A 144,179-nucleotide genomic window follows, 5' to 3' on the forward strand; every position below is an offset into this window, starting at 1 on the left:
TTGTGGCTGGGTCCGGAACGTAACCCCCGCAATGGAGGGGGGTTTACTGTACTCCTTTAGGTGTACTTACTAATAGTTCAGCAATTGCGTAGACTAAAGAGGTCCACATCAGGTGCCCATTGTTGCAGATTAACCCCAAAGGAAAAAACTGTTGGAGAGAATTGCTCACTTAATCTTTGTGGAAATTTTGTCTTTTCGTCGAGGTTACAGCAAGCAACCCATCACCTAACTGTGATGGATGATGAGGAAAGCATGATGTGATATAATACAGCTATTTTTGCATGAGAATACTATATGTACTTGTAGCATCCTCTAGTGTGCTACTAGTGTTAGTGTAGGGAAATTTATATCCTGACTCTTGCTCAAACCTTTGAGTCCTTAATTGGGTCAGGGTTTATTAGAGTTCAGGATAGTATGACTCAAGCAGATAGCATTCTGTTGCTTGGTTCTGGAAAGTTGGAGATTATTCTGGAAACTAATGGAAGGAGGCTTGAAGGGTTGTTCTGTATATTTAGGGGCACCTAGGCAATCCCCAGGAGGTGGGCCTGGCAGGGGACTAAGGACTAAGTGAGCCCTTAAATAGGAATGAGTCATGCTGGGAAGAGAGTTGAGTGGAAGATGGAGATGAAGTGCTGAGGAGGCTGTCAGTGGCCCTTGAGGCTAACACCCTAGTCTTGGGGGGGTGCTCTGCCTCGGGCCAGGACTCGGTTGCTGGCCTGGGAGAATCCTGACAACCGGAGAAGCTTGGAGGGAGTCTTCCCTGCGAAGAAACCGTAGCAAGGACGACAGTGTGAGTACTACAGCATGGTACAGGAACTTATAGGGGGAGAGACTGCTACATGTAGCGGGTCTCTCTTGAAGACAGCGGTGTGCTTAAGTCTTTAACCTTGCCCTGTGAGAATCTCCAGAGAGTCACTTGGGTAGACTGGTGAATAAGCAGTTAGGTGGGCTGGTGAAGAGGCATCCGGTGGGCTAGCATTTTCCTGCACTTGTTGAGCTGGGACCCGTGTCTACACGGGAGTTGGAGGTACTCCGGGATGCAGTTCACAACACTTGTGCCACTTTCCAAAGGGACTGATAGTTCCTAGCCTGTAAGAAGCTGTTGCTATTCTAACAGAGACTGTAAGCTACTGAGAGAGAGAATCAATTGGAGCTGTGCAGAGGATCAATTGGAGCTGTGCAGAGGATCAATTGGAGCTGTGCAGAGGATCAATTGGAGCTCTATATAGGGAGGAAGTTGTACCTGGTTTTGTTACTGTCAAGTTGGGCATCCCATAATTCCTATCCCCATCCAAGTTATTTCCTCCTAATAACACAAAAACAAAGCTCAAGCACTGTTCACTGTGTCTGGATGAAAGTTGAAGATGTTATGTGCCTGGCTATGCAGCATTGGGGAACCCTATCCTTTGCAACTCCTACGGGGGTAGTGCTACATACTATTCAAGATTTTTAACATCAAAATACAGTTTTAACACTTTTCTACAAATAAAATTTTGATATTTTATTTTACTTGTTGTGGTACTGATTAGTCATGATTTTTCTGGATTGATTTTTTTCTTGTGCAGTACATATACATATGTGTGCATATATAAATACACACATATCCACATACATGTTCATCTACATAAAGAGGATAAAGAAATATCAGATTGTAAATGAACATGTGTAATACACGTGTCAAACCACAGGCCGAATTCGGCTCTCCAGGCCATTTCATGTGGCCCTTGCATGTCTCCTGCATCTGCTGCACCTCCCTTATCTCTGCCCCAGCTTGTCTCAGCAGACGGCAGCAAAGAGGAGGATGTAACTCCTCTGCCAGATCCTGTGCTTCTCTGTGCAGCCACAGAGAAGCTAGTTTCTGCCCCCCATCTCTGCCAGTTGGCAGCAGAGAGAACAGAATTCCTCCTTTTTAGATCCTGCATCTCTGTACAGCTGCAGCACCCTTTTATCTCCTCCTCCACTGGTTTTGGCATTCAGTAGACACCGGCAGCTGACTCCAGCCCTCCTCCAGACCCCACAGTTTCTGCTTCCCAGCTCAGAACCCAGCAGCCAATGGTAAGGGAGGGTGGGGACTCTTGACTTCTGATGGTGGGGGGCTACAGATAGAACCAGCCCTCTGGGGGTGATTATAATGTTGATGAGGCCCGCAATTAAATGGAGTTGGACACCCCTGGTGTAATTTTGGGATTATTGTCAGATGCTACATGGCTAGTGCATGCCATTATACCATTATACGTATAACTGAAATAATACACATGGGATAACACAAATATAAGATGAAATTCATCATGAATGCACAGATGTCTAAAAAACAAAAGTCACAGGTTTAAAGAATTAATAAAAACAACTGGTCATAATTGGTACAACTGGTGCTGTGGTATAAATTGTACCATTTATGACATAGTTGTTTTTTAATAGTTTTTTAACCTGCAAGTCCTATTTTTTTATTTTTAGACATCTGTGCATTCATAATGAATTTAATTGTATGTTTGTGCTATCTTATGTGATATTATTTCAGTTGTTTATACAATGATATAAAAGTATTTAGTAACAATGTAGCATCTGATTGCAAAAATGAACCGATTACACATAATCACTTATCATGTGATGTTTCTTTATTTTCAATAATATGTATGTGTATGTATGTGTATTTATGAATGCATGTGGAACAGGCCATTGTAAGTCTTCAAAAATGAAACCAATCGATCAGAGAGATCGCAGCAACACTAGGAGTGGTCAAATCAACCATTTGGTAGGGTACATTCTGAGGAAAGAAGAACACACTGGTGAGCTCAGCAACATAAAAAGTTCTGGACGTTCTAGACGTCCATAAAAGACAAATACAGAAGGTTCACCGCAAGGTACAAACCATTCATAAGCCTGAAGAATAGAAAAGCAAGATTAGACTTTGCCAAAAAAAACATCTAAAAAAGCCAGACCAGTTCTGGAAAAGTATTCTTTGGATGGATGAAACTAAGATTAATCTGTACCAGAATGATGGGAAGACAAGTGTGGAGACGGCTTGGAACAGCTCATGATCCAAAGCACACAATATCCTCTGTAAAACATGGTGGAGGCAGTGTGATGGCATGGGCATGCATGGCTTCCAGTGGCACTGGGTCATTGGTGTTTATTGTTGATGTGACAGAAGAAGCAGCCGGATTAATTCTGCAGTGTTTAGAGATAGTATACTGCCAGCCCAGATTCAGCCAAATGCAGCAAAGTTCATTGGATGGTGCTTCCCTGTACAGATGGACAATTACCCAAAACACACTGCAAAAGCAACCCAGGAGCTTTTGAAGGAAAAGAAGTGGAAAATTCTGCAATGGCCGAGTCAATCCCCTGATCTCAACCCGACTAAGCATGCATTTCACTTGCTGAAGGCAAAAATGAAGGCAGAAAGTCCCACAAGCAATGGAACAACGGATGACCGCTGCAGTTAGAGCCTGGCAAAGTATCAGAAAGGAGGAAACCCAGTCCTTGGTAATGTCCATGGGTTCCAGACTTCATGTAGTCATTGCCAGTAAAGGATTCTCAACAAAATTTTTAAAACTGAAAATTTGAATTATGATTGGATTCATTTGTCCAATTTACATTTGAGCCCCTAAAAATGGGGGGGGGGGGGGGAGGGAACTGTATAAAAAAATAGCTGCAGTTCCTAAAATTTGCACTTAATATTTTATGTTCAACCCCTTGAATTAAAGCTGAAAGTATGGACTTCAAATTCATTTGGATTGTTTTGTTTTAATCTTATTCTGGTGGCACACAGAGCACATATATATATATATATATATATATATATATATATATATATATATATATATATATATATATATAATATAATCTGTATTTATATGCAACTTATCCATAATGCTCTATGATTGGTAGACTTATGATAATATCAGTCACATTTACATTATATCGTGGTTTGTTGAAGCCCTTATGAAGGGGAGTTTCTTTGATTCCTAAAACACATGGATTTTTTTTTTTTTTTTTAGTACAAACCAATTCTTTAATTTGGATTCCTTTATCCTTTGCTCTGGTTTTCCTTTCTTAGTAACCTGCTAAAGTACCCACTGGAGTGCAGCTTGTCAGTTGTGACCAGCCTAACCTGAGCTATTGAGATCTCCAAATGTTTCTTCCCTCTCACTACTTTGTATGAACTCACCTCAATGTCCCAGCTCCTCTTGGATGCTTTTTTCTTCATTGGATTCTGTGTCCTGTTTGGGAGATTAGCCTCTCTTCCTGTCCCATAGCAAAAACAGGAAGTGAGAGGAAATCTCTCTAAAGTGAGGAAACCTCTGCTTGTCCCTACAGTCACCAAAATCTAGTGTCCTCATTGTATAGCTTTCCACGCCATTACTTTTCTGGGGACAACCCAAAATTTGGGAATTTTTCTTTTGCCTTCACTTTTGATGATAACTGTTAACAGGACAGATCGTGTAAATCTCCTGGGGGGGGGGGGGCACACAGACAGCAATAACCGCCAATAAACATCACTCCAACCAAAAGTAAAAAATCAAGCTAGCTTTAGATACTTTTTATTATCCCTGCTAAACACGCTTAAATCAGCCCACTACTGTTGTCAGAAAGACACAGTTAGTGTCATTAGTCCCTAATTATGTACAGCGACGTGAATCAGAATCTCTTCTATAGGGACAAATGTAACTTGAGCTGCCTTGAGAAATGTAAACCGGTTGTTTGGTTCCTGAATAAAATTTTCATTCTCTATTTAGTGTTCATTATGTAAGACCTTGCAGGGATTCCCAAAAGGCTTTTGTGATTGTCTCGTTTGTGTAAGGGTGGTCATACATGTAAATGGCCAGCTGCTATATTTTGGCACATCTTGTCCCAACCAGTATTTAAGGGATAAGTTCACGTTTAAAAAAAGCAATGTTTTGTTTAAAAAAAAAAAAAAAGTGCATTTAATATATATATATATATATATATATATATATATATATATATATATATATATATATATATATATATATATATATATTTTTTTTTTACAATAGAGGCTGCAGAGCATTGCGCCTGCCCATGTCTAGTGGATCATAAGTGCAATGTCAGGCTCCTGCAAATATTGCTGACAGCTCACTGCCCCTATCTCAGTATGGGCAGACAGTTATTCAGGTACAGGAACTGTCACTGAACCGGGAGGGGGGTTAATGAGTGGTTTTATAGTTCACTGAGAACTACAATTTGTCTGCTGCAGCAGCTAAAAGGGCTTGTAGCTCATTTATTCAGATTCCTGCTGTTGTGATAGCGGGTGCAGGGAGAGGAACCCCCGCCCACTGTCATGGACGGGGATCATATGTTACAGCATAACTATTGGTGTAACATGTTACAAAAGGTGAACTTCGCCTTTTACCAGATTTGACCATGAACATATGACAAATCTTGATGACCTAATTGAGCCCTGGTTCACACACTGAATGCAGCTTTGAAAAAAGTACGACTTAACTTGAAATCGCACAATTTCAAAGCCGCATGCCAGTGTGACTTCAGGTGTGACTTGGCTGTCCTCTGTGCGACTTCAGACGTCTATGCAAGTTGTACCTGAAATTGCCAAGAGTAGTTCAGAAGCTACTTTTTTAGTTCGGTGCGGTACCGCAAAGTCAGCATTGCACACGGTTTTGAACAGTTCCATTGCTGACAATAGGGTGCGACTTGTCATGCGATTTGACCTGTCAAATCACATGACAAATTTCACCAGTGTGAATGGGGGCTAAATTTGAAAGTCTAGTGCGGCTTATATACACACTGAATTTCATCAAACTCTCTTTCTTGACACGTAACTTGCACATGTATTTACACCCATTTAGGTCATTGTTTTATATCTTAACCTTTGAACAGAACCTCCCCTTTATTGTTGCACCCACATTGTGGTCAGGGGGTCTTGTGTTTCCTGAACTAGACAAATCACAAGTACTGTGTACATTTTGAACATATAGACTAGATTGTCAAAAGTATTGGGACACCTGCCTTTACACATGCACATGAACATTAATGGCATCGCAGTTTTAGTCCATAGGGTTCAATATTGAGTTGGCACCCCCTATAACAGCTTCAACTCTTCTGGGAAGTCTGTCCACAAGGTTTAGGAGTGTGTCTATGGGAATGTTTGACCATTCTTCCAGAAGTGCATTTGTGAGGTCAGGCACTGATGTTGGACAAGAAGGCCTGGCTCACAGTCTCTGCTCTAGTTCATCCCAAAGGTGTTCTATTGGGTTGAGGTCAGGGCTCTGTGCAGGCCAGTTCACACATATGCGTTGCAGGAACCCTGCAAATCCACTGCGGGTTCCTGCATCGCACTCAACTCGCAGGCAGTTCACACTGCCATATGCGAATCTCTGGGGGTGTCAATACAAAGTTAACAACACCCCCAGATCAGTTTGCATATTGCAGTGCGAACTGTCAATTCGGACATGAATTGGATCGCATAGGTGTGAACACCCATGCGATCCGATTCTGGGGCATACCAAAAAAAAGGTCCATTGCGACTTTGGGTCTGAATGCAATGCAAATTCATCCATACAATCTGTATGGCTGAATTTGCAATACAGACATTGCATTTGATTTGCAGCACAATGTCTGACATTGCATATGTGTGAATCGGCACTAAAGGCTAATTTTGGCATAGATTCTACTACTCGGTCATCCTATTGAAATCTACAGGAATATATAATATATATATATTTATATCATTTTTTTTTTTTGCTTATCTAATTGTAAATAGAAAAGCCTTTTTCTCTAGCGCTCATCGACAGACGTAGTCCTCGGTGATACACCACCTTCGGGTTATGTTACCTCCGCAGGAGCAGGACTAGACAGGAAATTAAAAAGCTCTGGCCACACCCTAGGGGCAGTCCCAGAGGGTATATCCTCTCTCTCTCTGCCTCAGCAAATCAGTTATTTTCTGTCTAGTGAGGAGTAAGGACCTAGATACCTTGCTGGGATCTTAGGTCCTGGCAAGAAATTTTTTTCTAAAAGGATTTTTGGACAGCTTTTTTTCTCCAGTGTTCCTGTGAGATCTTCAAGCAAGAAAGCTGAACTGGGCGACGGGCTGGATGTTGAGATCCGGTGGTCACCCCAGTTCAGCCTACGAGCGCGTGCAGGCCATAGCTCCACGCTGAGTCGGCCGCGACAAAGTCCCATTAAAGGACTGAACCCGCGAGTTAAACGTCTCGCTGAAACGCCAAAGACCATGAGTCACGGCGTCTGTATCGGTCGACAGCCCTCCCGCCCCGGTGGAGAGGGGTACTGTCAGGAGTTGGTGCCCGCCTGGTTCCGGTATGGTGAGTAGTATGTTCCCCCTTTCCCCCTGACGGGTTCTGTGGTGAACGCGGGCCCCTCTCTGTATGGTAAGAAAGAGTTTCTTTCTATCCTATAACATGTCACAAATCCTCCTACTTTGAGTGTGATTTTATGTGTGCAAAAGCCAGGAGGCTTGGTTTGGGAGCTAACAATCTATTGTATACATGTTTTAAAGATGTAATCTGTGGCATTCTGGGAATCTTATGGGTTAAGTATAAGCTACCTACCAGTCAGAAGCCATGGACATGTAGACTGCCTTCCAAGTCAGATCTCCAGCAATAGCAGGCCTCCCGAACGGCCATGCGGTCCGCCAGGGCCGGTACCGCCAAACACGCCATATCCCCATGCAGAGAGAGTGTTGTGTGCCTGCAGCACACCGCTAGTCAGCACAGGCCGCCGCCATTTTTTTTGCTGGATCGCACGAGCCGCCATTTTGGCGTAGCCTCGTGTCTCCAGCATGGGGGCGGCCATGTTTTAGGTGATTCTACACCTCGTGGAGCTTGGGGGAGGCGCCGGAAGGCGTACAGAGGGGCGGAGCCGCCTCCTTTCTTCCTGGGCAGCCAGCCAAAAGACTTCCTGTTTGTCTAAGACAGCGCTGTAAGCTGTTGCAGTTCAACTCTGAACATCAAGTGGTGAGCCTGGGGGTCTATCTCTCTCTCTCTCGATCGATAGGGATCCCTAGCAGGTAACACTAAGGGGTTTTTGTGGCGCTGAGGGTCAAAAAAAAAAAAAAAAAAAAAGAGAAAAAGTTTTTTTCTTTACTTTGAATTATATCATCCAGGAAGTAACTGGAGTTATTATGGACCCTGCCACACAGATTCCCCCACCTGTTTCCCTCGAGGGGGCCTCGGGACCCGCCGGTGTACAGAGTATAGAGTCATTTACAGCAATTTTGGAGTCTATGGTGGCTCGGGTGGAGGCGGCCTGTCAGGGACGGGGGTCAAGGAAGCGACCCCCGCCTACCCCTATACTATCTGACACCTCTGACTCTGATTCAGAGATGGTCACTGCAGTTGCAGGTTCCTCTGCAAGGGCTGCTATCCCAGGTAAAGCCCCCTCAGACAGTGAGGAGGACGCTTCTTCTCCTGCTATAATTCAGGAAGAAGCATTGGTGGACGCACTAGTTGTGGCAGTGCAAGAAACCTTAAAACTTGAGGCTTTACCGGCAGAGGCAACTGAAACAGAGAGGCCTTTTGGGACTAATAAGCCCATCAAGACGGCGAAGGCTTTTCCTGTACCTAAATGTTTTGGAAATCAGATTAAAGGAGAATGGGAACATTCTAAACGTACCTTTACTATTTCCAAGCGTATTGCTAGACGCTATCCGTTTGAGGAATCCATCATTAAGAAATGGACGGTACCACCAGTCGTGGATCCGCCTATTTCCAGGCTGAATAAAGCCACGGTTATTCCAGTGGAGGACACTTCGTCCTTTAAGGATCCGGTGGATCGAAAGATAGAAGCGGAGTCCCGCACTATCTTTTCTCTGATAGGGTCAGCATTTAGACCAGTAATTGTTATTGGTCTAGTTTCCCAGACACTTACGGAATGGGCGAAGATGGTACGCCAAGATCTTAGGGGAAAAGATATTCCCCAGGAGACATCTGATTTGATAGAACAGATCATACAAGGGCTACGGTTTATCTGTGACGCAGCCTTGGACACTACTCCCTTGTTAGGGCATGCATCTAAGTTAGCAGTGATCCTCAGACGTGTGCTGTGGTTAAAATGCTGGTCAGCTGACCTAGGTTCCAAAAAGACTTTGACCAATCTCCCTTTCCAGGGGAATCGTCTATTTGGAGCCAACCTAGATGAAATCATTAAGGATGCCACCGGGGGCAAGAGTACTTTTTTGCCACAGGCTGCAAAAGCTAAGGAACCTCGCAACAAGCGAGGACCTTTCTTTACCGCCCATAAAGGACGCCCGGCTGGTACTTCCGGGAAAGGCAAGACTCCTCCAGGAGGGTTCAAGAAGGGCTGGTCGGACAAGCAGAGGACCAACCCAGCCAAACCCGAAGTAAAGGAGTACACAGCCTGAAGGTGCGCCCCCACCCAATTTCAGGGTGGGGGGACGTTTTCACCGGTATTCAGGACATTAGATCGAGCATCAACCACTACTACCGGTGCGATTCTTCCCTTCCAACATTTAAGTACAGGAAGCGGTAGTTACCGTTCCCTGTATAGATCTTTTCCTTTACCTTTTCCCAAGATTAGTCCCGATACCTTACAGGAATCGGATCTGATTGACCAGATAGGCCAAGTAGCCTCTAGTCGGGTGACTTCGGTCCCTGAGGTTCAACCAGAAAAGATCACCTTGCCTGATAACTATCAGGTATCTGATAAATGTGTGGGAACAGAAAACGACCAGACTTTCTCGGATGGTCGGGGCCAGATACCTCTAGGGACGCCTGGTTCAGATCCAATCAGCGCCAGTGGTCCTAGAAATTCTAGGCTGGCCTCTTCAAGCCGGCCTGGCCGACTTGGACAGGTTAGTCGCAGACGTTCCGTGGGAACTTCGTCTCAGGGAGTGTCTGTAGTCTCAAGGACCTATTTACCATCGTGCTTTACAGTCGCTGGGTTTAATGGCCTGGCCATTGAGACCCAAGTACTGAAGGACAGAGGTTTGTCTACTTCTGTCATTCCTACCCTTATTAAAGCAAGGAAAGCGACTTCCAGCAAAGTCTATTATCACACATGGAAGACTTATATTGCGTGGTGCGAATCTTTAGGATTTCCTCCACGTACCTATTCGGTGTCTCGAATATTGGCCTTTTTGCAACAAGGGGTTGAGCAGAAGCTAGCCTTGAGCACCATCAAGGGTCAAGTTTCAGCATTAGCAATCTTCTTTCAGAAACCTTTAGCTACCAAATCCTTGGTGCGGAATTTCATCCAGGGGGTGCGGCACCTGGCTCCTCCAGTCCGCGCGCCCTTACCGCCCTGGGATCTTAATTTGGTTTTGTCGGTTCTACAGAAACCTCCCTTTGAAAACATCAGGGAGATTCCCTTGCTTACTTTATCCCAGAAGGTGGTCTTCTTGGTGGCTATTACTTCTGCTCGCAGGGTGTCAGAACTGGCTGCATTATCATGCCAGTCCCCATACCTAGTGATTCATAGGGATAAGGTAGTACTTCATCCTAAGCCATCTTTTCTTCCTAAGGTGGTTTCAGATTTTCATCTGAATGAAGATATTGTACTACCTTCCTTGTGTCCTCAGCCCAAGCATCATCGGGAACATGCGTTGCATTCCTTGGATGTGGTTCGGGCAATCAGGGTATACCTGAAAGCTACGGAATCATTCCGTAAGACGGATTCACTTTTTGTGATCACGGATGGCCCCAGAAAGGGTTTGCCTGCATCTGCCGCGACCATTGCCAAATGGATTAGACAAACGGTGGTACAGGCTTATTCTATTAAGGGTCAGAGTCCTCCGTTCCCTGTTAGGGCGCACTCCACTCGAGCGCTCAGTACTTCCTGGGCCTTTCGCCATCAGGCGTCAGTGGTCCAGGTATGTAAGGCGGCCACTTGGTCGTCGGTACATACCTTTACTAAATTCTATAAAATTGATGTGACGGCATCGGCGGATGCCTCATTTGGCCGCAAGGTTTTGCAGGCCGCAATTTGAGGAGACCGGTGGTCTACCTCGAGGGTTTTTTTCTGTTTGAAAAATTTTTTTTTGTTGAGTCTCATCATTAAGGATGAGCATTGTAAACTTCTAGTTGGCACCGGTTGGGCCTTCTAGATTGGGATTTGATTTCCATTTTCCCACCCCTCAGTCGGGATACTGCTCTGGGACGTCCCGAAGGTGGTGTATCACCGAGGACTACGTCTGTCGATGAGCGCTAGAGAAAAATGGATTTTTGTAAAATCTTACCGTAAAATCCTTTTCTCTTAGCTCATCGACAGACGTAGTCCCCGCCCCTCTGTTTTGGAGTTGGGTTGGGTTAAATTCTCTAAGCACTGCTTTTTCACATAACTGATTTGCTGAGGCAGAGAGAGAGAGGATATACCCTCTGGGACTGCCCCTAGGGTGTGGCCAGAGCTTTTTAATTTCCTGTCTAGTCCTGCTCCTGCGGAGGTAACATAACCCGAAGGTGGTGTATCACCGAGGACTACGTCTGTCGATGAGCTAAGAGAAAAGGATTTTACGGTAAGATTTTACAAAAATCCATTTTTTTGATTTTTTGATTAGAGGAAATAAAATCCTGTGTATGGTACTTTTTTTATGCAGCTCTGCACAACCACTGCATCATAAGCTGCATGATGTATTGTACAGTGCCTGTCAAAATTGTGTTTCTGCGGCATCCTTTTTAGCTATTACCTGTGTCGGGAGGTGGCTGCATGAACAGATGTCCTGCTCCCGGTCTGAGGTGGGAGCCATTCCTTTTGCAGATGTTGATGAATTTAGTCTGCCTTGGGGAATATTGTGTCTGCAATGATAGATCTATTGGTTGCAGTACAGCAACTGAGCAAAGCCTTCCTCTGTTGCGACGGACAGCAAATAAACATATTGTAGACCCTGACTGGTACCTTTTTTTTTTTTTTTTTTTTTTTTTTTTTCTTTTTTAAAGGAAAAGCTGATATTTCTTCCTTGTGTGTATGCAATGCTGAGATGCGCTTGTTTTATATAAACTGCATTGACATGTAGCGCAGAGCCTTCGGGGGGAAAACCTTGTTAAAATTATGCATTGAATATACTGTAGTTCTGCATGAATAAGGATGTAAAAAAATGGAGGTGCTAACATGTAGGTGATGTGTTCTAAATAAATCTTTTGCGATGTATTTCATAATAGAATTTCAAAGGATCACTTGGTTAAAAAAAGCAAAAGTTAGGTTTCATTGTTAGCCACGAATAACATTTCCGAACCTGTGGTTAGGTCTTTGGCGTTCAATGTTTTTAAAGCTGGAGTGCAGGATAAGCAAGTATTGTCTGGTAGGCTATACAGTATGCAGTTTCCTTTCCCTCCACCATGCGTGAAAGAAAAAGAAAATCACTCGATTCCCTCATCAACACTGACTGTTTGGGGGAAGTCGTGATTTTCTTTCCATCCCTCATTGTGTTCAGCCGGCAGGGAGACCAATGCACTTATTGAAAAATTGAAACCTGCGCCTTTATAGCAGCGAACTCTGAACACCTGGAATGCTGGAACAAATAATATAAAACAAGAGTCGCGCTAAATGTGCAGAACTGTGAACTCATATAGAGAACTAAAGTCCATAAACCATGCGTAACACCAAAGGCTAAGACAGAGGGATAAGACCATCAATACAGTTCTAAAGAGATAACAAGTAGATGAAATGAAGTTCATATGGTCGTCCACCCAGGTGTATGTATATAAACACAGACAATCAGTGAAACCTCCACCACATGAAGCCTCTTACCAGAGGAAGGAAGGGTTAAAGCAGTAAGTAGTTATGGGACTACTACCACCCATATCCTGCAAGGCAGCTCCTAGAAAGTCCACCCGAACTTGTTCAAAAGAAGCGAACCATCTGGGATGAATTCCAAATCCACTGGAATGGGCTGGATCCACTTTTAGCAAAGTATGCATATAATACAAAACGGAAACAAGCCCATAGCGTGATAACGTTTAAAACATTTAATGAAGGATAAAAGACATGCACTCACCCTGAGGTGAACGTAATACAGCAAAAGTGTAAATAGATGACACCAAGGCACAGGGCGGGCAACTCCAGTATTCGGGCATGATAAGGAGTGTAGACTCAGCACCTCCCGAAGCTTTTCGTCCACCGACGTTGTCAAGGGGGTATGGAAAACACTCATCACGCCAATCAATATAAAGTAAATCTAGGAGGAAATGATATGGAACAGCTGGTACTTCCTGTCGTGACCACTCGACAGGAAGTGATGTCAGCGTCACATGCCCAGGATTCGGCCAATGCAAAAGGCCAAGGAGCTGGGTCAATTCCTGTCGTGACCACTCGGCAGGAAGTGATGTCAGCGTCACATGCCCAGGATTCGGCCAATGCAAAAGGCCAAGGAGCTGGGTCACTTCCTGTCGTGACCACTCGGCAGGAAGTGATGTCAGCGTCGCATGCCCAGGCTTCACATGCCCTGAATAACTTAGAGACCAAACGGCCTAATTCAGCAAATATAAAACAAAGATTAATAATAACACACCCGATAAACAGAATTGCCGCTGTGATTTGGTGTCCTCTGCACAATAATAAAAGAAATAAAATGTACAGGATCACATAAAACTTATATAAAACATTCACAATGACACAGTAATATAAAATTAAAAAATATGTAACCCCAACAGGGTCACTCCTAAAAGGAAAAGGGAGAAACTAGCACAGGCAAGTCAGCAGAAAGAAATGAATTTTTAAATATAAACTTTGAATTGAAGGGCTCATGGGACCGAGAATATAGTAAACAAATAGGGGACAATATGAACATTGACCCAATCAGCTATTGTTGATAAAGGCGTTCACGTCCCACTCTATATTGAGACCAAAGGGCCGATAGGCCTTAAGTAAATATATCCACTTGGTCTCAAGTCTCGAGACCTCTCTTCTAACGTGGCAGCCTCTCCAGTGGGGTTGTAACACATCTATGACCATAAATGAGGTTCCTCCAGGGTCCCTGGCATGTTTATGGTCAAAATGCTTGGACAAAGAATGTTTAGGAAACCCTCTTCTAATGTTCCCTACGTGTTCATTCATGCGCACCTGAAAAGGGCGAATAGTGCGGCCCACATAATGGAAACCACAAGAACATGTGATAAGGTACACCACGTTTTTTGTGCTACAAGTGGCAAAATGTTCGATGTCATAAGATTTGCCCGTAACATTTGAAGAAAAGCTGGTATATTTTCTACCCTTTAGGCTATTCAGTTTACAGACTGCACAGCGTCTGCAAGGGTAGTATCCCTTCATTTGAAAAAAGGGGATAGGTTTACGGGGAGGGTCCACAATATTAGGAGCAATAGAAAGCCTCAATGGGGGCAAGCCCTTGTATGTGATGGCAGGGATTTCAGGCAAATGCGGACCCAAAACCCTATCACTCCTAAGGACATCCCAATGTTTTCTCAGGAGTTTCTTCACCAAAAAATGCTGAGACGAAAAGTTGGTGAAAAAGGTAAACTTAGGAGGAGCCCTAGGCTTTCTAGAGGGGTCTTCAGGGATCACAGGTTTGGAGGAAGGATTCAAAATATGTTCACGATCCAAAGAACCTACTTCAGCGGCAATGGTATCCAATTCCTCCAAACTGTAACCTCTAGAAGAAAATCGTGATTTCAATAATTCCACCTCACTCCAGTAATCATCCAATTTGGTACAATTTCTCCTGATGCGCCTAAATTGGCTCTTAGGCACCCCCTTGAGCCAAGGGCGATGATGACAGCTGTCCAAATCAATATAGCCGTTACGATCGGTCTCCTTGAAGTGGGTGGAAGTGATCAGATTACTTCCCTCCACTCTAATGCGTAAGTCCAAAAAACTGATCTCCATCTCGCTGGACTCATATTTTAGTTCTATACCCTTATTGTTGGAATTAAGGGTACACATGAAGGAATCCAAAGAGGAAAGGTCACCCTTCCATAGGAGGATGACGTCGTCTATATAACGCCTCCATAGGAGGAGCTCGGGAAAACTTCCCGAATAGACAACGTCATCCTCCCATTTGGCCATGAAAAGGTTGGCCATGGAGGGCGCAAATTTGGCCCCCATGGCCACACCCCTCTGTTGGAGGTAATACTGGCCCCCATACCAGCAATAATTGTGTTTCATGGCAAAATTTAACAAACATAAAATGAAATCCTGCTGTATGCCTGGTAAAAAAGAATCCCTAGATAAATAGTGGCTAACGGCTTCCATACCGTCCGAGTGGGAAATGATAGTATACAGGGATGTCACATCGGCAGTGACCAAAAGACATCCCTGTTCCCATACCACCTCCTTCAGAATGTTAATTACTTGTGTTGTGTCCTTCAGATATGAGGGCATATTGGACACAAGTGGTTGAAGGAAAAAATCCACATATTTCCCCACACGGGAAGTCACCGAGTCCAGGCCACTGATTATAGGCCTACCAGGAGGCTGGACTGGATTCTTATGAATCTCGGGTAAAATGTACATGATTGGTACCCTGGGAGCCACAGGGACCAAAAATGCCTTCTCCTTTTTATTTAAAATACCCCTCTTAAAGCCGTCCTCCACCAATGTTACCAAGGTGGATTTAAACTTCCGTGTGGGATTTCCTCGTAAGGGAGTGTAGGTGGCGGTATCAGAGAGGATGTTCACCATTTCACTGTGGTAAGCATCCTTACCCATAACCACTATCCCACCTCCCTTATCGGCGGGACGTACAACTATATCACGTCTGTTTTTCAGAGAATCAAGACCTGTATTGAAATCCTTATCCAACTGGGGTCTGGGAATAAGCATCCGGTCTAAATCGGCACTTACTACCTCTTTAAACACTCCCAAAGAAGGGGCGAGAGCCCCAGGGGGGTTAAAGAGAGAGGCGTTCCTAAGTGATGTATGCTGGTAATCACTAGAACTAGAGGCTCCTGATTGCATAGGATTGGAAATGAGATGACGCTGGACATTCAGCTTACGGACAAATTTCTGCACATCAACAAATAAATCAAACTTGTTGAGAGAGCGAAGAGGGACGAACTTGAGTCCCTTACTAAGTACCAGCTTCTCTTCACTAGAAAGAGGAGCCCCACTCAAGTTGAAAATTCCAGCGTCATCTACACTTTTCGCCTTTTTGGGTCGAAATTTCCTCCCCCCTCTGCACCCTCGTTTGGCTCTATGGCCCTTTTTGGTCTGGGCTGGTCCCTGGGAAAAAAATTTCGATTCTCGCTACTGTACCCACTAGTGGAGGGACCTTCAAAGGTATCAGGACCCCTATCCCTCCAATTGGGTGAGTCACTGTATTCAGAACCCCTCCCCCCTCGGGGATAGTTGTTATAGCCCCTTTGAGAAGGTTCATTCGGATAGTGGGTAATATATCTATTATCCACCTGGTCCTCATAACCATACAAAGGTTCAAATTGGTTATGATTGTAAGTTTGAGAGTCATACGGAGGACGGCCACCACCACGTCTACCACGGCCCGATTTTCCACGGCCAGGTTTCCCCTTTCCCCGAGGTCTACTTCCCTCAAAGGCCCCTCCACGAGCCACGGAGTCATAGGGTCTCGGGGTATTGGATGCAGTGGCCGGAGTCTGACTCAAAAGGGGCAGAAGCTCAACTCTGTTAGACTCTAATCTGGACTGCCACTTAAAAACTTTTTTGGTTTTATAGTCCTCCAGATCTCTCAAATACTTTTTACGCTTTTTGTTTCTTTGGTCAGACTCCTCCTTTTCCAAATATTTCTTTAAATCTTCAGATTTCAATCTGTAGTTTTCTTGTTTACTAAAAGGGTCTAGTTTTGTTTTGAGAGTAGTGACCTCCGCATCTATACCCTCTAGTTTCTTTTTCTTTCTGGCCAAAAGAAATCTCAAAAGGGAAACACCAGCTTCATTGAAAAAAGTGTACCAGTCATCCGTTTCGGAATCCTCATAATAAGGGGCCAATTCCCAACGGAGACTTCTAGGTACCATTTGTTCAGATATATATTTTTCCAATAAAATGATATCCCATTTGGCATGCATTTCAGTGGTCAATATGTTTTTCAGTCTTAGGAAGATGCCATCCATATCGTTACGGGGTTCCCCTATAGAGGTAAAGATATCATCTACTAAGATACTATGGGAGGATCTATACACAAAGATATCCATTTCTAGTCAAAGCGCTGGTCTTAAAGGTGAAAGAAAAAAGAAAAACAAAAGATGGTATAGCAACAGTAAAAACCTATCAATGAGCTTTTTGACAAATGATGATAAAGGCAGCAATGTAACCCAGAAAGCAGATGAATATATTGAAAAATTGAAACCTGCGCCTTTATAGCAGCGAACTCTGAACACCTGGAATGCTGGAACAAATCCTCTTTGGATTCCTTCATGTGTACCCTTAATTCCAACAATAAGGGTATAGAACTAAAATATGAGTCCAGCGAGATGGAGATCAGTTTTTTGGACTTACGCATTAGAGTGGAGGGAAGTAATCTGATCACTTCCACCCACTTCAAGGAGACCGATCATAACGGCTATATTGATTTGGACAGCTGTCATCATCGCCCTTGGCTCAAGGGGGTGCCTAAGAGCCAATTTAGGCGCATCAGGAGAAATTGTACCAAATTGGATGATTACTGGAGTGAGGTGGAATTATTGAAATCATGATTTTCTTCTAGAGGTTACAGTTTGGAGGAATTGGATACCATTGCCACTGAAGTAGGTTCTTTGGATCGTGAACATATTTTGAATCCTTCCTCCAAACCCTCTGATCCCTGAAGACCCCTCTAGAAAGCCTAGGGCTCCTCCTAAGTTTACCTTTTTCACCAACTTTTCGTCTCAGCATTTTTTGGTGAAGAAACTCATGAGAAAACATTGGGATGTCCTTAGGAGTGATAGGGTTTTGGGTCCGCATTTGCCTGAAATCCCTGCCATCACATACAAGGGCTTGCCCCCATTGAGGCTTTCTATTGCTCCTAATATTGTGGACCCTCCCCGTAAACCTATCCCCTTTTTTCAAATGAAGGGATACTACCCTTGCAGACGCTGTGCAGTCTGTAAACTGAATAGCCTAAAGGGTAGAAAATATACCAGCTTTTCTTCAAATGTTACGGGCAAATCTTATGACATCGAACATTTTGCCACTTGTAGCACAAAAAACGTGGTGTACCTTATCACATGTTCTTGTGGTTTCCATTATGTGGGCCGCACTATTCGCCCTTTTCAGGTGCGCATGAATGAACACGTAGGGAACATTAGAAGAGGGTTTCCTAAACATTCTTTGTCCAAGCATTTTGACCATAAACATGCCAGGGACCCTGGAGGAACCTCATTTATGGTCATAGATGTGTTACAACCCCACTGGAGAGGCTGCCACGTTAGAAGAGAGGTCTCAAGACTTGAGACCAAGTGGATATATTTACTTAAGGCCTATCGGCCCTTTGGTCTCAATATAGAGTGGGACGTGAACGCCTTTATCAACAATAGCTGATTGGGTCAATGTTCATATTGTCCCCTATTTGTTTACTATATTCTCGGTCTCATGAGCCCTTCAATTCAAAGTTTATATTTAAAAATTCATTTCTTTCTGCTGACTTGCCTGTGCTAGTTTCTCCCTTTTCCTTTTTCCTTTTAGGAGTGACCCTGTTGGGGTTACATATTTTTTAATTTTATATTACTGTGTCATTGTGAATGTTTTATATAAGTTTTATGTGATCCTGTACATTTTATTTCTTTTATTATTGTGCAGAGGACACCAAATCACAGCGGCAATTCTGTTTATCGGGTGTGTTATTATTAATCTTTGTTTTATATTTGCTGAATTAGGCCGTTTGGTCTCTTTTAGTTATTCAGGGCATGTGAAGCCTGGGCATGTGACGCTGACATCACTTCCTGCCGAGTGGTCACAACAGGAAGTGACCCAGCTCCTTGGCCTTTTGCATTGGCCGAATCCTGGGCATGTGACGCTGACATCACTTCCTGCCGAGTGGTCACGACAGGAATTGACCCAGCTCCTTGGCCTTTTGCATTGGCCGAATCCTGGGCATGTGACGCTGACATCACTTCCTGTCGAGTGGTCACGACAGGAAGTACCAGCTGTTCCATATCATTTCCTCCTAGATTTACTTTATATTGATTGGCGTGATGAGTGTTTTCCATACCCCCTTGACAACGTCGGTGGACGAAAAGCTTCGGGAGGTGCTGAGTCTACACTCCTTATCACGCCCGAATACTGGAGTTGCCCGCCCTGTGCCTTGGTGTCATCTATTTACACTTTTGCTGTATTACGTTCACCTCAGGGTGAGTGCATGTCTTTTATCTTTCATTAAATGTTAAACGTTATCACGCTATGGGCTTGTTTCCGTTTTGTATTATATGCATACTTTGCTAAAAGTGGATCCAGCCCATTCCAGTGGATTTGGAATTCATCCCAGATGGTTCGCTTCTTTTGAACAAGTTCGGGTGGACTTTCTAGGAGCTGCCTTGCAGGATATGGGTGGTGGTAGTCCCATAACTACTTACTGCTTTAACCCTTCCTTCCTCTGGTAAGAGGCTTCATGTGGTGGAGGTTTCACTGATTGTCTGTGTTTATATACATACACCTGGGTGGACGACCATATGAACTTCATTTCATCTACTTGTTATCTCTTTGGAACTGTATTGATGGTCTTATCCCTCTGTCTTAGACCAATGCACTTATCTGGCGGCAGCTTCTTGTTCAGTCCCAGCAGCGGCGGCGGCTTTTCCTCACTCTGTCCCCCCCGACGCGTCTCCACGAGTACTTCCGGTCCTGCCTCCTCGGCCAATGGCAAGGGGTTTGCCTTGCGGCCAATCAGGAAGTGCGTATCGGACGCGCTTCCTGATTGGCCAGGAGGAGGATCGGTGTGGCAATAGCGAATTTTTTTTTTTTTTTTAATTCTTTTTATTTCAATATGTGCATAAAAACGAACATTCCAAATGTCCTTTCAACAAAGGGACAAAACAATATAAAATAAAAAAATTATACAATATCCAAATAATTATCTGTTTACTTAGTATTCATAATCTCTTTATGCCAAGGTATATCCATTTAGCTTAATTGATCGCCATTGTCCCGGTGTGCCCCAACCCCTTGCTCCATTGCATTCATAGATTTATTTCCTCCTCATACTATGTGCATCCCTCTATATCCTCTTAGTTATCTCCTTATATTCAACCATTGGTTAATGTTGATTGACTCCAATTATCCCAAATTTTATTATATTTAGTTGAGCATCCTCTATGCATATACAATACTTTTTCAAATGGTAAAATCTGATTTACCGCTCTTATCCAGTTCTTAACAGGGGGCTTAACTTGAATCCACTTAACTGTGATTGTTTTCCTTGCCATAAACAGCGTTTCTCTAAGCATTATCTTGTGATATCTAGACCATGTTATTTCATCTAATATACCCACCAAACAGGTTTCTGGGGTCAAAGGTACAGCCATATTCAGGACAGAGGATAATATTTGAATTATTTCCTGCCAGAATCTTGATATCACTGGACAAAACCACATAATATGTATAAAGTCTGCCCACTTAGCACTGCATCTCAAACATTTAGGAGATGCAATCCCTCATTGCAGGCCTCGACAAAACCCGGGCGCCAGGTCGCATTTGCGACTAGAATTAGCGACCTGGCGCCTGCGGTGCCCTGCAGACGGTGTTCTGTCATTTTTGCACGGAGTGCACGGAGTTCCGGGCCGTCCGAAAATTGAGGCCCCGGCTTTTCGGCCTACTTGAGATGAGAGGCTTCCAATGGGGAACTGGCGCCCTCTTGTGGTGGCCGGGAGTAATGACTGTTGTAATTTTGTTTGTTCACAATGCATTACCATCTCCCTGTCCAGTTAGTTACCTTTGACAGGGAGTGTGGTTATTTATTATTAATTCATTTTTTAAATGTAAAAACTAAATAATATTTTTTCTTTTTTTTTTTAATTATTAAAAAAAAAATATATATATTTTTTTCCAATTATTATTATTATTAAAAAAAAATATATATATAAATATATATATCTTTTTTTTTTTTCCTCATCGCCATGCCACAGCCGAAGGCCCCTTTCACACGGGCTGTCTGATCAGGTCCGCCTGTCAGTTTTTCAGGCAGACCTGATCGGACCCTTCATTCTCCTCTATGGAGCAGTAATCTGCCGCCATCTGATCCTGTCCGCCAAAAGCAGACGGATGGTGGTTCTATTTTCTATCCATCCCGTGGATCGGATCAGATGGCATCGGATGGAAAGAGACAGACAGTCTGTTTTCATCCAATTGCGCTAGAGGAGAGTGGGGTTCTAGTCGTATTTATGTGTAAATTTAGTATCTGTTTTATTAAATAAAGCTTGGTTGTTAGTTTAAAAAAAAAAAAAAAACTGGCTCCTAACTTTTTTAGCTGGCTCCTAGATTTCAGGAAAATTTGTCAAGCCCTGCCTCATTGTGTTCAGCCGGCAGGGAGACCAATGCACTTACCTGGCGGCGGCTTCTTGTTCAGTCGCGGCGGCGGCTTTTCCTCACTCTGTCCCCCCGACGCTTCTCCACGAGTACTTCCGGTCCTGCCTCCTCCTCGGCCAATGGCAAGGGGTTTGCCTTGCGGCCGATCAGGAAGCGCGTATCGGACGTGCTTCCTGATTGGCCAGGAGGAGGATCGGTGTGGCAAGGGCGAATTTTCATTCACTATTGTCACACAATGGGTGGGGTCGGGACGCACTGCTCTGCGCCCCGGCTCCACCCTTTGCATCGCCCTATTAGAGCCTCTGGATCTAATCAGGTGATGTTAAAAAAAAATCCCCATTAAGCCCCATGTTGTCCGGCGCCCTGCATGCAGATTAGGGGGCCGGACGCATGGATGGGGGGACGGCGCCCCTGCGCCCCATATACACCGGCCGCCACAGCAAAGGAATGAACTTTGGTCTGTAAATAAAGGCAGTTTAACCACTTAAAGACTAAGCCTTTTTCTGACACTTGTTGCTTACAAGATAAAATCTTTATTTTTTTTGGTAGAAAAATACTTGGAACCCCCATTTATTATATATATTTTTTTTTAGCAGAGACCCTAGAGAATAAAATGGCGGTCATTGCAATATTTTATGTTATGCTTTATTTGCACAGCGGCCTTTCAAACGCGATTTTTGTAACAAAAAAAAAATAAAAAAATTACACTTTAATTTAAAAAAAAAAAAACGATAAAGTTAGCCCAATTTTTTGTATAATGTAAAAGATGAGGTTACGCTGAGAATCCTGATCTTTATTCTAAGCAAAATAATTGTGATTCTCATTTTATCCAGAATCATGCAGCTCGAATATATAGCTGATTTAGGAGTCGGGTGTATTCTTCCTTGAGTCTTGGTGTGCTTTCTGTAAATCTTACAGATCTGTGCAGTAACTTTGACTTTCCCATAATAAAGACCAATCCCTGCTGCTCTTTTTTCTTGTGCAGGGTGACTGATCTTGTATCCGCCCCTTTATGTCGTTTTCAGTAGGCAGCTTATAGTGGGTGGGACCACTGCTGTCACTACTATTATTTTTACAGAGTAGTAACTGGATTTGTAAAGGTATTTGGTGCACACAAAGTAAACTATATAATATGAGATTTTAAATGTATTAAAATAAATTGTTTGTGCCTGGAGTTCAGCTTTAACAGATTAGGTCATATGCACATATGGCTGGATCTGCACAATTCACCCTTGACAAGCTCTCAGCTGTTTCATTGACCAAAGAAAAATCACAATACTGTATACGCCATATTAATGGATCAAGGGCAGTAATCAAACCATTGATTTTCCATCCTACCTAAAAGAATATCTGTGCAGATATCTTAAAGTTATATTCCTTTTTAAACTTAACACATTGAACACATTAAAATTGACAGTCCCCAGTAAACCATTGCATTTCTTACTCCAGCAGTTTACAATTTTAACTGCTGATGGCTCCTGCTCTATAAGTGCTACTTCCCTAAACCTCTGGACTTCATAGGAAAGAGGGCACAGTGCAATCTCTAGTCAGTTGGTTAGCTTGGAGGAGCAGGGGAGTTCCTTGCCAGCCTAGCCTATGAGGGGGTGTGTGTGTGTTTTCTATTGATGCATTACATACAGTGTAGGGAGACCCAACTTGAGTCCTGCTTGCAAGGGTAGCTCTGAAGCATGGGTGTCCAACCTTTTGACTTCTCTGGGCCACATTGAGTGTAGAGAAATTTTCTCGGGCCGCATATAAAATATATACTATAGTTAAGGTATATAAGTAAAAAAACGCTGTTGAGCCCTGCCCGCACTGCCGCGCCCCCCAGCACTAATTTAACACGACTAGTGGATGATCCCCCTCCGAGGCAACCTCGGCCTACAGTTAGTTGGAAGCCTCTGTGGCCGTGCCCCGACTCAACTTCCTTCTTCCCCAGCAAAAAAAAATAAATTGTTAGGGGGCAGTGGGCCGCATTGCCTGCGGTTCCGGGCCGCAGGTTGGACATGCCTGCTCTAAAGTATGCTGCAAGAGCAGAGAGCAACCCTGAAACAGGAGCAGTCATGGCACCAACGTAAAGGGTGACTTAAAGTTTATAAAAAAGCACACTATGCTGTCCCATATGGTGAGCCACAGGAAGTCACAGCCAGGTTCCCACAACCAAGATGGTAGTGAGAGGGACCCAAAGTTTTGTGAAGAACTGGCCCTGGTGAGGACAGCACTGGATCCCTGGACTGGTATGTGCATGTTTATGAAAAGTCAGCAGCTACAGTATTTGTAGCTGCTGACTTTTAATTTTTTCTAGACCGAAGATCCACTTTGTCACTGTAGGAGCGGAGCAGCCATTGGGACCAGCACCCCCTAGTGCCACAGGAGGGAGCACAGTACTTCTTATGTCTGTGAATCTTTTGGTAACTTAAATTGACTGTTCGCTTAGTTTGTTAGATGGCACATACATTTTGGCACTTTAAAGAGGAACTTCATTCCTATCCTAATAACTACAACAAAGGCACCCTTATAAGGGCTTGTTCACACCAGGTACGGTGCTGGAACGTGTGCAAAATTGCATGTTTTTCCCACACCGCATGGAAATGCACTGCCTTCAGCAGATGCACATGGGTGCCATTAATTCCTGTGTGGTAACATGGGAAAAAAAGCGCATGCTCAGACACATTTATGGTGGGAAGGAGCCCCCAATGTTATGGCAATTCACAAACAGACACTTTAGATGATTGCAGGCTTTTTATGCTTTGCATGCCTTCATTATTCATCAGGAAGGTTCTTCGGGCTGTCATCCCACCCCAGTAGGCATTTTCTCACTTGTCCTCTCCTCCTATGCTGTCCTGGAAGATGACTTGGAGAAATATAGTTAAGCTGGGTATACACGCAGAGCTGGTTAAACGGAAAAATGCAGATCAGAGCTGCAGTCATTGATTTCAGGGGCTGATGGAATGCTGGTTTTCCTGCAGGACGGTTCGATAGAAGCTCGTTGTTAGACTAGCTTCTGTTGAACAGAGAAGGAAACGAACACATTGAAATGTGTCTGGTTGCTGCAGAATTGGCTGAATTTTGATATGCGTCTACCCTGCTTTAGTCACCTGGTAACTCAATTTCCAGGAATTTTCCACGATAGCAGGAACTTCCTTCCCTTGACTTTTGTGTATTTAGTGTTGAGGGGAATTTCATTCTTATGTTCCAAGTAGCCATCGCTTCTTGGTAAATACCAGGGTGACTGATCTGATCTTGTATAACGTCATGTGGACAATGCGTTTCTTTTTTGAGGTGGGCAGAGCTGCTCACCTATGCTGTCCTGGAAATTGAGTTACCGGTTTAGTAACCCCACAGTTCAGATTGCCCTCCCTTCCTGTTCCAGTGAGTGGTCTCCAGATCAGAAAGTAAGTGGGAAGCTTCCCAGCAGGAATCCAGGAAGCAGTTTTTACCTTACCACACTGTATCCAAAAGTAAAATAAAACATTTGGCTGGTGCTACACTTTTTAGTCAGTGAATGTGAACATGGTAAAGGATAGGTCATGGACACATACACTGGTGAGTGTCCTGGTGGTGTCTTTTAAGAACCTTCCGATGCTGCTTGTCTGGGATCCCTCCTCGGTGGGTCTTGCTGTGGATTTGCGCTCATTGTTTTCTATTGACAATGTATGGGCAGCCATTTTCTCATGGGAATGCATGGGGTGGCCATTTTCTTATGGTCCAGTTTGCTGGACAGGCAACAGGCATAGCACAGTTTTAATCTAGCATTCTTCTGTTTCTATTTCCTTTGTCAGAACGTTTTTACTTTGTTTCACAGAACGTCTCCAGCAAGCCTCCTGAGCGGTTTGGTAATGTTTTTGGGGTCCCCTGTAGGTTTTCCTGACTCACTCTATCAGATTGTACTGGATTGGGATTTGTGATACCGCTAGTGCGGCGCTGGGATCACGATTTGCGATCTTTTTACGGTAACACTGCATTATTTTTAATCAGTGAAATATAGAGTCCCAGGACAATGTTTCACCTGCAGACCCCCTCAGTGTGGCTGCGGGCCCCTCTGGGTCGCAGTCTCTGTCTGCTTTTACAGCAGTTCTGGAAAGCCTGTTGTCAAAGGTAGATTTTGTGTTCAAACGTATTGATAGCCACAAACGTCTACTGCCTTCACCCCCATCGGTGGTATCCTCCGATTCTGAGGCAGATATGGCCGCCACGGACGCCCCCCAATGCTGATGGATCATGTCCTCGCATTATGATTGCTGAGAGGACCTGTCTTCTTCAGCCTCCACGCGGGAACGTGCATTGGTGGAAGCACTCATAGTTTCCATTAGGGAATCTTTAAAAAGGCAGACAAATCTACAGCGTTGGGTACGCAGGTGTCTTTTGGGTCCCGCAAAGCCCAGAAGTCAGGCAAGGCGTTTCCTTGTCCGGAGCCTTTTAATGATATTGTAAATGAACAAAGGCAGGGCATCAAATCAAGCACATGTTAGTGGTGCCCAAGCGCTTTAAACGCAGTTAACCCTTTGCGGAGGCGGTTTCCACTCGATGGACCGTGCCATCGAATGTGGATCACCTGGTTTCCAGATTTAATAAATTAGTCTACTGTGGTTCCGGGGGAGGTGTCCCTGGCTTTTACAGTGGATAGACAGGTGGAGCCTCTGTCTCGCCATCTACACGCGTTGGCGGGTTCCATACTTGAACCAATTTTTGTGAACGTTCTGATGTCTCAGATGGTCACTGAATAGATAAAGTTACTTAAGGGGAACTTGGAATCTGAACAAATTCCTCTGGCACTGATTGAGCTCCTGGACCAGATGGCTCAAACCCTTGTGTTCATGTGTTATGCGTCCTTGAACGCGGCCCCCCTAGTGGCCAGTGTGTCTGCAGTGGGGATTGCCATTAGACACATGGTGTGGTTAAAAAGTTGGTCGGCAGACCAGGCTTCAAAGAAGGCTTTGACGGACCTTCCCTTTATGGGAGAGAGGTTGTTTGGATCTTCTCTGGATGTACTGATCAACGGGCTTACGGGTGGGAAGAGTACTCTTCTCCCTCAATCCTCTAAGGGCAAGGCGCCATGTTCCTAAGTGGGGGGCCTTCCTTCACTGCTCATAGGCGGCTTTTGTACCTCCGGGTCGCAAGAAAAAGGAAAGCTGTTCAGGTCTTCTGGGGGTTCTAAGGAGCCATGGTCAGGTGAATCCAAAACCGGCCAGTCCGGTTCTGCAGACGAATCCTCGTCTACATGAAGGAGCGCCGTCACCTGTTTCTGGGGTGTGGGGATGTCTTCCCTTCTTTCCTTCTTTCCGGAACCATGGACTTCCCTGATTCAGGACAAATGGGTTCATGAACTGATCCAATCAGGGTACAAGATTGAATTCCGGTCTCGAATTTAGGACTGTTTCTTCCCGTCCAATTTACATCTACTTTAATCATCGGGGGCACCAAGAGCGTCTTGGTGGCCAGGGAGGTGGCCGAGATTCTGCTTGGGCGGAAGAGTTTGTTCCGGCCCTCTCTGCTGTGCACATCTTAGGTGTGGAGAACTGGCAAGCGGATTACTTGAGTCATCATCTGTTGGATCAAGGGGAATGGTCCCTACCACTTGGAGGTGTTTCATCTCCTGTGTGTCCGGTGGGGGACCCCCGAGATCGATCTGTTTTGGTTCTTGTCTCAACAGGAAGGTTCAGAGGTTCATAGTCCGGTCTCTGGATCCTTTGGCCAGCGCCACAGACGCAATGGTGGCTCCTTGGGGTCGGCATCGGCTGATTTATGCCTTTCCTCCGCTAAAACTCCTGCCAAGGTTTCTCCGCAGGATATAGATGGAAGGGATTCTGGTCGTTCTGGTGGCCCCAGACTGACCTCGCCGGTCTTGGTACGCAGACCTGGTAAGGTTGGTTGCCAATGCTCCTTGGAGTCTTCCTCTCAGGGAGGATCTGCTGTCTCAAGGGCTGCTCTTCCATCCTGCTTTACAGTCGCTGGCTTTGACGGCATGGCTGTTGCAAGCCAGGTGTTGAGAGAGAGAGAGGTCTTTCTGACTCCCAGACTCATCTGACCTTGCCCCAACAATCAGCACCATAGGATCTTCTAAGCAGTTGTCTAGAAAACTAAACTGAAAATAGTTGCCGCTCACAAAGCTGGAGAAGGCTATAAGAAGATAGCAAAGCGTTTTTCAGATGTCAATATCCTCTGTTCGGAATGTAATTAAGAAATGGCAGTCATCAGGAACAGTGGAAGTTAAAGCAAGATCTGGAAGGCTAAGAAAAATATCAGACAGAACAGCTCGCAGGATTGTGAGAAAAACAGTTCAAAACCCACGTTTGACTGCACGATCCCTCCAGAAAGATCTGGCAGACACGAGTTGTGGTACACTATTCCACTATAAAGAGATACTTGTACAAATATGGTCTTCATGGAAGAGTCCTCAGAAGAAAACCTCTTCTACGTCCTCACCAAAAAAATCAGCGTTTGAACTTTGCAAATTAACATATAGACAAGCCTGATGCATTTTGGAAACAAGTTCTGTGGACCGATGAGGTTAAAATTTAACTTTTTGGCCGGAATGAGCAAAGGTACGTTTGGAGAAGAAGGGGCCCAGAATTTAATTAAAAGAACCTCTGTCCAACTGTTAAGCATGGGGGTGGATCAATCATGCTTTGGGGTTGTATTGCAGCCAGTGGCACAGGGGAACATCTCACGAGCAGAAGGAAAAATGAAAATAATTCAATATAATTTCAGCAAATTTTGGATGGTAACTTGATGCCATCTGTGAAAAAGCTGAAGTTAAAGAGAGGATGGCTTCTACAAATGGATAATGATCCTAAACACACCTCGAAATCCACGGGGGATTAAATCAAGAGGCATAAACTGAAGGTTTTGCCATAGCCTTCACAATCTCCTGACCTCAACATAATTGAAAATCTATGGATAGACCTTAAAAAGAGCAGTGTGCGTGACAGACAGCCCAGAAATCTCAAAGAACTGGAAGATTTTTGTAAGGAAGAATGGGCAAAGATAACTCAAACAAGAATTGAAAGACTCTTGGCTGGCTACAAAAAGCGTTTACAAGCTGTGATACTTGCCAAAGGGGGCAGTACAAGATATTAACTCTAAACTTTTGTAAATGCCTTTTTTTGTTTTCTGTTATTTTGAAAGTGTAAATGATGGAAATAAAATCTAACTTTTGTTGACATATTATATTATAAGAATGTCTAATCTGTAATATGATGCATTTTGGAGATTTTTCCATCTTTCCTTGGCTTCTTTATGCACATTAATACAAATTTTTACCTGGGGTGCCCAAACTTTCGATCCCCACTGTATTTATTGAAGGATCAGGTTCCTCCTTTCCCTGTGAAAGCGCATTCTACTAGGGCACTGAGTGCGTCTTGGGCTTTTCCTCATCAGGCGTCAGTCAGCAAGGCGGCAACTTGGTTGTCTGTGCATACGTTTACAAAAATTCTACAAAGTAGATGTGTTGGCATCCTCGGGTGCCTTGTTTGGCCGCAAGGTTTTGCAGGCTGCTGTTTTTAAAGGAGAACTTTTTTTGTTTGTTCTCTTTGAGGGTGTATGTTTTTTTCTAGGTGAACTCCAGTTGTTCCTGGTTGGGCTCCGTGTTACCTGGTTGGCTGATTTTAGCCTTTGGGGAATTGCGTTCTTCCTTGCGTTGTGTTTCCCACCCCTCATGCATATACTGCTTTGGGACATCCCATTGGTCTAAGAAGATATGGAGCTGAGTCTGTCAATGGACGATAGAGAGAACTGGATTTTTGTACTTACTGTAAAATCCTTTTCTCTGAAGTCCATTGACAGACACAGCACCACCCTTCTACTTTTGAGTGAAGTGGGGTTTTTGTCTTCTAAACACTGCTTGCAGCGAAACTGGAAGCTGTAGCAGAGTGTGTGGGGATATGCATGCATGGTGAGCCCCCATAGGCGTGGCAAAGCTTTTTCCTGCCTAGTGTCCTATTCCTGATGGGAGGAGCATAACCTATTGGTCTAAGATGATATATAGCTGCGTCTGTCAATGGACTTCAGAGAAAAGAATTTTACAGGAAGTACAAAAATCCAGTTTGTTTTTTTTTTTTGGTTGATATTTTGTCTCTATCATCTAAAATACACCTATGATAAAAAATGATAGACCCTTCATTTCTTTGTAAGTTGGCAAACTTGCAAAATCTGCAGGGGATCAAAAAATTATTTTCCCCACTGCATGTGTGTATGTAAAGCACTGCGTAAATTGACAGTGCTAAATAAGTACCTGTAATAAATAAACATATATCATGTCTTGAAATGCTGATGTATGTGAGCTTTGACCTCTGTCCTGGAGGTTTACTATCTTAATGGAGATTACTTTGAAGATAAGTAACATATGGACAGCAGCTAACATGATACATGTTAAATGTTTGCCTATGAAGAACACAAGATATAGAGCTTCCCAGAAGAAGATAATTGTAATAACGTCACAGCCACCCATGCGGGAGTAGCAGTTAGACTGCTGTCTGCAGCTTCATTAACCATGGTTAAATAGATGATATGGAAGAGGGTTACAGTGCAGGTGGAGGTTGCAAACTGATTTGTTATTGAGGAAATATATATATATATAATAGTAGGCTAGTCCATTTTGCTGTAATTTCTTTGCAGCAACTCAAAATGGGGTACTCGGTAGTTGCATGAGCCACATGTGCTTGTATGCATGCCTGACAATGTCGGGGCATGCTCCTAATGAGACAACAAATGGTGTGCTGGGGTATTTCCTCCCAGATCTGGACTAGGGCATCACTGAGCTCCTGAGCAGACTGAGGTGCAACCTAGCGGCGAGAGATGGACCGAAACAGAATGTACTAGAGGTGTGCTATTAGATTTAGGTCAGGCGAGCAGGACCACTGCACCAGCGCAGGGTCTGACAATGGGCCCAAGGATTTCATTCCAATACCTAATAGCAGTCAGGGTGCCATTGCCTAGTCTGTAGAGGTCTGTGGGTCCCTCCATGGATATGCCTCCCTGGACCAACACTGACCTGTCACCAAGGTGGTCAAGCTGAAATGTTACAGGCAGCATAACATTCTCCATGGCCTCTCCAGACCCTTTCACATCTGTCACATGCGCTTAGGGTGAATCTGCTCTCATCTGTGAAAGCACAGGGCGCCAGTGGTGGACCTGCCAATTCTGGTGTTCAATGGCAAATGCCAATCACACTCCATGGTTCGGGCAGTGAGCACAAGGCCAACTAGAGGACGTCGGGCCCTCAGGCCACCCTCATGAAGTCTGTTTCTGATTGTTTGGTAAGAGACATTCCCACCAGTGGCCTGCTGGAGTTCATTTTTTAGGGCTCTGGCATTACTCATCCTGTTCCTCCTTGCACAAAGGAGCAGACACTGGTCCTGCTTATGGCTTAAGGACCTTCTACAGCCCTGTCCAGCTCTCCTAGAGTAACTGTCTGTCTTCTGGAATCTCCTCCATGCTCTTGAAACTTCTGGGAGACACAGCAAACCTTCTGGCAATGGCACATATTGATGTGCCACCCTGGAAGAGTAGGACTGCCTGTGCAACCTCTATAGCATTGGTCCTCAACTCCGGTCCTCAGGGCCCACTAACAGGCCAGATTTTAAGTATTACCTTGGGGAGATGCAGACTAGAGTACTGCAATCACTGAGCAGCAAATGATATCACCTGGGATGTATTTCAGTTATCTTGCAAACCTGGCCTGTTAGTGGGCCCTGAGGACCAGGGTTGAGGACCACTGCTCTATAGGGTCAAGGTAACGCCTCATGCCACTAGTCATGACACTGACCCTAGCCAAATGCAAAACTGGTGAAAAAGTGACGAGTAGGGGAAAAATACCTGTAAAACCATTCCTGTTTTGGAGGTTGTCTGTTGCCCATCTAGTGCAACTGTTAATTAAATTTAACACCAAAGCAGTGGAAACTAACAACCCCTCTGCTACCTAACAGACCAGATTAATATCCCAAGAATTTAATTAACTTGATGCTATACTCTGATTAAAAAGTGTTCCTTTAATTTTTTTGAGCAGTGTATGTATAATGTCTAGGTGGAGGAGTAGAGAGTTTGTTATTATAACTGCATTTAATTTTAATTACTTTTTTTATTATTTAATATCTCTTATATGCGCTTTTGTTAAAGTACAATGAAATTAAAGCTGAAGTTTCAGTATAGCAATTTTTACTTTAGTTACATTTGTCAATCTTGGACCATGGTAAGTTTGTATCCCCTTGGAAGCTGCTAATCACTGTAGTAGACACCACTTTCTCAATGATTTCCACTGGGTTCCGAGTTCTGTGCTGAGTAGCTGCCCTGCTGCATTCTGAACACAGGAGATCGCTCACTTGGCACATGGATTATTCAGGGAACTTGCATTTTCTCAAAGAATGCAACATGTTCTCTGATTGGAGAAGGTGAAGGGGCAGGGTAGTGGTGTCACATTTTTCACCTCGTCCAATCTGATAGCACACTGCATTCAGTGAGAATGCAACATGTTTTCTCAATAGCATCTGTGCCAAAATAGTGACTTCCAACAGGGCAGCCACTTGACACAGGGCCCTAAAGCTAGCAGCATCAGTAAAACACATGCATACAATGGTCCAGGCTTCACCAATGTAACTATGTAAAAAATTGCCATACCTAAATTTTAGCTTTCATATTCGACTATGGGGAGAACTGAAATGGTATTTTTAAAACATAGATGACTGCTTTTGATACTTTCCAGCCATCAAAATACTTTGATAGTTTGTAGTGTGATGAATAGATAGTTTGTAGTATGCAGATAGTAAAATAACTAAAGAACAGTAGAATTCCAGCTCCAAAAAATAAGTAAATTAAAAGATACAATTACAAAACTACTTTTGCTGCAGTGTCCGTTTTCAATCAAGAACCGGGATGTCCTTCGATTTTGCTATGAAATGATAGCCAGCACCCATTTAACCCACTTCTGCTGAGTGAAAACAGTCATGTACCCGCCCCCAGCCTGTGACTGGACAGCAGGGATGAGCCCATCAATTTAGAAAGACATACTCAAAGAGCCACTGGAAACTTCTAGACCTGCATGTGTAGTCCGATAAAGGAAAACGTCAAACACGCTCAATAGCTCTGGTGAGGTGGCTTCCACACAACAAGGCTTCCCTTGATGGGTACCCAACAGTAGCACAAACCATAGAAATAAATAAATAAAAGGAGCTTCAGACTAAAACTCGATGAAGTCCAAGATCATTTTAATTGTTGGTTAAAAAAAAAAAAAGTCCTATAAAAACAGCCAAAGCGTTTCAGGGCAGCACCACTCTCCCTTCTTCAAGGCTCAACTGAATAAAACGTGGGTGGACTCAAAGAAAACCGTGACTTCATAGATCTATATGAGAACCAATATCCACCTCTCCACATGGAGTAACGACTTGACTACAGTTGCTGTGCAGCAATAGAGGGTGGTTTTGCTGCTCATTAGTGTTTAAACAGAAAAAAAAAGGGGGTATTTTTTCCCCCCTTTAAACACTACTAAGCAGCACTACCATATTGGTTCCTGCCAAATAGGAACCAAATAAGTACACTTTGCATATGGAAAGGTTGCTTCTTGAGGTTCAGTGCATAAGACTTGCATTGATATCAATGGCTTAATACATAGCGTACAGTGAGGTGACATTTCATTCAGTTTGGTGGTAGCAAATACCTTCATACCATTAATAATGGCGCTTTTCCACTGCATGGAACCGAACGGTTCGGCTCGCTTTTGTGCTTTTCCACTGCTGGTACCGCATGGTATAGTGTAGGAACGGTTCGGTACGGTACGGTACGGCGGTGCTTTTCCACTGCATGGAACCGAACGGTACGGCTCTCAAAAACAGTACCTACTCGATTGTGGTTCCAACAGGTACCATACCCGGTACCATATCCCACAATCCTTTGCATGCATGCAGTCACTACTAGCCACTGATTGGTCAGAGAATCCCACCCACCCCGTTATTATCCCACCCACTTAACTTTACTACTACTTTAGTGGAAAAGCAAACCATACCGTACCGTACCGAACCATTCCAACACCGTACCATGCGGTACCAGCAGTGGAAAAGCAAACCGGGCCAAGCAGGGCCGAGTAGAGCCGAGCCGGTACTTGCAGTGGAAAAGTGCCATAAGTGTATAGTAGATAGAAAACAGAAGAACACCGTGCTAAAATGGATAGAGAGAAGCAGCTAGCACTACAGAGGACAACTTGTTTAAAATAACAAAGTGCAGCGCTAAAAATAAGTAAAAAGTAAAGTGCATATATGGTGCAAAACAATTGACTGTGTAACATTTGATACTAAACATGCATATGATGTAGCCAAATAAAACCATAATAATAATGGCTAAACATTGCACATAATGGAAGAAAATTCCAAAGTGAGTCCAAAGTGTAACGTGAAAAGCAGGAATCTTCAAGCGTTATTCCATGTGAATATTCAACCTTGTGCATAAAAACCACCACCAACATCAGAGGGGGGGGGGCTTACCAAATGGAGTGACCTTACATAGGCTTACGCCTAGTGGGTCAAAACCAGCATGGACAAGGATAAGAAGTCAGCGGACATCCGGATGGGCTTCAACCATAACGACAGTCTGAACTGATTTGATCTTTCAGATACAGATAGTTTCCACAGTAGAAAATCCAGATAGTGAAGGAGCCACAGTTTCTTCTCCACATAGTGTAAAACTACAGAAATGATAATTTGTTAAAACCCAGAACACTTACAGTATTGATGAATAAAAAGGGCTTGTAGTTAAAAAAAAACATCCTAGGATCAAATAGGATGCAGTGGTAACATGGCAGCAGACCAATGAGTGTATAGGGTTTGTATTTGTAAGTGGTTGGGTTGTCAGGGTGGATAAAAATTTATTTAAAGAAAAAAAATCTGATTTTTTTTTTTTTTTTTTATTAATCAAATTTAGTTTAATAGAATGCTTTTGGAGGAGTAAAAATCTATCTAAAGATAGTTTTCTATTTAAGATGCAGTAATACTTTAGTTTATTCAACATGAAATGGAGCTTAGTTATATTGCATGAGGCTGTATATTCTGCAATAAGCAAAACAAAGAGGGTTTGGGACTTTGTATGAGGCAACACATAGACATGTGCCTCCATCCCTATTATTCAAAGACATAATAATCATAGTTTGGGACTTTGTATGAGATGTGTGACCCTATGTGACTAATAATTGTGCAACCATCAAATAACAAAACAAGTATGATAAGTCATGTTTTTATTCTACTCAAAGATGAGGTAAAAAATATTGGATGATAATGATGTACATGAAGAACAACATAAGGAGCATGGATCATACATGAATATGATAGTATAGATGACTACAATAACATATGAATAAAATAGTACCATGAGTACATGCATGCTGTATGGCAACATGAATGTCACCCATATGTACAGGTAGTATACCAATAACTTGAAATACATAATAATGCAAATATTGACATTGGATTTCTTTCATGGAAAGCTCGACGCGTTTCATGTAAAAAACACTCATCAGGAGCGGGTAAAATCCAAGTATCTGGGAAAATTAAAACATATATATAGCAAAATAGTCATGTATGTGGCTGTATGACAGCCTATTATCCCTAGCCCTTGTAAATTTGGAACTCACAAATATGTTCCAGGATGGGTTGCAGGATGTGTAGAAATGCGCCATTGGAGGGTACGTCTGACCCGGGAGCTGAGGGAGCAACGCCTGCGCACATGAGTAGATGTGATGATAGATCTATGGATGCTGTGGATCCACGGGTGAGGGCCACCAAAAACTCCAACAGTTGACCACAATGGGTTTCTAAGGAAATAATATCATGATAGGGTTTTGAAAGCTGAATGAAGCTAATAACTCGTATACAAGTAAGGAGATAGGTGGAATGTCCATACCCGAGAACCAAGCCGCCAAGGCAATATACCATGGTGAATACAGGTGGCAGAGTGTTGGAAAGTGTAAAAGGTAGAAAAGTCAAGAAGGAAGGTGAGAAAGTGCGAGGATAAATAATTAGCCGAAATAGATGGTGATAAGCCCGTGAGATTATGTCCTATAGAAAAGATATGGCTGGTATGCAATACCAGTGACTCCCTTATCGGATGATGGCTGACGTGTCTCGAGGCTTTGCCTCTTCCTCAGAGCCACTATTGGGACTGTCGGTGAGTCAACAGCGGGTCAGAGGAGGAGCATCTGCGGGAAAGAGATGACAGCTGCTCTTTAAAAATTATGATTTAAATCAAGCATTTTTACTAGTGATTTCAATTATGTTTCCCCTTGTGGGTGGGTGGTTCATAGATAGATATATTTGTAGTTGTTTTATTTTTGTTTAAAATTTTGAATAGGGGGTGACTCCCAACTTTCCATATTCTGTTCCTGTAGGTGAAATTCCCACAAAATCTGGACAATGTCTGCTAAAGCTACAATCAGCAAGGAAGTCTTCTCTCCCCAGGATGAGCGGATGCTGGGGGCTGTATTGGTCAAACGGAGGACCAAGAAAAAAATCCCATTTCTAGCAACTGGAGGGCAAGGGGAATATCGGACCTACATCTGCATATCAGGTACAATTTCTTCAAAGATGTCCGTATCTTCCAATGACTGTCACAGAAATGTGCAAAATTACTACAAAAATAATCAGTGGTGCGGATACAGTATATAAAGACATTAAGGTTTCAAAGTTACGTTCTGTGGCTTACATTTTAGTCAAAATTAAAAATTCAGCTTTTGATTGCCTACCTGCTGATTAGTTCAGTTTTCTAATCTAGACATGCATTGGTCTATTCCAATTCTTCTTGTGATCCTGGAATACCTTTTTTTCCTCTTCCCACACTCTATAAAGAAAAGATTTGTCTTTAAATATGCTTTAAAGTAAACTTGTCATATCCATTAGGGGTTCCAGCAAAAGATAAATCGGGTATTGCACTTGCCCAATTAGGGTTTTTTTTTTTTATTATATCTAAAAGCACAAAGGATCACTTAGAATACCAAAGAAAGAGATCTGATAAGGGGCCTGTTTCAAAATAACAATAAAAATGATTGCACTAATGTCACAAGAGTATAAGATACTCTTATTATACTCTTATGATCATTGGCTCCATCTAGTGGCTATAATGGGGCATTTCTCTTACGTCCTCTGACAGTCGCTGCCCACTCATACAGTCTTCACCAATGGGTATTGACCTCTTATCCACAGGGGCAAGCTAGGCATAAGACTTGTTAAAAACAAAGTAATTTACATAGACACACCTGTAGGGGGCTGTTCCACTGGTCCAATACCCCCCTGCTATCAGCATCACCAACTCTGTTGTTTCCCCCTTGTTTATTTGCTTCCCTGGGTTGTTTGCTCCAGTTGAGCTTTTCTGTTACCCAGAGGGTTTACCTTTCTGTTTAGATAAGGTTCCTTTCTCTGACCTGGGTGCTGCGTTGCCTTTGTGACGGTTTCCGCTTCCCACCCCTCATGTCTACACTGCTTTGGGACATCCCATTGGTGAAGACTGTATGAGTGGGTGGCGACTGTCAGAGGACGTAAGAGAAAACTGAATTTTTGTAAAATCTTACCGTAAAATTCCTTTAATGAGTCCTCTGACAGTCGCCGCCCCCGCCCCTCTTGGGGTTTTTTGGACTTTAACTGCTTGCTACCAAACTGAGTTGGAGATGCTGATAGCAGGGGGGTATTGGAGCAGTGGGACAGCCCCTACAGCTGTGTCTATGTAAATTACTTTGTTTTTAACCACTTAAGCCCCAGCCCTATTTCGGACACTTTTTGTTTACAAGTTAAAATCAGTATTTTTTCCTAGAAAACTACTTAGACCCTCCAAACATTATATATATTTTTTTAGCAAAGACTCTGGAGAATAAAATGTCGGTCATTGCAATATTTTTTGTAACGCGGTATTTGCGCAGTGGTCTTTAAAGTGCCATTTTTTTGGAAAATTTTTGAAAAATCACATTTCACTGCATTTAAAAAATACTAAACAGTAAAGTTAGCCCACTTTTTTGTATATTGTGAAAGATGTCACGCCGAGTAAATAGATACCCAACATGTTACGGTTTAAAATTGCGCACACCCGTGGGATGGCGACAAACTACTGTCAATAGAGATCTCAATAGGCGACGCTTTAAATTTTTTTAACGGTTACCAGTTTAGAGTTAGAGTGTAGCTCTTTTTTTTTTAATTATTGCTCACACTCTGGCAATCGTGGCGATACCTCACATGTGTGGTTTGAACAGCGATTTCATTCGCGGCTCGACTTCCGTATACGTTTTTTTTTTTTTTGTGCGCGAGCTAACGGGGGCGGCTAAAAAAAATTTTTTTCCTATTTATTTTTTTTATTAAACTTTTATTACAGGTTTTTAAAAAAAAAAAAAATCTGATCACTTTTATTGCTGTCACAAGCAATGTAAACATCCCTTGTGACACCAATATATAGTGACAGGTACTCTTTATGGAGGGATCGTGGGTCTAAAAGACCCCAGACCCCTCCAATACGCTTCCATGTATGCAAAATGCCAAAAACTGCGTTTTTGCATACAGCCGTTTTTTAAATTTGCCGCCTTTTGCAGCAGAGTAACCCGGAAGTGACGTCATGGATGCCGCCTCCAGGCTACGTCATCGGAGACCCGATCAAAGCCGTTTCTGGCTTTGATCGGGACTCCATCCAGCCGGCGGATGCCCCGAGCAAAGTCGCGGGAGGGGGGGGCGTCCCCTCCCGCTCACCCGGCTAACGATCGAGCGGCTCCCTAGCCGCATCGGTCGTTACCGACGGAAAGCCGACTGCCGGCTGTTAACCACGGTACCGGGATGGTGCCTCTAGCTAGAGGCATCATCCCGGTATACCCCCGCAAAGTCTGCCGACGTAGATCTACGTCAGTTTGCGGTAAGTGGTTAACAAGTCTTATGCCTAGCTTGCTCCTGTGGATAAGAGGTCAATACCCATTGGTGAAGACTGTATGAGTGGGCAGCGACTGTCAGAGGACTCAGAGAAAGGAATTTTACGGTAAGATTTTACAAAAATTAAATTTTTTCCTGAATTACCTTGATCAGGAAAAATACTACCTTATGGCCACGAGCTACTGGTCATCAACACACTAAGCCAAATACAGTGAGAATTCACGAGTGCTGGATGAATGCTTGTAACATTCCTTCAACAAATTTAAAAACAAAAAAAAAGACAAAAGACCTCCTATGTGTCCGCACTGTGAAGGTATTTAAATAAATAGATCTTAGTCTTTTGTGAAAAAAAGACCTCTAACTGTTTATAAAGGGCACATCTTTCATTAAGTAAAAGTGGTTGCAAAGGCAGAAGGTTTTCATGCATTAAGATAAAAAGCCTTCTATGTGCAGCAGCCTCCCTAATACTTACCTGAGCCCCCTCTTGATCCAGCGATGTCCACAAATACCTTAGTCATCCAGGACTCTCCCTCCTGATTGGCTGAGACACAGCAGTGGCTCCATTGGCTCCTGCTTCCGTCAATTTCAGCAGATGAGGAGAGAGAGGGGGGGTCGGGCCAAATCGCAGCTCTGTGTCTGAATGGATACACGGAGCTGCGGCTCGGCTGGGGTGTCCCCATAGCAAGCTGCTTGCTGTGGGGGCACTTAACAGGAGGGAAGGGCCAGGAGAGCCAGCCAGGGACCCGAGAAGAGGATCTGGGCTGCTGTGTGCAAAACCAACTGCACAGAATCTGTAAGTATAACATGTTTGGTTTAATAGAAAAAAAAAGAGACTTTACAATTACTTTTTAAAAAAACGGTCTATTTTTTGTTGGGGATGTCATAAAACATACAGGTTATTCGTTTTTTCTAGTTCCTACTTGCCTAATGTGTTAACACTGGACACTGCTGTGGTTGATTTGGGCACAACCACACTACAGTATGAAAGATTTATCCCTGATAATTCGTTTTTGGAGGGTTTTTTTTTTTCTCCATTCCTATACCTGTAAACAATAAAACTCACTTTGCTAACTTGTAGTATTGGTTCATCTGGATAATTTTTTTATATTCTTATTGTGAGTATGACAGGTCTTTAAGGCAATTTTGTCCTTTGTCATCACTTACTGACATTGCTGCTGAATATCAATCTTTCAGCTTACAAATAACAGTGCATAAGCAGAGAAAAAACAAACATGCCAACATCTTAAGTCAAAGAAGAGATAAGACCAAGCTTTTAATTGTGGCCCACACATTGGACACCTCCGGAACTAAATTACCCCTTTATTCACTCTAATACTAAACCTTACACGCATTGAATTTGCTCCGTGGGTGGCCCTGTTGGCAACACCCAGGATGATGGAGGTTGACGTATTTAATCAACTTTTGTTTAAGGAGTCGGGTGAACAATTGTCCACTGAACAACGGAACTGTTTGGGTTTTCTGACAGCCCGGCATTAGTAAATACACAACAACATACTACAGAGTGCCTTCAGTCAGCCCACGGGAAGACAGGTCATTTTTGCTAATAACACATTGCCTCTTGCATTTCCATTGAGTAGCAAGCAACGTTTACAGGCTACTAATTAAAATATCAAGTAGGAGATTCCTTGCTCATGCAGTGTCTGTAAAATAAAACCGTTCCTTTCTGCATGTTCACGGACTCTGAGCACTACATTGTAAAGCATGTCGTTTTCTTGACATGAAGTCAATGCCGAGGCTTCATTTTCTACGCCCCCTTATTCAGCTCCTAAATTATGTGTCTGCTAATAAGATTCTATTTTCATCTCCACCAAAATTTTCTGGTTAAGTGAATGAATGTCTTTTTAAGGGATGCTATCTTTAACCGCTTCAGCTTTCGTACCTTTATACTCCATATGAACCAAAGCAATTTCCATTAGAAGTCTGTTTGGTAATGCATTTAGTCATTACTTATAGTAGTTCTAGGAACTTAAGGTTTTTTTACTTAACTAATTCTTAAAGCGGTAGTATAGTCATTTTGTTGACATTTACCTACAGGTAAGCCTATAATAAGCTTTAAGGTAGAAAACCTTCCACCAGGATCCCCACCCCTCCCTTATAGTTACCTGAGCGCAATCTCAATACAGCACTGTGCACAAGAGCAGCAGCTCTCTCCCTCCTCATAGGGCAAATTGTTAGCAGGGGAGCCATTGGCTCCTGCTGCTGTCAATCAAATCCTATGATGGAGCGGGGGTCAGGAGCGAGCCCACACGAGTACCCCCCACCAGCAGGCAGCTTGCTGGGAGAGGGGGGGGGGGGGGTTGCTCAGAAGGCAGGAGGAGCCAGGGGGGACCCCAGAAGAGGAAGATCAATGATGCTCTGTGCAAAACCATTGCCCAAAGTAGGGAATTAGAACATGTTTGGTATTAAAAAATAAATAAAAGTTTAGGTTTTTGTAAGAAAAATAAAGTAATTCTTACATTTTAATTTCTTTTCTATAGAAAAAAAATAAGTTTTCTTTTCTGTTTTGACCTATGTTTAAGAAGTAGTTGTTCTGTAAATATTGTCCTTTTTTTTTATTTATTTTAAAACTTTGCTAAAATTATGTTTCTGGCAGTTATTTGTAGATGAAAAGCCATTTTTCTTTTCTTTTTTTTTTTTTGTACATTTCCTTGTTTGATGCTGAACAGTAACAAACAAACAAAAAAGGAAGCATTTAAACATTTATACATTTTATTAATTATAGTAAAAGGGAAAAAAAAAATATGAAAAAAAAAACAGAAGAATAATGGGTATAGGGAGAAGGGTAAGATGTAGTTAACTAGCGCAGACTAGGGGCTAAAGAGGAACTGCAGTCTGCTCACATAGTTTGTAATAAAAACATCTTTGCCATTCTGAAGCTTCCCTCCAACCACCTTGCATAGTATTTAATACTAGACATTAAGCCCGTTAAATTAAGGGGCGCTAGAACATATGGCAGACTGAGCGGCTCTCGCTTATCTTTTTTTTTTTTTTTTTTTTCTAACAACGCGAGAGCCGAATGACATTGCCAGCTCTGCACATAGCGTCCCTGTTGCCCTAGCAACAGACACGCGCAGAGCTGACCGAGCGACTCTTGCGTGCGAGCGCGTACCCGCCACGTGCCCGCGCACACCCGCCGCTTCAAAAGTTTTGGCCGGCCGCTTGACTGGGGTGTATGTAGGATATCTATTCTATATTAATAATATGCAAGTAACTCTGCGTCCGTCCCTGTGTCTGTGGGATTGTGCTACTGCGCATGTGCCCCACGGACAGCCGTTGGGACTGGGGGCGGGCACCATGTCAGGGGCCCCAGAAGTAAGTCACACTGACCTGTGTAGGATGGGTACAGGAGAATGCGGGGCTGCGGACATGGTAAAGGTGAATGCGGGGCTGCGGACATGGTACAGGGGAATGCGGGGCTGCGGACATGGTACAGGGGAATGCGGGGCTGCGGACATGGTACAGGGGAATGCGGGGCTGCGGACATGGTACAGGGGAATGCGGGGCTGCGGGCATGGTACAGGAGTACCATGCCTGCAGCACTTCATCTCTTGTAGTATGCCTGCAGCCCCGCATAATGGCAGGCAGTGCGGCAGTGGAGGAGTCGCACTTACCTGTTCCTGATATGTGCTGGTGGAGGATGGGGGAGCTCCTCGGTGTCGGAGGCCGGGTCCGGGGTGTTGGGGGTCACCCCCGATAATGGTGCAGTGTGAGGGCCGTTCTGAATTCGTAAGTGCTGGGGAGGCGGGAGGCGGAGTTCCGATCAGTTGCCTTAGATTTAAAAATGGCGCCACCCGGCGCCAACACGTCATTGCGCATTCGCCGCCGCTCGGGAAAGCATGAATTGCCGGGAATAGCCGAACATGTACGTCTTTTACCGAGCAGCGGCGCATGCGCAGTGACATGTTGGCGCCGGGTGGCGCCATTTTTTAAATCGAAGGCAACTGATCGGAACTCCGCTCCCGCCTCCCCAGCGCTTACGAATTCAGAAGGGCATTATCAGACAGAAGCCGCTGTGTTCTCCATACCGAAGCCGCGGTCTTCACCACAGGTACGTTTCTTTCCACATCTGAAGGGAATGTTAAAAGGTGGGCGGGGATCCGCTCATATACACGCCCACCCAGCACCAGGCTCTGCGTCCCATTGGCTGTCCGTGCGGCACATGCGCAGTAGCGCATTTCCACGGACACAGGGACGCTGTGGAATGGACGCAGAGACACTTGTCTTTTTTTAATATATACTGTGATTTCTGTACTTGTCAAATGTGCTGCTGAAATCTCCCTCAACTAAGTCTTGACTGCAGCCATTTCAACTGTGTGCAGCTGACACTGCTGCCTGTTCACTTCCTAGATTCACACACACACACACACACACACACACACACATATATATATATATATAGAAACACGCATGCATATATATACTGTGTGTGTATGTGTGTGTATATATATATAATATAGTAGAGCTGCACGATTAATCGTATGAAAATCGCAATCTCGATTCACCCCCCAACCTGACATATGCTCGATTCTTTGCATAGCTGTGAGGAAGCAGAGAGAACAGCTGTGCAAAAAAAAAAAAAGCCTCCCGCAAACGCCTATCAGCATTAAGTCTCCCAGTAACTATAAACAAAATGATTACATTGCATCTTTTCCTTCCCTCTGCCAGGGAGAAAGGAAGTTTAACCTCTTAAAGACTAGACCTTTTTCTGACACTTGTTGCTTGCAAGTTAAAATCAGTTTTTTTTTGCTGGAAAAGTACTTGGAACCCCCAAACATCTTATATATTTTTTTAGCAGAGACCCTACAGAATAAAATGGCGATTGTTGTAATATTTTATGTCACACTGTATTTGCGCAGCAGTCTTTCAAACGCAATTAATAGACTTTAATGAATAAAAAAAAAAAACGTAACAGTAAAGTTATCCCAATTTTTTTTTGTTACACAGAAAATCGTGAGAGAATCGTGATCTTTATTCCAAGCTAAAAAATAGTGATTCTCATTTTGGCCAGAATCGTGCAGCTCTAATATACAGTGGAACCTTGGTTTACGAGTACCTTTGTTTACGAGCATTTTTAAAGACGAGCAACATTTTAAAAAAAAACTGTCTTGATATACGAGCACTGTCTTGATATACGAGCAGTTTTATACACTAAAAGCATGCCATCCCCTCTGTTAATGCACTCTGTCACATACCATTATGTGTCCCAGTGCTTGTACTGTGTATAAACATGCCGATTTATATTGTTTCAGAGTGTCCCTGCACTTACTGTAGTATATGTCTTCTCGTTTCTCTGTCACCTCGTCTCTCTGCTCTACCCAGCGGGAGGGGCCGATCACTCCTTCTGACGTCATCTGAGGAGGAGGGGAGGAGGAAGCAGAGGGCTGCAGTGAACAGCCAGACAAGCACTAATACAGTATAATCGGTGTCCGTTATGTACAGCACGGACACAGGGACACATAATGTTTAACAGAGGAGATGGCATACTTATACTGTACAGTAGTGTACTACTTTATATATAATAACAGCATATCTTTATATTACTATAAATGCTTGTGGAACGAATCATCTGAGTTTCAATGCTTTCCTATGGGAAAACTTGCTTTGATATACGAGTGTTTTGGATTACAAGCAAGCTGCTGGAACGAATTATACTCGCAAACCAAGGTTTCACTGTATGTATGTATGTGTATATGTATGTGTGTGTGTGTGTATATATATATATATATATATACACACACACACACACACACACACTCACACTACTGCTAGCCTGCACATCTCTCCTCTCTTGAATACCCATGGATCTCTGCAGTCTCCTGTTATCTCCGCCATCATCCAGCCCCCTCCAGCTCTGCAGCTCTCATTGGCTCTCCTAGGACTCACCCCTCCTCCCTTGCTGGCAAACTCTCACAAAGGTTAGAGAGAGAGCTGTTTACGATGTCATTCGCATAGGCTTTTTACCAGACAAGAAAGAGGAAGTGGGCTGTATAAGGTATTTTACTGGCGGAGAAAAAGCTTTACTGTCCAAAGGTAAAACCACAAGTGCAGAAGATTTAATAGATAGAAAGTTGAAAAAATGACTGAAGAGCCACTATAAAGAGGGGTTTCAGTTGGAATTATTTTATTTAAATTAAAACAAAAAATTAATAATGCGAGGACACACCTTGGATCTACATATGATTGAAGTTATTATAATATATTTAAATTTAAATATATATGTTCGCTTCTTGTAATTCACACACGGACACTCGCAGGCTATCTGCGCAAGCAACTTTACACAGGAGCAGCTGCATTTTGACAGCCATTTCTACTGTATAATGTAAAGAATGAACAGCTGTCATTTTGAGTCTGAGTTCCTATAAAGTATTTTTTCTGTCAAAAATGATGTCTCCTTACAATGTTCTCATACTGTATTTGCATTGACCTACCCCTCCTTTTAATAGCCTCAGTTATTTAAGGAAAATAACGGATTGATCCTGCCGTTCCCCAGAACATTACTGTTTTTTTCTATCTGGGCTACAAACAATATTCAGTCTCCTTTCAAATGGCTGTGATGCTCCCACCATTGCCAATACCTGGAAGAAGAGTGCCTCATGTACTGTATTGATACAGCGTTGGTAACATTGGGCATTTCATCACCATGCATGTTCTGCCACTTATAGCACCTCCCTCCTTCATTGGCTTTCAGGAGCAGTTCCTCTCGTGATGTCTCTTCGCAGGGAAAAGTGGCACCTGCCACTATCCAGTAAAAGGGCATACCAAGGCTTTGTGGTCACGTGAACAAACCTAAGCATTTAAGAAAAAAAAGGCAGTGGCAATTATAAATAACACTTTGATGTTTATTTATAATTGCCACTGACTTTTTTTTTTTTTAACGGTTAGGTTTGATCACGTGACCACAAAGCTTTGGTATGTGCCTTTTTACTGCTACTGAAAGCCGTAAAAAACGCGGTAAAATCGCGTGACTTTTAGGTTGCACAAGTGCGATTTTACCGCGTTTTTTTTTTTTTGTTTTTTGCCGCAATTTTTACTGGACTTGAAGCAATGCCTATGTCTATGGACCTCCAAAACGCATCAAAGTCGCACCAAAGTAGTACAGGGACTACTTTGAAGTCGTTGCAACCTAAAGTCGCCCATATATGAACAGTACTCATTGGAAATCATGGAGTACGACTTGTCATGCGCATGCGACTTTGCAGTCTCAAATCGCAGGACAAGTCACACAAGTGTGAAAGGGGCCTAAAATATAATGGAGGTTACAGTGGGGCTGTTGGTAATATGATTTTCCAACTACTTTTAATGCAGACATAGTGCTTTGCATTGTATAAGCTGTATTGGTATTTAGTATGTAGTTTTTGGGTGAGCACGAACGCATTGGGGTTGATTTACTAAAACTGGAGAGTGAAAAATCTGGTGCAGCTGTGCTTTATAGCTAATCAGCATCTAACTTCAACCTGTTCAATTAGGCCCCTTTCGCACAAGCGGACCGTTCAGATCCGCCTGTCTGTTTTTTTGGCGGATCTGAAGGGTCCCCCCATGCATCTCTATGGGGGATCGGATGTCAGCGGAGACATGTCCGCTGACATCCGATCCGTCAAATCTGGACGGATGGAAACCCTATTTTCCATCCGTCCAGCAGATCGGATGAGAACGGACCGACGGTCCGTTCCCATCCGATTTCCCCCATAGAGATGCATGGGGAACTGACAACTGTGTCTCCGCACAAAGCGCGGAGACACAGCTGTCATCCTTCTGCTCAGCGGGGGATCGGCGGCTCGATCACCCGCTGAGAAAAGCGGAGTCCGGTCCGATGGACAAGATGTGCTTAAGTCCGATGGACAAGAGCCCTTAAGCTTTGACAAAAAGAAAAGGAAGCTGATTGGTTTCTATGAAGAGCTGCACCAGATTTTGCACTTCAGTTTTAGTAAATCAACCAAACTGTGTGAATTAGGCACTAAACTACAACTTCAATGTTTGTGCAAAGGAATAGAAATGTGTTACATTTTGGCCCTGTTCACACCTGAGTGTTTTTCAGCTCATAAAGCGCTCATCTTTGAAGTCTCAAAACGCCCAACAAGCAAAATCCCATTCATTTCAGTGGCCCCTGTTCACATATGAGGGTTTTGTCGCCTGCAGCAAAACGTCTGAAGCTCAAAAAAGTACATGAGCTTCTTTTTTGGCAGATTAAAAGTGTTTTTTGTTAGATGTCAATGCCTTCCTCCTAACACCTGCAAAAAACGCCTGAAAAACGCCCAAAAAAATGCCTGACAACAATACGCTCAGGTGCGAATGGAGCCTTAGTAATTTGGACAACTCCTTGTTTTAAAAACGATGTCCTGATTTTTGCTTAGATCACAGTTTTGAAAGTGCAAAACTTAGTATTGCTTAAAGTGAATTCCACCTTTATCTTTGAACTTTACACCGTCAGTTAGATGAAAACATCCTGAAAAAGAATTGGATAATTTATTAATTTTTTTTGTTTCACTTACCTTATTTTTAATGAAAATGACTTTACCTTCCTTCCACTTCCTCCTTATGCGGCCGCAGCCCCAGACAGCACTTCCTCCTTATGCGGCCGCGGCCCCCGACGGCACTTCCTCCTTTGCATTGACTCCTGGGAGATGAGCGTCATCAATCCCAGGAGTCAATGCGCCTGCACCGGTGTCCCTCGTCACTTCCGGTGCAGGCACGTCATTCCCTGCTGGATGAATTAGAACAGCTTTTGGGCATGCGCAGAACCAGCTGTGGAATGACGCGCCTGCACCGGAAGTGACCAGCATTGCATTCTGGGACTTCGACATCCTGGATAAGGGGCGCTACGGCTTCAGCTGCCCACACCGCAGGTGGCAGCGCTGGACAAGAAATTTTCGAGGTAAGTTTTTCTTCTTACAGGTACACTAAGCAGGGGACAGTTCAGAGGCTATCGTTGCTTACATGCACGAGCCCTGACTGTCCTAGGGGTATTTTTATCAAAAAAAATAAATAAATTTGGGCCGGAACTCCGCTTTAAAAAAGGTAAAAAAAAATGCTATCTTACATTTATTTATACACTTAAAGTGACTTTCTCCATGGGAAAAAAATAAAATAAACCATACTTCTCAAGTAAAATATGTTTTATACTTTTTAGTGGGTCTCTGAGAGCTGTAGGTGCCTCTACTGTCCGAGATTTCGGTGTCCTGTAGTGACTTAGGGGGTTTGCAGGAGGAACCACAGGTCCCAGTGTAGGACCCATTATCCAAAATGTTGGATAGCCATAGTGCACAGAGCTCTACAAGTGAACAAAGTTAAGCTGGGCATTCACTGCTGAACCAGAATTTCAATCAGTGGATGGCTGTCCCTGCTCAACCAAAGTCAGACGCTTGATCAACTTCTGTGAAAGGGACATGTTGGAAATGGTTTATTGATCATTGGCAGCAGCCACTGATCAATGTATTCCGTGAATGGCGGATCCTGCTGTCATAATACAATGTCCCTGGCGGTGGTGATTCTTCCACCTACCTCATTTTTTATGGACTGAGGTATCTGTTTTTTATAAAAAAGGAAAAAAGGTAACCATCTATGACCAGCTTTTTTACCCACTGCTTCCCAGAAAAAAAAATGGTATTTACCTGATGGATATGATTTTTTTTTTTTTCTGTGCGGGCAAAATTGCATTTTCTGTTGGAAAATTTATTACAAGTTATATTTACATCTACATGGGTTTTGTTCAGTTTTGGTCACCTCTGAGGACTATCCTATAAACATATAGGCTAAATAGTATTCTGCTGAAGTACATTTTAAAAAATTGCACGCAATAAAAACCTGCCCTTTTGCAAAAATTAAACAGTACTTAAATGTGTTCATCTGGAAAAACCACACAATATTGTGTTTCTAGCTCCCTAGGAGCTTGCTACTATTTTTGAACTGCAGCTATTGATTTTTTTTCCCTCTTTCCTTTTAATGGTGTTTGTGCATCTATACTAACCACAGAGTTATCCACAAAACTTCTACGTGAGCTTAATCCTGACAACTGGAGCCGGATGTTAAAATGGGTGTAACCTGCAAAGATTGTATCACAGATTATACAAGCAGATCCTTTGTATTACTGTATGCTGGCGGACTACATAAGAACCCTACTGTCTTACAGTTTGGATTTCTTCCCATTTATTGTACTCTTGGAATGGGAGAAGTACTATCTGTGTGTGTAAAGGAGTGTTGGCACACTACATTTATGCCTGAGCTTTGCTGTTGTCTTTATGTCACGCAGAGCGTCAAATTTTAGCACTACAGGAATGCTATTTTAGAAGGGAAAGTAGCTGCAGTCAGTTACCTAAGCTCTATGCAGTTTTCAGATGAACAATTTAAATGATCAAAGTCTATAATTTTCAGTGTAGTTGCTTTCTTTTTAATACAATATAAAGCAGTACTGACAAATTTAAATCCCAAGAATCACAGTTGACACAGTTGAGAATCACAGAGCTTGGCTCTATGGCCCCTTATTTTAGCTGGGTTCTGTTTGAGTGTTTTTTGGTAAGCTTAATAATAATTCTGATATTTGTGTTATATACACTCGGACCTTAGGGAAGTAAAACCTATTCTCCTTGGAATTGTCTGCTAGCAGGGATAACGGACGGTATAATCAATTTCAATAAGCTGTTTTGGTTTTGAGGCTCCAAAGCACCTCTAGACCATAACACGACTGCAATGTTTGACTGGTATCATATTTGCAATGGTAAAAGGAGTGTTAGGCAGTCCGTAGATGAGTTAGTTATATTTTGTTCAACCCAAGTGTTAAAGAAAAGAAATTGACTTCATTCCCCCTTTCCCCCTCTACACACAAGGTCACTGATCAGCATTGCAGGCTATAGTCTGCAACGCTGATTGAACGAGGAGAAACAAACAGGGTGGTTGGGCACTGAGAATGTAATGACCGATCCTCTGCATACTCCCCACACTCTGTACACACTGCCCCTGTCCTACTGTACACACTGCCGCCTTCTACTGTTCATATTCTGCTTTCTGCTGTCAGCGGGGAATTCCCCGATGACAGTAGAGATGAGTCACTGGTTGTTAGAATGCAAGCGGGTAATGGCTCTGAACAACCAATGCAAAAACGGACCGTTTGTCCGTTGACATCTGTTTAGGTCCACCTCAGTTTTTTTTAACTGAAGAAAAATTAGGGCTTTCTTCAGTTTTTCAAAAAATGCATGTGACCGAAGACGGATGTCAAAGGATGATCATTAAAGCGGAGTTTCCCCCCTGACATGCCACATTTGCCATGTCATTTTTTTGGGGGGGGGGGGGGAGCGGGTACCTAGTCTTGTCAGGTACCCGCTCCCACTTCCGCTCGGAGCGCTGCGGCGCCCTGAACGGAAGTTCTCCTCTCCCCCTCCCTCCCTGCAATCTTCTGGGACATGTCCGAGGTACCAGAAGATTGCCGGCCAATCAAGACACGCAGCGCGTACCCGGCTGTGAAGTTGCAAACTGTCACAGCCGGGTGCCCACAGCAGTGATGCCGGCGCCGAGGGAGAGGATCGAGGCTTCGGGCGGCCGCATCGCTGGACCGTTGGACAGGTGAGTGAAATGCCTGGAACTCCGCTTTAACTAACATTCGCTTGCCCATGAAATTACAATGGTGTCTGTTTTTCATTCATCAACAGACCAAGGAAAAATGGACATACAGAACACCCATGTGAAAGGGTCTTTAGTTTTTGATATGTGCTTATTTAATATGTGTGATGTATATTTAACTGTTTGTAGGTGAAGACTGAGCAGGGCTGATTGTCTTCAAGCCTAGCTGTGTTTGAGCAGTAAACTCAACTTTAATTCCTTTAAATGCCCTATGGGGCTCTTTTTTTGTTGTCATCTAGTGTGGGAAAATGTTTTGTTTAAAAAATTACATTAAAGGAAAAAATAAATGTATTTGGTAATTCAAGTATCTTATTGGAGCTTGGAAAACACGTTGGAAATAATTTAGTGCCAAAAATGAAGGCAAGTAAAGATAGGAGCAAATGCTTTGGTTGTGTGTTTTGTGTGATAACGGTGCACAGATTAAACTTCACGTTCTTTTATTTCTTTAGACCGAGAATATTTTTCACAAGTCTTTCATACAGGCATTGGAGAAAGCACCTCTAAACCTGTAAATCCATAATTTAGTATAAACCTAGTAAGCACACCCTAGTTTTCCTTTAGCTTAACATACATACCTTTTTTAAATAGGTCTAGTTGTCTCTAAATGGGAATTTGACTTGGGTGTGCCTTTCACAGTGGTACAAAGGGAGAAAATTCTACATTTGGCTCAAAAATCCTCTATAGCCACCACGATTCAAGAGACCATCTATAAACTCCTCACCTGATGGTATCAGGTTCCTACCAAGCTTAAACCCATCTTGCCTCTAATGCCTAGTGTTTGCTGGCACTGCAGCACCTTCCTTTACATTTTCTGGCAATGCCCAAATCGCCAGCCGTTCTGGTGAGAAACAACTGGTATTCAATAACTCACTTTGTGTATCTGCATGATGACCCTGCCGCTTGCCTACCGATCCTCTCATAAAGACCTATCAAGAAATAGAGTAATATTAGTTGCCAGCATCCCTTGGTTATACATTGAATGGAAAGCGAACCCTCATATGTGGGACTTTAAATAGCAATGACTTCTATAGTTCATTTTATCTTGAAAAAATGTGTAAAAAATATATGAAAGAGGTCTTTATTCATATCACAAAACATAAAAACATGTTGTACAAAAGAGGAGTATTCTAAGATACAGTGCGATACTATGGATAGTAGAGTTCCTACTTGGATACAACTTACAGAATCCTGTAGTGAACACCCAACTCGTTCCGAAATTGCTTTCATAATCTCCTTCAGGGATGTATCCACTGTAGAGACACTGAGCTACACTCTAAAATGAGAACCCAGCATTAACAATCTTGTTACAAACCATGATATACAAAATAAATTTTTACAACATTATTTATCTGTATAACAACAGTACCTGTTTGGAAATAGTTTAGGGCTGGGTTCACACCTCTGTGTGGGGCGGCACACAGCAGGGGTCCGGTGCGTCCCTGTTTACTGATTAAGGTCTGATTTCTGTCTGAATTTTTGGCTGTATTCGGACCTGAAGCGGACCAGAAGATGCACAGGACTCCTGTGCAATTCACTCCACAGCCGTCCCGGAGCTGCGTAAACTGGCTTCATTGAGAGCCGGTCCCAGGCTCCTGACATGCGATTTGGATGTGGGGAAACCTGCATCCAATTCGTAATAGTGTGAACCCAGTCTAGGGATTGAAGGAATAGCCAGGAATAAAAGCATGAACAATCAACATTGTACTCTAGTCTCCACCAGTGGGTAGTGCGACAAGTGGAGACTCTGTCACGGTGAAAGTGGTAATTTAAAGGACAAAGAGTATGCACATTGGCCCTGTGCAGGACTGCAGAGTGTAGATGTGCAGTGGAGAAAACTGCTTTTGCAGCTTTCTCCAGGTTTTGGTATACCTGGATGGGGCTCTGTAGTTTGTAGATTTCATAGTGTCTTGGGAGGGACAGAATCTCCAACTCTGTGTTCGTGTTTTGTGGATGACCAGCAGGGTGTGTGCTCAGGTGCACCCAGTTGGAGACTGTTTCATCCAACAGACAGGAGGTCTGTTCATGGGGAGTCAGGAGGACTCCAATAATCTCTAGGAGTCAGGGGCTGCAGGTGTCAGCCAGTGCACGTGTCTGCAAGAGACAGGTGACAGCCTAAGGACTAAGGCCAGACTGAAGCTGCCAGCTTCGTGGAGTTCATGGACTGGGAACCAGCGAAAAGAGCAGAGGTACTGCTATTGAAAAACTGAGTAAAAGTGAGAGCCAGGTGGGTTAGCATTTTCAGTTTGTGATATATTGACTGGAGAAGAACCCCTGCGTGGGAAACCTATGGTATGGACTTTACATATGCCGTTTTAAAAATAATGGGCTGCCATGCCCTTCAACCACAGTCCTGACTACAGTGAATCACTGAAAAAACACACGTGCCACTGAGCTAATGGCCCCCCCATGTTACAGTAGCCAGGGCGGCCGACCCGTGAGTCACTGGGGTCCGTCAAACCCAGAGCAGAAATATGGTCTTAAAGCCCTATTCAAAAAGAGCGAAACCACTAATGACCCCATGTGGCTGCACGTTTGGATTTGCCTTAACAAGAAAATGTATGACCAAGAAGTGGGAACTCGATAATGTTACACTACAAAAGTCCAAATATAATTATACATATATGTACCTGCTCTGTGTTGCAAGTGATGTTATTGGGGATGGTCCACAGGTGTGACAAAAAGGGTGGGGAAAATCCACAGATAGATGGATGTTTAAACCAATGACATCAACCAACCTGCAGACAGATAAAAATCCTCTAGGATATATAGTACAGGCTATCTGGCTATTTTGCATAGTGATTATATATTTGAACAAGGTATCAAAGAAAGAATGCTTACCAAATCTGCATGGAACACTGGCGAAGGGTGATTAAAGACAAATTGACAGACCATGCAGGCTGTCTATATAAAGCCCCAGTCAAAAAATACAAGGTATCCCTCACTATTCAGCTGTTAAATACGGCAAAGCTCTGCATTCCACTTTGCTGGAAGGAAGTTAATCCTCCTACTCTCTCCCTTTTGGTTCTCCAAGGTGAACAAACTTAGGGACATGGAGGTCCTCACAGGCTCTCTGCGTAACACGGAAGAGACCTTCTGAGACACCTAGAGACCGTGGCAATATTTTGTTTTCATGGTCACTTACATAAATTAACTCTCTCCCCCTCAGTAACTCGCTTCTGGGCCTTCTCACTCACCAAGAGAGGGAGTGCACCACACTTTTCTGCACCTCTTATTTCTTCCTTCTTCACTTTACCATATCTTTTCTCTCTTTTTTTCCTCCTTTCCCACCCCACCCTCCTTCACCCCTTATCTACTAGCAGCATCCCGTTTTTCGTATTTCAGCCCATGGTGTCTCGGAAAGTCGGTCTTCTTTAGCGTCTGCTTCAATCCACCCTCTCTTACCTCTGGGATACTTCCCGTAGAGATTTCACATAATTCTGTCCATAATGTTCTTAATGTACAAATGTTTTTGACGATCTCTTGCTTTTGTTTTCGACTCCAGAACATATGACTGGCTATTTTATGTTGATTTTTCATATGTTGTTTTTATGACATTGCATTCTCTTCTACCAATATCCAGTGTTCTGTATTTACTGGTAACGTGTCTGTCAATTGTATGCATTATAAATGCTTGCATAAATAAAGGAATTACAAAAAAGTCTAGTTGTAGAAGCTTGTCATATACTGTATGTCTTTCCTAGGCTGTTGGTCTCTCTGGATTGCTTACAGTTTATCTCTCTGTTGGCAGCCGTGTCTGTCACTGGCTGGTAGACTGGTATTTGGCAGCACAGTAGTGTTTGTGTTTTATGCAGTGGGAGAAAGCCAGGACTTGACCCAGAAGAAATTTAATTTGAAAAGAACAGAAAATAGCTACATTAAAGTCCTGTCCTTGGCAATCATTTTGAAATGAAAGCACTACCCTTCCTAAATGGAGATAGAGAAGCCAATTTGAATCTCGTTTCCAAACTGCATAAGCATGGTAATTACTCTGCTGATATTCCAATGAGCAGGACTCTTTAGCTTTTGTTGTAAAGGACACATTTTGTCAGGTAAAATTCACTAGTAATATTTTTATATTATACAATCCCAATTCAAAAAAAAGTTGGGCGCTGTAAAAAATCTACCTAAAAACTGAATGCACTGATTTGCAAATCTCATAAACCCATATTTTATTCACAATAGAAAACTCATTAAATGTTTAAGCTGAGAAAAATGGACCATTTTAAGAAAAAAAGGTAATTTTGAAATTGATGGCAGCAAACCACGGTGTAGCATTCCCTTGAGTTTTGGGAGAGGAATGTTGTCCCTTTCTTGCCTGATATGATTCTAACTGCTCAAGAGTCCTGGTTGTCTTTGTATTTTTCATTTCAAGATGCGCCAAATGCTTTCAGTTGGTGAAAGGTCTGGACTGCAGGCAGGCTAGTTAAGCACCGAAACTCTTATTACAAAGCCATGCTGTTAAGAATGCAGTGTGTGGTTTAGTGGTTTTGTCCTGCTAAAATATGTAAGGCTTTCCCTGGCAAAGATGTCATTTGGATGGGAGCATATACTGCTCTAAAACCTGGATATATATCTTTCACCACTGATGGTGCTTTTCTATTTAAACTGATGCAAGCTGTCCATTCCATAAGCACTTTATTACCGCTATACCATCAGAGATGTAGGTTTTTAAACTGAGCATTGATAACAAGCTGGAAGGTCCCTCTCCTCTTTAAGTCCAGAGGATGCCAGTACCCATTGTTGCCAAAAGAAAGTCAAATTTCGATTCGTCTGACCTTGCCTTGTCCCTTGCACAAAGAGATTTTTCCAGGTTCTCTGAATCTTTTGATGATATGTACTGTAGATGATGATATATTTAAAGTCTTTGCAATTTTAGGATGAAGAACATTTATTCCTAAATTGTTCTACAATTTTTAAACCGCTTTTAATGGGTTGGTGAGCCTCTGTTGATCTTTAATTCAGAGACGCTCTGACTCTCTAAGATGTCTTTTTCATTCTCAATTGTATTACTAATCTGTTGCCAATTCTCCTAATTAATTGCACTTATTTTGCCAGCTTTTTGTTGCCCTGTTCCAACTTTTTTGAGGGGCGTTGCTGCCATCAATTTCAAAATGACCTTATTTTCAAAAATGGTACCTTTTCTCAGTTTTAGCATTCAACATGTTTTCTATTTTCTATTGTGAATAAAATATGAATTTATATAATTGTCAAATTATTGCATTCTGTTTTCATGTAGATTTTACACATCTCAAATTTTTTGGAATTCTGGCTGTATTATCTTGATCATACATTATAGGACAGAGTCTAGGGTATTCATAGACCCTGGGTTATAGGATGGTAGCTGGGTGATTAGACACTGGCTAACTTTTTAAGAATGTCCCTATAACCCTAATACAACAATAACATCGAATACAAAATAGAAGCAGTGCATCCTGATCGGTGCAACCTTGGCAAAGCCTTCAGAACCATACCCTGACCCCACGCCGTGGAGACAGTCTGTAATGTTGCTTTGGGCGCTGGATCCTTCATGGACACTTACCTTGGCGCTTTGTGCAATGTGTGTAGTTAGCCAAAGGGGGCTGTGCAAGTCCAGGGCTGTGGTCAATTTCTATAGAATCCAGATCCTGAATACTTCTCTGGTGGTATGCCCATCTTGAGAGGCAAAGCTTAGACCCTATATCGGGACCAGTGTTGTGGACAGGTATGACCAGGGTCACCCTTTACAACCGCTAAAAATCCTGGCTATGTTTGGAATGTATTTTCTTTACAGTGTAAACATTTCAAACTTGGCACTAAAATGCAACCACTCAGAGCTTAGTCTCCTGTGAATGACCAGGTTACATTACACCATAGGTGAGATACTTTAACAACACTTCCTTTAGAGCTCTGATAAAGTGCTCGGGTGCCTCCCACTGTCCTTTTGCCATGAAGGCTTTGCTACAGGATAGTCTGTACCCAGATTGCCGCGTATTCCTTCTTCGACACCCCTCCCCTATTCTGCATTGTTTTCGGTAAGTAACCCACTGGGTAAAATCCTCACCCGTAGCCATGGCAGAAACCAGGCAAAATGGCACTACAGCTAAAATTCAGGTCAGCTTTTTTAGTCATAATGTCCTAGTATGCACTGCATACTAGCACAATATAACAGATTTACTTAAAAACAATGCCCTCCAGTAGCATGTTGTCACGGGTCACAGCGCTTCCATCTTCACCTGGTCTTCCTTGCGGGTTTGGCTGTATGAATGGCTGTGCGGCAGTGATGTCATTCCCGTGGCACAGGGCTCTGAAGGAACGGGACAGGTATATCATTCCTTCAGAGTACATGTGCTAGTGACACCACCGGCTACAGCTAAAGTAAATATCTTCTAAACGGTGCATATTTAGGAGATATTTACTGTACCTATAGGTAAGCCTTATTATAGGCTTACACCTATAAGTAAAATTGGACATAGTGACTTTACTGCCCCTGTAAACAACTCACTGTACCATTTGTTCCTTTATTCAGAGATTCTGCAGATAGGGAGTTTGAGATGCTGTTAAAGACTGTATATACACTTGCAGGCCCAACTCTTCAACCAGCGATTTCTGTCTGTCAAACCGCAACTAACTGGACTAGGACAATGAACACCCAACATGATCCTCTATTCCAGGACTGTGCCCTAACATAAATTATCTCTCCTGCTCTATTTTTTGTGTGGTTGCCCTAAAACAAGTAGTGACACAAATTTCCAGATTCTCTCATCTGTATTGACCATAACAGAACCCTGTTGCTCAAAGTTGGTCAGCTTAAAGTGATTGCAAACATTCGTGTGTTTTTTTTTTTTTTTCAGAGATCCCATTCAGAAATTGAGACAAAAGAGATCTCTCTGGATGAGATTCTCCAGGCTTCATGGTAGCCTCTTTAGAGACTTTGTTCATTCTAGACCACTCCAACACAACATCTTGCTGACCTGGAACAAGCACGCTCCTCCTCAACCTACCTATACTCCCATCCAGCCAAGCATAAAATTCTTTCATTCTTTATCGCTGGAAAGTCTTTCAGGCTGGGGAGAAGTGTTCCAGTCCTTCATGGTTCGGGGGAACATGGCCATTGGTTGAAGCCAGGCTCCCTATCCACAACTTGGAGTTTAGAGCAATAAGCATGATTCTACAGTTCACCTCACCAAACCAATTCAGGTCAAAGTAGAAATGAAAGACAAAATGTTTGTGTATACATATAAAAAAAAATTATAAATACCCATTTTCCTTTTTTAGAAGTGATCTGTTTTCAGTTGCATAAGGAGCTCAGAGAGTTGGGGTAGGAAAACTGCAGCACACGGGTCTTCATAGTTTTTAGTAGGAAAAAAGAGGGACTGGCAGAAACACCAGGTATTTCACACAAAGGAAGCAATGCAGATAGAACAGGATACATTTTCATACAAGTACATGATGCAGCAGGCACACATCATGAATATGAAATATTGGGTCAACATATTCTTTAAGATAAAAGAAATTTTGACTTGCCTGTAAATTCCATACCTTGGAGTACATTACAGGACACAGACCACCCTCTAGTCCTGCATTGCTTGCTAAAAAAAACTAAGTGGGGTAGGGCTGTAGGGTGCACACCCAGGGATCTTGTTTTTAAAAGCTTGCCCAGGGTCTATGAATACTCATGCTGTGTCCTTCAATATATGAAAGTTTTTTTCTTTTTTTTTTTTTTTTTAATACAAAAAAACTACAAGACCCAAAGTCATTAGAAACCTCAAAGTGGGTAAAAAATTGCAAGATTAAAAAGTTAAAACATTTTTGGGTCATTTATCTGGCAAAGGCACATAGCAAGTGGAACTCATCTCCACAGCAAAACCCCAGTAGCAGGAGCAGCTGCTTTTACCCAGGTTTCATGGAACTCTAGGATTCATTTAAAGATTGCTAAGGTTCCTTGAGCTGTCCCAAATTATCTCCTGCATGACAGCACCTGCAGTTCCCACACAAAGATCACTTGACAGATTTAATGGTGTCAGTGCGGTAATCAGCTGTGTGAGGGGACTGTACACTGACCACCAATGGAAGGTGTATTCTTCTCTCTGACCACAAGTGTCATAGGACATTCTCTATGGACCTCCAGTGTAAGAAGGTCCTTCTCCCACAGACCCCCAATGTAAGAGGACTCTTCTGCTACTAAATACCAATGTAGGAGATCCTCCTCCCACTGACCACTAATATAAGAGGGTCCTTCCAACTATATACATAGTGTAGCTCAACCTTCAATAAGATATTAGAAAATCATAAAATAAAGTCCACATATAAACAGTGCTACCAATCGCCACTGTGACAAGCGTGGAAAATATCTTCCAGATCTTTAAACAAATGTGCCATGCGTGCATCCACCTTATGTAATAATGCAATACTCTCCTCCAGCTTTGATCTCGCAAGAAATAATGAGGTCAAACAACACTTTATATCACCCGCTAGCTTGTTGCCGGAATCAAATTAAGGAATCCAATGTCTTTTAACACCACCCTCTGGATATGTGCAGGCATCAGATAATCACAGCTCTCCCTGTCTCCAAATGCATCCCTCATATAAGTATTAGGCATATGTACTCTCTGTATAACCTTTAAAAGCAAACAAAATAAATGCACATAATGTGCTGACAATGACAATCAAAACAATGAGTAATGGCTCTGTTTTGATCTCCCCACACCGTATTTTACATTCAGTATGGTCATGGGATGACCTCACTGGTGTGGTTCCACCCCCCCCCATACATGTTATGCCCGTAGATTGGACTTCCTCAGCCTCTTCAGTGGTCAAAGTGGAGCTCTGTAGGACACTAAATAAGCGGCCGGATCCTGGACCCGTCCCTGCTGGAGAGAGGGCATACTTAGAGGTAGGTGTTCCATAACGTGCAGGTATGCACAGTATAAGTGCAAATTATGGCTGGGGTCCACAAACCCTATGCTGAGTTTAACCACCCTTTAAGTTTAATTTAAGATGTGCTTGGACACTCTCCCATGAATTAACTATGCACATCTTTTTAGATATTATCTGGGTGAGTGTTATCAAAGTAGGGAAACCCCAACATTATTTCTTAAAGAGGTTGTAAACCCATACAAACTTTTTTTTTTTCGACCTGAAAGAGAAACGCATAATGAGCTAGTATGCATTGCATACTAGCTCATTATGAAATACTTACCTTAGAACGAGCCCCCGCCGTGCCGTCCGCTTACCTGTATGATGGGCGACATGTCCAGTCGCCCATCTTCCGGGATCGCAGCATCTCTGATTGGCCGGAGCCGCGGTGACGTCACTCCCGCGCACGGGGCTCTGAAGGAATGGCACCAGCGGCCGTTCCTTCAGAGCGCATGCGCCAGTGACGTCACTGGCTGCATGTAAGGTAAATATCTCCTAAACGGTACAAGTTTAGGAGATATTTACAGTACCTATCATAGGCTTACCTATAGGTAAAAGTTGCAGAGGAGGGTTTACTTCCACTATAAATGTGGCAGCACAACACATTGGCCAACAGAGTCACCTCTCAAGGTGATGTTATTCGGATATCAGTAGGTGTTTCAAAGTGGTGAAAATTGTCCAGCAGGATATGGGCCTAAATACTGGATACAAATCCCACTGGAATAGCAGCACAGGACAATATTTAGGTTGATTGAATGCTGTTACTACAGCAAATGACAACTATTGCAAGTGCAAGGTTCCCTTTTATTTCTCCTTGTAACCATTTATGTATTTAAGGTGACTAAGCCGTTTTTTATATTTATATATATATATATATATAAACCTTAGATATTAAGGGATTCTAGAAAAGCAATTATGGAGGGAAGCTACTCAGTAAAGGCTGTTGCAGAGCTCCGTAATAATATTTTAAGCCTATTTGTGAAGCAATAGTTTGTTTAAATGTGCTTATTTACTTCTCTCTCCTCTTCCTGCCACCTCTCTGCATACCTGACATAAGCACTCTGGCAGTGGTACAGCTTTTTCTACGGAGCCACCAGTTCATTTATCATTCTGTCTGTGCTCCCCAGGTGCCCCTGAACCAGGATTAAGTACTAATTTATGTGTCCCAGATCAATGCTTTGAATGCTCCTAATTACCATTACGAGATCCAGTAGGTCAGACAACATTGTTCTGTTATTGCTCATCTTAACCCTGGCCAGTGCCCAGCATTGCCTGCGTGACAGTGCTTTTGTTTTATCTATTTGTTTACAGACCTTTTAAAGAGTTAGTCCATCCAAATCCAGGGCTTGACAAACCCCAGGCACCAGGTCGCAATGGCGACAAGAAATTTCGTCCTGGCACCTGGGCTGTCGCCGAATGCTGCATTCGCCCCGCACCCCCCTCTTTTATGTATCCTGGGGCTGGCATAGTTTTTGCCCCCGGGTAGAAGGGAGGGAGGAGATCGGACACACATCCACTCTCTTCCCCTTCTTGTTGACCCGGGTCCCTGTTGACAGTTTCCCCTGGCCATCAAGGCCGGGAAACAATGTAATGCAGTGCAATGTGCATTGCATTACATTCAGTGGAGCGCATAGGATACTTGCAGGGTCTTTTAGACCCTGGATGTCTCATTTATAAAGAACCTGTCACCAAACAGTCACATAAGGGACTTTTTGTCCCCTGTGTGATGGGGAAATTTTTTTTTATTTTTTTTTTTATTGTAAAACAATTAGTTACACCAGACAATAAAATTCCCCTCCTCCAAAAAATTTAGGCCGCCCCACCCCCACATATATACATCTGCAACGTAAACCCATGCAGCGGGGCGCCTACGCTTTAAAACTTAGATTGTAATACACATGTTGCATATCGCCGTGCAGGCTGGAATGGGAGCAATAATTCTAGCACCAGATCTGATCTCCTTTGTAACGCTAAACTGATGATAGGGGGATTTTAATGTGACGCCTATGGAAAATATAAAGTACTGAAGTTTGTCGCCATTTCACGGCACACACAAATTTATTTTTTGACATATTGGGTATCTATTTACTCGGTGCAACCTCGGCTTTTATATTTTACCATAAAAAATGGGTGTTTTATTGCATTTTGGTGCCCCCTAAAAATAACTTTCCTTAATGTGTTTTTTACTGAAATTTAGACCTTTGCGGTAATATTGCATGGCATTAAAAAATTGTAGATTATAGATTGTGAAGGCGCCTGGTTTTAATGTTTTGGCCCTTGATCTAATGCAAAAACCTGCTGCCCTTTTTTATTTTAACGGTGGCGTGCCAAAAAAATACAAGTAGTAGATAAGTGAAAAAGTAGGCGCTGGTAATCAGTGTGTGTTCCAGGTGTGTTAAGGGGTATTAGATTGTCTACACCAATCAATTATGTCCATAAAGATAAACCTCGTTTACCAATAAATAAATAAATATTATAATCTAATATAAATCTATAATACCATAATGTGAACCATTTGTAATAACAACCTAGTAAAAAGGTGACACATATATCTCTGTGTCTATATAAAATTGGTGACTTTTAGTGATAATAAAATTGCAATTAGTGACACTTGTGTTTGTAAAACCTTATGTGACATAAAAACGCATGTAATTAGCAATAAAATCTGTTCATTTGTATTTTTGTGCAATAGGTGGAAGAAAGTCCGTGGTAAATTGCAATTAGTGACACTTGTGTTGTAAAACCTTGTGTGACATAAAAACGCATGTAATTAGCAATAAAATCTATAAAATCTGTAATTCATTTTATATTTTTGTGCAATATGTGAAAGAAAGTCCGTGGTGATTAAATAAAATCTTCAAAGTGCTTTTGTGCTCTTCATAAAATTCAGCAATATTTGCTTCTTACCAGATGGCTTTAGGCCACAAGGACCTAGATCGCTTTTGATCCCTTTTAAGGATAGATCAATCCTCCACCGAGTTCATCCAATCCAGGGATAGGTGGTAAATGTTCCAATCTGGATCTGGACCGCAGGATAGGGTCTCAAGCAGATGGCTTAGGGTCTCAAGCCGCCTAGGAAGGAAACTGCATCCTATTACAGAGCACCAGAGTGGTCACTTCCATATACCCTAAACATATTGCAGCACTTCCACCTAGTGCCAGGAGAAGGCGCTACACACTGAAAGCAGCCAATTTTATCTTTTATTTTGTCACTATAATAAAAACGGATTCGCACTATATTTTGGCTTCCCTATCATATTTTCCCATATACATCTGCTTGAGACCCTATCCTGCGGTCCAGATCCAGATTGGAACATTTACCACCTATCCCTGGATTGGATGAACTCGGTGGAGGATTGATCTATCCTTAAAGGGTTCAAAAGCGATCTAGGTCCTTGTGGCCTAAAGCCATCTGGTAAGAAGCAAATATTGCTGAATTTTATCAAGAGCACAAATTGGAGCACAAAAGCACTTTGAAGATTTTATTTAATCACCACGGACTTTCTTTCACATATTGCACAAAAATATAAAATGAATTACAGATTTTATAGATTTCATTGCTAATTACATGCGTTTTTATGTCACACAAGGTTTTATAACACAAGTGTCACTAATTGCAATTTACCACGGACTTTCTTCCACCTATTGCACAAAAATACAAATGAATTACAGATTTTATTGCCAATTACATGCGTTTTTATGTCACATAAGGTTTTACAATACAAGTGTCACTAATTGCAATTTTATTATCACTAAAAGTCACCAATTTTATATAGAAGCAGAGATATATATTATATATGTCACCTTTTTACTAGGTTGTTATTACAAATGGTTCACATTATGGTATTATAGATGATTTTAAAGCCCACCATTTATTTATTTATTGGTAAACGAGGTTTATCTTTATGGACATAATTGATTGGTGTAGACAATCTAATACCCCCTAACACACCCGGAACACACACTGATTACCAGCGCCTACTTTTTCACTTATCTATTAAAAAATTGTAACTACCACTATTTTATTCTCTAGGGCAGTGATGATGAACCTTGGCACCCCAGATGTTTTGGAACTACATTTCCCATTATGTCCATGCATTGTAGTTGAGCATCATGGGAAATGTAGTTCCAAAACATCTGGGGTGCCAAGGTTCACCATCACTGCTCTAAAGTATCTGGCTTTACGGGGCTTTTAGGGGTTTTATGTAATCTTCAGCCTCTGGCTGTAAAAGGGTGTGAAGTGGATTGTGGAATATTGCAGATGGCACAGAGGAGTAAGGTAAGTATTTCACCTTATTCTTTATCCCCTAGAGCTAGCAGGCATTTAAAGAGGAGCTCAAGACTCCTTTAGAAAAAAATTAAAGTGTTACTAAACCCACAACAGTAAAATCAGTCTGTATACAGTAAAGCATGCTTGTTATACTCACAGTGGAACCTAAGGGGTTAATCCTCTGCATTGTGTAAAAAGGCTGTTTGATCCTGTATGCACAGATCCTCCTCTTCTTCCACTGACTCTAAAACATGTCCGGATAAGACCGAGCCTTTGGAGTCGGGCTGCACATGCTCAGTTTGGTGTGTATTACTACAGAGTGTCTGGACCAATTGGCACTGTCCAGACAGTATGAGAATCTTCGTATAGTATATCGCTTCTGTAATAAAAAGAAAGAAGCAAGCACCCATGTCCCGGAGTTGCATCATTCCCCACCAGCCAGTCAAAGACAGCTGGAGGCCCCAGACCTGGAAGAACCCAAGGAATACATATTGGTTCTGGTGAAGGGGGGAGGGGGGTAGTGATTATTGCAAACTTTAGTTACACTTTAAATTGATGGGTTTAGTTCTGCTTTAACAAAGATAAAGGGAAGAACAATATGGCTACACGAGAGTGACAGAGCTGTGCAGTAGAAAGCCAAATTAGCTTTAACATGGAATATGCTTGCTCCTGCACAGTGATAGTGTAATATAGTTATATACAGTGGGTACGGAAAGTATTCAGACCCCCTTAAATTTTTCACTCTGTTATATTGCAGCCATTTGCTAAAATCATTTAAGTTCATTCTTCTTCCTCATGAATGTACACATAGCACCCCATACTGACAGAAAAACACAGAATTGTTGACATTGTTGCAGATTTATTAAAAAAGAAAAACTGAAATATCACATGGTCCTAAGTATTCAGACCCTTTGCTGTGACACTGATATATTTAACTCCGGTGCTTTCCATTTCTTCTGATCATCCTTGAGATGGTTCTACACCTTCATTTGAGTCCAGCTGTGTTTGATTATACTGATTGGACTTGATTAGGAAAGCCACACACCTGTCTATATAAGACCTTCCAGATCACAATGCATGTCAGAGCAAATGAGAATCATGAGGTCAAAGGAACTGCCTGAAGAGCTCAGAGACAGAATTGTGGCAAGGCACAGATCTGGCCAAGGTTACAAAAAGATTTCTGCTGCACTTAAGGTTCCTAAGAGAACAGTGGCCTCCATAATCCTCAAATGGAAGATGTTTGGGACGACCAGAACCCTTCCTAGAGCTGGCCGTCCGGCCAAACTGAGCTATTGGGGAGAAGAGCCTTGGTGAGAGAGGTAAAGAAGAACCCAAAGATCACTGTGGCTGAGCTCCAGAGATGCAGTCAGGAGATGGGAGAAAGTTGTAGAAAGTCAACCATCACTGCAGCCCTCCACCAGTCGGGGCTTTATGGCAGAGTGGCCCGACGGAAGCCTCTCCGCAGTGTAAGACACATGAAAGCCCGCATGGAGTTTGCTAAAAAACACCTGAAGGACTCCAAGATGGTGAGAAATAAGATTCTCTGGTCTGATGAGACCAAAATAGAACTTTTTGGCCTTAATTCTAAGCGGTATGTGTGGAGAAAACCAGGCACTGCTCATCACCTGTCTAATACAGTCCCAACAGTGAAGCATGATGGTGGCAGCATCATGCTGTGGGGGTGTTTTTCAGCTGCAGGGACAGGACGACTGGTTGCAATCGAGGGAAAGATGAATGCGGCCAAGTACAGGGATATCCTGGACAAAAACCTTCTCCAGAGTGCTCTGGACCTCAGACTGGGCCGAAGGTTTACCTTCCAACAAGACAATGACCCTAAGCACACAGCTAAAATAACGAAGGAGTGGCTTCACAACAACTCCGTGACTGTTCTTGAATGGCCCAGCCAGAGCCCTGACTTAAACCCAATTGAGCATCTCTGGAGAGACCTAAAAATGGCTGTCCACCAACGTTTACCATCCAACCTGACAGAACTGGAGAGGATCTGCAAGGAGGAATGGCAGAGGATCCCCAAATCCAGGTGTGAAAGACTTGTTGCATCTTTCCCCAAAAGACTCCTGGCTGTATGAGATCAAAAGGGGGCTTCTACTAAATACTGAGTAAAGGGTCTGAATACTTAGGACCATGTGATATTTCAGTTTTTCTTTTTTTAATAAATCTGCAACAATGTCAACAATTCTGTGTTTTTCTGTCAGTATGGGGTGCTATGTGTACATTCATGAGGAAGAAGAATGAACCTAAATGATTTTAGCAAATGGCTGCAATATAACAGAGTGAAAAATTTAAGGGGGTCTGAATACTTTCTGTACCCACTGTATACTGAAACAGGAGTGTTCCAGTAATATGGAAATGTTTGCACACCAAAGGGGCCTTTATGTACAGAATCCACAGTGGTCCATTGTCACTCCCCATATTTCTAAATCTTCACATCCTCAATTTTACTGTTACTTGCCTGCATAGGTGATTTTCTGGAAAAGGTGAACTTAGCCTTTAAGGTTCCCACCTTCCTCAGGGTCCAGAAAAGTGAGACCGGAGCTCAGCAGCTGTGTCTTGGCAACAAACCAGTCCTCGGCCCTCACACAGCTGTGTCCTGCTCCACTCAACATCTCAGGAACCTGTTGACTGTTTCCTGGCATTTTCAGCCCTCTCTTGCAGGCAGGTTAACCCGAAGTACCCATGATCAGGGTTGTAGGCTCTTTCTCAGCCAAAATCTCTCCAAGCCTCCAAATTCCTGGTCCTAGTAATCCTGGGAAAACTGCAAGTCAGCTGTCCCTCGCTATTAAATCACTCTGGAACTCCTCACCCCACATGGGTGAGAGTACCTGAGTACTCCAAGTGAGCTTCTTTTTGTCCCCCTTTAAAGGACCACAGCTTAAATAATGGGAACATCCCAGGCATCCTGTACAACCCCTAAGATACATACAGCAGTAAATGACCATTCGTAAGGAAATCTGGATTCTGGAGTATGCTGCCAAACGGCTGTGTAAAGGAGGCCTTAAAGTGAAACTTCACTCTCTGAATCTGTGGGTAGGGGACTTATCAGAATCTGGAAGCTGGAGATCCCGTCCATGAAGAAGGCTTACCGCCATCTGCCTGCTCCGGTCTATGACCGGTCTTAAATAGGTAAGGGGCGGAGCCACCTGGCGGCACCCCCCATGTGAAGTCACCGGTCGTTAACGTCACATGGGGGTGGTGTCACCAGGTGGCTCCGCCCCTTAGCTATTTAAGAACAAGCAGATGGTGGTTAGCCTTAGTCGCAGGCAGAGCTTTTCTTTTTTTTAATGATTTTCTTTTTTTTTTTTTTTTTGTCGTGATTGATGATGGATCTACACCAGGGAACTCTGTCAATGAGTACCAGGAAATTACATACACGTCATGTGTGTCCGCTCTCCTCTACCCTGCGGTGCCCACTATGCCAGTCCCAGGCACGCAGATGGGCAAGTGGAGCCTAGGGTACATAGCTGGGGAATGCGCACCATGTGTGAAAGCATTTCTTGTCACCATGGTGACCTGGCACCTGGGATTTTTCGAGCCCTGATTTACTTGTTTTAAAGGAGAAGTACAGCCAAAGCTTGTTTATTTGGCTGTACTTCTGTGGTTAACAGGAGTGTAGTTGGAACAAACTTCACTCCTGTGAACTGTTTTCAGCAGACTGCGGACTGGAGCCTGCTGTCGGCTGACATCAGAGTCGGTCCAGGCTCATGAAGGATCGTGACCAAATGATCGGGATCTGCCCACGTGCCTGGACCGCCACCCGTCTCAGCCTATCAACGAACTGCTGAGAGGCTGAGTCGTCCGCTCCTGCCCCTTCCGCAGTCCAGCGCTCCAGTGAGCAGGTGGGGCAAAACAGAGAGAGGCTGACTGACCACCACCAGCGCTCTGCTCAGGTAGCTCTGAGAACCAAGTAATTGGCAGTGTTAGATAGCTTGGCTCTCAGTGTTAGAGGCGGGGGGGGGGGAGGGACAGATCGGACCGATGCGGCATCCACCTAGGTAAGTATGATTTTTTTTTTTTTTTTTTTATTCTTCAGTTACATCCTGGTTTCCAGGCCTAGGCAAATGATGTCTTATATCCCAGGAGTCTTCGGGGGAGGAGGTACTTTCTCGGCTAAGCACATCCTCCAGCTGTCATGCCTAAGCTAAGGGCAGCTAGATTCCAGGAAATGCTACATTAATCGTCTGCCCTTACTCAAGATGGCTGCCACCAGATAGGCTAGGGGTGTGTTTTTGAAAGGCATTTCTCCACAAAATAAAGCGTGGTGGATGGGGGACCTGCGCTTGAATATTAAAAATGAATTAAATTTGCTTTGTGATGCGAAGTTGCAGTGTAGTTTTTCAAAGAATTTGTCACAAGCTTTAAAAATGTTGGGCTGTCCTTTTTGTTTTTTGAGGGGAGGGGGGTTTGCATGTTCCTGACAGGATCATTGAGTTCCCATAATCAGTAGTATTTTTCTTTTTTGCAGACTTTGGATATGCTATGTAGAAAGTATAGTAGCAATTAATCCTTGGCAACAGTCTTTAGTAAGCAACATTTAAATCGCTGAAGTAACTTTTTTACAAGTGAAAAAGCAAAAATGCTAGAACAGAATTAGTGGTCTTCTGAGGCAGCATTGTGGTAAAATAAAACCAACTAAGAATCCTGTCCCTGGAAATTTGAAAAGTCAGCAGGTAGGTCCTTAGCATTTTCCTGTATTAGATCACCTGCTCATACAAACATACAAGTGTCATAGCCACGTCTTCTGTACAGTATCGGCTTTCCCAGATGTCCTCAAGTACAGTAAACAGATGTGTGTTTCTGTTTACTTGTGCCTGTGCTCGCCCAGTAATTGTTTGACTTGCCTAAGGACAAGGAAATCCGTGTAGTCCTTGTGTGATGAGGGAATAAAGCCAATTCAGGAAATGTCATAGTTCCTGTTGTGAAGTGGCTTTTTCTCCCTTGGTGATAACTTTTACCTAATTTCCCCAGAGTGCTCCAATATGTGCAGAATTTGCAGGGCAGATATGCTGAGCTGATGTGTTGAAATGCTTACAAATCTGGCACTCGCTATCATACATTTACACTGTACATGATTCATCTTTGGGCAGTGTCAGATTAGATTAGATCAAACTGGACCAGTAGTCTAAACTGTATGAAGGAAATCTTCTTGCATCGCAGTTCATATACACTATATTGTCAAAAGTTTTGGGACACCTACCTTTACACGCACATGAACTTTAATGGTATCCCAGTCTTAGTCCGTAGGGTTCAATATTGGGTTGGCCCACTCTTTGCAGCTTTTACAGCTTCAAATCTTCTGGGAAGGCTGTCCACAAGGTTTAAGAGTGTCTATGGGAATGTTTGACCATTCTTCCATAAGTGCATTTGTGGGGTTAGGCGCTGATGTTGGGACGAGAATGCCTGGCTCGCAGTCTGCGCTCTAATTCATTCCAAAGGTATTCTACCGGGTTGAGGTCTGGACTCTGACCAGTTATGTTCCTCCACCCCAAACTCACTTATTCATGTCTTTCTGGACCTTGCTTTTTGCACTGGTGCACAGTTATGTTGGAACAGGGAGGGGCAACCCCAACTGTTCCTACAAAGTTGGGAGCATCAAATTGTCCAAAATGTCTTGGTATGCTGGCGCCTTAAGAGTTCCCTTCCCTTGAATTAAAGAGCCAAGTCCAACACCTGAAAAACAACCCCACACCATAATCCCCCTTCCATCAAATGATTTGGATTGGTGCACAAAAAAAGGTCCATAAAGACATAGATGAGGCAGCTTGGGGTGGAGTAACTTGACAGGCCTGACCTCAACTTCTCGTCCAAAATCAGTGCCTGACCTCACAAATGCACTTCTGCAAGAATGGTCAAACATTCCCATAATAAAACACAAAAAAATCCTGCGCTAATAGTGAATAAAACAAGTGAGTAAAAATGAATAAATATGAAAGCAGCTGAAAACACTTGACCAATAGTAAGATCAACAATATAAAACAAAAAATAGTGCAGCGTTATCTGATATGGTGTAACCCATAAATCAAAGTGAAACATTAAATGACATAAATAACACAGTGAACAAAAAAGTCCATGAAGTGTGTTCCAACAATTAATAGTGAATAGTGGTAAAAAGTCCCAGAGAGGTAATGATAGACCTGAAGACTTGGAATCCAAAGGTAAAGGCAGGGGTACACCCGTGAGATGTAAGTAGCAAAATGGCAGCTTACCAGAAACTCAGGCCTCCAACTTAATGGAATGGCCACATGCGCTAAAGCAATGATTCCAAATGCATCACCTCCTCCAGAGACCAGGTATCCAGGTAAATTCCTCTATATCACATAAGAACTCCACACATGGTATCATAAAATATGGAAGGAAATAAGCAGCACATAGTGTAAACATTCCCATAGACACACTCCTAAACCTTGTCGACAGCCTTCCCAGAAGAGTTGAAGCTGTTATAGCTGCAAAGGGTGGGCCAACTCAATACTGAACCCTACGGACTAAGATTAGGATGCCATTAAAGTTCATGTGCTTGTAAAGACAGGTGTCCCAATACTTTTGACCATATAGTGTGTGTGTGTGTGTGTGTATGTATATATATATATATATGTGTGTGTGTGTGTGTATATAATATATATATATATAAACAACTTGATACACATGGAGGTTTGTTTACTTAAAGCGGAGTTCCACCCAAAAGTGGAACTTCCGCTTTAGGGAGTCCTGACCCCCCGACATGCCACATTTGGCATGTCATTTTTTGGGGGGGGGAGCGGGTACCTAGTTTTGACAGGTACCCGCTCCCACTTCCGCTCGGAGCGCCGCGGCGCCCTGAGCGGAAGTTCTCCTCTCCCCCTCCCTCCCTGCAATCTTCTGGGATACGTCAGAGGTCCCAGAAGATTGCCGGCCAATCACGGCGCGCAGCGCGACTCGCGCATGCGCAGTGGGTGCCCGGCTGTGAAGCCGCAAACTGTAACAGCCGGGTGCCCACAGCAGTGATGCCGGCGCCGAGGGAGAGGATCGAGGCTTCCGGCGGCCGCATCGCTGGACCGTTGGACAGGTGAGTAAATGGCTGGAACTCCGCTTTAAGCTGGAGAGTGCAAAATCAGGCTCACTTCTGCATAGAAACCAATCGGCTTCCAGGTTTTATTGCAAAGGCATAATTGAACAAGCTGAGGTTAGAAGCTGATTGGTTACCATGCACGGCTGCTCCAGATTCTGAGTGTACCAGCTGTAGTATATCTATCCAACGGTTAACAACTTAACATTTACACGTTGATTAAACAGATAAACATTTCAAGGGTTTTTTGAGTGGTAGATATTTATAAATGAGTTTAATATAATCTGTCATCCCAACTGTAGGTATAGTTTATATAGTAGTTATTCAATCTAAAAGGTTAGCTGACCCACAGTGAATATATTGGTTTTGCAAACTCCTCTAATATTTGACTTCTGCCCCTCAATGCTTCCAATAGGGTTGTTCCTCCGCTTTAGGCTGAGTACTGTGATTACGTTATTGCAGCTGAAGTATCCATAGGAATAAAGAAGCCAGAAGATAGAGACATTAGTAGTACACCTATCATGAGAGCAAAGTATGGAGTCTCCCATTGCTCACTTCCTTCTGGATGTATTTAGCTGCCTGGCTTGGATACGTTGGACCATCATAGAACAGAATTGCAGATGTATGAAATTAAAGTCAGGCTCAGGTCAGAATTCCTTCTCTCCGTGACCATTTTTGGTTTGTGAATGAGCGGTCATCATTTTTAAATGGATAAGTCGTTGATGTTGGCTTCCACTTTTCTCTCATGAGGTAAGATCGGAGTTGAAGTTTGAAAAGGTTTATAAATTTATTTTACTTTTTACAATAATGCAGCTGATGGCCTAGTAAGAAACAGGGAAATATGAAACGCTCAAGCATTTTTTTTTACGTAAATGTTAGACTAAGCTGCATCAATGACCTCCATCTGGACACTTCTAGAAGCATGGCTGCGCCTATAGGAAATATAAAATTATCAACCCTTCTATAATTGAAGAAATGTTATATTGGCCACTGCAATCCTTTCTCAGCTTAATTGTAGCCCTTTGATTATCATAATTATGCTCATTCCGTGTCATATAGCCACACATGTATCTTGTCCTTTAGTTGTGTTTTTTTTTTTTTTTTATGTGGTTTCACAACATGTAGTGGCCAAAATAAAAGCAATATACCATTCACAATTGCTTTAATATTATTTAAAACATTACAATTACACATGGAAGATATACAGACTCAACTTTTCAATGAGATGCAAATGAGAACTTTTCCATCATAATCCATCAGTGCAGTTTGATTGGATTTGAAATTCTGTATCTAAAGACCCCAGTATAGTTTAAAATCTTTGGCTGTCAGCTAAAATATCACTTTTTGGTACTCTTCTTGGGGCATGCCCCAGTTTTGTTTTTTTCTCATACACTTGCTGTTTCTTCTTTTTTTTTTTTTTTTTTTCTTTTAGTCCAGTGATCCCCGATAACCTGTACGCTTGTTCATTATTTTTGATATTGGTTTTGTGTAACCACTGTTTACAAATGAAAGCCTTTTTATGGTTTATACAGGGTTGCAATTGCAACCGGGCGCCATGCTCCAGGGGGCCTATGTAGCTCCCCTGTACACCTGGATAGGAGGGGCGGCGGGGGAAGCATGTAGAGAAATCACTGTCCTCCTTTTTCCTCCTCTAGCTGCAGGAGGAAAATGGAGGAGATTGGTTCCTCTGTAGGCTGCCCCCCACCACTCCTCCTATCCAGTTCACTTGTGTTCTGCTGTCTCTGGGCCCCTGTGTGCTAGTCCCCTGGTCCCCCCCCCCCCACTGTGCTGCCCCCTCCCCCCCTGCTCCCTTCCCTCTCCTGCCGGCTGCTGCAGGGGATGTGTCACAATAGAGAATCAGGAAGGGGTTAGTAAATATGTAATTTACCAGCTTCTTCCTTTTCTGAATGGACAGAGTCCTAGTCAGTGGCATTGTAAAAAAATAAAATAAAATGTTAAATAATACAATTAAAATACCACAAAATAAAAACTACTAACACCATTGGGTGAACTTTCAGGATCGCAAAAGTCACACTTGCGACCTGGCCCTGGCATTCCACCACCGTGGGGAGGCCCCAAGATGGCAGGAAGGGGGCCCACTGCAGAACTTGTGAAAGGGTCCCGCTGCAGGACTGTAACAAAGGGCCCCACAACGAGAGTAAAGGGCCCCAGGATCAATGGGAAGAGCCCCAGGCTTGAAGTGAAGGGCCCCGGCCAGGGGGCCCTTCATGGTTTCTTGCACCGGGCCCTAAAGGTTCTAATTATGCCTCTGGGTTTATATTCTGTTCTCTATGGCTTGTGGCCAATTACGAGTTGGATGTACCATTCTGGATACATTTGTTCAGATACAACTTTGTTTGTATTGGAAACCTGTATGTCTGCAAATACCTAATAAAAGAGATTAAACATAAAATCTTTGGCTGATCAGATTACACTTCAGAGCCAGTATGGATACTCTTACATTTACAATAGAAAAATAATTACAGCATATAAATGTATTTAATATAAAATCCTGTATTTTGCCCTCTTCATAAGATGTCTTTATGAACATTTTGCCTTTTTGTTGCGATTTTCAATAGTGATATAAAAACAAGTGGATGAATTAATACAACCGTAATGTGTAATGAAGGTGTCATTTAAGTTTGGCTAGTCTCCCCATTTGTTTGGTTTTACAACGTTCTAGAGACTCCATTCTAAGGCTCGATTCACACTAGCGCGACTTGTCAGCCTGACAAGTCGCGCTCCCTCGCGGTCCATTGACTGCTACAGGACCCGTTCTAATAGGAGCGACACAAGTCGCTCCGACTTAGAAAAAGGGTCCTGTACTATTTCAGGGCAACCTCGGAGCGACTTGCATAGACTTCCATTATGTGAAGTCCATGCAAGTCGCTCCGAAGTCGTGGTGCATGGGAATGCACAAGTCGCCTCCAAAGTAGTAAGGAGTCATGCCGCCCCAGTGTGAACCGAGCGTAAAGCCTCGAACACACAATGAAAATATCAGACGATTGGTCGCCTGTGTGTTTTTTATTTTGCATGTCTCTTACGACAGAATAGAACTTCTGAAGTGATATATATTGCATTGTATGTTTAAAGAAGTTGTAAAGTCAGGAAGGTTTTTTTTTTATCTGAATGCATTCAGATAAAAATCCTTGTGTGCAGCAGCCTCCCCAGCACCCTAATACTTACCTGTGCCTCCTCTCTGTCCAGCGATGTCCACGAGTCCCTTGGCTGTCCTGGGACGCTCCCTCCTGATTGGCTCAAATCAAAGTCAGTGAGCCAATCAGGAGAGCTGCAGCTTGGCTCGAGTGCCCCCAAAGCAAGCTGCGGAGACTTGGTGTGGTTGCCTGTACTATGATCATTGTAGACTGTGAGCTGAGACCCCAGAGCACTTCCAGCTACACTGAGAGTCTCCCCCCCCCCCCCCGTCCCGCTTCCTTCTCCTATGGTAGTCTTCATTCAAAGCCTGTATATGTGCACCCCGCCCCCAGGTCCTGTATCATGTGTAAATTATTTCTTCATTTTCTCATGATTTAGGATGTACAATGCATCCTTACTGATGAGAGAACACTGGGCGGGGAACCTATGATCAGCTCCTCCCATCCTGTTTACACCCACTGGCTACACAGAAACAGGGCCCCTTCCCTGGAAGTGATGTCACTAGCTTTCAGTAACCACACCCATTTGCTGCTCTTGGATTCAGCAGGAAAAGAAATTGAAGTCATGTGACAGCACTTAAAACTGCAAAATAAAGGTAGAAAAACTGGAATTTTTTTATTTTGACACATAAGGCTGAACTCCGCTCACATTGGTTGCAGGGGAGAATTTAAGGTATTAGGCTATACTTCCATTTTAAGGATTGGTAAGCTGGGCACACAACTAGATTGCCCAAACTTTATGAAACGCTGCTTTTGCATCCCTCTTCCTTTTATGTTGCCTTATAAAGAGGCAGTGCATCATCGATTAGTGATTTACAAAAAGACAGTGTGGTTTATTTGCTAAAGCTGGAAAGATCAGACTCCCTTCTGCATAGAAACCAATCGGCTTCCATGTTTTATTTGCCAAAGCCTAATTGAACAAGCTGAGGTTAGAAGCTGATGCAGAAGTGAGCCTTATTTTGCACTTTCAAGCCTTGGTAAAAAAGCTGTGTTGGCGGCTCCTTTTTCCGTTGAAGAACGATGGCTTAGTGAGCGTACTAGAGTGGTAATGCTAGCAAAGCTTGGCTCACCCTGGTAGAAGCCAAAGGCTCAACTAATCATGTCTTGAAAAACCTTTTTCAACCAGGGTGCCTTGATGTGTCTTCAGGGGTGCCTTGGCAAAATGCCTAAAAATTGCCCCAAAATTGTATACAAGCCACAGGTTTTAATTGTACATCATCACAACCTTCTAGCTGCCAACCTCCTAACGACCAATGACATCAGTTGATGAGGAGGATTTCAGTTGCCTGCATATCATCCTTGTTTGACCCTCCCTTGCCTCTCCGTGAGATTTGGGGTCTCCTTAAATTTTTTTTTGGGGTCTGAAAACTGAGGGAGAAGAGAAACATTGGATTACTAGTCAGTACCAGTTTGAAAAAGTGTATTTGCTTGGAAGAATAAATTACCTCCAACGTTGGGTATCCTACGTGTATTGATGTTGCTGCATTACATTTTAGAATGAGATGCCTCAAGACTGTCTATAATTTTGGAGGGTGCCTCGAGATTGGCCAAAACTTTAAAAGTTTTAAAAGGTGCCTTAACTGAAAAAAGGTTGAGAAACGGTGTTCTAAAAGTGCAGGAAAGGAGGTCAAAGAGAAAGCAAAATCCACCACTTCTCCCCAGAAATGTATTTTGTGGAAAAGCTAAAAGATCATTTCTGAATTTCTTTAACTTGTTCATAAACATTATAGTGGTTTTACTTTTCAAACCAGGTATGCATTTCAAAAAAGTTTTTGATTTCCAATTTAAAGTGAATTTTTTTGACTTAATTCCAATTTAAAATTAAGTTTTATTTGCAGATATTGCAATGTGATTGTGTAAATTCCTATTAAATCTGTAAAATACAACCCGCAAGGTTTTGTTTTCCTAGTCTGCCCTAAAAAGATGGCAGTTTGAATCAGATTAGCTTAGTGGGCAATAGTACAACTTTTCTTTGCTTTGGTTTTTAGGCAACACACTTTTAACAGGGGCAATAAACTTGGTTATAGGCAGGTTTTTATAAATAATGAACATCAGTTTATTGAGGTATATCTACTATATAATATTTGCTAGTAGGCATTGACAGTCTACTCCATTTGTGTTTTTGTTTATAGTGACAAACAAGAGGCCATCACAAGTCTACATCACCAAGGTTAAACAGTTTGAAGGCTCATCCTGCTTTGTGAGAAGATCTCAATGGACTCTAGACCAGCTTAGACAAGTAAATGGTATAGACCCTAATCGAGTAAGTAACGGGGGGAAAAAATCTTTATTTGACTCAAAGATTTTTTGTTTAATATAGGGAACAATAATCAATAGCTAGTCTTTTCTGTATTTGCTGGGGTAGATTTGCTAAAAGAGTGGAGCGTGTTGACTTTGCAAAATTAATTTTCACGTAGTTTGGTGAATGAGATGAAGTTGTGCTGACTTCCGTCATCCAATCATGTGCGAGCAACAGTCCTGTTTTTTTTTTTTTTTAAGTGGAGTTCCACCCATTTTCGTAACTTTAGATCTATGTAATCCCCTTTAAAACGACTTTTACCAATGGAAACTTTTTTTTTGCTAGTAAATACCTTAATTTCTGCTTTATTCCTCCTCTCCTCACTTCCGGGTCCGATCGGCGATTCGCAGTGTGTGCTGGGATGTATTCCATTCCAGAAATCTCGCAGTATTACCAAGGAGCTGAGCTGTACTGTGTGTATTCAGGCCGTGACCTGCCCCGCCTCCGCCCCGCCTCGCCTCTTCTCAGTGAGTTGTACTGTATGCATTGTATTCAGGACGTGCTCTGCCCCGCCTTCGCCCTGCCTCCTCTCGGTGAGCTCAGTGAGGATATAATGCTTTCAGTCCTCGCTCACTGAGAGGAGGCGGGGCGGAGGCGGGGCAGAGAACGGCCTGAATACAATGCATACAGTACAACTCACTGAGAGGAGGCGGGGCAGAGAACGGCCTGAATACAATGCATACAGTACAACTCACTGAGAGGAGGCGGGGCAGAGAACGGCTCAGTACAGCTCAGCTCCTGGCTAATACTGCGAGATTTCTGGAATGGAATACATCCCAGCACACACTGCGAATCGCCGAATGACGTCATCGCCGATCGGACCCAGAAGTGAGGAGAGGAGGAATAAAGCAGAAATTAAGGTATTTACTAGCAAAAAAAAAAGTTTCCATTGGTAAAAGTCGTTTTAAAGGGGATTACATACATCTATGTAATCCAACCTATTAAAAATGGGTGGAACTCCGCTTTAAGTTTCCTCAAAAAAATCATTGTATATTTTTTGCAAAGCATCACTTTGCTTCAACTCATTCACATAAAGAGTGAAAGTTTGCTTTGCATAATGAACATTCTCCACACTTTTAATAAATGAACCCCGCTATGATTTATCCAATAGTGCTGATGAGTAGCAAAGGAATGAGGTGGCAACTAGAACTTCTCTGGCTTTGCCTGTATGAACGGGAAAGCGCAGATTCCAGTACGTCAGACATCTATTCTGAATTCTAAAAAGCCAGCCATCACCTTAGCAAATATCCCATGATCATCTATCAATATGGTGATTCCTTCCAGAGGTGAGACGTTTGAATGAATGGAACATACAAACTTCACTCTACTTTCTTTTTAAAAGTAATGAGAACACATGGTTTGCAGAATGGGCCCAGTTCACCTCTTCTATCTCATATGCTGGTGTATTTTTTATTGGATTCCACAAATGTATGCAAAGGTTTCTCCGGCAATAAAAAAAAATGAGTACAGGTTCTACATGAGAAAGGGTTGAGAGGAAATATGGAGTTCAATTTATATAGCATTGCTGTTAAGTAAGAAGTTTATAAATGTACAAAGGAAAAAATAAAGAAAAACATTTTTGGCAAGTTTAAGTATCATAATCCACAGTGTCTGTTCTTGATAGAGGTTAGTTTGATGGACCCTGGAGGTGCCTTAGGGGTTTGCTGTTGCTCAGGGCATGACTTTAAAGGAAGTGGCGTCATCAAGATGAGCATGTACATAAATGTTTTTTTTTTTTTTTTTTTTTAAAAAGAAACTTTATATAAACATAGTAAAAATAGTCTGCAAAGAGACATAAAAACATATGCAGCTAGAAGGCAGCACAGCTCAAACTGTAGTACATTGACAGTGAGATCCGTAGGTACAGAAAGGTCCAACACATTTCGCAGAACACTCTCTCTGCTTCTTCAGAGAACTTGGTTATGGATCAACATTATTTTAAAGTTCAAAAATAGAAAGCAACATATTCTACATCATAAGGGTCCTTTCACACGGGCGTTCCTTATGTCCGTTTTTCATCCATCCGTTTGCGGATGAAAAACGGACATAATGAATATCTATGGGCTAGCGGACGTTAGCGGATGACCATCTGCTGACATCCACTAACCCATAGACATACATTATGTCCATTTTTTATCCGCAAACGGATGGATGAAAAATGGACTTACGGAACGTTTACCCTTTTTGTTAGATATTTATGGCAAGTGCAAATATTAGGGTCCTTTCACACGGTCAGCTCCGTTTTTTTTTTTTTTTTTTTTTTCCGTTCAGTCACTTTTTTCCGCAAACGGATGGATGAAAAACGGACATACGGAACGGACCCTACAAAAGTGACATCCCTGTCCATTTAAAAAAAAAAAGTGACTGAACGGAAAAAAAAAACGGAGCTGACCCTAATATTTGCACTTCCCATAAATATCTAACAAAAAGGGTAAACCCGTGCTCATCAAAACTTTGCACAAATTGTTGTATTGTTTATGTCTCCAGACGTAACCCTGGCCATATGACGACCAACTGACACCTGGTAGTATACCAGGATCGGGTCTGAAAGACACCGCACCATATCTAGCAGGTTCAAATAGGCCAAAATTATATCCGGGCAACTGAAATAAAAATGAATTAAAAAACTCAGGGTGGAGCCATACCTGAAGACCGTGCTTATCATAGCATAGTTACTGAATCATTTATCATGCCTAGATAGGCCCCCACACATCCCATAACCAAACGCGCATCAACTAGACCTACACTGATGCAGACAACCCACCCAAACATGTCTCATCAGAAACACTAATAGCCACCACATGTTCAAACACATATCCCATCATCAAACAAACCCACCACACCATCCATTCAGAGCACCTGAACCACACCTAAAATCCCAAACCCCCCACACACACATTACGCACATCAACCATACCAACAGGTACCACATTCACCCCAACCAAAGCTAATTACCGAATAACCTCAGTCTGTCTTCATGTGTTCTTTGCTTATACCTGCTTGAATATCAGACACTGTTGTGGGTAAACTTTAGTGTACTCATCTATACTCCTGTCCTGTTCTTTGAGCAATTCTTTTCTGCTCTATTACTGTCTTTTAAGTGCCTGTTGAGCCAAATGTCCACATGTCAGTTACCAAATCTGATAAAGATTCAGCCACCTGATGGTCTGGTTATGCTCTGGTTCCTTACGAAAAAGATTTGTGTATCATTTTGACAGCTTGTTCATGGTTTGCTTCTTATTATGGTGCTTGCTTAAGAAAAAACAGCTGATTAGCACTGCCACAGGCTTTCCTAGTGCGCTAATTCCATTTCTCTATAGAGTTGGCAGATAACGTAAACGCCTCATTTGACTTGTATAAACTAATGTTTAGCAGCTTCAGCTGCTGTGCTGAGATGTGATTAGTGCTTCTCAACATTGTTGTTAAATTGTTTCAAATCTGTTTCCTGTTCAGTTGTTTCAAACAAGTGACAGTGTGGTGTGTAATATTACAATACAGATCTCCCAGCTCTGGGATTAGGAGTTGTAGGAACCACGGGGATCTCAACTGCAATGTTTTCCATTTTGAATGGACTTTTCCTCTTTTCATTCTGTGTTTGGCAGGCCTCTAAGTTTATTGTGTATTATTCAACAACATTAAAAAACCATCAGATAGTTGTATAGTGATCATTGTTTTTTTCATTTAGTGCCTTGTTGAAATAATCTGCATGAACACTCCTTTTTAGGACTTGGTTTAGCATTTGAGCAGTCCTGGTTTATCATTAGGGCTGAGAACGCCATATTAGCCAAAAGTAGCTCATCCTTTCGATCTAAGGTAAACTCAAGATTAAAGACCAATAGTGGGTGGCATCCTATCCCAAAACTTGAGAAAAGTTGACATTCTGTTTAATAGATTCGACTGGAGAGAGTTTCTGATGTAGGGAACAGGGTTTGAAAGAGGCCTTTGACTCTTCTTTCCTGCTTGCTTCAGTGAGAGGAGAATTATTTTATTAATAACTACCTTTTCTATTTTTGTGATCTGTATATGCTAAGAGCATTAAGGGTTTCAAGACTTGGATAATAAGTGGTTTCATAGTTTACTATATCGCTCTTTTCTCCACATTCCAGTTTCAAACCAGTCCTACAAATTCCTTCAAAATAAATTAGAATGACATTCCGCTACAGTGATTTTTAAGATGGTATGCTTCCATGGGTGCCCACACATTTGTTCTTTTAATCTGAAATGGTTTCACTTGCAATATAAATAAACACATTTAGTGCTGGAGAGCAAACGTTCTGTAAAGGCATGTGTTAGGAAGACTTTATTTAGAGACAAGACCTCTGGCAGTCCTTTTCAGTTTGGCAAGTACATGATCATGTCATTATTAAGCTGGGCTTCCTGCACGTTTCTTTTGGATGTAAGCACCATGCAAAAGCCTAAAGAAAAGCATTGGCACAGGAGAAATGTCTGCTATTCTCCATTTGCAGTGCCAGAGTATAGGGAAAACGGCAGAGTTGTAGAGTAGAAAGGGAAGAAAAGACAAATAAGTCACTAAATATGCAAGAGTTTAGCATTTGACAAAATAATTACATCACATTTATTGAGTAACTGCAATGTGTGTTTTATCATACGTTACATCCATTGGGTGTGATAAGTCAACTAATAATGTAAACCGGTCATGTATCTTGATATTCAGGAACTGCTGTGCCTGGTCTCTGATAGTGTATGACCACCTTTTATACTGGTGAATGGGCTAAACCTCTACTCAGAGATTTATATGTGCAGTGATAAAGCAGATGCATGCAGTCTGCACAGATGTGTTTTACTACTTTACCTTCAATCCATATAAGCCCTCATGCACATTGATGTTTGCATACATAAAGTATGCCTGGCATGAAAAACACAGTGTCTTCCTGTGCCCAGGGATTCACAGGTGTGGCATACAGCAGTCTAGAAGTAAGTGACTGTATACCCCTGTACTTGTGTAAATACTGATGCTTCTGTGCAATGTCGTTTGCATGGGTATAGGGATGTACAGACATTCACTTCTGTGGCTATCTGTACACCTCACCTTTGGCTCTTAGGGTATGGAAATACATAGTTTTTTTAAAACTAGGCATATTTTATATCTGTACATGTAGCTTAATATGGGGATGCATACACCCGGCTAGAAGAACTGTTAAAGAAGACCTACTGCTAGTTATGTTTCAATGTTAATTACATACATGCTAAGATTGCTGTATTCCACCCTTTGAATGCCATCTTGTTCTCAGGGGTGTAGGCAGTATTAATTCAGCCTGTGCTTCGAATGATTGGCGCGTTCGGGCAGTCATCACATCTGCCAGACCCACTGATTGGCTCCCGCTGTGTCCAATCACTGCCGGAGCAGGTCGCTGACGGCGCACGTGCGCACGCCCTAGACCCATAAGTGCAAAATCACGTACCTGTATGTGATTCTGCGGTGAGGAGCCGCCACCCTACAGTAAATATATGTGGGGTGGTCGGCAAGAGGTTAAAATTGTGTGCCTCCATGAAATGGCAACAAACTTCAGTACCCTATATTTTCCATAGGCAACACTTCGTTAACATCTCCTGAAAAAGTTTTGTTAAATGAGTGAACTATTTGAAAAACAAGAATTTGTGTTGATTTTTTTCACTTGCTGAGTTTAAAGCAGGGTTCGATAAATTTGCTTTATATCTAGGAGCCAGCTAAAAAAAAGTTAGGAGTCCAGTTTTTTTTACTAACAAATCTTACGATTGGAACATATAACTCGTTCCCGAAGGTGAACTTCTCCTTTAAACCTTTCACCCCCCAGAGCTGCTTTTGCGTTTTTTGCACACGTTTTAAAAAATAATAATTTTAGGCCTGACGATTGCATAAAACCCCCAAACATCACATAATTTCTGAAAGCAGACACCCTAGCGAACAAAATAGTGGTAGTTGAAATTTTTTATGTCACACGATATTACTGCAAAAGAAAACAAAAAAATTTTAGTAAAAAAAAACACATTAAAAGTACATTTTAGGGGGCACAAAAGCATAATAAATTACCCAATTTTTTGGTAAACTATAAAAGGCAAGGTTGCACCGAGGAAATGGATACCCAACATGTCAAACCTTAAACATCTCTGTACCCTATATTTTCCATAGGCGATGCTTTAAAAACTCCCTATAGGTCATCAATTTAGCGTTCCCAAGGAGGTCTGGTGCTAGAATTATCGCTGCGCATGCCAGAATGACAGCATTATGTAACATGTATCACAATTAATGTTTTCAGGCCTAGGTGCTCCACCGTGTGCGTTTTCGTTTGTACGTGCATATGTGGGGGTGGGCCTCAATTTTTAAGAGGGGGGATTTTATGTGCTTGGGTGTATCTTTAATCATACCCTATGTGATGATTTTTTTGTTGGTGACAGGTTCTCTTTAATGAGGCATCCAGACCTTATACATCTCCCTTGTGCTCCACTGAATGTAATGTAATACAATGCACATCACACTGCAGTACATACTTTCCCGGCCTTGATGGCAAGAGAAATTGTCAACGGGGACCAAGAACAGACATACCCATCCGTTCTGGGTCAACAACTAGAAGGGGAGAAGAGCAGACATAGGTCTGCTCTCCTCCTACCCCTCTACTCGGTGGCACCCGCTTTGCTGGTCCCAGGCCCACAGATGGGCAAGCAGAGCCTGGAATACATAGTGGGGGGGGGGGGGGGGGTTTGCACACAGGGTGTGGGGTGCATTCGGGCGATAGCTGAGGTGCCAGGGTGAAATTTCTTGTCGCCATTGCGACCTGGTGCCTGGGGTTTGTTGAACCCTGGTTTAAAGAATAGGTTCACTTTACCAGCATGTTACATGTTACACCCGTATTTAGGGTGTAATGTGGAACATGTTGCTAATCACCAGTTCCCTCATCCCCTGAGCCCCACATGTGACAGCAGGTGGGAGTTTTTCTCCCTACAGCTGCTGTCACTTTTAAAATCAGAGCGATCTGTGAATAAATAAACTACAAGTCCTCTGTACCACTGCAGCAGACACACTTGTAGTTCTCAATGGACTACGAAGCACGCTGATCAGTGCCCTCATAGTTTGACACTTCTTGGACAACAAATAGTCCTAATTCAGCCATCACTTTCCACAGCCCAAAAGCCCCAGGCTTTTTTGTACCTTCTCCAGTTGAAAGTGGAACTACCTCCCTTAGAACAGGTAGGTATGAAAATTTTAAAGAAGCCCCAGGGGCGGTGTTGGCAAAGGCTGTGGAAGATTTCTTACCCCCAGCCTCTTAAACGCCTGATGCTTTGGCTTCACACAACATGCCTACCGTTGCAGATATACTAATTTCTACTGTGTGCAAAAGCCTCAGTATAGTCGCACGTGATGCTGCTAATGCTGGGTACACACAAATTTAAATTCTCCTGAACTGGACGAACTCTGATCTGTGTGAAGCCCTCTGTGTTCAAATGAATTCAGTTGTTAGACTAATTTCCAGTAAACAGCGCTGGTTTTCCAGCAGGATTGATCAGTGTATTTTGATGGGGTACGGAGGGGGTGGGGAAGTATCTGCTGTTTAAAATACAATGGCGCAGCAGGGGATATCCCTGCATCCATGTTGCTTGTGTGGAAGTTGGAATCTGTGAGGTTTTTTTTTTTTTTTTTTTTTAATTCTTCACTCCGCCGGTTGAACGAACAAAAACTCAGTAAGTACCCTGCTTTAAGTTGCGCCTGGACCTTATGGGTACTGGGGGACCTGCAAAGTCTAAAAATACATTTCCTGTTCATGAACCAATAGAATGGGTAATTTATGGCAATTTGGTTTTTACCCCTCCCAAGAATCATTGCTGAGCTACAGAATATCCAATAGACAAAAGTAAACTCTTCCAGTAGTGCTCCCTGCTGTCTCAGTCCTAAACAAACCTCTTACTGAAACTAGAGAAAAGCTTCCATCATTCAAGGATTCTTCAGACTGGAATTTTTAGATGATTTTTAAGGCTGTCTTTACCCTTGCAGGTTTGTTAAACCACAGCTAATTGGTCTAGGGCAACGAATCCTCACCAGGGTCCTGTCTTTCTGGTTCTATAATAAATTGAAACAAGTCTATATTACTCCCATTGGATCCTCTTCGGGAGTCACTCCCTCCTGCAGTGTCACAACTTAGGGTCTATGTAAGTATTAAATCTTTAGGGGTAACTATTTCTAGCCATTTTAAAGCGGAGTTCCGGGCAGAGAAACGTTTTTTTGTTGAACATACCCCCGGGACAGTCAGGGCTAACACATTCCACAATGGCTAGCCTCTGATCTGTCCCGGTTCGCACTTACCTTTTAGAAGAAATACTTACTTAGAAATTTTCTTCCACAGCGTTTCCATCTCGGTTGTGGGCAGCTGAAGCCGGCGCGGTCCTCTTCTCTGTCTTCTTCCGCGTCTTCGTGTCCCAGAATGCACTGCACCGGCCCCTCTCGTCACTTCCGGCGCGGCGCCGCATTCCTAAACAGCTTCTGGGCATGCCCAGAAGCTGTTTAGCAGGGGAATGCGGCGTCGCCCGGAAATGACGAGTGGGGCCGGTGCGGCGCATTGATTCCTGGGAGCTATAACGTTTAGCTCCCAGGAATCATCGCGAGGCAGGAAGTGACGGGGTGAGCCGCGGCGCTGGAGGAGGAAGCTGTCATAGGTGAGTATTTACGATCGTCAATAAAAAGGTGAGTAAACAAAAAAAAAAAAAATAACTATCCAATTCCTTTTCAGGTGCGGCATACCTAGCGGAGGGGCACAAAAAAAAAAATCTTTTTTGTGCCCGGAACTCCGCTTTAAGGAATTTATTTCCCTTAATCTGCTACCAATATTTCAGAAATGTAGATCTCAAAGTAAAGTTTGGCCTGAGCTACCAATCTCTGGCTCCGTGCTAATCTCTTGAAAATGATATGGACGCAACAATGAATGTTTTATTTACACAACTCTCCTTGCTGTATTCTGCAGAAATATCCTGGGAAATTTGGTACAATCTTCCGTGATTTGATATGGCTTAATAGGCCCACTAGAATTAAATAAGAATACTTACAACATCCAGTCAATCGGGGGGGGGGGGGGGCTTGGTTTATCCGTAACAAATCCCTGGTTATACGTTCTTGCGGTCCGACTTCAACATCTTGCAGGCTGGGAAATGGTGGCCTGCATATATCTTCTTATAATATTCTCAGTTCCTAATTTCACAATGGTAGCCCTTATTTGCACTGGGCTCTTCTATTCCACCTTTTAATCAATATACCTATCCTACAGGTTTTTTGATTTACGAGGTTTGGCACTCCAATAACAAATATTGGCTATCACAGGATTTACATTGTTATGGTCAAATAGAGCGATTTTTAAAATTTCCTGGCTGGAAGGTTTTTCCAGGTGGGAAGATGCTGGGATCACTACTCTGATCAGCTGTACTCTGAAGGAGTGCTGAAAAAAAAAAAAAAAAGAACCATTCGGGGCCAGATCGTAGGTCTTCAAAGCTTGTCTTAGTTGTAAATACAAAACAACATCTCTGATTGAGACTTCAGTCCGCACAATGCCATAGCACAATGGCTTTTTGTGGACTAAAGTCTGGATCAGAGAATTTTTTTTTTTTTTTTTTTTAGTATTTACAACTAAAACATGCTTTGAAGACCCGTGGTCTGGCCCCTAATGCTTTTTTTTTTTTTTTTTTTTTTTTTTTTTTTTTTAGTTCCCATTTTTGGTAGTGTAATCCATGCCAGTACCACAAAGGGACTCGTGTCTAAAGTCTACATGTGATTGCTATCGGATTTCCCTTCTTAAATGATCTATCCCATGCAGGGAGAAATGGGAGATTGATATTGATGTAGCTTAAGGGGATATATAGGATCAAATAATGAAGAATGTTCAGCTTGTTTTGTTATCTCCATCTCTTAGTTTCTCAACTTTTTATCCTGTATAGGTCTTACCAGACCCCAGAACTGTTGCATTGGATGGGTAGGAAGCAAAACTCTCAGTGTGCAAGATGTGCTCAATCTCCTGGTTCCTTTTATCCACCTGTTTTTGGAGATGTCAAAAACGACCCGGTATTGGCAGAATGTCATAGATGTGATCAATTCTGTATATAATACTGTGCGGTTTCCAGATCCCGTTCTATGTCTCCTTTGGTATATAAACCCCAACGACCTGAAACACGATCAGGCAGTGGCCATTGTAAGATCACTTGTTATGGCTCATAAATGACTAGCCAAACCCTCCTACCCTTGGGGATTGGATGCAGAAAATTAATAAACATGTATTGTTTGAGAAGTATACTTATGCTCAGTAAAAAGCTTCTTGAAAGTTTCAAAAAATTATGGAAAAAATTGATAGATGCTTAATGCTCTAGTTTAAGTTCGTAATAAAAAATGGGAGAATCAGCTGCTCTGGAATATTCTTGCTATTTTTGGAATCCTGGATAATAACAAACCAAATGTATTGTTGATGCTAGGGTTTTATTAGCTAAACTGATTTAGATTAAAAAACTTTTTTTCTTTTTTTTTATTCCGTTTGTTTTTTTCCTCTTTTAAATGTAAAGTAAAAATGTAAAAATCCAATTTAAAAAAACAGGATCCTGTCTTTCAGGACTAAACTCAGGCAGAACACTTACAAACACTGCCTTGTGCCTTGCCTTTCTGGGTAATGCCCTAGAATATGTAATAGCACAAATTTCCAGAATGGTTCTCATTTTGAAGCTGCCTGTAAAAGACACCTCACTCCTATGCCCTTTGAAGGAGGACATCTCTTTGGTAAGGCACCAGACAAATTCATAAACGATGTCGCAGGAGGAAAGGTTCTTTTCCCATCAGTAGATATTCAAGATACCTCCCTCCGTATTCCTATTTCCTCATCTCATCAGCACTTTCTGCACTTCCTAGTAGGAAACAAACCTTTCCAATTTGTTTCAGTGCCATTTGGCCTATTCTCTGGTTACTGGGTACCTAAACAACCTTCTTTTGAAGGATTTTTCATAATTGTCCGCACATGTCCACAGTACTATCCAGATTCTTGAGACTTTGGGTTGGGTAACTACCCTGCGTGTGAAATATCTAGGCCTTATCCTAGATTCCTGACCCAGGCAAAGATTTTTATTCTGCCTACCAAGCTTCTTGTCTCATGCTCAGACCTTAAGATCAAAAAGGCATCCCTCTGTTAGGTACTCTGAGAGTCCTAGGTCTCATGGTTGCCTTATTCAAAGCGGTTTGCTTCACTCAGTTCTACTCAAGGCCCTTCCAACACAATATTCTGTTGTAACAGAAAAGGTCATCTCTCTGCACTCATGAGATCAGACACATCAGAAATTGTTTCTTATAGATTTTAATGATGATGATAAGAAAATGGTGGTATGTGTGCAGAGTGATAAAATATCTGAAAAGTACTTGGTTGCGGTGGGGTAAGAGACTACAGGACTGATGGGGCTGAAGAGTCAGGTGCTGCTGAAGAAACCGAACTTCAGCCGGATGGAACAGGCTTGGTAAATATAGCCAGCAGCCTTGTCAACCAGGAGAGCGGGAGAGCAGAAAATCCTGCAAGGATGGATGAGTGTAGGGATGGGCAGACAGAAGAGTCAGTGCTTCAATCACAGTGCAGCAGTGTTCACTAAATCCGGGAAGATCCTCGTGAGCATGCAAACATGAAAATGGCCATAACGCACATGTTAATAAAAGCATGTATCCGTTTACTTGAATGTAAGTTTTTACATATGCTGTGCAGTAAACAAATTTCTGATTGAAACATAGAACAAAAGAGAGCTGAGTGCAGTACAGCCAGTGAACCATCAAGTGGCTGACATGCACAAGATGCTGGTCCCGCCAAAAAGATGTGAAAACAGCGGCGTCTACAGGCTCCAAGGACCAAGACAGCAGGCATGGGGGAAAAAAGAAGGGTGTATAACACATTTCAGAGGCCCCGCAGACGCGGGTCTCCCTGCCGGGTCTACTACCTCGCACTCTGTCTCCTCTGATAGTAAGGATGACATCTCTGCCTCTGCCACTGCGCAAGAAAATGCGCTGGTGGATGCACTGGTCGTATCTGTGTGTGTGAGAGCCTAAATATGGAGGACGCGACTGCGAATGAGGCGCAGGTTACGTTTGGCACTCACAAGCCAAACAGAGCAGCAAAGGTTTTTCCCTTTCCCGCATATTTTGACAACATGCTCAAAAAAGAATGGGACCACCCAAAGCGTTCCCCTGGGGTGCCTAAGCGGATTGCTAGACGCTACCCGTTTGAGGAGTCCCCTATAAAGAAGTAGACTGTGCCACCTACGGTGGCCCATTCGGTCTCAAAACTGAATAAAGCTACCCTGATCGCAGTGGAGGATTCCCTGTCCTTTAAGGATCCGGTGGAAAGAAAGACAAGAGTCTGTGGCCCGCAGTATGTACTCCCTGGCGGGGTCTGCACTCAGACCAGTGTTTATGGTTGCCCTTGTCTCGCAAACCTTGACTGAATGGGCTAAGTTGCTGCGCAGTGACCTGGAGGGGAAACAACTTCCCCCTGCCTTTGCGGAGCTGTTGGACCAGTTGGTGCAGGGGTTGCAATTTGTTTGCATTGCCGCACTGAATGCTGCTCCAATTTTGGGCTGACTGTTTCGGCAGTGATACTTTGGCTAAAATGCTGGTGTGCGGATCAGACCTCAAAGAAGGCCTTGACTGATCTGCCTTTTCAAGGAGATCGCCTGTTTGGGGCTACCCTGGATGACATTCTCAAAGGTCTCACAGGGGGTAAGAGTACCTTTCTCCCACAGGCTAACAAAGGTAGGGACCCGCGTTGCAGACGGGGACCCTCCTTTTCAGCACATACGTTTTTCGTCTCTCAGGGTCAGTCAATATGGCAAAGTCCTTCAAGGCCTTCTCGGGTGTTTCCAAGCTACCCTGGTCTGGCAAACAAAAATCGAGTTTCTCCAGACCTTAGGACAAGGCCCCTTCGGCCTAAAGGTGCACCCTCACTCGTATCTGGGGGTGGGGGGACATCTTTGCCAGTTCCTGGACCTGTGGCTATCCCGGATACAAGACAAGTGGGTTCACAAGGTCATACTGTCCGGGTACAAGATAGTTTCGATCCATCCCACCGATCAGGTTCTTCCCTTCCAATGTGAGACTGTCCCCGAATCGTTTACAGGCTCTCTTTGGGGCGGTACAGGACCTGGCACAACAGGGAGCAATGGTCCGGTTCCGTGTGCGGAACGTTTTCATGGCTTTTATTCAAACCTGTTTACGGTCCCACAGGACCCTTTGGTCTTGCCTCTGCTCCTCGGGTCTTCACAAAGGTGTTGACTCTAGTCCTGGCGCTGTTACGACAGTGGGGGATATCGGTCCTGGGTTACCTGGACGATCTGCTTCTCCGTGCGGAGTCTCCCACAGTGCTGGTAAAATTTAGAGATCACTATGAGAACTCTGGAGGAGTTCGGGTGAATTTTGAACCTTCAGAAGTTGTCCCTGGTCCCTTCTATGAGACTGAACTATCTGGGCCTGACTTTGGACTCGTCTGAAGCGAGGGTGTTTCTTCCTCCGGAAAAACTCTGAAAACTGCAGAATGGGATTCAGCTGTTGCTGTCCAGCAAATGGTCATCCCTTCGGACCTGTATGAGAGTTCTGGGACTGATGGTGTCGTCCTTCAAGGTGGCCCCTTCGCTCAATTCCACACAAGAATCCTCCAGAAGAAAATCCTTCTCAAATGGAACAAAAATCTGAATTCCCTGGACAATCGGATCCAGCTGAGCCAGGTGTCCAGCGAGTCCCTGATCTGGTGGCTTCGGTCCCCCATGCTCAAACAAGGAAAATCCTTCTTTCCTATATATTGGACAATTGTCACCACAGATGCAAGTCTGTCCGGGTGGGGAGGGGTTCTCGGCAGGTTTTCTGCTCAAGGAGTCTGGTCCCTGGAAGAATCCAGGTTACTGATAAATGTAGTCTACTGGACCGAGTACATTTGGGGTGGTCCACTGCATATTCAGTCGGACAGTCCCACGGCCGTGGCTTATGTCAAGCACCAAGGGGGCACCAAAAGTGTCCTTGCGGCCTTGAAAGTGGCTGGCATCCTCTGATGGGCGGAATGCTTTAGTCCAGCTCCCTCCGCTGTTCACATTCCAGGAGTGGAAAATTGGCAGACCTTGAATCAAGGGTAATGGTCTCTCCATTCGGAGGTGTTCCAGCCGTTGTGCGTAGATCTGTTGGCATCTCAGATCAACAGAAAGGTGCAAAGGTTTGTGGCCCGCTTCCGGGACCCTCTGGCAGATTCCATGGACACTCTGGTGGCCGTGGGGTCAGTATTAGCTGATGTATGTCTTTCCTCCTCTTAAGTTGCTGCCAAGACTTCTTCGCAGGATCAAGGTTTACGGGTTTACAGTCATTCTTGTGGCCCCAGACTGGCCTCGCTGTGCTTGGTATGCCGACCTGGTCAGGCTAGTCGCAGACGTTCCTTGGAGACTTCCTCTCAGTGAGGATCTACTGTCTCAAGGGCCAATCTTCCATCCTGCTTTACAATCGCTGGCTTTAATGGCTTGGCTGTTGAAAGCCAGGTGCTGAAGGACATCTAGGAAGATCTATCATCGTACATGGAAGTCATATCTTGCGTGGTGTGAGTATCTTGGGGTTCCCCCTTGCTCTTACTCGGTGGCTCGAATCTTGGCTTTTCTTCAACGGTGAGTTGATCAAAAGTTAGCCTTGAGTACTATCACGGGTCAGGCAATTTTTCTTCCAAAGGCCACTAGCCGCCATTCCCTGGTGTGTAGCTTTATCCAGGGGGTGCAACACTTGGCACCTCCAGTGCGACCTCCGTTGCCACCTTGGGACCTTAATGTGGTGCTGTCGCTTTTCCAGAAACCTCCTTTTGAAAGTATTCCGGAGATTCCTCTGCTTACCTTATCCCAGAAGGTGGCCTTCTTGGTGGCTATTACTTCTGCGCGCAGGGTGTCGGAACTGCTGGCATTGTCCTGTCGTTCTCCCTATCTGGTGGTTCACAGGGGTAAAGTGGTGCTTTGTCCGGATCCATCCTTCCTTCTGAAGGTGGTTTCCAGTTTTCCTTTAAATGAGGACATTGTTTTACCCTCTGTCCTAAGCATCCTAAGGAAATTGCACTACATACTATGGATGTGGTTCGGGCACTCAGGGTGTACTTGGCGACGACTGAGTCTTTTCGAAAGTCAGATTCGCTCTTTGTACTCCCGGATGGCCCAAGCAAAGGGCTGCCTGCATCTGCTGGGACTATTTCCAGATGGATCAGACAGACAGATGTGTAGGCTTATTCAATTAAGGGTCAGGTTCCACCTTTCCCTGTTAAGGTGCTTCTACTCGGGTGCTTAGTGCTTCCTGGGCTTTTCGCCATCAGGCATCTGTGCTTCAGGTTTGCAAGGCAGGTACCTGGTTGTCTGTTCACACTTTCACAAGGTTTTACAATGTGGATGTGATGGCATCTGCAGATTCCTCTTTTGTCCACAATGTTTTGCAGGCTTCTGTTTAAGGGAGGTATAAAATACACCTAAAGTGTACAAAGCTGCGCTCCCCTAAAGTGCACCAAGTGATTAATAAATATATTGGAATTTATAAATTCTTAAATATAAAGTGCAAAATCAAATATAAAGTGCATCAACAAATAAATGAGGGAATCATAAATAATAATCCCATACAAAGTGCATTAACAATAGATAAATGAGTGAATCATAGGTAAAGTCCCATACACCAACAGAAATTGAATGGTGCAGTCTCCAAAGGATGATTCTTCCTCATGAAAACAAATCTTCACTCCCTTCACCACATGGGACACCCAGTCTGTGGGAATGCTTACCAGAGAGCACCGACCCCTTGATTATAGGGGATCAATGCAAGCTGGGTTGTGACACAATAGTCAGAATCCAGAGTGAATCTGAGCCCTCCTGAAGGATCCACCTTACAATCGCCAGTATATCAGAAATTACTTCAAAGAAGTTCAAAGAAGCCACTTTGAGAACATTTTACTATTGTACCTGGAGATACCTTTTCACCTGGAGTGAACCCGGGCATTTCCACCCCAGAGACTAGTCAGTACCTCCTATTCTGGCTTTTCTGCAGTCAGGACTTGGTATCAGTCTTCCACCTCAAAGTGGATCTTCCCTGAATTAAAGTGCTACTAAACCCACAACAGTAAAATTAGTGCGTGTATGCAGAATAGCATGCTTGTTATACTCACTGTGGAAACTAAGGGATGAATTCTCTGCACTGTGTAAAAAAGATGTTTGATCCTGTATGCACAGATCCTCCCCTTCCTGCATTGCCCCCTGACAGATAAGACACTGTGTGTGGAGTCAGGTTGCACATGTTCAGTTTGGTCTATATTTCTGGAGAGAACATTTCCTGTTTTTTTTTTTTTTTTTTTTGGGGGGGGGGGAGAGAACTGTACAATCAGTGCTGGCTGGAAAGAGGTTCGGGGGTCAGTCAGAATCACAGTCCAGGTCAGAGCAGAGGGAATTCACCTTCTACAAGAACTTTAGAACTTTCAGCACTCGGCTGGACAATGCTGGTAGTCATGTGACCCTTGTATACCGCTCGTCTAAAAAAGGTATATAGCAGTTTAATAACCGCTTCAATACAGGGCACTTTCACCCCCTTCCTGCCCAGGCCAATTTTGGCTTTTAGCGCTGTTGCATTTTGAATGACAATTGCGCGGTCATGCAACGCTGTACCTAAACCAAATTTATGTAATTTTTTTCCCCACAAATAGAGCTTTCTTTTGGTGGTATTTGATCACCGCAAGGTTTTTTCTTTTTTGCTAAACAAATAAAAAAAGACCGAAAAGATTGAAGAAAATTTGTTAATTTTAGTTATACAATTTTGTATATAGATACGTTTTTTCCTGCACTGATGAGGTCACACTGACAGGCACTGATGAGGAGGCACTGATGGGGTGGCATGAATATGTGGCACTGATAGGTAGCACTGATATGCAGCATTGGTGGGTATTGCTGGGCACTGATGGGCGGCACTGGTGGGCACTGATAGGCGGCACTGGTGGGCAATAATGGACATTGGTGGGGCGCACTGATAGATGGCAATGATGGGCACTGGTGGGCAGCACTGATGGGGAGGGCACTGGCGGGCAGCACTGATGGGAAGGGCACTGGTGGGCTCCCTGAGCCTTGATTGCCATCCCGGGTGGCCATGGTGGGCATCCCTGGGGTCATGGGGGGGCATCCCTGGGGTCATGGGTGGGCATCCCTGGTGGTTTTAGTGGCACCCCCCCCTAATGATCTGCACTGGTAAAAAATGCTCTGATTACCAGTGCAGACCCCCCTGTCCCCTGTCAGCAGAGCCGCCGATCGGCTTTCCTATACTCGTGCCTGTCAGGCACGAAGTAAGGAAAGCCGATCAACGGCACTTGCTATTTACTATGTGACCAGCTGTGATTGGACACAGCTGGTCACATGGTAAAGAGCCGAGATCGGAGATGCGGTGTTAGCCGCCGTCATATGACGTCCAGTCAGGATAATGCAACCACATTCCCGCCGTCAATCGCCTATAGGGCGGGCGGGAAGTGGTTAATTTAAAAAAAAAAGACTTGTTATATCGCCCCCTCACTGTCTTAGACCTCTGGGTCCAATCTGTTGTTTCAAAAGGGTACAAAATAGAGTTTTTATCTCAGCCCCCTCCCTACTTTTTACCTTCCCATCTGCTACTGTAGCTTTAAACAAAAGCCAGTTTAATGACTGCCTAGGCACCAGGGATGGTTGTACTAGTTCCTTCAGAAGAACGGTTTCAAGGTTTCTATAAAACCTCTTCACAGTTTCAAAACTGAATACTGGACTTAAAATACCTGAATAGATTTCTTTGTGTACCAAAACTCCAGATGGAATCAACAGGATCTATCATTGCTTCTCTGAGGCAAGGGACCTTTCGGACATCAGTAGACATACAGGATCCCTATCTTCCTCTCACATCAATGCCTTCTATGCTTTTCTGTGGGAGATAGATCAACACTTACAATATGTAGTACTAACATTCAGTCCACAACTTTGTAAAGGTCCAGAGGACGATTAATTTCCTGGATCTAATCGTGTACGTAGCCTATAACATAAACTTCCTTTCTCAGGAGAAATCTGTTTTCCTTGGTCTCATAAGTGGATTCTCCTCCAATTAAAATGGCCCCCTCAGTTTATTTCAACATGAGACATTTGGGCTTAATGATTGCCTTCGAGGCAGTTCAGTTTTTATAAACTGGCTGTAGTCCATTTTTATTTGCCAGGTGTGTTAATATTTAGCTAAAGAATATATATGTGTTGCCAGTGCTGTTCTATATACTACTTGTTGGCTTTAAGAACAGCTGCAAGCTTTGCATTAGTAACATTTGGATCCTGTTCTGTGGACCTTTTTATGAAGGTGTATCCTGGAACCCAGAAAAGTTGTTTGAGTACATTGTTGTCTCTCCCTTATGCTAATATTCCTTAGAACCTTTGGTTTAAACTGTTGTGTTTTCATGTTAATGCTTTATTTAGTGTGACACAGAGTGGTGATTAACAATTGTTGCTGTTGGGTGTTTGGCTGGGAAAGTTTGCTTAGAAAGTACAAATACCAATTAGAATACGTTGTGTAACTGCTATGTTGACTGGGATTTTAACACAAACTGGTGAGAGATGTCAAAGTTTTTCTACTATAAATGAATGATTTTTTCTTCCAATTTGCTATGTATAAGTAGACTACCCAGGCTTTCCTCTGGTTAATGCAAATACTCTCGTGATTTAACTGAAACCTTTCAACTGTATATTGGCAGGGGATACAGTGTATACAGTGCCTTGCGAAAGTATTTGGCCCCCTTGAACTTTTCGATCTTTTGCCACATTTCAGGCTTCAAACATAAAGATATAAAACTGTAATTTTTTGTGAATAATCAAAAACAAGTGGGACACAATCATGAAGTGGAACGAAATTTATTGGATATTTCAAACTTTTTTTAACAAATAAAAACTGAAAAATTGGGCGTGCAAAATGATTCAGCCCCCTTAAGTTAATACTTTTTAGCGCCACCTTTTGCTGCGATTACAGCTGTAAGTCGCTTGGGGTATGTCTCTATCAGTTTTGCACATCGAGAGACTGAAATTTTTGCCCATTCCTCTTTACAAAACAGCTCGAGCTCAGTGAGGTTGGATGGAGAGCGTTTGTGAACAGCAGTTTTCAGTTCTTTCCACAGATTCTCGATTGGATTCAGGTCTGGACTTTGACTTGGCCATTCTAACACCTGGATATGTTTATTTGTGAACCATTTTATTGTAGATTTTGCTTTACGTTTTGGATCATTGTCTTGTTGGAAGACAAATCTCTGTCCCAGTCTCTGGTCTTTTGCAGACTCCATCAGGTTTTCTTCCAGAATGGTCCTGTATTTGGCTCCATCCATCTTCCCATCAATTTTAACCATCTTCCCTGTCCCTGCTGAAGAAAAGCAGGCCCAAACCATGATGCTGCCACCACCATGTTTGACAGTGGGGATGGTGTGTTCAAGGTGATGAGCTGTGTTGCTTTTACGCCAAACATAACGTTTTGCATTGTTGCCAAAAAGTTTGATTTTGGTTTCATCTGACCAGAGCACCTTCTTCCACATGTTTGGTGTGTCTCCCAGGTGGCTTGTGGCAAACTTTAAACGACACTTTTTATGGATATCTTTAAGAAATGGCTTTCTTCTTGCCACTCTTCCATAAAGGCCAGATTTGTGCAGTATACGACTGATTGTTGTCCTATGGACAGAGTCTCCCACCTCAGCTGTAGATCTCTGCAGTTCATCCAGAGTGATCATGGGCCTCTTGGCTGCATCTCTGATCAGTCTTCTCCTTGTATGAGCTGAAAGTTTAGAGGGACGGCCAGGTCTTCGTAGATTTGCAGTGGTCTGATACTCCTTCCATTTCAATATTATCGCTTGCACAGTGCTCCTTGGGATGTTTAAAGCTTGGGAAATCTTTTTGTATCCAAATCCGGCTTTAAACTTCTCCACAACAGTATCTCTGACCTGCCTGGTTTGTTCCTTGTTCTTCATAATGCTCTCTGCACTTTAAACGGACCTCTGAGACTATCACAGTGCAGGTGCATTTATACAGAGACTTGATTACACACAGGTGGATTCTATTTATCATCATTAGTCATTTAGGTCAACATTGGATCATTCAGAGATCCTCACTGAACTTCTGGAGAGAGTTTGCTGCACTGAAAGTAAAGGGGCGGAATAATTTTGCACGCCCAATTTTTCAGTTTTTTTATTTGTTAACCAAGTTTGAAATATCCACTAAATTTCGTTCCACTTTATGATTGTGTCCCACTTGTTGTTGATTCTTCACAAAAAATTACAGTTTTATATCTATAAGTTTGAAGCCTGAAATGTGGCAAAAGGTCCCAAAGGTCAAGGGGGCCGAATACTTTTGCAGGCACTGTACCTGTAACTAGCATCTTTTTTTTTTCTGTGTTAATTTGTCCACAGCATGGAGGTTTCGGTGTAAAGTTTGCCATATATATTAATCTAGTTTCAGTCTCAAAAGTGATCAATTGTTTAATCAATGTCTGTCAAAGGGACATTTTGGAAATTTATATCGTCAGCAACTGTAGTAATCATCAGCAGCCGCTGATCAGTGTATCATAACAGAGGCGCACAGTTTTGTAGCTAAACAAAAAGAAACTAATACACGGGTGCCTCTTTGAAAGCAATCACAGTGGTTGTTTACATGACACGTAATTAATTTGAATACATCACCTACAACTTCATCATCCTTTGTTTACAGGAATCTCCAGAGTTTGACCTTCAATTTGATAATGGATTCGATCAATGGGTGGCGAGTTCAGGTTCTGAGAAATATACTTTCTTCCAAATCCTGTATCACACATGTCAGCGATACCTCTCGGACCAAAAGCCTGAGTTCATCAACTGCCAGTCCAGGCTGTTCTCAGGTGAGTTCATCAGACAACTAAGATGCATTCCCGAATGGTGGAGTCTGGGAGAGATACAGTATAGGAGACACCAGGTAAATAAGCCCACCAGTGGAGCAGGCCATTATAAATTCTATCCTAAAGGATAAAAATGCTATTTCACATTACAACCAATCACCAAACATTTAAAATTTTGCATTTAAGTAATTCAAATAACTACATTATTTTTGGGATATAAAGCTAATAATCTTATTGTGTGACATCATGTCTGGATATGTTGCTGGTCTGGTGCTGGTGTAAACCGGGCTCGTCGCTTTCTCCGTTTTAGTCACAAATGGTCTGATAGCCTTATTGCTGGTGTAAGTTTCATGACCATTAGCTGACTGAAGAAATGAAATGCCACTGTTGTCAGCATTTATCTGCTGTAGTATCATCAGATAAGCATGACTAGCCATAATCAGGCTTTATGTGAAACTGCCAAGTCTTCCAACCTGAACTTTTATTGCAACTGGATATGGATAGTTTTTTATGTGACTCATCACTCATGTAAACATTATGGACAGCTACTGTCGGAGTCTGACACCTTAGCCCAAATGAATGTGTGATAACCTATTAATCTAAAGACGTCCCACCACTGCTTAGACCCTCCCTCTTCCCCTAAAGGTGTTGTGGATGGTGCTAAAAACAGCACTTCTGCTCACATGTGCCATGTTGGAAGTGACATTTTATACATCGCTCAAAAATAGGGTGGTATAGGTGAAGAAACCAGGTTCGAAGCATGGCATAGATTAAGACCTTTTCTGTTATTGGGGCAATATTTTGTGTTACATTATTTTCTGACCCTGACTGAGTTATTTTTAATCGGAAAAAAAAGGAATATTAATTTAACTACTTGCAGTAAATTGAAAATAGGCTACAGATCGATGATGTCACCATTTCATAAAAGATTTATTGTACCACAAATAGTGTACAGCATGTCCCCACCATATGAACTGCCCCTTCCGATGCAATTTACTGTAATAGGCTTAATTTTAGAAATGAAAATTGGTAAAAGAGACTGTTCTATACCAGAAACCATCAGGAAACAACAGTGAGCAAAAGCAAGTCCTCTTGAAAGGGACATTGCAGGGTAGCAAGCTTTCTAAGGGGTGTAAATGCTTACATTTCATTTGCTGCATTTAACTTCATTTTAAAGAGAAGTACAGGATTCAAAAATACCAAACTTTCAAACTCACCTATATAGATGCAGCATCGATCCGATGCTGCAGATGCCCCTGCCAGCTCTATACCAAGAACCGAGCAATAAAAGAAACGCTGATTGCTCAGTTCTTGAGTCTCCTGTGAGCACAGACCCTCCAGCGCTCACTAAAGTGCCCTGCTGGGCAGGGGGCTAGAACAGCTGGCACAGGCTCTCAGCACCACACTGAAATGCTGAGCCAGCTGCTGGTCAGGCATATAGGGGGATCCTGACATCATTGTTGGGATACCTGAAAAGTCTGGATCGGCTTTGTCATGTCAGCCGACAGGTTGTTGGCTTAATTTGGGTCACAGGAGTGCAGAACTAAGTACACTCTTGTGACCCACAGGAAAAGTATGGCCAAAAGAGCTTTGGCCATACTTCTCCTTTAAAAAAATAAATTAGAAAAAAAGGTATGTGTAATTGTGCATTCTGTCATCATACTGACGGAACCACACTAGTCAATCAAAAAATGTGCAAAACCTACATTTCTGAACAATGTCTAAATCTCCATACCAAATGATCATGCCAACACTCTTCTGCCTGCCAGGCCACATCACTCATTCACAGTGTTCTGTGAACGGAAAACTACAAGTCCTTAGCGGCTGTCTGCTTGTAGTTCTGAATGAATTATCACGTCACTGTGAGCGCCATGGTAGTTCATTGTCTATTCCTGTACGATTTGCTGATCAATTGTGCAATGCTCTACAGACTCCTAGAACAAAAAATAATAAATACACATTTTTTACCTGCAAAAAAAAAATGTGCATTTACAATTTTTTGTAAAAGGGTGAACTTTAAAGGTGATCCTTTGAGGCTCGCAGGCCCGGATTGAATTATGCAGCAGTAGTATGGCATTGACTATCGATGTTCCATTCCTCTTTCCTGTTTCTGGATTGCGTGTTTGGTGTCCTTAAAGGATAGGTTCACCTTCAGGAATGTGTTATATGTTCCACCCGTTATTAGGGTGTAACATGTTCACGATCCTACAGCCACTTCCCTATCCCCGCACTCCCTGTTACAGCAGGCCAGGGATCTTCTCCCCGCACCTGCTGTCACTATTTAAAAAGAGTGCGACCATGCGAGGCTCTGCCCTCATGGCTGTGTCATTGATTCACATATCCCTGTGAATCCGTGAATTACAAGGTCAACATTCTTTGCGGCTGTCGGCTTGTAGTTCTTAGTGAACTATCAGGATGCTGTTGGGCGCTGTGGTAGTTCATTAAGTCTTCCTGTCAATGTAAAACTGCCTGCCCGTATGATGTACGGGCAGACAGCTTCTTACACTGATGATCTGTAGGAGTCCTGCTTGGCACCCACGATCTACTGATTGCAGGTGCAATGCTTTCCAGGCTGATAAATGGTAATCACTGCAAAATCTGAAATTATTTCTGACTGGTTCAGATCATGGACACCCACAACTATGTCCTCAGTAATGACTGCTATTCAACCTTATAACTTGCAGTGGGGTCACCTTTTAATTTACAATAGGTATATTTGTCAGCTGTTTTGGTCCTCCCTATGATTGTCACAGGGGTTTAAAATGCTTGTAAAGGAATAAGGTTTGTTACCTTCATGCATTCTATGCATGAAGGTAAAAAACCTAGTGTGTGCAGCAGTCCCCCCTAATGCTTACCTAAGCCCCCTCTCAATCCAGCGATGTCCACGGGAGCCTTTCCTCTCTGGGGACTCGCACTCCAGATTGGCTTTTGGCAGCAGTGGAAGCCATTGACTCCCGCTGCTGTTAATCACAGCCAGTGAGCCAAGCAGGAGACTGAGGAGGGGGGCCGAGCCGCAGCTCCATGTGTGAATGGACACGCAGAGCCACGGGTCGGGAGCACACCTGCTTGTGTGCCCCCAAAGCAAGCTGCTTTTTGTAAGGGCACCCGGCAGGAGGGTGGAGCCAGGAGCGCCGGCGTGGGATCCAAGAGGAAGATCCGGACTGCTCTGTGCAAAACCACTGCACAGAGCTGGTAAGTATAACCCGTTTATTTATACAAAAATAAAAACACTGCTTTAATATTACTTTGTCTACTAAAGCCCAACCCTTATCCACATTTTTAATAGTTCTTTTTAAATATAGTAAAAGCCCCCCTCTCCTGTTTACTGATGTTCTGTCCATCTTTAAAGGTGTTCATCCTAATCCCTGCTGCTAGGATACCAAATGTCTTTCAACATACTTCTGGAATAGGGAATCTGCCATCTTGAGGTGATTGTAGCAATATTAATGCTCTTGCAACAGAAAATTTTAAGTACTGTCCGTGATACTTTAACATTCTGTCAAAATGTTTCCTATTAGTACTGCTTGGACTTTGAAGAAGGGGGTACACCCCTAAAGCTTGTCCTGAAAAATCGTATGTTAGTGTCATTAAAAAAAAAAAAAAAAAAAAAAAAAAAAGATGGCCAGTACTCCATTGTTTCTGGAATAGGGTGGAAATCTGATTACAATTTGATAAATTCAAGTTTTGGAGTGTTGTTGTTTAGTGCTAAATCTAAGATAACCACCACAAACCAATGTACCCAAATCAATTAATCAACATTAATCCTGAAAATCTATATTATTAGTGCGGCTGAAGACTTTTTGTTGATCCCAATAAAGTTCTGACGAGCATAGTGCCTATGAGATCTGCCAACCTTACATTAAGTATCATTGAAAATAAGTGTATTTTTAACAAGTTTTAGGGCTCATGCACATGGCCATAAGTGTGCTGTACACCCAGAGTCTCCATAAAACTTTCCCAGAACCCACAGCTGCTGCTCAATTAGAAGGTGCAGTTGTACGTAGTTATGTACTGTGGGTTCATAAAGCATGCACACAGAGGTATGCTCCAAACACAGATAGTTGTTAGATATACAGATTGCTATTTATAGGTGGCTGTATGTAAGTCCCATGAACATTCATATGAATGCTCTGGTCACTAGACGGCCTTCTTAAAGCCATGTGCATGAGCCCTTACAGTAACCATTCAAATCAACCAAGTGTATAGGTTTGATCCATTACATTTCTCTTTCATCTGATGTGATGATCATAGAAGTTCCATTCAGTACAAATGTCGTTTCTCTATTGCTCATTGACAGACGTAGTCTTCTTGATTCTCAAGAGCTGGGTTATGTTGTCTCCGCAGGAGTAGGACTAGGCAGAAAGACAAAACGTTCTGGCTCCACCTTAGGGGCAGTCCCTGAGGGTATATCCTCCCTCTCTCTGCTACAAGGAATCAGTTTTTTTCTGTCTAGTCAGGAGTAAGGACCGAAGTTCCTTGCTGGGATCTTTTTGGTCCTGGCAAGATTTTTTCTTTAAAAAAAAAAAAGATTTTTTTTTAGGCAGTCTTTCTCCAGTGTTTTTTTCCTGTGAGATCTTCAAGCAAATACGCCGGACTGGGCGACACTAGTGGTCACCCCAGCCGGCCTACGAGCGCGCGCAGACCATTGCATTGCGCTTGGTCGGCCGCGACACATTCAAGTAAGTATGCGGGGCCGGGTGACGGGCTGGGTGTTGAGATCCAGTGGTCACCCCGGTTTCTGCCTACGAGCGCGTGCAGACCAGAGCTCCGCGCTGGGTCGGCCGCGACGGAGTCCCATTGGAGGGACTGACCTTGCGAGTTAAAAGTCTCGCTTGGACGCCAGGAACCAGAGAGTCGAGGCGTCCGGAGTGGTCCACAACCCCCCACCCCGGTGGAGAGGGTATTGTGAAGAGAGGGTGCCTGTCGGTTCGGTATGGTGAGTAAACGTTCCCTTTTTTCTTTCCTCGCTATGAGGCAGTATGAATTATGGGCCCCTCCATACATGGTCAGTATATATCTGACACTAAAAGTCCCCCTTGTAAATACAGTATGTGTTTGGTGGGAAGTGGACTTGGTTTGAGAGCTAACACTCTACCCAGCAGACTGTAGCATTACAGCAGACATAGGAGGTATAATCCTACCTTATTTGTAGTATATCTCCTGTAGATCAATAAATCGCCACTTAGCAGAGATGCAGGTGGATGTGCTGGGAAAACGATTTCGGCGGTCCGCCGCCATTTTGCCGTAGACCAAGTGCATGTCCTCAGGTCACGCCGGCCGCCATGTTTTTGGAGTCTATTGTCTCTTGTATGGGGGCGGCCATGTTTCATGAGCCCAGCTACCTCGTGGAGAGCTGGGAACGCCGGAAGGCGTACACAGGGGGCGGAGCCACGTCCTTCTACCCGGGAAAAAGCAACAGCTCCTTCCAGTCTGTAAAAGACAGACGCTGACTGCAGTTGGTTGGAAACTTCACTGCATCGGTTGGTGAGCCTTGGGGGTCCCTCTCTCTCTCTGTGGGGATCGAGAAGCAGGTACTCTGAGGGGCGCTATTGCGCTAGGGGGAGACACATAAAAAAAAAAAAAAAAAGTTTTTTTGTTTTTTCTGGCAAAGGTGTCCTGAATTAACATGGACCCTGCCACTCATGTATCTCCTCCGGATCCCCTCGAGGGGTCTGCAGGATCCTCCAGCACCCCACTGACGATTGAATCATTGTCAGCTATTATGGAAACTTTTGTGTCCCGGGTGGAAGTGGCTTGTCAGGGACAGGGCGCAAGAAAGCGACCCCCGCCTAACCCCTTATTATCTGAAACCTCGGATTCAGACTCTGAGCCTATTTCTGCAGTTGCAGGTACTTCATCTGGGATTGGTGTCTCGTGTACTGTCTCTTCAGACAGTGAGGAGGATGTTTCGGCATCAGCCATAGCCAGAGAGGAAGCGTTGGTAAACGCACTCATTGTATCTGTTCAAGAAACCTTAAGATTACAGGGTATTCCGTCGGAAATAGCTGAAACTGAAATCCCTTTTGGGACTAAAAAACGCATCAAAGTGGCAAAGGTTTTTCCATTGCCCAAATGTTTTGGCAATCCAATCGAAGAAGAATGGCGTCTGCCAAAACGCACTTCTGCTATTTCTAAACGCATTAACAGGCGTTATCCGTTTGAGGAAACCCTCATTAAGAAATGGACAGAACCACCTGTGGTGGATTCACCAATTGCTAGATTGAATAAAGCCACGGTAATTCCTCTAGAAGACGCTCCGTCTTTTAAAGATCCAGTGGATCGCAAGATAGAAGCTATGTCTCGCACCATGTTTACCTTGATTGGATCAGCTTTCAGACCAATAATTGCTATTGGTCTGGTTTCGCAGGCTGTAACTGAATGGACCAAGTGGTTACGCCGGGACTTAGAAGAGGTCCCTCAGGCGGTATCAGATTTGTTGGAACAAATGATACAGGGGTTACAGTTTGTGTGTGATGCGGCGTTAGACGCCACTCCATTATTGGCGCGAGCATCAGTCTCAGCGGTGGTTCTCAGGCGTACACTGTGGCTAAAAGGTTGGTTAGCCGACCAAGGTTCCAAAAAAGCATTGGCTAATATCCCCTTTTTAGGAGAGCGTCTTTTTGGAGCCAACTTAGATGAGATCATTAAGGATCTCACGGGTGGAAAGAGCACCTTTTTACCGCAAAATGTTAAAGGTAAAGGAACTCGTCAAAAACGAGGGCCTTCTTTTGCTGCTCACAAAAGGTTTTTTCGTCCCGCGGGTGAAAAAATTAAGTCCTCCAAAGCTCCTTCAGGAGGCTTCAGGGGACGTTGGTCGGGCAAGCAAAAGCCCGCCCCCTCCAGACCTGAAGATAAATCGTCCAAAGCCTGAAGGTGCGCCCCCACCCATAACTGGGGTGGGGGGACGTCTTCGCCGGTTCCCGGATCCATGGCTTTCCAGAATCCCGGACAAGTGGGTTTGCGAAGTCATAAGGTCAAGGTACAAGATTGAGTTTCAATCTCTCCCACCGGCGCGATTCTTCCCTTCCAATATTCGACTATCCCCGGATCGTTTAGAAGATCTGCGGAGAGCAGTCACGGATTTACTACAACAAGGAGTGGTAGTCCACGTTCCTTGGACAGAACGTTTTCAGGGGTTTTATTCAAACCTATTTACAATACCCAGGAAAGAGGGCAAAGTGCGTCCAATTCTGGACTTAAGGGCACTCAATTCTTTTGTCAACATAAGAAAATTCAGAATGGAGTCCATTCGCACAGTAGCAGCCTTCCTGCATCCAGGGGATGTCCTAGCGTCCATAGACATCAAGGACGCATATCTTCACATTCCCATTTTCGCAGGACATCAGCGGTTTCTACGCTTTTCCGTAGAAGAGAACCACTATCAGTTTGTGGCGTTACCTTTCGGTCTCGCCACGGCTCCTCGGGTCTTCACGAAGGTGTTGGCACTACTGCGCCAAAGAGGCATATCGATTCTTGGTTACCTAGACGATCTTCTGCTTCATGCAGAGTCTCCTCAGACCTTGCTACAAAACATAGAAATTACTATAATTTCTTTACAGGAATTCGGGTGGCTGGTGAACCAACAAAAGTTATTTCTGGTTCCCACCCAGAGGCTCGAATATCTGGGTCTAATTCTAGACACAGTCAGGACAAGAGTTTTTCTTCCGGTAGGGAAACTCCGGAAGATTCAGTTAGCAGTCCAGTTGTTACTATCCAACAGCTGGTCTTCTCTTCGAACTTGCATGAGGGTTCTGGGGTTGATGGTGGCTTCCTTCGAAGCAGTCCCATTTGCCCAGTCCCATACCCAAATTCTTCAGCAAGAGATTCTTCTAAGATGGAATCGGAATCCGGAATCCCTGGACAATCGGATCCGATTGAGCAAACAGACCAGAGAGTCTCTGGTCTGGTGGCTTCGGTCTCCGATGCTCAGCCAGGGAAAGTCATTTCTGCCAATATATTGGACGATAGTGACCACGGATGCCAGTCTATCCGGATGGGGAGGAATTCTCGGTCAGTTATCTGTCCAGGGACTTTGGTCCCTGGAAGAATCCAGGTGGCCGATAAATGTATTGGAACTGAGAGCGATCAGACTTTGTCTGATTCACTGGACCGAGCAGCTCCAGGGCAGCCCGGTTCGGATCCAGTCGGACAATGCCACGGCCGTGGCTTATGTCAATCACCAGGGGGGCACCAAGAGTGTCCGAGCGGCCAAAGAAGTGGCTTGCATTCTTCGCTGGGCGGAACGATTTGTTCCAGCTATCTCTGCGGTGTTCATTCCGGGGGTGGAGAATTGGCAGGCAGATTATCTCAGCCGTCAGACTCTGGATCAGGGGGAATGGTCCCTCCATCCAGAAGTTTTCCACCAGTTGTGCCTACGGTGGGGCACCCCGGATGTGGATCTGTTGGCATCACGATTCAACAGGAAAGTACAGAGATTCGTGGCTCGCTCCCGCGATCCTCTAGCAGAGACCGCAGACGCACTGATCGCCCCGTGGGGGCAATACCAGCTAATGTATGCCTTCCCTCCTCTCGGGTTACTGCCAAGACTTCTTCGCAGGATAGAGGAGGAAGGAATTCCAGTAATTCTGGTAGCTCCGGACTGGCCTCGTCGAGCTTGGTACGCCGACGTGGTCAGACTGGTGGCGGACGTCCCGTGGAGACTTCCTCTCAGGGAGGACCCACTGTCTCAGGGACCGATCTTCCATCCTGCTTTACGATCGCTGGCTTTAACGGCCTGGCTATTGAGACCCAGGTGCTGAAGGACAAAGGTTTGTCAGCTTCAGTTATTCCTACTCTAGTTGAAGCAAGGAAAGCGACTTCCAGAAAGATTTATCATCGCACATGGAAGTCCTACATTGCATGGTGTGAACCTCTGGGGTTCCGTCCACGGTCTTATTCGGTTAGTCGAATATTAGCTTTTCTGCAACAAGGGGTTGAGCAGAAACTGGCCTTGAGTACTATCAAGGGTCAGGTCTCAGCATTAGCTATCTTCTTTCAGAAGCCTTTGGCTACTCATTCCTTGGTGCGGAATTTCATCCAGGGGGTGCGACATCTGGCTCCGCCAGTGCGCGCGCCGTTACCACCCTGGGATCTTAATTTAGTATTGTCGGTTCTTCAGAAACCTCCCTTTGAAGATATTAGGGAGATTCCTCTACCTACATTGTCCCAGAAGGTGGCCTTCTTGGTGGCTATTACTTCTGCACGCAGGGTGTCAGAACTGGCCGCATTATCTTGTCGTTCCCCATATCTGGTGGTTCATAGAGATAAGGTGGTTCTTCGTCCGAATCCATCCTTCCTACCAAAAGTGGTTTCAGAATTTCATCTGAATTAAGAAATTGTATTACCTTCCCTGTGTCCTAAGCCCAGTCATCCTCGGGAGTTTGCTTTACACTCCTTGGATGTGGTCCGGGCGATCAGGGTATACTTAAAAACGACAGACTCGTTTCGCAAGACGGATTCACTTTTTGTGATCCCGGATGGACCCAAAAAGGGGTTGCCTGCATCTGCCGCGACCATTTCCAAATGGATCAGACAGACGGTGGTACAGGCTTATTCTATTAAGGGTCGGGAGCCCCCGTTCCCTGTTAAGGCGCACTCCACTCGGGCGCTTAGTGCGTCATGGGCTTTTCGCCATCAGGCGTCAGTGGTCCAGGTGTGCAAGGCGGCTACCTGGTCGTCGGTGCATACCTTTTCAAAACATTATAAAGTTGATGTAATGGCATCATCTGATGCCGTGTTTGGCCGCAAGGTTTTGCAGGCCGCCATTTGAGGAGACCAGTGGTCTGCCTCGAGGGTTTTTTTTTTCCGTTGGAAATTTTTCTTTTGAGTCTCATTCTTTGTTTATAATGAGCCTTTAAAACTTCTAGTTTGGCACCGGTTGGGCCTTCTAGATTGGATTTTGATTTTTGTCAATCCCACCCCTCATTTGTGGCACTGCTTCTGGATGTCCCAGCTCTTGAGAATCAAGAAGACTACGTCTGTCAATGAGCGATAGAGAAAATCGGATTTTTGTAAGATCTTACCGTAAAATCCTTTTCTCTTAAGCTCATTGACAGACGTAGTACCCGCCCCTCTATCATTGAGTTGGGTTGGGTTAAATTCTCTGTTACTGCTTTAGAACAGAACTGATTCCTTGTAGCAGAGAGAGGGAGGATATACCCTCAGGGACTGCCCCTAAGGTGGAGCCAGAACGTTTTGTCTTTCTGCCTAGTCCTACTCCTGCGGAGACAACATAACCCAGCTCTTGAGAATCAAGAAGACTACGTCTGTCAATGAGCTTAAGAGAAAAGGATTTTACGGTAAGATCTTACAAAAATCCGATTTTTCATAAGGCTTTTGTTCACATAAAACAAGTTTTGCATTCCCATACAAGTCAATAGGTCAAGCAGGTCAAATGAACCTGTCAGTGAAATTTGAATGATCTTAGAAGCGTGTTAAACTGATGCCATCAACAAATCTCATTGATACAGGCCCTATTACAGCTGTCATCAGAACCAGAACTGTCCATTTATTAAGTTACTATGCCATAAATACCTTCAGTGATGTGTTTTGGAACATGTATAAAAATGTTCAATAGGAGGAGAAGACTGCAGTATTTTCTAGTGTTGTTTGACAGAAGCATCTGTACCACCCTTTGAAACATTTATGCCACCTACTCAGTATTGGCTGGTATCAGCAGGGATTAAGATGCATTTCTAAAGAAATTCCTGGAAGTGACTTTATTTACCTTTTAAAATACACGTTAGCTCATTCCCAATTTCTTTTTATACACGTTTTAAGACTCATTGCTGAAGGCATTAGATTAAATACTAACACCTCTAAACATTATTTCTATATTACAAAGTACAAGGTGCAGTGTAAAGTATATTTACATTTTTATTTCAAAGGCACACTCATTTTCAATCTTCATTATCTCTCTAATGGCTGAGTGTTTTCTGAAACCTGCTAATACTGCACTGTGAGATTTATTATGTTACGCATTCAGTTTATACTTTATTTGCATTTACTGTAAATACGGTTAAAAAATCCAATGTTCTTTATATATTGTATTCTGAAGTATAATGTACAATTTATCCAGAATATTATTTTCATTGCAGGCAACAGTATACTTCATTCTGCGGCAGACAGTGTAACTAGTGCTGTACAGAAAGCTAGCCAAGCCCTTAATGAGCGTGGGGAACGACTGGGCCGAACAGAGGAATCTACAGCTGAGATGATGAACAGCGCACAACAGTTTGCAGACACTGCGCACAAGGTGATCATAATTTGTCCCCCCCCCAGTAAGGACCCTACTGCAGTGACAATGAGCTGTGCAAATTATTATTTATAGTATATGTCAATGATGGCTCCCTTGTGCACTCAGCATTTCAGGAAACACTTGATAAAGCTTCTTGTGGTTCCTCTTAATGTACATTCATTTACAGTGGTGGATAGGAAGTTGTATTAATGGTTTACTGTCTGCAGCTATATAAGAGCATGGGGATATCGTCATACCTGAGACTGATGACTTTCACAGCTCTTCCTTTGACACACGCAGGAGATTTATTTTATAAGGAGGGGGTTAATTGGGGTAACTGTGATGAAAGAAGAAAAAAATAGTGTGGGTGTTTGATTTTGCCATGTAGTTCTATAATTACAAAATGTACAGTATATCGAAACAACATAAAAATAGAATGATCACATTCATATGAATATCAAAAAATATATTAAAGACTAGATTTCCTTTCAAAGGGAGGATATTAATCAGGTGATGTTGGAGAATATAAAATGGTATTCTGAATATACAGTGCCTTGCGAAAGTATTCGGCCCCCTCGAACTTTGCGACCTTTTGTCACATTTCAGGCTTCAAACATAAAGATATACAACTGTAATTTTTTGTGAAGAATCAACAACAAGTGGGACACAATCATGAAGTGGAACGAAATTTATTGGATATTTCAAACTTTGTTAACAAATAAAAAACTGAAAAATTGGGCGTGTAAAATTATTCAGCCCCTTTACTTTCAGTGCAGCAAACTCTCTCCAGAAGTTCAGTGAGGATCTCTGAATGATCCAATGTTGACCTAAATGACTAATGATGATAAATAGAATCCACCTGTGTGTAATCAAGTCTCCGTATAAATGCACCTGCACTGTGATAGTCTCAGAGGTCCGTTTAAAGCACAGAGAGCATCATGAAGAACATGGAAGACACCAGGCAGGTCCGAGATACTGTTGTGGAGAAGTTTAAAACTGGATTTGGATACAAAAAGATTTCCCAAGCTTTAAACATCCCAAGGAGCACTGTGCAAGCGATAATATTGAAATGGAAGGAGTATCAGACCACTGCAAATCTACGAAGACCTGGCCGTCCCTCTAAACTTTCAGCTCATACAAGGAGAAGACTGATCAGAGATGCAGCCATGAGGCCCATGATCACTCTGGATGAACTGCAGAGATCTACAGCTGAGGTGGGAGACTCTGTCCATAGGACAACAATCGTTGTATACTGCACAAATCTGGCCTTTATGGAAGAGTGGCAAGAAGAAAGCCATTTCTTAAAGATATCCATAAAAAGTGTTGTTTAAAGTTTGCCACAAGCCACCTGGGAGACACAGCAAACATGTGGAAGAAGGTGCTCTGGTCAGATGAAACCAAAATCGAACTTTTTGGCAACAATGCAAAACGTTATGTTTGGCATAAAAGCAACACAGCTCATCACCCTGAACACACCATCCCCACTGTCAAACATGGTGGTGGCAGCATCATGGTTTGGGCCTGCTTTTCTTCAGCAGGGACAGGGAAGATGGTTAAAATTGATGGGAAGATGGATGGAGCCAAATACAGGACCATTCTGGAAGAAAACCTGATGGAGTCTGCAAAAGACCTGAGACTGGGACGGAGATTTGTCTTCCAACAAGACAATGATCCAAAACATAAAGCAAAATCTACAATGGAATGGTTCACAAATCAACATATCCAGGTGTTAGAATGGCCAAGTCAAAGTCCAGACCTGAATCCATTCGAGAATCTGTGGAAAGAACTGAAAACTGCTGTTCACAAACGCTCTCCATCCAACCTCACTGAGCTTGAGCTGTTTTGCAAGGAGGAATGGGCAAATATTTCAGTCTCTCGATGTGCAAAACTGATAGAGACCTACCCCAAGCGACTTACAGCTGTAATCGCAGCAAAAGATGGCACTACAAAGTATTGACTTAAGGGGGCTGAATAATTTTGCACGCCCAATTTTTCAGTTTTTTATTTGTTAAAAAAGTTTGAAATATCCAATAAATGTTGTTCCACTTCATGATTTGTATCCCACTTGTTGATTCTTCACAAAAAATTACAGTTTTATATCTTTATGTTTGAAGCCTGAAATGTGGCAAAAGGTCGCAAAGTTCAAGGGGGCCGAATACTTTCGCAAGGCACTGTATATACTGTATACATAGTGCAGCTATAAAGGTGTTTAAAGGGTAGTCAATCCATCTATATTTGTTTTGTCTTCATTTACAGCCTCTTTAATACACACAAAATCGTTCCCTACACTCTCCTATTAAGCTAAAAAAGGGGGTGCTTAACCAGTTGCTGACCAGCTCCTGTATATTTACTGCGCCAGGCTGGCTTGTACAGGCAAAACAACGTAAATCTACGTCGATCGCCTGGGAGGAGCTAGGGGGTGAGTGCGCCCTGCCGACGGCATGCTCCCGCCCCCGATCATCAGCGGGGAAGCCGATGCGGGTGTCAGGCAGCTCCGATTGTAAACACAGCCAACCGTCCTTCTCCCTGAAATGATCACAGAGCTCATGTGATTCTTCTATATAGGATCACATCTCTGTGGTCATCTCAGAAGCCACGCCCCCCCCCCCCCACAGTTAGAATCACTCCCCTAGGGTCACATTTAACCCCTTGATCACCAATACGGTTAACCCCTTCCCTGCAAGTGTCATTATTACAGTACCAGTGCATATTTTTAGCACTGATTACTGTAGTAATGTCACTGGTAAAGTGTCAAAAATGTCAGTCAGGGGTCCTATCTTTCCGCTGCAATGTCGCAGTCCCACAAAAAATCGCAGATCGCCACCATTACTAGTAAAAAAAAAAATTTAAAATTACATAAATCTTTCCCGTAGTTAGTAGACGCGATAACTTTTGCGCAAACCAATCAAACGCTTATTGCAATTTTTTTTTTTCTTTTTTTACTAAAGATATGTAGCAAAAACAAATTGGCCTAAAATGTTAAATGTTGATTTTTTTTTTATTTTTTGGGAATGTCATATAGCAGAATGTGAAAAATTATGTTTTTTTTTTTTTTTTCTTTTTCAAAACTTCGCTCTTTGTTTATAGCACAAAAAATAAAAATCGTGATCAAATACCATTAAAAGAAAGCTCTATTTGTGGGGTAAAAAAAGAACATCCATTTTGTTTGGGTACAGCGTCGCACGACCACGCAATTGTCAGTTAAAGTAACGCAGTGCCGAATCGCAAAATAGGGCCTGGTTATTAAGGGGACAAATCCTACCGGTCTTAAAGTGGTTAAAGTATATTTCTAATTTTGTATACAAATTGGGATAACACATACTTCATACACATTCACATAGAAGAATGTTTAAAGAAATATTTTTAAAAAATTCTGCCTGTATATTTCCTTGCAGAAAAATCCTATTTTGCTTTCTATGTGTGTTAATGAGGGGTTGGGGAGTTATGTTTACCATATTTAACGCTGTCTGTACTGTACTGTCAGATCTCAATATTAGTTGAAAAATAGATGTGAACACTGTTCTAACAAAGGGTTAAAGATCGCAAGGCTTGGGTGGTACATTGTATGTTAATGCTTTAAAAAAAAAAAACGTCCCTTTTAATTTAATGTGCTTTGCAAGCTATTCTAACCATGGAAGCTGCTCATAGCCCTATGAAAAATGTACTTTTTTTTTTTTTTATACTGGGGTTGAATTACTAAAATTGGAGAGTGCAAAATCTGGTGCAGCTGTGCATGGCAGCCAATCAGCTTCTATTTTCAGCTTCTTCATTTCAGCTTTGACAAAAGAAAATGGAAGCGGATTGCTTTTTTGTTTTTGTTTTTTGCAGAGCGGCACCAAATTTTGCACTCTCGGTTTATAATAAATCACCCATACTGTGTAAATGGCAACACATTACAAACATAGTGGGGTTTCCCAAATTTGACTGCAAAAGTAGAAATACACTGCTCGCTCACACCATACATGCATGAAAACTGCTGGGAAAATTGCACAGATTTCACTTGCAGAGACATTCGTTTTCAAGCGTGTTTCAGTGGGTTTTTTATGTGCCCGGTTCACATCAATGTTGATTTTGTGTCATATTTTCTTTCCGTGCAGAAAACTACACGTTGCAGATTCCTGTGCAGTAAAAAAAATCAGCATGTTGTGGTGTGAACACAGAGAGAAATTTTTTTATTTTTTTTTATCCCTTGCATGCAGAAAGACTGACGTCTCAGCACCATGGTGTGAACAAGGCCGAAAGCTGTATATAGATGAGTTAGCTGTGTCAGATGTCAAATTAGCAAAAAGATGTGTGGTTACTCTGAGTAAACACTACCCACACTGCCTATTCCCATATTTATCACCCGTTCACATCGGATTCTGCACCAATTCCCAAAAGTAGTTCCTGCACTACTTTTGGTGACTTTTGGGGCGATTTCAAGACCCCTATTCATGAATCCGCACAGATGTCTTTCAAATCTCCCCCCGAAGTCAGACTGAAATGTGGGTTTGAAATCAGCTGAACTCGCACAATTTCAAACCTGCCTTCAGTGTTAACGAGGGCGAAAGCGAACCTTCCTTCCCCTAACTGTACATTTGCAGTTATTATTGTGAAGGAAGTTTCTTGTATGATATTAAAACACGTACGTAGTTCTCCACATTTTTCATTATTCTATTTAAATGGGTCTGTAGATTTCTCTGTCTAGCTGCAAAAACACTGATCTTTAAACTCACACACTAATAAAATGTATATTAAGCTGATCATGCTCAAATGTGCATCTAGACAAATAAATAGGTCAGTATTGCTTTTTTATTCCTCATTAGTGTTTTCCTGTAAGATTTTTTATGCTGGACACATACTTACTTATTTAGAAACACATTGCCTCTGATATCATCAGCAACATGCTATTCTGTGTTTTTGGAAAATTTTGATATTTTTTTTTGCATTTTATTTTCATTGAAGCAATTTCTTTTAATCATTTTTACAAATCTCTAGCTTAATTGATGTTGTATTTTATTTCTCTCCACAGCTTGCCATGAAACATAAGTGCTGACACCTTCTTGAGTGGAAGATAAATGTAACAACCCCTTTACCCCTGCCGAACTGTATATGCCAAAACCTCAGCACAAGGTTATAACTAAATATATAAATCTCTTAATTTTGAATGGGACACCCGTTTACCTCTTCCTGCCACTCCCATCGTGCTTTTCAGGCACAATTGGTGCCAATGCAAGGTACAGAATTACTCCGGGAGGAGTTTGTTCTGGCTATAACATGCAGGGTACAGCTTCCAGCAGCCACTATGACGCCACGACTGCATGGACATCAATCCGTGATCAAAGGAAAGATTGCATTCCAAGACAGCTGAGGAAATTGGATTAAAAATGCAGGACACACAATGTTTACTGTAATTACCAGCTATGAGTTGGCGAGCCACAAGCCTGCACTAATGTGAATGATGCCTCACTGTGCTTCTAAAAGAGCTGTAACTGGCTGGCTAGTGGATGGATGGTGCTCTTCTAAGAACTGTTTCAAGCTATTTAATGAAAAGTCTTGCCCAGACCCCTGAGTTTCCTCCGGCAATATGAAGTAGTTCTGTACAGACAAGCACTTACAAATAGCTTGCATTGCTTTGTGTGTGTGTGTGTCTCTGGACTTTATTTTTTGAATTAAAAACATTTATTGCCAGATTTTACTTTTTTTTTTAATAGGCTAGATCACCATCCAGCTCTTGTGCCAGCAATTTTACAGGGCTGGCATATTTTTAACATTTTCATGTGTTGAGTTTTGAACCATGTTGCATAATAATATTCAAAGCAATAAAATGGTTACTTATACCTTCAGAAACGTTTACCTTAGCTGTGGCTTTCTACTGAGCAATAGTACAATGTAGTTGTGGTATGAGTGTACAACATACTGCATAAATGTATGTGGTTTTAAACAGTGCGATGATGTATATCCTACCAGGAGGGTTGTCCATATCAACCAACTTCTATCTTTTACAGTACAGGATTTAGTATAAAAGGGAAGCCAATGTAATGCTTTCCAACTGAACTAGAGAGAACAATCAACTGTACATTATTGTGTCGCTGATGCATTATAATGCCCCACTGGTGCATGGTGTCTTGTATAACTATGGGACAGCGAGAGGGCTAAGGGATTTCATGAAGTGAATTTCGTTCCTATGGATCGAGTGTGAGCCGGAGGTTAACGGTGAGGGGTGTCCGCAGAGCCGGTATTCAAAGAGCCTGGTGAGGATATACATCCGGGTTTACAACCGGATGTTGTCATCGGTTGCTCATTTCCTGCCTAACGGCAGGATGTGCGTCACGACGCCTGGCGGAAGTACACATCCGCGCATCAGAGTATCGATGCCGGATGTAGTTTAGGGTATGTTTACTTAAGGGTGACCCCGAGCTGGATGCAGGTGCGCATGCGCCGGCGTCATTATAAATGGAGATAGACCGCGCCGCGCACATGGGCTCTCGGAAGAAGTCGATAAGATGAAACGTCAGAGCTGAGGTGCGCGGTCGCTCATTACTACACACAGGACGTCCTCCAGGGTTCCTAAAAACTTGAAGGAATTACGAATGGTGGCCATCCGGTGTACATATTTTTAACTCTATGCCTTCACTCCATTGCCCTCTTGTAAGTAGACATCCGGAGGGGAGAGGGATTTTGCTTTTAATAAAATATCTTGCGGAATTACACTATTGTTGCCCCCACTTTGTTCAATTGCATGTGCTTTGAACGGAGGAGTATTGGAGGAGAAAGGAGTTAGGTGATGTCCAGCAGTGAGTCCTATACCCGTCGATTGGTGGATATACTTGAAGGCTCTATTTTCACCGCTTTCTGGTGAGTGTTCCATTTAAGGGGGGGAGCACCGAAGTGTGGTGGAAGCTTGGTGAATAGTCAAGACCCTTCACTCCCCTACCCTGGTTGATGGACTTTGCTTGGTTAATCACTGTATGGACTATATGCCTTTATATCACATGAGTTGTTAAGGACTTTGGGTTTACACAACAGTTCTGTTTTTTAGCGCTGCTAGTGTTATAGTTTTATTTTACAAGATTTAAATATTCTACAACACCTTTGTTATCATCTGTTATTGTATAGCAGCTGCTTTGAGACTTTGGGTCTTTAAAATATTGTTCCCTCACAGTTGCCATCGACATAATTCAGGGTTGTGCGCGGGGTGAGTTACTATATGAGACTGGTTCTTGTGTCATACATATTTTGACTCTTTGTGTTTGCATACATTATTGTGTATCGGTTGAAAAGTGTAGGTAGCAGGTGTAGGTACAGCTATCACTGTAAGACCTCAATCACAGTGGGTTCCAGGGCTCCCAGGACTTACCCATGGACAAGAAGATATGTCCCCACTAATCATTCTCCGGAAGCAATTGGCCTGTTTTTGGGGTAACGCCTAAAGCCATGGAACACACCATGGAGACCTGACAGTTTTAAAGAATTTTCTCTTCAAATGAGCAGTTAAATTTAATGCCTTGAAATGAGTAATTATCTTATTTACAAGTGAACTTCCCCTTACCTTTGATGAAGTTTTAATTTTAATAGCTTGATCTTTAATTAATATTATCTAGTTGTTTTTTGTAAGTAACACCAAGCTGTAAGCTGTAAAGCGCTGCGCAAACTGTTGACACTATATAAATTCTGTATAGTATAATAACCATACCACCATTACTTTTATTTTTCTTGCAAGTTCATGAATTAACCACCTAGTATAAAACTAAACTGTTATCAAGCACAAAGTCTGCAGTCCTTCAAACAGGTCAAACATCTACATAAATACTGAATGCAATGATTTGCAAATCCCATAAACCCATATTGTATTCACAATAGAAAATACAACAAATGTTTACATTGAGAATAGTACCATTGTAACCACTTGCCGACACGCCACAATGCATATACTAAGGCGGGGCGGCACATGCAGGCACTGTAACATACATGTACGTAAGGTGCCTGCTCTGGGTTTAGGAGCGCGCTGCGTGACACACAGCTCCAGCGCCCTCCTCTCCCCCCTTCCCCTGTGGTGAACACAGTGAATTGCAGATCCTGGTGATCATGTAATCACTATGTGGTCACAGAACTACAATGTCGACAAAGCTGTTGTTAGTGAATTCTTTCATACCAGCTGTGTTTCCTATGCTGTAATTGTCCCACAGCTATCACATGGTACTTTGGCCAGGCATAACACCCTCTACCACCTAATTAGCTGTAGCCAATCACAGATTAGTAGTGATCACAGCTGTCATGCCACTTTTATTTTCTACATTCATAACAGTTGAAAATGTTGCTTTTACAATGATCTTCATTGTAATAGCAAGCAAAATGTTAAAAGAAAATACCTGATCACCCCCCACCCAGAGTAGTACTGTGTTACTATGGTGACACTAAACTACCCTGAAGAAAGTATGTAAAAATGAAAAAACAAAATATTTTTAAAAAATATTTTTTTTTCTCTTTCGTTCATCGACTGACACAGAGCTCTATAAATCATAACTTAGTGGGTTATATTGCCTCCTCCAGGAGTAGAACGAGGCAGAACAAAAACACCTGGTTACGCCCATGGGCCATCCTCAGCTGGCATATAACCCCCCCCCTCTGCTCTAGTTTATCAGTTTTAATCTGTCTAGTCAAGAGTCCCTTGGCCGACAGCTCCTCTACTTCGTTGGCGAGGAGTTCTGTCTGGAGTGTTACCTGCACCATGGAAGGGTAAGTACAGTCCCTCCTCTCCCCTTTTAATTTTGGGGGGGGGGTGCGGGTAACCTCCCAGGGACGGTCGGACCTCCCATCCTTAAATCCCTCAGTGAGCCGGGCTTCCCCCACTGTCTGGGCCTGGAGTCTGGTGGGGGTCCCAGGGCAGAGAATGCAGCAGAGACCCTTAGTGTCTCCCCCGCTATCCCCACTCTGTAAGGGTCCTTGGATAGTGTGTGTCCCGCCCTGGTAGTCTGGAGAGGTCCCAGTGTTGGAGGCCCCTAGGTGCATGCCCTGCTGTTTTCAATGTGGGTATAGTTTAGGGGGGGTCCCAGTGCAGAGTGTACAGCAGAGTCTCCCCTAAACGTGTGTCCTACCTTCGGGGAGATGGTCCCCTTGCAGAGGGTGCAGGAGAGATCCTGGTAGCATGCTTCAGTGTAGCTCATGGGGTCATTTTCCTTTAGTCTGCTGATAGGAACCCTGATCCTTGGGGGGGGGGGGGGATCCTTTAGTGGTGGCAAAAAGTTTTTCTCTATCATTCATCGACAAACGCAGCTCCTCATCTTCATGACTCATAGGGTTATGCTCCTCCTTCTAGGAATAGGTACTAGGCAGGAAAAAAACTTGTTCACCTGTACTCTTATCAGTGTCCATTAGCAAGCAGATATAGGAGGAGTCCCTTATAGTGCAGTTGCACATCTCTCCCAGTAAGGAGCAAGTATCTCCAATGGTGAGAGGTTGGATTCATCCTTCTTTTTATGGATAGTTCTTTAGTATAGATAGTGTAGGACCCACTGACAATAGGGTACTTTGACGTAGTGGTGGGCTTGAGCACGATATGGCCATATGGGGGGGACCAAATCCCCATTTTTTGCGATATTCTCTGTAAATATGCATGTCGCTTGGTTCATAGCTGCACCAGCTTTAGAAGTGCATGTTCAGGGTGTGCCCCCCCCCCCCCAGCTCTTTGTTTGCTAGGAAAAAAACTTAACCACGCCTATGGCAGCTGTCCCTGCAGGCATAACCCCTCAGACTCTATCATCAAACAGATTGTTCTGCCTAGTGTTAGGAATAGGACCTAGCTCCCTGCTGGGACTTCGGTCTTGGCTGTAATAGGGAAGTTTGTGATTTTTTAACTAGTTAGTTCCTGAGGACCAAGATCCAGAGGAACTACAAGCAACGGTCGGCTGAGGTTTCGCACTGGATAATATAGATCGTTAAGGTCTCCCAGCCTGGCCAGCGAGTGTGAGCAGGTTATAGTCCAGAACTAGGCCTCGCCAAAACAGTGCACCGATGGATGGGGACGAGCCTGCGGGTGGACAGTCTCGCTGGGACGCATCAAACTGGAACGCCCTGAGTCGCAGCTTCCCCTTGGCTGACAGCACCCCCATCACGGGTGCGAGGTGATCTGTTTCAGAGTGGCGCCCACCTGGTACCATGGTAGAACAAGAAGGTGCAGAGATTCGTAGCCTGGTCTCGAGATCCTCTGGCCGACATCAGACGCACTGGTGGCTCCTTGGGGTTGGTATCGGTTGACTCCTGTATTTCCCCCATTGAAATTCCTGCAGAGGCTTCTGCGCAGGATAGAGATGGAAAACATTCTGGTGGCTCCAGACTGGCCTTGCCGGTCTTGGTACGCAGACCTGATAAGGCTTGTCGCCGATACCCCTTGGAGACTTCCTCTCAGGGAAGATCTGCTGTCTCAAGGTCCGATCTTCCATTCTGCTTTATAGTCGCTGGCTTTAACGGCATGGCTGTTTGAAAGTCGTGTTGAAAGATGGGGGTCTTTCTGACTCTGTGATTGCTACACTCTTGAAGGCTAGGAAGTCAACCCCAGGAAGATCTACCATCGTACGTGGAAATCAGATATTTCATGGTGTGAATCACTGACGGTGCACCCTCGCTTGTTTTCAATCGTTAGGGTTTTGGCCTTTTTGCGGAAATGAGTTGAACAGCGATTGGGTTTGGGTACTATGAAAGGGCAAGTTTCGGCTTTGGCTATATATTTTTAACGTGCATTAACCACGCATGTCCTATCTGGACTTTTATCCAGGGAGTGCACCATATGTCTCCTCCGAGGCGATCCCCGTTATCTCTGTGGTATCTAAATCTGGTGTTATCTGTCCTTCAAAAGCCTCCTTTTGAAAACATTTGGGAGATTTTGCTGCTTAGCTGACCTTTGTCTCACAAGGTTGCCTTCTTGGTGGCAATCACTTCTGCCGGCAGGGTATCTGAATTGGCGGCGTTGTCTTGCCGCTCAACTTATCTGGTGGTACACAGGGATAAGGTGGTACTTTGACCTAAAAAGTCGTTCCTTCCTAAGGTGGTTTCTAATTTTCATCTGTATGAAGACATTGTGTTGCCTTCATTTTGCCCTAAGCCTCAGCATCCTAAGGAGTATGCCTTGCATACTTTGGATGTGGTTCGGGCGATAGGGGTTTCTTTAGAGACCACTGAGTCCTTTAGAAAATCAGACGCTCTTTTTGTCCTTACTGATGGACCTCGTAAGGGATTGGCTACGTTTCCCCTCTAACCTCTGAACCTTCTTGTTGAGTCGAGATGCAAACGGATTGAGGTCGGGTGTCCCCCACAGGACACACAGGAGCTGAAACACCTCCGGGTGTAGGGGGTCACTCCCTGTGATCAAAAACCTGAAGGTTCAGGTAATCCGCCTGCCAGTTCTCCACACCTGGGATGTGCACAGCAGAGAGGGCTGGAACAAACTTTTCCGCCCAAGCCAGGACGTCGGCCACCTCCCGAGCCACCAAGACACTTTTTGTTCCCCCTTGGTGATTGATGTAAGCCACGGCGGTGGCATTGTGTGATTGTATCCGGACTGGGCAATCCTGCAGACGAGTTGTCCAGTGTCTCAGGCAAAGTTTTATCGCCCTGAGCTCCAAGATATCCAATACAACGAAATGAAGGACATTCCCTGGTGCAGTGCTAACGAGTGAAGCCACCATAGAAGAGCAGTCTTTGTGTTGTGTCTCAACCAAATCAAAGTGTCCAATGACTTTTGATCTTTGTTTCATTTGACGAGAATCTCCCTTTTGTAAGGGTCTCATGTAAAACTGAGCAAACTAAACCGCCTCGAAGGTTGACACCATCAGACCCAAGACTTGCATGCAAGTCCGCAGAGAGGACCAACTGTCTTCCAACAGAAAATGGATTGCCCCCTGCAACTTCTGCAGCTTGTCTGGAGGAAGAAAGACCTTCGCCAAGGCGGAATCCAGAGTCGGACCCAGATAATCCAGTCTTCTTTTTTTTTTTTGGAGTTTCAAATAGCTTTATTGGATTAAAGTAGTAACATTACAAGATCAATGTTACACATAGATATGCTACAACATAGATGTAATCAGTACAAACAGAACAAAATACATGAAAAATAAAAACAGCTGTGGTGAAATTGTTTTGGTTACAAAGACCCATTCTAAAGTTCAAGCAATAAGCTTTATCGTATATGTTAATTGCATGACTATTATGATATAAAAAAAAAAAAAAAAAAAAAACCCTGTTTCCATATAGCCGAACATATTAGAGCAAAGTTTGGCTTTAGTTTCTTATAGGGTGCATATAGCAAAAGAAGGTAAAGACAATGAGGACACGGCTAAGCAATCAAGAGAAAATCATTATAACATGAATGTGAGGATGAACACCCCCCTCTCAGATACATGCAGGATTTGAAAGGGATATGTCCCCAACCCATCCGGGTCCCGTTCCATTTCCAAGGTGATATGGAGCAGGCAGGGTCCATCTACCCCCCATGCACCCCCTCTGGGAACAAACTGTGCCAGGAGGCAGATAACTCCACTGTCCATTAACTATTCAGTCAAGCTTTTTAACAGTGATGCGTCTTTGTGCGCCATAAGTTCCAGGATGCCTCAAATCTATAGACTGCACCATCTCTATATACAGTGGGTACGGAAAGTATTCAGACCCCCTTAAATTTTTCACTCTTTGTTATATTGCAGCCATTTGCTAAAATCATTTAGGTTCATTCTTCTTCCTCATGAATGTACACATAGCACCCCATACTGACAGAAAAACACAGAATTGTTGACATTGTTGCAGATTTATTAAAGAAAAACTGAAATATCACATGGTCCTAAGTATTCAGACCCTTTGCTCAGTATTTAGTAGAAGCCCCCTTTTGATCTAATACAGCCAGGAGTCTTTTTGAGAAAGATGCAACAAGTCTTTCACACCTAGATTTGGGGATCCTCTGCCATTCCTCCTTGCAGATCCTCTCCAGTTCTGTCAGGTTGGATGGTAAACGTTGGTGGACAGCCATTTTTAGGTCTCTCCAGAGATGCTCAATTGGGTTTAAGTCAGGGCTCTGGCTGGGCCATTCAAGAACAGTCACGGAGTTGTTGTGAAGCCACTCCTTCGTTATTTTAGCTGTGTGCTTAGGGTCATTGTCTTGTTGGAAGGTAAACCTTCGGCCCAGTCTGAGGTCCAGAGCACTCTGGAGAAGGTTTTTTTCCAGGATATCCCTGTATTTGGCCGCATTCATCTTTCCCTCGATTGCAACATGTCGTCCTGTCCCTGCAGCTGAAAAACACCCCCACAGCATGATGCTGCCACCACCATGCTTCACTGTTGGGACTGTATTGGACAGGTGATGAGCAGTGCCTAGTTTTCTCCACACATACCGCTTAGAATTAAGGCCAAAAAGTTCTATTTTGGTATCATCAGACCAGAGAATCTTATTTCTCACCATCTTGGAGTCCTTCAGGTGTTTTTAAGCAAACTCCATGCGGGCTTTCATGTGTCTTACACTGAGGAGAGGCTTCCGTCGGGCCACTCTGCCATAAAGCCCCGACTGGTGGAGGGCTGCAGTGATGGTTGACTTTCTACAACTTTCCCCCATCTCCTGACTGCATCTCTGGAGCTCAGCCACAGTGATCTTTGGGTTCTTCTTTACCTCTCTCACCAAGGCTCTTCTCCCCCGATAGCTCAGTTTGGCTGGACGGCCAGCTCTAGGAAGGGTTCTGGTCGTCCCAAACGTCTTCCATTTGAGGATTATGGAGGCCACTGTGCTCTTAGGAACCTTAAGTGCAGCAGAGATCTTTTTGTAACCTTGGCCAGATCTGTGCCTTGCCACAATTCTGTCTCTGAGCTCTTCAGGCAGTTCCTTTGACCTCATGATTCTCATTTGCTCTGACATGCATTGTGATCTGGAAGGTCTTATATAGACAGGTGTGTGGCTTTCCTAATCAAGTCCAATCAGTATAATCAAACACAGCTGGACTCAAATGAAGGTGTAGAACCATCTCAAGGATGATCAGAAGAAATGGAAAGCACCTGAGTTAAATATATGAGTGTCACAGCAAAGGGTCTGAATACTTAGGACCATGTGATATTTCAGTTTTTCTTTTTTAATAAATCTGCAACAATGTCAACAATTCTGTGTTTTTCCGTCAATATGGGGAGCTGTGTGTACATTCATGAGGAAGAAGAATGAACTTAAATGCAATATAACAAAGAGTGAAAAATTTAAGGGGGTCTGAATACTTTCCGTACCCACTGTATGCTAGAATTCGTTCCCATTCTTGAATTTAATTTACCAATGATGTGACCTCTCCAATATTAGGTACAGTAGTATCTTTCCAATGCCTCATGACCATGGCCCTCGCAGCCATGATCATGTGCATTGTTATTGGGCATATTTGGGTTGGAAGAGTAAAGAGGTTTATGCTTAGGATAGCTTGTTCTATGTTGGGTTTGCATCTCACTCCTGTAACTTTAGATAGTAGTAGGACAGGACCACAGCATATGTACCAAAGTGCCTACCTGACCATACTGTCTCCAACATAAATTGTAACTACCTTTTAGTGAATTTGGCTGTAATGTATGGTGTAAGGTACCAGCGCAAATTAATTTTGTGAGCCATCTCCCAATAATTCACGCAATTGGAGTAGTGAAAGCTAACAGGAATTGCCCTTAACCACTGTTGGTCGGTAAAGAATTGATTGAGATCCCTCTCCCTCTCCCAATTAAAATAAAAAGGGCTGGGGTTTTGTCAAACTGTTTTGGCATGAAGTGTATTGTAGAACAGCGTGATACCTTTGGACTTGATGAGGCTAATCTAGCGTGAGGAATTCTGAGATGGGTAGTTTGAGTTTAAGACTGAAAGGGAAGGATGTGGCCTTTATCTAACACATCTTCTAGATTATGTAAATGTAGTACTTTCCATTTCCCAAATGTGATATCTGGGATCAGGCATGAGAGTGAGTCCAGGGAGATTGGGATCTCAATAACATCCGTCGCCCTTTCTCTCCATGTAATTAGATATTGCCACGCTGATATGGTAGCTGCAATTGTTGGGCTATAAACAGGAGTGATATCTTTTGAGATAGTGGATGCTATCAGAATGGATTCAAAAGATCTTGGATGCAGCAGGCCACGTTCTAAATTGCTCCAATGTTTCTCTTGTGCTGGGGATAGCCAAGATTACAGTTGGTCTAGGAGTGAGGCCATATAATCATTCAAATGTGGAACTCCCATACTGCCAACTAGTCTATGCTCATATAAGACCTTCTTAGAGCATCTCACCCTGCCATCTGCCCATATGAATCTAGACAGTTGTTTGTGCATAATTGTAAAAAAGGATGAAGGGATAGGTATAGGGAGTGTCCTGAAATAATACAATAATTTAGGTAGAAATAGCATCTTATATGCCGAAAAATGTCCCTGACCACGCTAAATAGTATTTTCGTAGTCTAGCCATTTGTTGAAATATAGAAATAAGAGGAAGAAAGACAGCATGGTATAAATCAGAATAAGATGCCGTTAGTTTGATGCCCAAGTATGGAAGTGACTTTGTCTCCACTGGTATGGGGAATTATTTTGGAATGTTTGCATTGTAGGTGTTCCTATCAATAGGCCCAATATAAGTGATTTAGAGGCGTTCACTTTATAATAGATTTGGTTAAAGTTTAATAGAACCTTATGTACTGCTGATAGGGAAACTAACGGGTTAGAGAGGGACAGTATAATATAATCCGCAAATAGTGTAATTATATAATAAGTGTCTGTGGCCAAGATCCCCTTTACCTCGGGATGTGTCCTAAGTTTTTCAGCCAAGGGTTCCATAAGCAAGGCAAAAATCAATGGGGAAAGAGCGACACACCTGTCTCGTGCCATTGGTTATCTGGAACTCACTGGAGAACACCCCCTCCACGAAAACAAATGCTGATGGTTTTGTGTATAATGCTAATATAGCAGAGAGTATGTGTCACGGAACCATGAACCAGACGTACAACAACAGATAAGTGAAAATAAGAAGGCTTTATTGAAAATCAAGCTGTAAAGCAAAAGTCCAAACGGATGGCAAAACCGGAAGCAGAGTCTTTGCGAAGCCAGAGGTCAGGAGCCAGGAGGGTAGTCAGACGAAGCCGGGATCAGGAACCAGCAGGGTGGTCAGACGAAGCCAGGATCAGGAACCAGCAGGGTAGTCAGACGAAGCCAGGATCAGGAACCAGCAGGGTAATCAGACGAAGCCAGGATCAGGAACCAGAAGCAGCAGCAGTCTTAGAAGCATGTGAACACAGGAGGACCAAGCAAGGAACTGAAGCCACAGACCTCCTATATATATGAGCTAGGCATCCAGCTCCTCCCAGTGGGAAGGAGGAGCCGCAGAGTGGGAGGCTACAAGAAACCCAGAAACCAAGATGGCCGCCAGCACATGTCAAACGAAGGAGAACAGCAAGAAGGTAAGACCATGACAGTACCTCCCCCTCAAGGGCCCCTCCTCCGCGGAGTAAAGAACGGTTTCTGAGGGAAGCGTGCGTGGAAGGCACGGAGCAAGGCAGGAGCATGGACATCTGCGGAGGGAACCCAGGAACGCTCCTCTGGACCATAACCACGCCAATGAACCAAAAACTGCACCCGACCGCGGACCAGGCGTGAATCCAGGATATTGCTCACCTCATACTCCTCACGATTGCCCACTTGGACCGGACGAGGCCGAGGAACCGAGGAAGTGAAACGATTACACACCAGTGGCTTCAACAGGGAGACATGAAACACGTTGGAGATCCGCATGCCAGGAGGAAGCGCAAGGGCATAGGCTACTGGGTTTACCCTGCGAAGCACTCGGAAGGGACCAACAAAGCGAGGCGCCAGCTTGGGAGTGGGCACTCGAAGGTTGAGGTTGCGGGTGGACAACCATACACGGTCTCCGGCCTGGTAGGAAGGAGCAGGCGCTCGTCTGCGATCAGCCTGGAGTTTCTGGCGCTGCGCAGCGGCCTCAAGGGACTTCTGGATCTGTACCCAAGAAGCACGTAGGACGGAAAGGTGATCCTCCACAGCCGGAATATCCTGGGGAGAGAATACCTCCGGTAACACGGCAGGTTGGAACCCATAATTGGCCATGAAGGGAGACGTCCCAGAGGAAGAGTTCACCGCCGTGTTCCTGGCAAACTCAGCCCAAGGCAGGAGGTCAACCCAATTGTCTTGGTGATCGGAGACATAGCAACGAAGGAATTGCTCCAAGGCCTGATTGGATCGTTCTGCGGCCCCATTGGAATGAGGGTGGTAGGCCGAGGAGAAGGAGAGATGAATCACCAACTGGGAGCAAAAGGCGCGCCAGAACCTGGACACAAACTGACTCCCCCGATCCGACACAATCTCCTTGGGCAAACCGTGCAACCGGAAAACCTCCCTGGCAAAAATCGTGGCCAACTCCTGTGCAGAGGGCAACTTCTTGAGAGGAACACAGTGGCACATTTTGGAAAACCGATCCACAATCATGAGAATGACCGTATGGCCTCGGGATGCAGGGAGGTCCACAATGAAATCCATCCCCAGGTGTGACCATGGACGCTCCCCGGTGGCTATGGGTTGCAGAAGGACCAACGGTAGGTGCCGAGGGGACTTACTCTGGGCACAAACGGAGCATGCCGCTACATATGCGGCGATGTCGGAACGTAGGGAAGGCCACCAGAACAGACGTGAAACAGCCCAGGACAGCTGATTCTTTCCAGGATGCCCCGCGGTCTTGGAGTTATGGTAGGTTCGCAACAACCGAGTGCGCAACTCCTCAGGCACAAAACATCTGCCGTTGGGTCTCCCAGAGGGAGCACCAGATTGAGCCGCCAAAATCTGCTCACCCAGGGGAGAGGTCAGGCTGGTGCGAATGGCGGCCAGGATCTGATTTGGAGGTATGACCGAAGTCGGAATCGACTCCTCCCTGGACAGGTCGGAGTACTGCCGTGATAAGGCATCCGCCCTGATGTTCTTGGAACCGGGTAGGTAGGAGACCACGTAATTAAAACGTGACAAGAACAGAGCCCATCTGGCCTGACGTGGTGTCAATCTCTTGGCCTCAGAAAGGTAGGTCAGATTCTTGTGGTCCGTCAGGATGAGGACCGGAACCACCGAACCCTCGAGCAAGTGCCTCCATTCTTTAAGGGCCTGCACGATGGCCAATAACTCCCTGTCACCAATCTGATAGTTGCACTCCGCGGAAGACAGTTTCCGGGAGTAAAACCCACAAGGAAGCAGAGGACCCTCTGGTGTTCTACGCTGAGACAGAAGGGCGCCTACTCCCGTCTCAGACGCGTCCACCTCGAGGACAAAGGGCAACCCAGGGTTGGGATGCGACAGAATCGGAGCCGACACAAAGGCGGACTTTAGAGCCTCAAAAGCTCGGATGGCCTCGAGCGGCCAGACCTGGGAATTACTGCCCTTCCTGGTCAGATCCGTGAGAGGCTTGGCTAGCATGGAAAAGTCCCTGATGAACTTCCGATAATAATTGGCGAAGCCCAAAAAGCGCTGCAGGGAGCAAAGACCACTGAGCTGGGGCCACTGTAAGACAGCCGAAACCTTCTCAGGATCCATGGAGAACCCCTCGGCGGAAATGATGTAACCTAAGAAGGTTACCTGGGATCGGTGAAATTCGCATTTCTCAAGCTTACCGAACAGCTTGTTCTCTCGTAACCGTTGCAACACTCGTCTGACATCCAGAATGTGGGTCTCCATGGATTCAGAATATACCAAGATGTCATCCAAATAGACCACCACACACTGCTGCAACAGGTCACGGAAAACATCGTTGATGAATTCCTGAAAGACTGCGGGCGCATTGCACAACCCAAAGGGCATAACCAAGGATTCATAATGACCGGTCCTGGTGTTAAACGCGGTCTTCCACTCATCGCCCGCCTTGATCCTTACGAGGTTATATGCCGCCCTCAGGTCGAGTTTGGTAAAGACCGTGGCCCCTTTAAGGCGATCGAACCGCTCGGAAATCAAGGGTATCGGGTAAGCGTTCTTGATCCTGATGCGATTGAGACCCCTGTAATCGATGCAGGGCCTCAACTCACCGCCCTTCTTTTTCACAAAGAAAAATCCAGCCCCTGCCGGGGACGAGGATTTGCGAATGTGTCCGCGTGAAAGCGCCTCCTTCACGTACTCCTCCATGGCCTCATTCTCCGCTACCGACAGTGGATAGACCTTGCCACGAGGAGGAACGGCACCAGGTTGTAACTCGATGGCACAATCGTATGGGCGGTGCGGAGGTAGGGCAACCGCGCGCACCTTATCGAATACATCCCGGTACTCCTCGTATTCAGGAGGCAACAGAGAGTCCGAGGAAGTACACAGCAACTTGACAGGCCCATGGATGCAACTAGCCCCACACTGTGGTGACCACGAGAGGATCTCGGCCGATCTCCAATCGAAAGTCGGATTATGCTTCTGGAGCCAGGGGTACCCAAGACCACGAGTAGTGTGGAGACGAAATAACCTGGAAGCAGACCGACTCTGTGAACAGCACCAATGGCTATCCCCACTGGAAGGGTCTCATGAGTCACGTGTGGCGGCAGAAGGGGTCTGCAGTCTATCGCCTCAAGAGCCAGTGAAGAACCTCGGGCCTGCAGAGGAATGGAATTGGCGGCAGCGAACACACTATCAATGAACAAACCACCAGCACCAGAGTCCACCAACGCCTGGGTCGTCACTGACCCCCCGACCCAGGAGAGGACAACAGTGATCAGTGGTTTGTCAACACGGGAAACTGGGGACAGTACATGCATCGGCCCTCGCGTCTCCGGAGTACCCTTTCCCCCTCGGACAGGCGAGCAAAGCCCAGCTGCATGGGTTCATCCCCAGCCAAGTCATCCCCAGGAGGCGTGGGAGGAGAGGGAGGCACGGGTGGGACAGCAATCTGTTAGGAGGCCTCCGCAGACTCTCCTTAAAGGAAGGTCTCTCCCTGAGTCTGGTGTCAATCAAAATCAGGAAAGAAATAAGAGACTCGAGCTCCACTGGTAGGTCCTTAGCTGCAACCTCATCCTTCAAGGCATCCGAGAGACCATGAGAGAAAGCAGCGACCAGAGCCTCATTATTCCAGCCCACCTCTGCTGCCAGGGTACGAAACTCAATGGCGTATTCAGCTACGGATCGTGAACCCTGTCTGATGGACATAAGGAGCTTCGCAGCAGAGGCAGCACGAGCCGGCACATCGAATACCCTCCGAAGAGAAGCAACAAAACCGGAAAACTCGGCAACCACCGGATTGTTGTTCTCCCATAAAGGGCTGGCCCAGGCCAAGGCCTTGTCCGAGAGCAGCGAAATTAAGAAGCCCACCTTTGATCTCTCATTAGGAAAGGCATGTGGCAGCAACTCGAAATAAATGCCCACCTGGTTGAGGAAACCTCGGCACTGAGTTGGCTCTCCCCCAAAGCGCTGTGGAAGGGGGGCAGAACCGGTCATACCCCGAAACACCGCAGGCGCAACAACAGGTGTCGGGGTAGACTCTGGCGCAACAACCGGAGCGGCAGTAGGAGCGGGCCCAGGAGCGACAACCGACCCATCGGCAACGGGAGCGAAATGAGCCGTGTGTTCAAGCAGGATTTGCAACGCCACGGCGAACTGACCCAACAGGTGATCCTGCTGATCAAGTCTGGCAACCAGCGTGGGTAGCGAGGATGGCCCTGTACCGTCAGAATTCATGGCTTGGTCCTAATGTCACGGAACCATGAACCAGACGTACAACAACAGATAAGTGAAAATAAGAAGGCTTTATTGAAAATCAAGCTGTAAAGCAAAAGTCCAAACGGATGGCAAAACCGAAGCAGAGTCTTTGCGATGCCAGAGGTCAGGAGCCAGGAGGGTAGTCAGACGAAGCCGGGATCAGGAACCAGCAGGGTGGTCAGACGAAGCCAGGATCAGGAACCAGCAGGGTAGTCAGACGAAGCCAGGATCAGGAACCAGCAGGGTAATCAGACGAAGCCAGGATCAGGAACCAGAAGCAGCAGCAGTCTTAGAAGCATGTGAACACAGGAGGACCAAGCAAGGAACTGAAGCCACAGACCTCCTATATATATATATGAGCTAGGCATCCAGCTCCTCCCAGTGGGAAGGAGGAGCCGCAGAGTGGGAGGCTACAAGAAACCCAGAAACCAAGATGGCCGCCAGCACATGTCAAACGAAGGAGAACAGCAAGAAGGTAAGACCATGACAGTATGTCCCCCCGACCAAATTATTTTTAACACGCTCTGCAAATACCCCCAATATATCCTGTCGAAGGCCTTCTCTGCGTCTCCACAACACTAATAAGGTCAATCATCCTTCTGGTGGCATCTGGTGCCTGGCGACCAGATATGAAACCAACCTGGTCAGGATGCACGATGCGCCGCAGGAAAACTGCGAGACTATTAGCCGACAGTTTAGCGTACATTTTGACATCCACATTTAATAAGGATATTGGCCTAAAGTTCTGTGGGGTAGTGGATTCCTTCCCTGGCTTAGGTAATGTAACTATAGTTTCTGACAACATTTCAGGTGGAAAGGAGGCTTGGGCCACAGCAGCATCAAAGACCGACAGCATATGCGGGTTCAAAATGTCTATAAAATGTTGCTAGTACTCCGATAAAAAGCCATCGGGTCATGGTGACTTACTGTGGGGTAGTCTTTTAACAACCCCTTCGATCTCCGATAAGGTGAATGGGGAGTTAAGAGTCAACACCTCCAGGGAGCTAAGAGTGGGCAGAGATATGGAGTGTAAAAATTTGTTAATGGAGTCATTGGTGGGAGCATTAATAGAAGGGTCTGTTTGAAGGTTGTATAGTGTAGTAGTCACAGAAGGCATTGGCAATGTCCACAGGGTTATACACTTTTTGGCCAGTAGAGGGATGAATGAGGAATGGTATTTTTTGTTAAATAATTTTTTCCCTTGTCTGGGCAGCTAGCAATTTACTAGCTCTATTGCAATGACGATATGAGTTGGCTTCCAGTTTCCTTGGGGATTTATCGTGTTGGAAGATTAGAAACCAATTATTTAAAGCTAGGCAAGATCTCCACCACCTTCTGGTGTCCTGGGTGGTAGAAACTTTTATTAAGCATTTTCAGATGGTGTATAGTGGTCATTAAGTTGCTGAGTCCTCTGCCTGCTGAGTTTAGCATTCATCTGTATGAGGATACCTCTTGTGAAGGCTTTATGCGAATTCCATAGTAGGAAGGGGTCCGACACCAAAGGAGCGCTGATTGCAAAAAACTCCTTTCAGGGCAGTAGAAATAGCCAGCCTGTGATCCCTATGGGAAAATAGGTCCACATTATTATGCCACCTGTTTGCTCTCGTTTCGGTAGCGGTACCCCCTACCTCCATGGAAATCGGCACATGATCAGACCAGGTAATGCCGTGAATGTCCAATTTGTTGACATTTTGAAGCAAAAATGTATCTACCAGAAACAAATCTATCCTGGAGTAACTGTAGTGTACATGCGAGAAAAAGAAAGACAACTCTGTATGAATCTGAGTGGAATTAACCGAAATGCAACGGGGTGAAGAACTATTAAGGCTCATATGCCCTGCAGGCCCAACCTCAAAGTGGAGATGAACAGATAATAGCAGTAAAAGGAGAAGAGCTCATGGTTCTCTGACGTCCTCTCCGGACTCTTCTGTCCTCTTCCGTTCTCTTCCTGGAAGAGGGCGAAGCACGGCTGTCTGGATCCGGTGGGTCTAATATATATGCCAGGATCTCAGCAGGCATAGACCTTCCTCCGAAGATGAAACTGCATAGCTGTGTTCCCACGTGATGAGCAACTTGGCCGGGTAAATCCAGGGAAAGGGAATAAAATGATTGTGCAGTGGTTTGGTAATAGTCGCTAGCTTTCTGCGTTGTTGAATTGTGAAGGCTGAAAAGGTCCGCAAAGAAGGATAACCCCTGTAGATCTTGAGGTAGTTTGTCACGGTCTCTGGACACTCTCAACAATTTTTCCTTGGTGTGAAAATAGTGTATTCTGGCGATCGTATCCCTGGGTAGGTGAGCTGGAAGATAGTAGGACTTGGGCAACCTATGGATTCGGTCAACCAACAGATCCTCCAACGGAGCATCTGGTAAGATTTCTTTTAGAACGCCAGTAAAAATGTAATTTTTGTAAGAACTTACCGTAAAATTAATTTCTCTGAGTCCTCTGACAGACGCGGCTCTGGAAGTTTCTTCACTAATGGGTTATGTGCGCTCTCTTCAGGAGTAGCTAGCAGTGAAAGCTTTCACTAGGCACGCCTTTAGGGGCCGTCCTATCCACATGATCCCAGACACACCTGCTCATAGAATCAGTTTCGTAGCAAAGCAGTGAAGGAGAACACAACCAACCCCAACATAGAGGGGCGGGGGTGGCGACTGTCAGAGGACTCAGAGAAAATAATTTTACGGTAAGTTCTTACAAAAATTAAATTCTCTTACGTCCTCTGACAGACGCAGCTCTGGAAGTTTCTTTACTAATGGGACGTCCCATAGCAGTGTAGGCATGAGCGGTGGGGAGAACGCCACCAACAACTGTTAACATTTCAACAAGGCTAAAAAACGTAGCCAACAGGGCAACCGAAAGCTCAACTCCAACAGGAGCTTACCCCAAAACAAAAAATTCACCCCTGAAACAGAACAGTAAAACTCTTCAGCAAACAGCCGTCTGCAAAACCTTGCGGCCAAAGGAAGCATCCGAGGATGCCACCACATTAATCTTGTAGAATCTTGTAAAAGTGTGCACAGACGACCAGGTCACTGCTTTACACACCTGAGTCACAGAAGCCTGATGGCGAAAAGCCAAGGAGGCACTCAGTGCTCTAGTAGAATGTGCTCTCACAGGGAAAGGAGGAACCTGACCATTCAGTGAATAGGCCTGAACAACAATCTGTCTGATCCATTTGGATATGGTTGCCACAGACGCAGCCGAACCCTTACGAGGTCCTTCAGGAAGGACAAACAGGGAATCGGATGTCCGAAAGGATTCCGTGGCCGACAGGTAAACCCTGATCGCCCGAACCACATCCAGAGAATGCAAAGCAAATTCCTTGGGATGCTTGGGCTTCGCACAGAGCAAAGGCAAGACAATATCTGCATTGAGGTGGAAAGCCGACACCACCTTAGGCAGGAAAGATGTGTTAGGTCGCAGAAAAACCTTATCCCTATGAGCGACCAGATATGGCGAGCGGCAAGAAAGAGCTGCTAACTCAGACACCCTGCGAGCAGAGGTGATAGCCACCAGAAAGGCAACTTTCTGAGACAACAAAGGCAGAGAGCTATCCCTGATATTTTCGAAGGGAAGTTGTTGCAGAACGAACAAAACCAAATTCAGATCCCACAGAGGTAAAGGGGATCTCCTCAGCGGAGCCAGATGACGCACCCCTTGAATAAAGCTGCGAATCAAGGAATTAGTCGCTAAGGGACGTTGGAAGTAAATGGCAAAGGTTGACACCTGACCTTTAATCGTGCCCAGAGCCAAACGTTGCTCCACTCCTTTCTGCAAGAAAGCCAAGACCCTTGTCACCGAAAAGGAATGAGGATGCAACCCTTGTGATTCACACCAGGCCATATACATCTTCCAAATACGATAATACATTTTTCTGGAAGTCACCTTCCTAGCTCTCAACAAGGTAGGAATCACAGCATCAGAGAGACCTCTGTCTCTCAACACCTGGCTTTCAACCGCCAAGCCGTTAAAGCCAAGGACTGTAAAGCAGGATGGAAGATCGGTCCATGAGACAGCAGATCTTCTCTGAGGCAGCCGCCATGGAGGCTCGACGGCCATCCTCACCACACCTGCGTACCAAGACCGGCGAGGCCAGTCTGGTGCTACTAGGATCACTTGCACTGTCTCCACCGCCAACCTGTGGAGGAACCAAGACAACAGTTGTAGCGGAGGAACGGCATAGATCAGCCGGCTCCAAGGCACCACCAGTGCGTCCGTGGCGTCGGCCAGAGGATCTCGAGCCCTGGCCACAAACCGCTCTACTTTTCTGTTTAGAAGATATGCAAACAGATCCACCTCCAGAGTTCTCCATCAGGCACACAGGAGGCGAAAGACCTCCGGATGCAGGGACCATTCCCCCTGATCCAGAGTCTGACGACTCAGGTAATCCGCCTGCCAGTTCTCCACCCCTGGGATGTGAACTGCTGAAAGAGCCAGAACGTGCGCCTCGGCCCAGGTCAGAATCTTGGCTGCAGCCTACCTCAAAATATAGATAAACTATATCTGAAAAGTAGGGATAGGTGGGGTATGTTGGCGCTGCCTATACGGATATTGGGTGTATGGGAGAGAAGTGACTGGCAGTATATTAAAAAATATGTGAAAAATAACGTTGGATTGGGTCAGTCAATGGTGTAAAAAAATTAATGGAAAAATAGGTCCTTATAAACACCGAAAAGTGCCCTCACAATGGGACAAATAAATATATCACAGAAAGCACTAGTAAAAATTGGTGTTCGATAAGTTAAATAAGATATATCTTAAATGAATCTAAAACAATATTGACAATGCATATAATAAGTGAAAATGGTGTTAAATGAATTGATAAGATGAATCTAAAACAATATTGACAATACATATAATAACAAGTGAATGGTGTGTAAAAATTTGATTAAGGTGACTGGTGCAATAAATAATATAGCCACTAGGTGCCAGTGTGGTATATAAAAAATTATAAAAAGGATATCCAAGTGGTATAACTAGTATATGATGTGCAAGTGACAAGAAAATAGTGCTGAGTGAAAAAAATTCCTCATGAAGATTAATATTCCAGAGAAAATGAAAATATAAAATGTGTATGGATATCCTAGTGAAAAATTATAATAAATTTTATATAAACGACTCTAGTAAATGGTGCCACATAAATAAATAAAAAATCCAAACTGTGAATTAGTGAAATAAATACATATAAATTGAATTTGTGCCAACAAATAAATCTAGTTGTTGGTAAATATCTCATAAAGGAAAGTCCATAAATTGTAATCAATGTGATGGTCTTCCAAAAAGGATCCTGATCTCGCCCTGCAAGGTCCGGAGCTTTTCCTCCGGGAGAAAGACCCTAGCTTGAGCGGAGTCCAAGATCATGCCCAGATAACTCGGTCGTACTGACGGAGTCAGCGCAGACTTTAGGAAGTTGATGGTCCACCCGAACTCCTGAAGTGTCTGAACTGTGCATACCAGGTCGCCAGACAGGGTGACACAAGAGCTCGCCCTTAACAGGAGATCGACCAGATAACCGAGGACCGCAATCCCCTTATTGCGGAGCAAAGCCAACACCGGGGCCAAAACCTTGGCTAAGACTCTGGGAGCAGAGGCTAGGCCAAAGGGTAATCCCACAAATTGATAGTGCTCCTCCGCCACCGCGAAACGGAGATACCGTTGCTGGCCCGCGCAAATAGGGATGTGCAGGTACGCATCTTTTAAATCGATGGAGGCCATAAAGTCTCCTTGTTGCAAAGATGCCACCACTGACCGGATGGATTCTATCCGAAACTTCTGTACCCGCACAAAGTGGTTCAGCGATTTGAGGTCCAGAATTGGATGCACCTTGCCCTCCTTCCTGGGCACCGTGAACAGGTTTGAGTAAAAACCTCGAAACCTGTCCTGCTGAAGGACCGGGACGATTACGCCCTGTGTAAGGAGATCCTGCACTGCCTCCCTGAGATTGGCCAAACAATTCAGAGACAGACGGAGATTTGATGGGAAGAACCTGCCTGCTGGGCGAGACCGAAATTTGATCTTGTACCCTGTACAAATTAATTTGTGAACCCATTAGTCTGGAATCAGAGATGTCCAGGGTTCCCGAAAATGGCACAGATGTCCCCCACCCCTGAACCGGGTGAGGGCATCCCTTCGTGCAAAGGAGGATTTGTCAGTGGAACCGGCCTTAGGCTTACCCGACCAAGACTTCTTGTTTCCTGAGGCTCTGAACGGTTTGCCTTTATCCTGTGCCCCCGAGCCACGAAAAAGCCCCCGGTGAGCCTTGAAGGAGGGCCCTCGCTTACTGTTAGGAGCCTTCCCTTTTGAGGATTGGGGGAGAAGACTACTCTTACTCCCTGTTAGACCCTTGATTAACTCATCCAAGGAGTCGCCAAAGAGGCGTTCACCCAAAAAGGGAAGGTCAGCCACAGCCTTTTTAGAAGCCTGATCCGCCGACCAGTTCTTCAGCCACACCATGCGGCGTAATGGAACCCTACCGCAGACCTCGTCCAGAGCCGCATCACACAGGTACACCATGGCCAGTGCCATTTGATCCGTGAATTCAATTAGAGTCGGAGGAACAGACTCAGCCTGCAGGTTGCTCTTAAGCACCTTGATCCATTCCGTAACCGTCTGAGAAACTAAGATGGAGGCGAACACAGGTTTGAGCAGCGAACCTGCCAACAAGTGTAAGTGGTGGGAAAGTGCCTCCGTACGCCTGTCCACCAGGTCTTCAAAAACCTAGGGAATCTTCCATGGGTACCACAGTTGATTTATTCAACCGGGAAACCGTGTGATCCACCTTAGGTGGCACTGTCCAGCGAGTGGAAACCGCGTCCGCAAAAGGATAGCGGCGTAGAAAGCGCTTGGGCACCACCAACATGTGCTTAATGCTTTGCAGAAGCTGGGCTTTGCGGGAGCCGAAAACAACCCGCTTTCCTGACTGTGTGGGCTCATTATCCAGTTGTAATGTTTCCCTCACTGAACGAATCAGTGCTTCCACCAGAGCGCGTTCCTGCGCTGCAGCTGAGGAGGACTCATCCTCCTCATTATCTGACTGTAAAGACAGGGATCCCTCGGGGGGAGCGTTGTCCATGGCAACCATATCAGGCTCTGAATCAGAGGACTGAGAGGGCATCTGCCTTTTTTGAGTAGCAACTTGTTTCATTACAAGGTCCACTTTGGACGCCAGAGTTTCTAAGGCTGCAGACAGAGACCCCAGAGAAGGTGAACCGGATGGGCCGGCTGCACAAATAAGATCAGAGGGGAAATTTCCACTTTGGGACTCCATTTTAAGCATGCCAAAATTGAGTACACTGGCCCCTTAAATGTTGCGCTCGCGGTCCGCACCGCTATACCGCTATATAGCAGGAGTCTGTCTTTAAGGTTAGCAGGTATCCTGACAGGAGCTAAGTGTGTCCAAGTAATGTTAAAATACTGAAAAACCCCTTATTACTAGCCAACCTGGATGAGTAAACCGCTCTGTCAGTCTGTCAGCAGCAAGTGAAAACTCCATACAAAAGAATAGGAAACACAGTCAAAATGGCCACCGCCCATATAGCGCGGTTGCTCACACTTAAAATGGTGCCTGAAAACTGCGCCAAACACTCAGGGAAACCAAGACAATGGCTGCTGCCCTTACATATATGCATTGTTATGCCCACATTTAAAATGGCAGCCGAAAACGGTGCCAGGGGTCAGGAGCCCAGGCAATGAGGCCTTCATGGGGACCCACTACAGGGGACCCCACAGGACAAAGAAACAGTGTCACACCCCCTTCCCCCAGGCGGTAGTTGCCGCTAAAGCGCCCCCAGCGGAGCAGGAAGGGCAGGACCTGTCCTGACAGACCAGGGGGATATTTTAGGAAACCCAGCCCTTTTATCCTCAGGAGTGGGCCCACAGCTCCCCCACAGGCATCTGTCCCAGGGACATGGGGGCTTGTTACACTCACCATACCATTGACCGCGGGGCTCTGCGCCAATACAGCTCGCCTCCCACCCTGAGGGGGGGTGCTGCCGCCAGCTAAGAGGGGTACGCTGCAACACCCGGGCGTACCAGGTTGAGGCGTCTCAGCAAAAGCATATGTTTCCAGGCTTGTCCCCATCCATCGGGACTCTGTCATGGCGAGGCCTGGGCGGACCACAACCTGCTCACGCTCGTTGGCCAGCCCTAAACGATCTAGATTATCCAGTGCGAAACCTCAGCCCGGCTGTCGCTTTCTAGCTTGTAGTTCACCAGGAGGATCCCCATTGCTATTTATTTTATAACAATATTTGTGATTGGTTGTATTTGTGTTAGCGCCTCACTATTTTTCTCCATTTTTATTTAAGTCCATTGTACTTAAATTGAAGGCAGCTTCACAACATACATTGATTTGATTTAAAGGGAGGCCCTGTTACTCTCTACATTACCCCACACTATCTTTGAGGACCTGTTCCCCAAATTTAAGAGTAGCAGCCCCCACCCCCTATAGTATTATATTTCTTTTTTCCATACACAGTTTTTCCACATTATTTGTCTGTGACCATTATATAATATGGATCCGTTTAAGCTACTAGCCAATAGACAAATCGATGTAGAAGAGTTATTTTAGGGTAAAGGTGAAAACAACATAGATATGGAACAAACATTTAAGTATTTTTAAAATACAATATGGAAAAACAAATAAGAGCCTGGTGGGATGTGACAACATTGGAACAATATATCAAAGAAGGAAAAATCCCCAAAAGATTGAGGTGGGACATTAATCCCAATGATGGACTCTCAGATCCACACCTCATGAATGAATGGTTTGGCTTCTTTAATTCATGTGAGAAAAAAACTTATGGAATTAATTATCAACAGAAGAAAGATAAAACTTAAAAATATTGAAAGCAAAATTGGTGGACTCCAGTATAAAATCAAACCCTTTGTAGATACACCATTGTACAAAGAAAAACGTAAAAGTCTGGAAGAACATATTAACAAATATGACGGTACAATCAAAAATAAAAAAGTTAAAAATATCAAAGGGATAACAAAGATTATCAAGAAGGAATGGGTTTATAAGTGGCAAGAGTTCCTCAACAACCCTTAATCAAAAGATTCTTCCGACAGGGACATGTTGGCACAAGCCATTAGAGATTACCCATACATGTATCAAGAAAACAACACAAGAATAAAAGATAACCATAACAGGGAATACCTGACTTCTCCACATAACGACCAGATAGAAAACCACCACAACATACAGACCAGAGGTATAATGTTCCTACTCACAATAGGTATTCATCCACCAGAGAAAGATCCCCGTATGGAAGAAACAGAGAACAAAAAGAAGGTTCCCATGTTACAAACAACCATTGGAAATAGTACTATTTGTACCAAAATTAAAAATATGCAAAATAAGTGTGCAAAATGGGATAATGATTTAAAGTGTGTGTTCACCAATGCCAGAAGTCTGCCAAGCAAAATAGGTGAGTTAGAAGCTATGGTGCATGAGGAGAACTATGACTTAATTGGTATTGCTGAATCTTGGCTTCATTCTTCACATGACTGGGCTATTAATATTCCTGGCTATGCTCTCTTTCGCTCTTTCGGAAAGACAGGGTAAAATGTCTGTCATGTTATGTTTTGGTCCAACTAAGGCCGCCAGGTTGCACCTCAGTCTGTTCAGGAGCTCAGTGATGTCCTGGTCCAGATCTGGGAAGAAATACCCCAGAACACCATCCGTCCTCTCATTAGGAGCATGCCCAAACATTGTCAGGCATGCATTCAAGCATGTGGGGGCCATACAAACTACCGAGTACCATTTTGAGTTGCTGCAATTCAATTCCAGCAAAATGGTCTAGCCTGCTGCATCATAATTTTTGGGGTGTCTTTGAATTCAGCCCTTTGTAGGTTGGTAATTTCCATTTAACAATGTGGTATCCTTTCATTATTAACCCAGTCCATATCAGTATAGATATTCAGCATGATATTTTTCCCCATTGAGATCTGATGTGTTTTCAAAGTGTTACTTTAATTGTTTTGAGCAGTGTGTATATACAGTAGATATATATATATATATATATATATATATATATATATATATATACACACACACACTGTATTTACAGTATATTGTACATAATATTTTTTTCTGAATGTTTAAGTTATTGGTAGGGTCTCCTTAACTACTTCCTGTCCGGGCAAATTTTTATATTTTTATATTTCTGAAATCAGAGGAGAATAAACTGGCAGCTGCTGCATTTTTTTCCACACTATATTTGCACAGCTGTTTATCAAACACAAATTTGTCAGGAAACAATTACGCTAAAATGAATTTTAGTGCACACAAATGCAATATAATGGCAGGGATTGCATTGGCAACTATCATCTTGGATAAAGTATTAATATTGAAGTATTACACTTTGGCTCAGCACTTCAGCGAATGCACAAAGTGAACAGCCAAAGTAGACAACTGCAAACCACTAAACAGACTACAGGTGACCTGAGTCTCTATACAACTTTTCCATCTCTCATTGTCTACTTCTCAATCTCACCACCCTGTATTATGCAATCCCTAATTCTCCTTCTCATATTTGCATCCTCTCTCCGAAAAACTTCATCTCCTTTACCCCTCTTCTCTGCCCCACAGCTTGTATATATCACCCTCACTCCTATCCTCACCTTATTACTGCACTCATCAACTCCTGCTGATTCTGAGCCCACACACCAATACACTGAGATGTGTGTCCCCCACATAAATCATACTCCCATATCACCTCTCTCACCCTGCTGCTTCTCCTAACCTCTGGAGATATTTCCCCAAATCCTGGACCACGATCATTTACCTTTGGCAAACATATCCGTCATCCCCTATCCTCTGACACCAACCGAAATCCACACAATCTGATTTCTATTCCTCTTCTGCCTAGAGCCAGCCTCCCCTTCTCCTGCACCCTCTGGAATGCCTGCTCTGTTTGCAACAAACTCACCTCTGTCCATGACATATTTATCACAAACTCCTTCAACCTGCTTGCAATTACTGAGACCTGGCTTCAAGAATCTGATTCTCCTTCTCCTGCTGCCCTCTCCCATGGTGGCCTCCTGTGGACTCACTGTCCCAGGTCTAGTGGACAGAAAGGAGGTGGGGTTGGAATTCTCTTTTCCCCTCAAAGCACTTTTCAGGTTCTTCATTCACCCCCCTCTCTGTCCATCTCCTCATTTGAAGCTCACTCTATTTATCTATTTTCTCCAGTTTCGTTGAGAATTGCTGTGATCTATCGGCCTCCTGGACCGGTATCAGGCTTCCTTGATGACTTCTCTGCCTGGCTACCCTACTTTCTCTCTTCTGAAATTCCCACAATCATTCTTGGAGACTTCAACATCCCTGTTAATCTGAACACTCCTGCTACTTCTAAACTTCTGAGCCTAACATCCTCTTTTGACCTAAACCAATGGACACACGCTTCTACTCTAATGGCAACGGCCTTGACCTCATGTTCTCCTACCTATGCACTCCTCGCAACCTCTCCAACATTCCATTCCCTCATTCTGATCACCACCTAATTAGATTCACTCTCTCCTTGTCGTCCTCCTTACCTTCCAACTACCGAACAATTACCCATAGAAACCTCCGCCATCTTAACCCTTTACTTCTTTTTTCTGCTACAGATTGTCTCAACACAATCTCATCCCTGTCCTGCCCCAACATGGCCACTTCTGTCTACAACAGTTCACTGTCATCTACCCTGGATGCCTTGGCCCCCCTCACTACACACAGAATCAGGCCCCGACCACTACAACCCTGGTAGACAGACAATACCAGAAGCCTCAAAAAACGTAGCTGCGCTCTTGAGCATCTGTGGCGTAAGGCTAAGTCACAGCAAAATTTCAGCCAATATAAATCTGCGCTCCAAAAATACAATTCCTGCCTCCACACTGCCAAACAGACCTGTTTTATCACCCTCATTAACACCCTCTCACACAGTCCCCGTCAACTCTTTTCTACCTTTAACGCCCTACTTTGTCCTCCGTTAACTCCACCCACTAACTTACTCACTGCCCAAGAGATTGCCAATCACTTCAAAAATAAGATCGATACAATCTTCAGATCTTTACACTGCAGATATATCCCTCACCTTACACTCCTTGTCCTCCTGCGCAATCAATACTACTTCCCTTGTTTAACCCAACTACTGTAGAGGAAGTCACTAAAATGTTTTCTAATGCCCACATAACTTCCTGCCTCCTGAGCCCTGTTCCTTCTCAAATACTACGGTCACCCTCTGACTCTATCCTACACTCTTTAACTAATATCTTCAACCTCTCCCTCTCCACTGCCATCTTCCCCAACCCTCTAAAACATGCGCTAGTCACTCCCATACCAAAGAAAGCCTCACTAGAACCCACCAATCTTAACAACCTAAGACCCATCTCCTTACTCCCTTTTGCCTCCAAACTCCTTGAACATTTAGTCTACAACTGCCTGAGCAAGCACCTCATTGAGAATAACCTTCTTGATCCCCTTCAGTCTGGATTTCGCCGGCAGCACTCCACAGAAACTTCTCTCCTAAAATTTACAAATGACTTACTAACAGCTAAAACCAATGGTCACTACTCCATTACTCTTGGACCTCTCTGCTGCCTTTGATACTGTTGACCACCCCCTCCTTCTCAAAAAGCTAAATTTGCTTAGTCTCCATGATTGTGCTCTCCATTAGTTTGAATCTTACCTATCTCACCGCACCTTCAGTGTCACTTACAATTCTACTTACTCCCCTGCAACTCCTTACCGTTGTTGTCCCCCGAGGTTCTGTCCTTGGACCGCTACTGTTCTCCATCTACACCTCCTCCCTGGGTCAGTTAATAGCCTCCCATGGCTTCCACTACCATATCTATGCTGATGACACCCAAATCTACCTCTCTACCCCCCTCAGCTCACCCCATCAATCTCCTCCCGCATCACTGATCTACTAACAGACATATCAGCCTGGATGTCACACCACTTCCTCAAATTGAATCTATCTAAAACCGAGCTCATAATATTCCCTCCTCCACTTGCCCCTTACCCTGAATTCTCAGTCAAGATCAATGAAACAATACACACAGTTACGCAGTAAGTCAGGCTGAAAAAAAAGACACAAGTCCATCTGGTTCAACCAAAAAAAAAAAAAAAAAAAAACAGTATTGAAAACCCAACCATACAATCCCATATACACAATCCTATACCCGCAGTTGAGTCCATCAGTCCTTCCACACATGCCAGGGTGCTAGGGGTAGGTAACCCTGGACTCTGCACTGTCCTTGCAGGCTCACATCCAATCCCTGTCCAAATCATGCCGCCTTAACCTCCGCAACATCTCTAGCATACGCCCCTTTTTAACCAACGACACCACCAAGCTTCTAATTCACGCCCTTGTTATCTCTTGCCTTGACTACTGCAACTCCCTACTCATTGGATTACCTTTACATAGACTATCCCCCTTCAGTCCGTAATGAATGCTGCTGCAAGACTCATCCACCTTACCAACCATTCAGTGTCCTCCACCCCTCTATGACAATCCCTTCACCGGCTTCCACTCTCCCAACTAATAAAACTCAAAATACTAACAATAATTTACAATGCCATCCACAACTCTGTCCCTAGCTACATCACTAACCTGATCTCAAAATATCAACCAGGCCACTCTCTTTGGTCCTCCCAAGACTTCCTGCTCTTTAGCTCCCTTGTCACCTCCTCCCATATGCTCGCATCCAGGATTTCTCCAGAGCTTCTCCCATTCTTTGGAACTCTCTACCCCAATCTGTCTGACTGTCCCCTAATCTATCCATCTTTAGACGATCCCTGAAAACCCTTCTATTTAAAGAAGCCTATCCGACTACTAACTAATACACTGTTTCACTTTCCCTATCAGCTCACCCCCCATAGGTATGTATCGATTGACCCTCCCTTTTGGATTGTAAGCTCTAATGAGCAGGGCCCTCTGATTCCTGTACCAAATTGTATTGTAACTGTAATGTCTGCCTTCATTTTGTTAAGCACTGCGCAAACTGTTGGCGCTATATAAATGGCGCTGTATAATAATAATAATAACCAAAGTTTTTCTAAAATACATAAGATGATATGTTGTAGGAGTAAGTAGATACCAAACATGTCAAGTCTGAAAATTGTGCACACCTGTGAAATAGTGTCAATCTACGGGACCTATCATTTTTTTATAGGGGATGCTTTAACAGCTTTTACAGTTTATCTATGTAAATTTAAAGTGTTTGTTACCCCAACATTTCATATTCCTGATATGTGCCTGCTCTCTTTGTATTGCTTCCTTTGTGTGAAATCTCTGGTGTTCCTGTCAGTCTCTCTGCTTTCCTATTAAAAACTGACCACATTATGCAGGAGAACCCACCATGGTCAGTTCTCTAGTTATGCTGGAAACTCAGTGTGCTCTCCTCCAATGATAAGGCTTGTCCCGACACACCTACCCTGCACAGCTATTTATTGGGAAGCTCAGTGTGCTGCTGCTTCTCCCCCCCCCCCCCACAGCTCTTATGCAGCTGAGAACAAAGGGAATGTGATCACTTTTTACCTGCAGGCATAACCCTACACACTCTGCTATAGCCCTCAGTTTTGTTGAAAGCAGTGTTTTAGTAGACCACAACCCCATTACACACATAAATAGAGGGCCAGGTGCTACGTCTGTCAATGAACTTCAGAGAAAAGGATTTTACGGTAAGAAAAAATCCAGTTTTCTCTATCGTTCATTGACAGATGCAGCTTCATATCTTCTTGACCATTGGGACTTCCCAAAGCAGTATTTGATGAGGGGTGGGAAAAACAACGCAAAAAAGAACGTAATCTCCCAAGGCTAAACGTAGCCAACCAGGTAACATGGTGCTTAACCAGGAACAACTGGAGCTCACCCAGAAAAAACATACACCCTCAAAGAGAAAAAATGTTCTCTTAAACAGCAGCCTGCAAAACCTTGCAGCCAAAAGAGGCACCCAAAGATGCCAACACATCAAGTTTGTAGAAATTTGTGAACATGTGCACTGACGACCAAGTTGTTGCCTTGCAAACTTGCATCACTGACGCCTGATGGTGAAAGGCCCAGGAAGCGATCAGCGTCCTAGTAGAGTGCGCCTTCACAGGGAAAGGAAGAATCTGACCCTTCAGCGAATAAGTCTGAATTACTGTCTGTCTGATCCACCAGATATGGTCGCAGCAGACACAGCCAATCCTTTACGAGATCCTTCAGTAAGGACAAATAAAGCCTCTGATTTTCTGAACGACTCAGTATAGCCGCCAGGTAGACTCTAATTGCTCGCACCACATCCAAAAAAATGCAACGCAATTTCCTTGGAATGTTTGGGCTTAGGACAAAGCGAAGGGAGCACAATGTGTTCATTCAGATGAAAATCAGAAACCATCTTAGGAAGAAAAGACTGATTAGGTCAGGGTACCACTTTATCTCTGTGGACCACCAAATAGGGTGAGCGACAGGACAAGCCGCCAACTCAGATACTCTGCGAGCAGAAGCAATAGCCACTAAAAAAGCAACCTTGTGAGACAAGGTAAGCAGAGGAATTTCCCTAATGTTCTCAAATGGAGGTTTTTGAAGAACAGATAGTACCAGATTCAGATCCCACGGAGGTAACAGGGATCGCCTCAGGGGAGCCATGTGGCAAACCCCCTGAAAAAAAGTGCGAATCAGGGCATGCGTTGCTAAAGGGCTTGGAAAAACACAGCCAAAGCCGACACTTGGCCTTTGATAGTGCCCAAGGCTAACCGCTGTTCAACACCTTTCTGAAGAAAAGCCAAAACCATAGCCACCGAGAACAAGCAAGGGTGCACCTTTAAAGATTCACACCATTAAACATACGATTTCCATGT

At 43.8% G+C, this 144,179-nt stretch overlaps 1 protein-coding gene across 1 annotated transcript; it reads left to right on the plus strand.

Annotated features, from left to right (window-relative positions):
• The first annotated feature begins 35,741 nt into the window (after positions 1-35,741).
• Positions 35,742-113,341, plus strand: STXBP6 (syntaxin binding protein 6). Its single transcript, XM_082275336.1, has 5 exons — positions 35,742-35,916; positions 75,387-75,517; positions 96,272-96,437; positions 107,531-107,688; positions 112,682-113,341. Exons 1-5 carry the CDS (start codon positions 35,763-35,765, stop codon positions 112,703-112,705), a joined length of 633 nt encoding a protein of 210 aa, XP_082131462.1. The 5' UTR covers positions 35,742-35,762; the 3' UTR covers positions 112,706-113,341.
• Positions 113,342-144,179: the final 30,838 nt, after the last annotated feature.

The sequence above is a fragment of the Pelophylax lessonae genome (genome assembly GCF_965119305.1).
Source record: "Pelophylax lessonae genome assembly, chromosome: 13".
Classification (NCBI taxonomy): Eukaryota; Metazoa; Chordata; class Amphibia; order Anura; family Ranidae; genus Pelophylax; species Pelophylax lessonae.

Bases quoted from the DNA above. Each gene is read 5' to 3' on its own strand.
- STXBP6 (XM_082275336.1), top strand. From the start codon at position 35,763: ATGTCTGCTAAAGCTACAATCAGCAAGGAAGTCTTCTCTCCCCAGGAT. The intron at 75,518-96,271 runs GTAAGTAACGGG...CTTTGTTTACAG, and splicing joins ATGGTATAGACCCTAATCGA to GAATCTCCAGAGTTTGACCT. The intron at 96,438-107,530 runs GTGAGTTCATCA...TTTTCATTGCAG, and splicing joins CCAGTCCAGGCTGTTCTCAG to GCAACAGTATACTTCATTCT.